The 144179-nt window shown below is 40.2% G+C and overlaps 1 protein-coding gene across 1 annotated transcript; it reads right to left on the bottom strand.

Annotated features, from left to right (window-relative positions):
* Positions 1-36891: 36891 nt before the first annotated feature.
* On the bottom strand, positions 36892-95749 carry SH3BGRL2 (SH3 domain binding glutamate rich protein like 2). The gene is made up of 4 exons (XM_028108093.2): positions 95511-95749; positions 58567-58752; positions 42915-42995; positions 36892-39918 (listed from the first exon to the last, which is right to left on the bottom strand). The coding sequence occupies exons 1-4, from the start codon at positions 95553-95555 to the stop codon at positions 39907-39909; spliced, it is 324 nt and encodes a 107-aa protein (XP_027963894.1). The 5' UTR covers positions 95556-95749; the 3' UTR covers positions 36892-39906.
* Between the last annotated feature and the right edge of the window lie 48430 nt (positions 95750-144179).

Raw genomic sequence — 144179 nt, forward strand, 5'->3', positions numbered from 1 at the left:
TCAGTGTCTGCCTTTGGCTCAGGTCATGACCCTGGAGTCCTAGGATAGAGCCCCACCTCTGGCTCCCTGATTAGTGGGGACTCTGCTTCTCCCTCTCTCTCGGCTCCTCTCCCTGCTTGTGCATTCTCTCTCTCTCTAATATATAAATAATTTCGTGTTATATATAAGGAAACCAGACCACCGAGAGTTGAAGTATCATGATCAGTGTCCACAGTCAATTAGTGGTAGGACTGGAAGTGTGTATTTATCTTTATCATGCTCAGTACTCTTGAGTGTGCTCTTGGATCAGTAAATTATGTCTTTAAACTCTGGAAAATGCTAGCTCAAATGTCTTCATTTAAAAAAATTTTTTTTATTAACATATAATGTATTATTTGTTTCAGGGGTACAGGTCTGTGATTCATCAGTCTTAACACAATTCACAGCACTCACCTAGTACATACCATCCCCAGTGTCCATCATCCAGCCATCCCATCCCTCCCACCCCTCTCCACTCCAGCAACCCTCAGTTTGTTTCCTGAGATTAAGAGTCTCTTATGGTTTGTCTCCCTCTCTGGTTTTGTCTTGTTTCATTTTCCCTCCCTTCCCCTGTGATCCTCTGTCTTGTTTCTCAAATTCCTCAGATCAGTGAGATCATATGATACTTGTCTTTCTCTGATTGATTTATTTTGCTTAGCGTACTATCCTCTAGTTCCATCCATGTTGTTGCAAATGGCAAGATTTCTTTTTTTTTTTTTTGGTGGCTACATAATATTCCAGTGTGTGTGTGTGTGTGTGTGTGTGTGTGTGTGTGTGTGTGTGTGTGTGTGTATCTATATCTCACATCTTCTTTATCCATTCATCTGTTGATGGACATCTGGGCTCTTTCCATAGTTTGGCTATTGTGGACATTGCTGCTATAAACATTGGGGTGCACGTATCCCTTCAGATCACTACATTTGTATCTTTGGGGTAAAAACCCAGTAGTGCAATTGCTGGGCCATAGGGTAGCTCTATTTTCAACTTTTTGAGGAACCTCCATACTGTTTCCCAGAGTGGCTGCACCAGCTTGCATTCCCACCATCAGTGTAAGAGTGTTCCCCTTTCTCTGCATCCTCGCCAATATCTGTCATTTCCTGACTTGTTAATTTTAGCCATTCTGACTGGTGTGAGGTGGTATCTCATTGAAGTTTTGATTTGTATTTCCCTGATGCCGAGTGATGTTGAGCACTTTTTCATGTGTCTGTTTGCCATTTGGATGTCTTTGCAGAAATGTCTATTCACGTCTTCTGCCCATTTCTTGATTGAATTATCTTCATATAGTGATTTTCCACTATTCTCTCTTTACTCTCTTATCAAAACTCTATGTTGGCGAAGCCCCTGGTGTATGGTTGTGCAGGTAACACACAGCACAACTCTAGGGGCACCATTCAAACCAGAGGCTATGAGCCATTTATTTTCTACTTACTTTCAGTGAATTCACTTAGAGACTTTTTTTTTGTCAATTCTCAGTCAACGAATTGATGTTTAAATAAAGACATTTCTACTACATGCTTGTAAATTAGCTATTATTATCTGGTGCTCCAGGAAAGAAGATTGTTTCTGATGACTTCTTGCCAAGGAATTCAAGTTTACCTCAGCTTTTAAATCATAACCATAATCATAATCATAATACCTCTTTTTGTGTCGTGTTCCACTGTCTTAAAAATGATTCATGTACATTATTTAAACTGATTCTCATCACAGTCCCATGAAACGGTTTGGGAGTATGGTATCATTACCCCCATTTGATAGATAAGGAAATTAGATCTCAGAAAAACCAAGGGCCTTACACAAGGTTACAAAGCTATTGAATAGCTGAAGGGTAAAGTCGAGGCACCACAAGTAGACTTTCACATCTTGGCTCCTCCTTCCACTTCTCTAGTCACTTTTCTTATTATTTGTTCCAGGCACTACAATTTTTCAACATTCCTAAATACCTCAAGCCATTTCAGAGCTGACATTTCTCTTTTCTCCGGTTTCTGCTTCCTCTATCTCTCTGTGGAGCCCATGGAGCAGAAGACCACCTATGTGTCTACCATAGAGAACCTCATCTATGACTTCTTTACCAAATTTGTCCTTTTCTGTGCCTGCTTCTTTCCCACCAAACTATGAGCTCCTGAAGGGGCCGTGCAGGGAGGCGGGGGGTTGGTTCTCCTCTCTCTGTGAATTCACAGTTCTTACCACAGGGCTTGGGTGATACACAGTGAGTGCCTAACATTTTGTGAATGAATGAATATTTGAAACACAAAAAGGACGTTCAGATACATTTCTATGAATTTTTATAGTTTGAAAATACTTTTATATGTCAATGCTTAACTTTTTACTTTTAAGCACTCCGAAAAATACTAAATGCTGCATTAGCATATGTCAAATGAATAATGAACAAATTAACTAATGAGTGAGTGGTTCACAACAATAAAATAATATATCTCCATGTGTTAAATAATAACCACTCTCACTTTAAAATTTAATGCAGTCAGTTTCATGTGCAATTAACTCTTAACCTTTACTGACATTTAAATCTATAAACATTTATGCAATGTAAGATGTTTTAAAATTTGTCAGGGAATCTGAATGAAAAGTATGAGCAAATATACACTTGCCATGTTAGATATTGATTTCATCATTTCTGACCTGGGAAAATAAAATCAATGTTTAATATGGCAGCCGATGACAAATGGTGGGGGCTAAATGAGCTTCCTGTGTGTATTCTTTCTGATGATAAGTGAAACAAAAGGGATCCACTGTGAATTATGCAGGTGGCGAAGTTGATTAAACCTATCTGTGCCATCACAGTGTGACTGAAATATCACTGGATCCATGATGAGTTGCTCCTCCAGATGCTGTTTGCCTTGCAGGAGAAACAGGCAGGCAGATCTTCCTCAGTTCAGTGATTTTACTGCATGTAGACAATTTCAGCCAAGTGCAACAGAAAATCCTTAGAATAAGGGCAGCACCAGAAAGACAACCAAGCCATAAATGACAGCATGGCTGTTTCACAGAGCCCTGATGCAAGGAACAGGGCAGCTTGATAAGCACTGAGAAAGGAGCAATGGAAGCCAGACATTCCATTACATTGTCAAAGCCAGACTAAAGAAAATCACGTCTCTGCTGGTTTTGTAAGCAGGCAAGGAAGGAAAAATACAAGCAAATATTCAAAGAGAGGAAAATGTAAAGGCACTCGTGTCACACCTGACCCAAGTTCATCACGCTAGATCAGAAGAGGAATTTAGGAGAGGTGGGGGGAGGCATTATGCAAAGATAGAAACTCCATCATGTAGCTGTTGGTGGGGGTCTACTTCCCTTCCCCATTCAACAGATGTTAATAAGGATCTTGCTGGGATATGTAAAGAAGGCAAAGGGAACAGGTCACATCTGTGCTCAGGTAACGCTGTTCGGTTAAAAATGCCCTTTACCATTATCAATTTGACTGTAGTTGGAGATGACGATGAAGAACAACGTCTGGTTCTTGCACGAAACACATTTCCCAACAGAGTCAGAGAATTCTATATTACAATGGATTCCATTATTATTATGTTATCACAAAGATATTTACTTTGGGAAGCATTTAGCATATTTTGGGGCAGAGGAATTTTGTTTAGGAAATGAGTCCTTCAAATGCCTGACCATTAGTATCTATTTCAGCAGAAGGTAAGAGTTAGGGGTGTTTTATTTATTTATACTGTATGTTCCAATTGAGCAATTTATTTTTTCCTTAAGGTAATCTGGTATTCTCCCAGGCCATTTTAGAAATCTCTTTTAGACATGTCCATTAAAACTGAATTATACTCCTCAGCAGGTAGATATTAATACTAGGTGTCAGTTATTTATAAAGTCTTTTCAGTTTGATTCTAACATAACTACAGAAAGAGACATGGGTCCGGAAGCTCATAGGCTAAAATATCTACCAAAAGGAAACAAGGGGGCAGTTTGCCTTTGGTGGGACTCTGCATCTGTAGGTTTTCAGAGCAGCTAGCTGCATGCAGGTTAACATAATCACTTCACAAGTTGGATGTGAGAACTGGAGGGATTGGTGGGGGGAACATTAGCGGATGTGAGTATGATGCATTTTGGGTAGCTCATGCTATTTTCAATAATTCTTTGAAATGTTATTCTAAGCTTAATAATGACAAGGCAGCCTCTGTCTTGACTATGTTTTCTCAATTATTTGGCATTTGGAACAAATACTTCATTTTACATTATATTACACTTGTTTAATTCAATTCAATAAACATTTTAAAGCTTCTACTTATACTTTTTTCAACTGAGAAGTATATCCCAAAGGCCATATGCTAGAAAGTCTAACTAGGTAAAGCATAAACTGTGGGGTGGTTTCTGGAGTCTAGATCTTACACAGGAGAAAATTTAAACATTTTTATATTAAAATTACCAATACTACATGATAAATTTGAATATAAAATTCACATGATTTTTTAAGAGAAAGAAGAGCTTCAAAGAAATTCCATCTTAAAGCAGTCTGAAGGCATATACTCTTCTGCTGTAAGTGGTACCTAGGGGGAAAAAATGAGAGAACGTTCTACGCAAGACAAGTTATTAGACATGTAGGAGTGGGAAGTACACAGAGTCATACCCTGATCCTTTTACTCGGACCTTATAATCAGGAAGTAGAAAATGTGTTCACAATGAACACACACAGAAGATGTAGAAAGACATGAAGGAAAGATCAATTCTAATTAATAAAAATGCCATGTGAGTGTTAATACTTGGAAAGAACCTTGAAATCCGACTAGAATTCCAGCAGGTGGAATGTGTGAGAGAATTGTCCAGGTGAAGGGATCAGCCTGTGCAAAGGCACAAAGGCATGAACTGGCATGGTAGATTTAGGAAAAAGAAACATGTCATGTGGCTAGAACATAGATACAAGGCGGAAGGAAGAAGATGTATTCGAAGTTGTGCTTATGTATATTTTTTCTGTGTTATTTTAGACTAATCAATGTCCAGCCTTTAAAGGAATCTTCCCGTGAAGAATTAACTTTATGAAGTGAAAGAAACTTCCCCATTTATCTGCAAAAAGATTGGATTTTAAATTCATTTAGATTGGGGCACAACTACTTTTATTGTCTTTTATAATAGATTGGGTGAGCATTTTCCCCCCATTTACCCATAGAGGGGTTTTGTTTATTTCCACATAAAACAAATTTATGTTTATGTAGTGTCTACCATTGGCTGGAACACTGGCAAAGACTGCCTCCCTCCTCCAAAAACAAGATAGGAAACCTTCTCTGAAAAATGGTACTAAGCCCAGTTTTATCTAAATATTCATGCTTCTCTGAGCCTCATGGGAAGGCCAAGGCTTGTCCCAGATGTCAGGATGATCTGAGAGAAAAGCTTCTGCTCTGGATGAGGCCTGCTGTATTACTTTTACCAACACATCCCAGGAGAGGCTGAATTTGAAGCGCACCAGAAAACCAGTCATCATGATGCCGCCAATTATAGACAATAATTCCCAATATTCTCACAAACTTGGAATAAAGCAAATAAATCTCATCCATTCAATACCAGTATTTCCTCCCCAACAGTTGGAGGATTACCATAGAGGTCACTCCTTATTTCCACTCCCCCCCAACTCAGAAGTGCATCCTTGGTTTCCTCTGAATGTTATCAAGGAATTCTAAATTGTGAGAAATCAGGAATCATGACCACATTTAAAGCTTTTCAGTGGAGTGAAAACAGCTGTGGAGATGGGAAATTATGTCAGTGTCAAGAAGAATATTAACGCTGTCCTACATTAAGGTCATAGAATGACATAGAAAAAATAAACTGGGGCCTTGTCAGCAGAATTTCGTGGTGCACAAGACAAGTGGAGAGGGATGAGGCAGAAAGACTGACCAGGCCAAAGGGCAATGCAAAACGTGGTGATTCCTGCTTATGGTCACCACAGCTCAGGTCTGTGCACCAGCTTTCCAGGGTCAGGAACTGGATTTTGCCAGTGCTCCAGCAGTTCTCAGGATTGAGTGATACACAAGACAAAAAGTAAAGCAAAAACTTCTTACGTATTAGCACAATGTCAATTCATTAATCCTGGGATTAATGGTCAGGTCATACATTTATGCTACCCAGAACACCCCCTCAGACACCAGGATCTCAGGAAGGCATGAAAGGCCTGCTTGGCAAGCTTGGAGTTAGAACAAAGGAAGGGGAAGAAAGAAAGGTAAATCATACAGGTCTTACTACAGTCCCACAAAAGAGAATGCCTTTTGCTGCATAAGAAGCAGCATAGTATTGGGTGTGTGGATTTGGGTTTGAGCTCAGCCTGGCCATTTACCAGCAGTAACCTCTGGTTACAGCCTCAGTTTCTTCATATGTAGATAATAGCATTAGCTAACTCTTTTCTTTCTTACTCTAAAGGGCTTATGGAGACAAGTTTCATGTCCAAGTCCAGGGCAGAAGGGATGAGGCTTATAAATAGGAACCTGGAAGAGAGCCCAAGAATTCAGGGTGGAACCCAAAAAAGAGTGAAATAAATGGAGGTAAAGAGCAGGGGGCCAGGAGAGGAGAAGACAGACTATCACACAGTGGTAACATGGGCGGGGGCGGGCTCCATTAAAATCCCATTTATTTATACAGATATAAAGGGAGTTATGGGGGACCCCTCTCCACCCTCCATGCCTCAAGGAGAGGCAAGAGAAAGCCCTCTCTCCATGGATAGGGGAGGTAAGGGTGAGTGTCTCCTTTGAGGCCATTATCTGCTCCAGGCAGTTACTGGCCTTGGAGGCATTGGGTAGTTTCTGGAAAGCTGTGTTGAGAGAACTGGAGGGAATGGTATTGGCTTGAGCAAGCTTCCAGGGTGTGTCTGGCCTGGCACTCCCACTGAGGACAGTCCAGGGTCCAAATGGCTCCATGGCATCTGCGGGGGACCCAGAGCAGGAGCACCTGGGGCTCCTCCCAGCACAACTCCTACCCAGGTCTGGGAAGATAGAAAAGAGGAATTGGGGATTCGGTGAGAGGACCTGGCACCTTCTGGCATCTTGGGAAAGCTGATCCTCAAGGACACAGTCCTGGTTGTGCTGGGCTCAAGAAGGCAGCTCAGATACCAGGGCTGGGCCTCAGGGCACAGAGAGGAAACTCCCAGAGGCCATCCTGGAGTGTGATTCCTGAAGGTGGGTTCTCCCCAGGCTGGATGCTTCGGGAAGGGTAGGCCATGGGGGAGGGTCCCCGGGGGGGAAAGCACCACCAGACTCTGAAGAAGGAGGGAAGAGGCCAGGCCTCTGGGCCTCCAGACTGAGGTTGGGAGTCATCTCAGTCCCACCTGCCTGGCCCACTCTCCAGCCAGCGTGGCAGCCAGGACTGGGCCAGGTGTGTATTATAGGAAGATCTTGGCCAGGGCATCAGTGCCCATGCTGGTAATGAGGTCCTTGTTGGGGTGGCAGCTGAGAGACTGGATGGCCTCCTCTCTCTGACAGCAAAGATGCCTTTAAGAAGAGATGGCTCAGGTCATTGTTGGTTGGTGACAGTGAGATGTGTCAAGCGCCCAGATTTACCTCCCAGCCCTGATAGTATCCATGATGAAAACGTCTCCGTGTGGCCAGGGCTGGGGTGTTTCAGGAGGCAGACCAATCACTTTGGAGACAGACCAGCCCAACCACATCCCAAAGGTTGGCCAAAATTCGCTGGAGTTTGATCCCCTGGCTTTGTGGCTCATGGTGGGTCTCTCTCCAGTGCATCTTGAAGGATCTGGAGAGCCTTCCCCTTCCTTTCGTGAGCCCAGAAAATCGAACTCAATGATGGCATCCTCAGAGTCATCCTTCCTCCTCCACCTGGTCCTCCAAGGCAGGCACCAGGCTTTGGGGGCAGCTTCACGCGTTGCTTCTTGTGCTGCACACGGTCTGGCTGGTCGTCTTCATGGCTCTCCCCATCCTCACAGTTCTGCAGGAAGGGGATCTGCTCCAGTACCCAGCCGCCAAGCGCTCTTTGCCATCTTTGCCTGCCACATTCCTCTTGGTCCGTTCCTCCGTTTCACCAGCAGCAACTCGCCTCAGCTGAGCACCCCCCCTCCGCCCCGGGGGGCCGGGGTGGCCCTACGGCCCCCTTCCCTTGGCTCCGTGGCCCCGTGGAGCTCCAACGAATGGCCCAGTAGGGACTGCACGCGCGTGGACTGCAAGTCCACGATGGCGTCCGTGTAGTCCCCCTCTTCCAGGTACTGTCGGAGAAGCTGCCGCGCCTCCCTCCGCACCAGCGGGTTGTTCTCTTGCCCGTCCCTTTCTCCCTGGAGGGAGGTTGCCTGAGCGGGCAACTGGGCACAAGCGACCTCCCAGCGGGCCTTCTCGTCTTCCAAGCGCGCCCATGCGTGCTGGATAAGGTCCGGGATCCCGCGCAGGCTCGGGGACTCCGACCCCACCGTGAGCCCGGGCTGCCTCCGCCACCGCCTCCCTTCCGGGGCAGCCGGGGCCCTAGCGCAGGGGCAGAGGCTGGGGCTGCCCTGTCCGACTGTCTGGTGCCAGAGCCGAGTGAGTGGCGGGAGCTGGCGGCCGCCACCATGGGGACCACTCCCTGCTGGGTCACGGAGGCCTCAGGACCACCTGCCCGGCTCTGTCAGCAATAGCTAACTCTTAGCAGCCGCGTGGACCTGTGTGCCCTGTGCTTTGCAGGCATCTCTCAACGGACAATAACCCTCAGGGGTGAGTGCTAGTATTACCCGTATGTGGTAGATGAGGAAACGGTGGCACTGTTGCTCCCTACAGAAATGGTGAAGGGTCCTCTCCACCCTGTTATCTTGTAGCCATCCCGTTTCAGGCGAAGGGTTGGACTCCTTCTCTAGGTTTATCTTGGCTTGCAGAGACGTGAGTAGACTGTTCTCTGGATCCACTGGCCCTTGAGGGGCAGTGGCAGTGGGGTCTGGGAGGGAAAAGGGACCTCTGGTTCTGTGACACAGAAGATGACTAGTGGTGTATTCCAGTCCAGCTTGGGGCTCCTTGTCTCCTAAACTACGTAAACTGAAACACATCATACTGAGCTATAATTTATTCCTGCCCCACTCTCCAAATCTCCATCTGGCCCCTGAGAGTGATTCCTATTCCTCGTATTTACATATTTTTACCCTTCTTGTGTACCAGCTAATGCTCCCGACTTCAGTTTATCGAGTGCATTCACACCCTCCCCTCTCTCTAATGCATTCTTAAGCATTCTTTCGTTGACTAGCTGTGAAGGGGTCATGCCCAAATCCTGGCCCTCTTCTCCTTTGCTTTCTCTCACAACTATGAAAGAGGCTTGGATATAACTATATTTCACCCACTTTACCCTATCACAGAAATTCTTTATCTAGTGGCCAGAGTATCAACATTTGCATAGTGTTTTTCTCCTATGGACAGTGTGGAAAAACACTATTAAGGTCCTTAGCAATGTGTATCCCAACGCAGATAAGAAAAAAGCTGGCTAAGGTGGTATTCAGTGAGGAGAGCTTCTAACTTGGTCTTCCCACTCAGGTTACCAGAATCTTAAGAACAATTGCCAGTCACTTTAAAATACAGATTTTTCTTATTATTCAGGTATGGCAAAGCCAAAAGATCAGGAGACAACTGCCATAGAAAAAAAGAGTTACCATGCCATGGGGGGCCACATAGGGAGGCACCAGGCTTGGTCAGGAAGGGAAGGGATCGAGGGGGAAATGTGGGCACTAACCTTTATTGTGGTTTCCATGGAGAACTGGAGAGACAGGGTAAGTAGGTTCAAGGCTGAGAAGTTTTAAATAATATCAGCAGGCTCTGGGGCATAGTGGGTGTCCCTGGTTGTTTGTTAGCTGACCCTGGGGTGATTAGGGCAGACAGATAGTGGCCCAGAGTGTGAGAGCCCACTAAAAGATATGGTTGAGGGGTGTAGACACTAGATTGGCTAGTTTGCATACAAGGGTATGCTTACAGGCAAGTTGTTTGTTAACTCTAGGAATTAGCTAATCCTGAGAGGGGTACTCCCTCTGGGGACAGCAAGGTCCCAAGATGTCAAACTGTCAGAAAATAGAAGACATGGTTAATATGCCAACTGAGGGAGGTCCATCTGATTAATGCTCTTAGAGTATTAGAGAAGGTCATTAATCCAACCCTTAAGAAAGATCACAAAAGAATTGAGAATAACTTAATGAAAACCATATGGAATAAGAACTGTAAATAAATTACTCTAAATTAGCTTGGGCATAGTTCTTTACTACAAACTATGAACACTATGTGCTGTGATGTTTATTACAACTTCCAGTGTTATCTCACTAGGAATCCCTGGAACACTTAGCACTGTGGCTAAGGGAAGCTTTTGGTTTTGATCTTCCCTACTTCAGTCCTGGTGTCTCCTCCTCTGCTGGACCTCTCTTTTAGGATTTCCATCCATCTGTTGGAATGGTCATTTCCTTATATTTCTTATAACTAGTTTCAAATGTTTTCATTCTCTTGATCTGTAACCATTGAAAACTTAGATTTTTTAAGAAGGTAAGTGTTCTCCAATTGTATATCTACACCCTTGTCAACCAGTTATTAATTTTTTTAAAATTTCAAGATTCTCTCATGCAAGGCCCATTGACAATTACCTACCTGAGAATCATGCTGATCTGCAGAGGGACAAGAATTCTGCTGCTTTATGTTCTATAAGGTTTTTATCTAATACTTAGTCATGAAATAAATAACATTTTCTTCAATTAGCCTTCACGTTTTATCTTTCATCTTTAGGATTCATCCATCTGGAGTCCACCTTGTATGATCTGCTTCCGCGTGCTCCATGCAGACTCACTCCACCCATGCTGAGCTCATCTAATACGTGGAGGCTTGGGTGTGCTTTCACAGGGTGAGGGGCTTTTGTTGGGCCTTATTACGTTCTCCCAAGTCAAACTCCATATTCAAATTCCATTTCTGCCATTTATCAAATGTCTTAGTTAACTTAATCTCTATATGCCTGTTTATTCCTCTGTAAAGTGAGTTTATAATAATACTCAGCTTATAAGGTTTTTGTGAGGATGAATGAGCTAATGCACATAATGCACTTAGTACAACACCTCATACATCATAAATGGTCGATAATGGTTGTAATTACTACCACAGATATCCCAACTTGGCTCTTTCTGGAAACTTCCGGAATTTTAAGTAACTTGTAAATTATTGATCTCATTCACTATGTTGATTTGCTAGTTTAACTTTCAAATGTAACTTTATTTCTAAGCATCACTACCAAGTGCCAACTACTGGACCTGGAGTGCAAACACTCCAGGTGTTTATAGACTCTGTTAAGTTTTATCTAATCGAAAGTATTATAAATTCTTATACATCAGAATCTATAATGGATAGGACTACATTATGACCATGGACCCTTTAAATTATATTTTATAACAGAATTGGTATAAAAACAATATATTCAAGGCTGCATTTATTATTACATATTCATCATTATTATGTTCATTGTTTCTTCTGGTTTTAAAAGAAATTAAAACTACAACATTTTCATGGGCCCTAAAGGTGTTATGGACCCCAGTGTCTACTGTGTGAAAGGACAAGTCAGGCCTGATTTAATTGCGGACTCAGACCACAGTGAGAGTCAGGGAGCCCTAGTGATACTGTTTCCTCAAATGCAGTTAAAGATATTGCTACAGCTGTTTTGTTAATAGCTGTTTTGTTAAAGCTATTACCAAAATCATTCCTGTAGTGAAGTATTATTGAAAGACGAAGTGTCATAATGCCTTGAGACCACCTAGTTCAACACTCATTTTTCATAAATGAAAAATTAAGACTCAGTGTCAAAGTGTTCAGCTTGGATCCACAGAGAGTGAGAGCTAGAACACAGTTCTCCTGATTTCCCGGCAGCGTTCTTTCCACAACACTATCCATTGCTCTTTAAGGTTTTACTTGAGCTTCATTTTTAATTTGAGCTCATGTTTCCTGGAACATTCCCTGTAAGAATTTTTTGTGTTCTGGGTTTATAATACTGACAGTAGAGAGGAATACCATTTCCTACGGCTTGTGGCCTTATTTGGAATTGTTTGGTCAGAGCCATTTCTCACTTCTGTCCCATCTCACAATCCCTCCAGGGCACCTCTACTCCAGAGAGGTAGGTTATCTTGTCGCAGTATCCTTGGGAGAGGGCTCCTTTAGATATGTACCTCCCTAGACCTGAAGTCTAAAAGGTCAGGGAGCAAAGTCAGGGAAAGTGGAACTAAAATTCGGCAGGTGCTTATTATATGACAAGATACTAACTGGGTGTTTTATATCTAATCTATCTTTTAATCTGGAAAGTAGTTATCAATATCTTGTATCTTGAGCCCTACCACTTGCTAAGTGACTAAACATAACTGGTGTCCTCAATATGCTGGGCCTCTTAGATACTGTCTGGTTGTGAGCCACAGTTTTGGAGTGGATTCCAACAATAACTTAGTCTTTGGAGTGGTAGATCCAAGCTTCTTCAAGATCCATATGTATTTGAATATTATACTCTCTGGCAGAATGTTCCAAGTGGCCTGGTAACAATGATTCCAGCTTTGCTATAATGGACAGGTTAATTATAACCTTGTGACAATGCCAAAAGTATGGCTTCGTTGCCCAAGGGATTGTGTTTATCTACAGTGATTAAGTTAAGCATCCATCGACATTTCTGAGAAACATTCTAGCACTATTTTGAAGTCTTCCTAATCCAGCTAGATTAATCCTCTTGCGTACAAACCATCAATATTTCCATAGGATAGTTTCCATATGGATCATTCCCATGTTAACATTTTAAAACAGTATTTAAGATGAAATATTTATCCTAAATGGAGAAGCATTAAAAACAAAGACCAGCTGTTGTATCTATGTACTAGGTAAAAAAAAAAAAACAGCTGGAATCAATATAGCATTTGGACACATGGCTGAAGATGTGCTTTTTGTGAGGAACGTGCTCTTGGAGGAAATGAACCTTTGCATTTGTATACTACTGAAGTGGAAAATAGGGGAGAACCTTGAAAGCCAGGGACTATTTTCAGTTACATGACATGAGTGAAGGATGAAAGCTTTGAAAGTTACTTATTACAAGACAGCCATGATAAAACAGCATTTTAATTAAATCCTGCACACTGTCAGTGAAGGTCCAGTCCCAACTTTGTGCTAAATTTTAGGACCTGAGTATGAATAGAACCTCTTAGGGTATCTAAGTGGCCTGCACATATTAGATCTGTGCTATCCAAGATGGTAGCACTAGCCATTCATGGCTATTTAAATTTAAAAAATTGGGCGACTGGGTGGCTCAGATGGTTAAGCGTCTGCCTTCGGCTCAGGTCATGATCCTGGAGTCCTGGGATCGAGTCCCGCATCGGGCTCCCTGCTCCTTGGGAGCCTGCTTCTCCCTCTGCCTCTCTCTCTCTCTCTCTGTCTCTCATGAATAAATTTAAAAAAAAAATCTTAAAAAAAATAAAATAAAATAAATTAATTTAAAAAATTAATTTCAGTAAAATACATTTTAAAATTTAGTTCCTGGTCTCACTAGGCACATTTCACATACTCGATAGTCCCATGTGGCTAGGGGCTACTGTATTGAATAGTGCAGATATGGAACATTTCCATCATTACAGAAAGTTTCTTTAGACAGCACTGTAGTAAATATTCAATAAATACATCTTGAATGAATGAACGAACGAATGCCTAAAATTTGAAAGGGGAGAAAAGGTATTGCTCTTGTAAAAAGTTGAACCAGTCCTCTTAAAAGAAAACATAATATTTTTGGGGGGGCTGATGGGTAAAGGGATAAAATGACCTTTTAAGAAGTGTAACGTCCTATTCTATTGACATGTCTTAGATTTCTGTGACAAACTCCTTGAAACCTTCAGTAAAGTCTATTTTGTTCGTGATGACTTGTGTGGGTGGGGACTTTTTTGAGGAGCTCAGTAAAGGGGCTTTATTTCATAGGGGGGTCAGCATGGTGCAGAACAGAGGCCAGAAATAAGGAAGAAGGAATAAGAAGTGGAGGAAGTCATCTGTCCACCAAGAACAGACAGAAACCTTAGGGACAGATTTGAAATTCCATAGGCTGGAGAACCAGGCTCAAGCCAACTTCACCTCTAAGTAAAGTACCCTGGCTACACTTTAATATACTGTATCAGGAGTTGGTAGGCCAAATCTGGCCCTCCTATCTGTATTTGTAAAGCCTACCAGCTAAGAATGGTTTTTATACTTTTCAATGATTGTTAAAAAAAATTCAAAAGAATAATATGAACACTTGACAATTATATGTAATTAACATTTCAGTGTTCATAAAAAGTTTTTTTGAAACACAGTCACCTCATTTGTTTACAGTTGTCTATTGCTGATTTTGTGCTACAATGGCAGAGTTGAGTCTTTGCGACAGATACCAAATGGCCTGCAAAGCTTAAAATATTTATGCTCTGTCTCTTCATAGAAAAAGTTTGCCAGCTCCTTACTATCTCATCAATATAGTGAGAGAAGGGATCTACATACCAGATAAAACAAAACATTCAGGCCAGGAATGGGTTGCACTTAAGGCTGCTTCATGAGGAACCATAATAAAAGAGAAGGCTTTAGAAGATTAGGGATAATGAGAGGAGTAGAGAATTACTTAACAGGAAGGAAATCTCCACATCAAATGTAAATGGCTACATTTTTATTGCTGATGATAGCAGGAAATTGGACAGATGAAAATGAAACTGTGTAACCTAAGGCAATCAATCATCTAACCTTTCTGAGGATCAGTTCAACATCAGGCCAGTGTCCATCTGTGATACCAGATATTTCAACAAATGCCTATTTAGTGCCTCCTATGGGAGGGCCCTGTGCTAAAGTCAATGTGAAGGAAGGATGGGAAGCCTAAATTTGGGCCCCTATTCTCCAAAAAAACACATAATCTCCTTGGGAAGGTAAGGAAGCATATTGGATTATTGGTGATAAATGTGGCAAATGAGAAATTCTGGAAATAAATTATAGAACCATTCAGAAAAGGATGAGATAGAATCAGGAGAAGTAATAAAGAAAGACATCCTAAAGAAAGAAGGAAGGAGTTGGGTTGCAGCTTGAAGGCTGATTGGGGGGAGGGGAGGGCAGAAAGGCTTTCCAGATGGGGAAATGGAAAAGCAATGGCTGGGTGTTAGGTGGAGAAAGATCGGCTAGGCTGAAGCAGGTGGATATGATGGGAAGAAGCTGGAGAAAAAGAAAAATAGGGCAGGGACGGGGTTTGGGGAGGTTTTTGAAAGCCAAGATAAAGGGTTTCCAGATTGACAGTGAGAAACAATGTGTTTCTGTAAAGAGAAAGGATAAGAAATTGGTCTTCGTCAAACCAATAGCACAGGGAAAAGTTATGTGAGCACAAAGAAACCAGACAAGTCTGCTGACATTCCAGTAAAAGAGGGATGAACAGTAAGAAATCGTGCACACCTTAGACCTTAGAAGATAGGAAAGAAATTGTGCTAACAGACACATCTTCTAGAGCTTCCAAAGACAGAGTGTAACATGAGTCCAAGAATGAAGATGGGGATTGTGCAGCCAGCTCTGTGAATTTAGGCACATCATGGAATAGCCAACTGCTGGCCACACAGCCAATGGCCTTATTTACACGAGAATCTGGTGAGCTTCTTCGAAAAGATAATGAGTAGAAGCATTGGCCCAGACAACTGGCTCCTTTGAAAGTATCTTACACAACTGAAGAAACCCAGATGTCCCCTACTCTTCTGAACAAAGGATTAGAATAAAAAAGGCAGTGGTTCAAGAGGGGAGAGATTCAGAGAACATTGGCTAATGCTACTAAGCCTGAATGGGGGAGAGAGAGAGACATTCGGAGTGGAGCCCTGAGTAATATTATTGGCTCCTGACATAGCCTTTCCAGAGCTTCTCTCCAAATTGCTGGAGAGAAGGCAGTGAAGAGAGTGTAATGATCCTCAGTGAATCAAAAAAATATCTTCAGTATTGGGGACACTGCTGAAAACACATAGCACAGTCACCATCTTTTTTTTCCCACCTTCTTTATTGACCAGTTCAGTGTTGCAACAATGAGAGTGAATGAGCAGCCACCCTACTGACCTCTGCAGCTAAAAGGTGACCACATCCCCCTTGGTAACCTTGAGAAGCAGTGATCAGAGCCACGAAGCTTGGAGAATACCGTCATAAGGGATGCTCAGTGCACATAGGAAAGCCCGTGACCCCGTGTCTGTGAAGATGATAATAGGAGCCAGAGGACTTCCTTCCATTGCAGAGATTGCACTAAAATGGCTAAGAGCAGATGCTACTGTTTTTATACTACCCTTAAGAACCAAGATTTTTACCATTTATGTTGGTGACCAACCCTAAAAATCTTGACTCATACAACAAGACAAAATTATTTTTTATAAACTGAAGAATAATAATTTTGTCAGTTTTACCAGCAGATGTAACATTGTGTATGGTTTTAACTAGGAGTCACTGATTCCCAATGGGGATGCACTCAAGAAGACTTTTACTGCCACCTCAGTGAGCCCTGATTTGAGCAGATCAGATGGGCTTGGAATGAATAGCTGCAAGGCCAGGTACACCTGACTTGGAGGTTCTTGTCAACACTGACTGTAAATGTACTTATTATTTGCATGAGAATAAACTGACTGGAAAAAAATAAATAAGTAAAAATTATTCCATGATTAAGATGGCTTCTTGTAGATATGAAATTGAAAATACCTAATTACCAGATTGGCCTGGCACACTTGAGGAAAGGGACTTGTTAAAAGACAAAAAGTTAAAAAAAAAAAGTTAGCAAAGACTTCAAACCACTATTTCTTGGCAAACAGAATTAATTGTTTCTATGTATAAGTAAATTTAGTGTGGATGGTGAGAAGACATAGACTATAGAGTTTTATGTTTACCAAGATGTCCAAAACATCTAAACCTTTTGGTGATGAAGCCACAACTCTATCAGTGACTAGAATGAATGAGAATTGATGGTACTAAAATTGAAATATGTTTCTAGATGAATTTCTGTAGAATAGAGTGGTTGTACTCTAAATAGGCTAAATTCTATAAAGAATAGAGGATATAATGATCTAAGGTCCCATGATTGATTTCTGCCAACGGAGGGGGAAGATAGATGGTTAAACTTAAAAATGAAATGTAAATATGCAACTGGCTTATTGTCAGAGCTCTTCCATTTTCCATCAAAAAAATAACTTTTATGTCATTCTTAGGCAATTAGAATCACATTATAAAAACGCTAGGAAACTCTTCCAAAAGTAAATAAGAAACAAAACTTCAAAAGAAACCACAAATTGCTAGCTCAGAAAAAATTATCCGTGCATCTTTCCGATGAAAATAAAACACATTTAAATGTCTAGTTTATTTAAAAGGTTATTTTAAAATCATGACGTTCGGGGCGGTTCCTGCAGTGAATACAAATAAGTGGTGAATAGTTATTCTGGTGTTTAATCCAACTCCATAAATTCAACAATGGTGTGATGTCAAAATAAAGGAATATTTTCCTTGTGTGCTGGGAGCACCACTTCCTGAAACTTAATTAGAGCGTGATGCATAAAACATTTTTTTGCTAACTAACTTAACGTATTTGGAGTTGAGATACTGCCCAGGGAATATACTTTCAAGTGAAAAGAACTTATTTTGGGTAATAATTTTTTTTTAAGATTTTATTTATTTATTTGTCAGAGAGACACAGCGAGAGAGGGGACACAAGCAGGGGGAGTGGGAGAGGGAGAAGCAGGCTTCCCGCTGAGCAGGGAGCCCGATGCGGGGCTCGATCGGGATCATGACCTGAGCTGAAGGCAGATGCTTAACTACTCAGCCACTCAAGGTGCCCCTAATTTTGATAATTAAATGCCTCTCTTCTCTGCTTCAAATCGAATTGCTCCGAGACAAATGTTTATTTTAAAGCTGGAAACAGGAAAATGAAGGTATAGACAGCGAAGTGCACTCTTTATGTGGTAAAGATATGCGTGTAGATGGAATTTTAACTTGAAGTTTTAACGCTCACTTTGGCCAGGAAAAAGCGAAAAGGATCCTCATGTTTCTTTTCAAGTAACAAATGTTTTGAACACGTATGGCACAAGTGCCAAACACACCCTACCTCAGCACAGGCCAGTGCAGCCGGCCAGTGTGCTGACCTTCCACACAGCCTTCCCTGAGACAGCTCTGGGAGGGCTGTATCTGTGGGCCCAGAAGGCACCATCTTGGAATGTCAGCGTCACATTTATGCACCGTAACGTAAAGCTTCGTTCTTTTGGGGGGCAGGTTATTCTTATTTAGTTGAACTGATGGAGGTTTTCTTCTACTGTGCAGCGGTCGAGTCAAATATTATAGAGCCTAGAGCTCATTCTAAATTTGGTATGAAAGTAAACACTGGTTAGAGGAAGAAAAAAATATCACATAAAATACACATTTAAAAAAATGGATTAATACCAATGTTCCCAAATCCAAAAACAAGCATATTTCTAATAATTAAATGTCTAACACATATCTATAATACCTTTTCCTGCATTTTCTGTTGTATGTTCTTTGGTTACTTCTTTATAATGAAAATTATTTTTTAATTCAACTTTTTGTAGAAAAATTAGAAATAATTCACTCTTTCCTCTGGCATAGATGATTGAACTTTAAAAAACTGTAGTTTAGAAAAGTTTTTTTCTAACTACACAACTCATTGTTAATAGCCTGTATATTTTTAGAAAATTTCTAGTAAATTGAAGAAATTTAAATTTAAATGGAAGACATATATGTGTTGTAGGATTTCAGGGCATTTTTTTATGCAGTGAGTGACTAATCTTAAATATTATTTGAACTGATAACACTCTATTATGTGGGTCATTTTGTCCAGACTATTGCGGGACAGCCTGTATCAAAATTGCTAAGACCATATCCGATATGTTAGGATGCATGAAATGTGTAATTCATGTACAGATGTCCTCACTAATCTGCTACAGGTTTGTATTTTCAAACATAGGAATTCCATTATATTTGATTTTGCATAATTCCCATCAAAAAAAATGAAAAAAGTTTGTAGTGCTTTTATAATTATATGTGCAATCTATTGCCTACATGCCTGACCAGAAAGAACTCTCTTGGCTTGGTACCAGTAAGTACTGAATCCTCGGTCTGCAATGTTCCACACTGATGATAGGAAAAATTTTCCACAGACTAGCTTATGGGTCTGCACATCACGAACCTTCTTTTTTCTTCTATCATATGCTTCAATGGCAACTGGAGTAGGACATGTTTATAGCACAATTCCACCTCTGGCCCTGCATCATTGTGCTGCGATGCTGTGAATCAGCACAGTGGGAAGTGGAAGTATTCTTGCAGCTCATCCCACACCAAGCCAGCTAACAGTAACTTCCCTGCACAAACAAGTGACTGCCAACCCACAAATATTTCTCAATCTAAGCGCATCACCAGTTCAGCTTCCCCTTAGCCATGTTTTAGCCCCTCGCCAATCTGATATACTTGACACTAGAGAAAGGATGACAGAGAGTATGTCAGAAGAGAAAGAGACAGCAGTCTTGGCCAGCCTTATGGTTTCTTTTATGCAAATACATGATGATATGGGAGCACATTCTAGGCCCCTACTCGTAGCCTCGAAAGAAGGTTGTGCAATGAAAGGCCCCGGAGCTTAACACTTGGGACCAAATTAGCCTCTGCGATTATTGGACAATCCAACCAGGGGCTTCATGGTTCTCCAGAAAGATACTTATCATTAGTCAGTCTCTCTTCAAGCCTGAAGCAGTGAAGCTGAGACTAGATCTGAGGAGCTTTCCCCTAAGGTGTTCGAAGCTAAAATCCACATGTACTTCTATTCAGAGTTAGTGTGGGGGCAACTCTGAAAGAGTAAACATCGGCTTAGTAACTTGAAATTGAGAATGCCAACTGGGGGGAGGGCAGATGAGGTGATAAAATTACTGTTGGAAAAGACATGTTCTTGACCAAAGTAGAAAAAGTTGTAGCACTCTATGTGTTTTCTGACTAGTTATTTCAGTGTCTCTAGGCTTTCACACAATGGAGAAATAAACTTCAGTGTTGTTCAAGCCCCTGTAATTAGTAGTTGCAGCCCAAACTATTCCTAATGGAGACGAAGTAGCATCAGGATTACCAAGAGAGCTTTCCTGAGTTATTTCTTCCTCCATTCTGCTGTCTTCCAATGTAGGACAATTGTTTAATAATTTAATAATAAACAATTTGTTATTTCTCTTATTTCTCTGTTAATTCTGTCAGATGGATCGGCTTGGCAGGGAGGTTCTGTCCACATGGTGTCATTTGGGCTTACATGGGTGGCTGCATGAGGCAGGTACTCAACGGAGGCTGGGGAACATCCAAGAACACCCAAGATGCCTTCACTCACATGTTCCACACCTCAGCTGGGTGCTGACTAGGTCTCACCATGTCGTCTGCTATTACTCAGTAATGTAGCCTAAGTTTCTTTACACAGTAGCTAGAGCCCACCAGAGCAAAGCAGAAATTGCCAGGCCTCATAGAGCCCAGGCCTGGAGTTAGTGCAGTCTCACTCCCACCACACTGTCCTGGACGAAGCAAGTCACTAGTCACTAGGCCAGCCCAGATTTAAAGGCAGGGGAAACAGACTCTGTCTCTTGATGGGGCAAGTGGTCTGTGGGTAGAAGGATGGAAAATGTGTTGGCAGCCATTTTGGTAGATGGTCTACATGCAAAGAGATGGATATTCCTAAAAGGACCAAAACAGTAAAACAGATGGAGTGGAACCCAGGTGTTTGCTCTTCTGGCACATAGAACGTATTGTCCGATTTCAACCATTCTTTTTATTCAGTCACTATTTAATCACTTGACCCTATGGACAATTGATACTGCTGGGAAAAGGGATGCTGCACGTTTTCCTAGACTGGGCCACCTAGAATGGCACAACCTGTGGTGACCATGTTCCAAGATCTAGCTTTCGGAGTACAAGTCCCCACACTAAAGTTTTTCAGTGTATGCCGAGCTGAGCTGATTCATTGAAACAAGCACATTATACACAAATACACACACACGTGACAATCAGATTGTCAGTTTATTAATTTGAAATTGGAAAATAGCTGCTAAGTAATCCAGAATATTGTGTTTTCTAATCTGTACATCTTTTCTTAGAAGTTGGACAGTCTACTTGGAAAGCCAAATTATTTCTGGAGGTTGCATCAGGAAAATTAGAATCAGAATGGAGGAATTAAGTTATCTTAATATGGTGTCCTCTTCTATGAAGCTTAAAGGAAGTGCCTGCCAAGTGGGCAGTCAGTTAGACTACTGGTCCCCTGGCCAAATCAAATCTGTAGTCTGTTTGTGTACAACCTTCAAGCTAAGAATGAAAGTGTTATAAAGAAAAACAAAGAAATACACAACAGAGACCATATGTGACCAGCAAAGCTTAAGATATTTACTATCTAGCCTTTTACAAAAAAAGCATACTGAGCCCTGAGCTAGATAGTGAGTTATTTGACAGAAGGTATTCTCTGTTTCTCCTAGAAGAGTGTTTACAAACTGCATGTCATAACCCAATAGAGGGCTGTGAAACTAAGTTACTGGGTAGAAATCAGTATGTTATGGGCCCAGCGGTATCCTCTAAAATGCATTTGTTGAAGTCCTAATCCTCAGTACCTCAGAATGTGATTGTATTTGGAGACAGGACTTTTAAAGAGGTAATTAAGTTAATATGAGGCCATGATGGTGGGTCCCAATTCAATATGGTTGGTGTCCTCTGAGAACAGGAAACTTGGATATAGACACGTACAGAAGAGAGACCATGGGAAGACACAGGGAGAAGACAGCCATCTATAAGCCAGGGACAAAGGAGTCGGAAGAAACCAGCCTTGCTGACACCTCAATCTGATACTTCCTGCTTCAGAACTGTGAGAAAATAAATTTCTGTTGTTCAAGCCACTCAGTCTGTGATACTTTGTTACGGCAGCCTTGGCAAACTAAAACACAGGAATTTCAGAACTATGCAGTAGAGTGAATGGAAAATGTCAGGGAGCACTGTATATTGAAAGAGTAAATATTGTTTAATACAGTTTTATTATAATTATATGGTATGTATGTATTGGGGGATTAATATGTGATGTATTTCTGAACGTGGCTCATGTCAAAAAGTTTGAGAGCTACTGCCTTAGAGTAGGCGCTCAGTGTGTTTGCTAAATAATAACTTGCATTACCCTGTCAGGGTCCCATCTGGGGCTCACTGACATTTCTGCTCTTTGTCTTTCTCTGTAAGGACTTCTCTCTTTCTCTTCACATTACTTCTGTTATCATATTGTGATCACTTAGGGTATGATCTTTTATACTGTCATGTCCCTAACTCTACCTTAAATCAAATTCTGCTATTCACAAGGTCTTACTCCTTCTTGATTTGTGTGGTTTCTGATCATTTTCAGAACATCTCCAAATAGATAATTTCCTTCATTTTTGGGGGGGATGTAGCAGATATCTCTCATTTTCATCTGACCAGCATGGCTATTGACAAATGGCAATAGCCCCCCAATTCTTCTTTTGGGGAACACCTCTCCATACTCCATGTGGTTCTGGTAGGCTGTTCTGTAGGGTAGATATGTGACCCAAACTGGCCAAGGTCTTCTCTGATATTTGACATATGGTTCTTAGTTTTTTTTTTTAATTTAATTTTATTATGTTACGTTAGTCACCATACATTACATCATTAGTTTTTGATGTAGTGTTCCATGATTCATTGTTTGTGCATAACACCCAGTGCCCCACACAGAATGTGCCCTCTTTAATACCCATCACCAGGCTAACCCATCCCCCCACCCCCCTCCCCTCTAGAACCCTCAGTTTGTTTCTCAGAGTCATATGGTTCTTAGTTTTAAGGACTATGGGAAACCAGAGCTGTTTTTCCTTCAGCATGGAAGAAACTCTGTGAAATAAGGCCAGAAACAGACTCGAGCAGAGAGTTGGAGAGAAAGAACTCTGGCAACGTGGCTGGAGTCCCACGATCCATCCGTGCCTAACGTGTTAACTTCAGTCCTCAAATCAGTTTTCTGTTATCACTGCTTGCATTTAACAAGACAGGTTGGTCCCATTGGCTTCCCATCCAAGTTATGCTTGGGCTAGAGGTGGCTATAAGCGCCAGTTATGGGGGCTGATCATAAACACCAGGTTACCCACTGAGGAACACTGGGATGATGATAAAGGTAGGTTTAAGGAAAGATGATGGAATCTGGGTTCAGTACTGGGTAAATTCAATTATGTACACTATGCAAGTGGAAAGGAGATGTGTTAACTGGGAAAGATGATAGTAAACAGATAGTGTTAAATGAATGAAGACTGTGTAGAGGAGGTCCTCCTGTATGGCCAACAACTGAACTAAACCAATTAGCAGGCAATTTAAAAACCTTTTAGATTTATGATGTTTTGTTTAGAGGAGGAAATTATTGTATGTAATGATTGAGTAAAAAGAAAGACTCCTACAAAGATAATAATTACTCTGTCATTTTTAGTTTTACTTTAAAAAACATAAAAATTAGGGAAACAAAAGTATAGCTTCAAAATCAAGTTTTAGTGAGTTTTACTAGAATAGAAGGCAAAATCTATTATTTATAGCTAGTCACCCAGGTGTCTGTGAGGATCTGCCATTCCCTTATGTAGAAGCCTGCCTCTGGGCTTTGCTTCCTGAGTAGAACAGATCCCCGAAGCATACATTTTTTTGAAGACACAAATAAATTGCCATGATAAAACAATCTCTGTAGCTCCTAGACTGTGAAACATTAAGAAAGTACAATAACTTGAAGCCCACCCAGTTTCTAATGCACTGAAAACTTACAGCGAGAGTGAAATACAGCGAGGCAGCAGGGGGCCTAGAGGATGGAGAGCTTCCAACACGCTGTGTTAGCACGTACAACCAGCTGAGAGGTTAGTGCTGCAAGACAATAGGCAGGCTTAACTCCATACACTTATTGAGATAGCACAAAACTGAAGACACTCATAATGACCACAGTTTAAAATAGAGTCCCCCCCTGTATTTATCACTTATTTCCAACTTTCTGCTCTGTTTTCCTTCTGTAAAAATCTCCATAGAGCCTCTAACACCTCTGATCTCCATTTTCTCGCTTTTATTTCTTTTTTCTGGGCTCCCTGTGCTTCAGTTGGCTTTCATAAGACTTTGGCTGAAGAATTCTCCTTTTCAAGTGGCTTGCTTGCTGCCATAAGAGTCCTTAAAATCACACCTGCTACTACAAGTCCACTTGCCCCAACTTAGATTTTTTTTCCTTAGTAACTTTCTCTGTGTATTCACTGGTCCTATTCCATTTCTACTCACTATCTCTCAATTTCAGCAATTCTTTCTCACACTTTTGGAGCATATAAATTACTAAGAAGCTCACCCAAAAATTCCAGAATGTCACATCCAAAGGATGTGTTTTAGTGTTTGACCTTTCCTTGAGAACTCTTCTCTCTCTCAGCTTTCCATACCATATTTTCCACTGGTTTTTCCTACTTCTCGGGGTGGTCATTCATTTTCTGCTCTCTAGGACTTCCTGAATTATCTCAGCCCAGCCACTGTGCTGTCCAATGGTAAATTTCACCACCTGGGTAGTTTCACCTGCATGTTAAACTCAGTGTCTGAAAGCAGCCTCATTATTTCCCGTTTTAGTTAATTGCATCCATCAGCCAAACCAGAAAATACAGGTGTCACCTTCACTCCTCCCTCTCCTCAACAGCTAATGACAGATTTCCCTCGCCATGACCCTAGTTCCAGTCCTCATCAACCCTGAATTCACTTTCTAACTGGTCTCCACCTCTAGTCTTCCCCAGATCACCCTTCCCCACAGCCCATCTTCTCCTCTCATTGCCAGCTCTGTGATTTGATACAAATGCAAACATGATTCTTGGACATGCTTGCTTGAAATCTTCCAATATGTTCTACTATCCACGGCAGTGCTTCTCAACTTCAGTGTGACTCTGAATCAGTAGGAGCTTGTTGAAATGTGATTTTGACTGGGGCTGGGGGGTGGCAGTGTTCGCGTGTTGCTGCCGCTCCTTAGACCACATTTTGAGTAGCAAGAGTTCCAGACTGATGTCCAAATCTCATAGCCCCGTATAGTCTGCTCCCTGCTTAACGTGATAACCGCAATTCTTGACATTGTCAGGAAAAGGCCTGTGGTGCCTCAGTCGCTCCAAACCGTCATTCCACCTTGATCCACTGACCCTCACGGTTTTCTAGCCACATTTCTCATTTCTTTTGTAGGCCAAGGCAAGACACACCAGCTGGGGATTAGTCTATATTCAGAAGATAAAAATCAAATAAAATTTCCATAATAGCAGGGAAATACATGTTTTACAAGCTCTTTAGTGTGAAATGGTGCAATAATATCACATTTGTTTCACATTTCTTAACAATTCACCTTTGGGTCTTTACCATGGCTATCTTTTTTTCTTAATGAAAATCTCACTAAAATTTTCATGAGGCCAGTGGTGAGAGAACAGAACTATATTAAGAGTCTTATGAAAAATATATCTCTCTAGATATTGTCTTTTAATATTTTCATTGGATTATCAATTGCTTATCTTCATTCTAGCTTTATGACTCCTTTTTCTTTTATCATTAGAAGTGGCTAATAAAAAGGTAGATTAAAATACATTTGGCTGTTTGCTCAGGGTTGAACATAATGTCCTACACCACAGGCACTGGGAAGTAATGTTTATGTGAGAGAAGATCGACCTCCTCTTTCTCTGAGCCCAGAACAGATACTATCATAGGAAGAACAATCTCTCATAACGAAGCTGAGCCATTAGGTTCAGCCTCATCTCCTGCCACTTCTAGTAGCACAACCCGACATCTTATTAATCATGGAAACTGCTGCGCTATTTTACACATTTCTGTACTTTTGCATATGCTGTTTGCTTTGCTTAAAACTCCCTTCCTTACCCCCGTAGCTAACGCTCCCTGATCTTTCAGAGCTGGGTCAAATGGCACCTGGATTAGGAAGCCTGAACTCATTGCCTCAGCTGAGCTGGCTTCTGACTGAGTTCCCTGCATAACCACTGCTGGTCCTGCTGAAAGATCTGATTTTTTGCACACTCCCCACCCCCACCTCATTAGAGGCAGGGACCTTACATCTCCCGTGCCTGGCTGGCTCAGTGTTCACCTATAATGTGCTTGTGGTAGGCAGAATAATGCCCTCCCCCCTTGCAAAGATGTCCACGTCCTAATGCCCTGAACCTGTGACTGTGTCGCTCTACACTGGCAAAAGGGAATTTGCAGATGGAATTAATGATCTTGAAATGGAGAGTTTATCCTGGATTATTATGAGTGGGCCCAGTGTCATCACGTGGATCCTCTTAAGATGGAAGAAGTGCCAGAATCAAAGGAAATGAGTGAAAGCAGAAACCAAGTGATACAGCCCTGAGCTAAGGCCTGCAGGCAGCTTCTAGAAGCCGGAAAAAGCAAGGAAATGGATTTTCTCCTGCAACCAGCGGAAAGGAATGCATCCCTGCCAACACCCTGATTTTAGCCTATAGGAACCCATTTTGGACTTCTGACTTCCTGAACCGCAAGACACATTTGTGTTGTTTTAAGTCACTACGTTTGGGTAATTTGCAGCAACAACAGCAGTAGGAAGCTAACACAGGGCTCAATTAATGTTCTTTTATAGAATGCATGAATTAAAAAATGCCTCAGGGTCATCCTCTCTGTCCTTGTGTTCTATCTGCTCTTTCTCCCTGAGCTGCGAGGCCAGCTGCAGGCCACGGCTCGAGGAGATCTGCTAGCGCAGCTGGGTCAGGACTGGGCGGGGAGATCAAGGGCTTCCCACTACATCACTCCACCAAAACACAAAGCCACACTTAATTAGATATTTTCTATCACCTGCTGGTGCAAGGTCCTGTGGTTGGTGCTGTGGGAAATATTATTTGGCCCGTAGTTTACTTTTAAGTTCCCTAGAACTCTGAGAATGAGCACTTCAGTAAGGTAAATTCAAACATAACACGCCTGGCAATCAGCTCCTGCCTCCCCACCCCCAGCTCTCTCCCTGCCGGCCCCTAAGATGCAGGAATGCCCACCTCCTTTGAGAACACGTGTTTCCTGACCCACTTAGGTAACTTTGTGAAATACTGGAGTTTCCCCTCCCCCAGGCCTTCATTTCCAATTTAACATACATAAATATATACCGAAGAAGACTTTTTAAAAGGTAAATTTCCTTTTTACCATTATCCTCACAGGGCTTTTTAATCACTATGATGACAAGTGAAATGCAAACAGTCCGCTCTGTAATTCATACTCAGCTGTCAGGCCTCTAGGTGTCGCCACCAGCCAAGTCCTGTTGAAGGGTGCCTGGCCCTGTATATACATGCAGAGCATGGAGTATTTTTTTCAAGATTATCCAGGGGGGCGGGGGAATATATATATATAAATATAATATATACTTTTTCACCTGTTACATATAAATATATATTCCATTATAGCTCTAGTTTTCTGTGCAAAATTGAAACTAAGAGAATAAATGATATACTTAGCGACTTCTTAATTTTATGCTTTTGTTCTATTTTCCACATCAGCACTGGAACATGGGGGATTTTGTTGGACTCTCAGAATATTCATTAAAGATGCACTCAGTTCCATAAATTCACAAAAAATTGTTTCTCTTGTACAACACCATTTCAATGTTTTCCCTTCCTTTAGATCTGCAAACAGTTTTGGAGACTACTGAGTTGATTTTCAAAGCAAGTGAAAGGCAGCAAACACTGAAGAGAGGATGCATTTAGATCTGGAAATACTCTGACAGTTCACTGGTCACTAATATTTGGTTCTTCTCCATTCTGAAAGTTTACAATTTATAAATGTAAATATATGGGGCACCTGGGTGGGTGGCTCAGTCGGTTAAGCGTCTGCCTTCGGCTCAGGTCATGGTCCCAGGGTCCTGGGATCGAGCCCTGCGTCGGGCTCCCTGCTCAGCGGGGAGCCTGCTTCTCCCTCTTCCCCTCACCTTGCTCGTGCTCGTTCTCTCTCTCTCTCTCCCAAAAATAAACAAAATCTTTTAAAAAATAAATAAATGTAAATATATGGTATTTCAAAATCTGGGTGGGAGAATTCAGAAGGGCTCAGGAAGATTGAAACCCTGCCCTCCAGTACTGCTCCTTTCTGATTTCATCGTTTTTCTCCATCTTGCCAAATCCAGAAGAGTTGTCTGTTTTGACTTCAAAACATGTGACAGACTTTTACAAAAATCATCAGTTCCGTTGTTCCCTTTTTTCTCCTTATGCTAGAATTGCCTCTGTTCACGTGTCCTTATTTGTGCCATGGCTACGCCACCACCTTCTGCTGTTCCGCTTGGCACTCTCTCCCTGCGATTCTTGTCCCTGACTCTGTAATCACGGCAGCTTGCTTCCGATGGCTGCTATGGGTCGCATTTCATAGGCTAGGGCAAGACTTACTTTGAATGACTGGAAAGAACATCCCATTTAAAGATACTTCTTGCCTTGTTTTTCTTTAAGCTAAGATTTAGTAGAACTAAAAATTGAGACAAATCTCCACTGAGATATATATAGATGGATGTGTATACACACAAAACCACACACACACACACACACACATATAAAGAAAATGAGAGCTTTCCAAGTCTTGCATTTAATATTTATACAGTCATTTTCTGAAAGCTTTGAGTATAACCAAAGCTACTGTTAGGCAAAGAACTCTGACTATAATGAAGGTTATTGTAAGACAAGAGAACATGCTGTTTTTATCATCCACCCACTTGCTCTCCCCAAGAAAAATACTGAACAGCAGTTAGCTCATTTTAAGGGCTATATCTAGTTACTGCTAAACTGGCAGACTTCTGTCAGGCTTCTAAAAGCGATTCATATTGATTTCTGACTCTAGGGCTAAAATTAATAAGGAGCCCAGGAAGGCCAGGGGTTTTCCTTGAACAGAGAAACAACCCAAAGGTTATGTTAGTGACTGAATTTGCTGTGCTAGTTAAGGATTAAAAAAAAAAAAGTACACATATTAAAGAATATCAATCACATTGAAAAAACGGGTAGTTACATAATAAAAGTGAATATCAGATTTTGGTCCGTTTTCATTGTAAGCCAGCAGTGACCCTTCCATTTGCCTATTAGAGAAATTAGAATGTTTCATTACCTAATCATTCTGTAAAATAATACCTCCCTGGCATGTGTATTAATGGGTGGCAAACTCTGGGTTTGTTGAGTAAGAGTAATTAATTCCTGGAACTAAGACTAATGTTACTACTGATTTATAGACACTTGTAAAATCTGTGCCTTAGAGCCCAAGAATTAAAAGGGTGCAGAGTCTCTCTAATGAGGCTCCTCATCCACCACTGCAGAAATCCTTTCTATGGGTGGGTTTGGTGGTACCACCATCACATCAACACTGGAAGCTCCTAATATGACAGAGCCACGCTGCAAGCTACTTTTATATTCCCAGTCCAGTCCAGAAGGTGTTGGTACTCTGAATATCTATCTGCTACTCTTGATTTAGTAAACATGTCTCGATGTCACACAAAACTCTCAAATACTGGTGAGAAAAACCAAAACAGAAAACAGGGCGGCAAAGCAAGTGTTCCACCAGCAAGGCTAGAGAGACGCACGGGTAAGGAACAGAGTGTTCTGGAGTAGTCGTCCTTGGAAGCCAATTACTTTCTCAGCGAAATTAATTTCTCTTTCACTTCAGGTTCACTTAAAAGTTAATAAAAGGAAGAATATCTGGCAGAATCATCTATCTCTCCATCTACCCACCTGCTTAATCACTAGCCACCATGAACTGAGAGTCTGGGAATGCACATAATCGTTGGATTTAATTGGATCTGGCACGTTCTATTTCCTAATAACCTCCTGTCTTGTCTTCCATTAGAGGTAAAATCTTTTAGGGTAAGTGAATAGGTCAGACTTTACAGAGAAGTTTTTCAATTTTCCGTTTGCCACAGGAGTAAATTAAAAACAAAAAGATTAAGAGTCAATAGCTATGCCCTTTATGGAAGTATTGGGTTCTTGGTGTTTATTGTTGAGGAATTAGAGATTCTAAGATTTTTTTTTTAATGTATTTGATAGAGAGAGAGACACAGCCAGAGAGGGAACACAAGCGGGGGAGAGTGGGAAAGAGAGAAGCAGACTCCCTGCAGAGCAGGGAGCCTGATGTGGGGCTCGACCCCAGGACCCTGGGATCATGACCCGAGCCAAAGGCAGACGCCTAACGACTGAGCCACCTAGATGCCCCGAGGAATTAGAAATTCTAGTGCAAGGCTAAGACCAATGCTCTAAAAAAGGTTGGTGCATATCCTCTGATAACTGATTACATGAAGAGACATATCTAGAAGCTTTAAATATATACTTCAGCATCATGCTTTTTCCTTTAAATAATATTTCAATTTCAATATGAGACTGAGAACTACAAAGTAAGGATGACTAGAAGTCATGGTTACATCCTAAGATTTGCATCTTTCTGTAACATTTGTATTTGTGACATGACTCACCAGTTTAGTTAACAACTGAGTTGCCAACTTCCCACAACGAAGTTTTGGATACTTGACAGCAAGGCATCAGTATTGCTTGTAATGCAAATCTTCACTTAAACTGCCTAAACTTCACAAAACACTGATAATCCTTTTGCTCTTAATGAACATGGCTAATTCCCGAAGCGAAGTCACTAAGAGAATTCATTTGTGATACACGCCAGCTATCAGTTTATCACGTCTTAGCTCCAAATTCACCCTCCAACACGTGTTCTGTAATCGTGGACAGAATTCCTTTAAGCACGTCTCCCTCACAGGAGTACGACGTTGAGCTTTCTCAGCTGGAGGGGGGTGGGTCGTGTGGGTCTAATGGTCCTGCCTTCTCTCGGGGGTCGCAGAGCTCAGGGTCCCACAGAGACCTGGAGCTCTGGCCCGGCGATCACCTCCCTGCAGCCCCCTTGACGTGAACACCCGGGTCTCCCAGTTGCCCTGGCATCTTTAGTCCCTCTGCAAGCGAGGAGGCCTGCCCGTGGCTCCCGGGCCCCCTGACCGCACTAGGGTTGTTTGCTGTTGCACGTGACTGTAGACCAGCCCTGCCTGGGCAGCCAGCGAACCTCCGTGCTGTTCCAGTGAGCTGCAACCGGAAGTCCCCCAGGAGCTCTGAAGACCCGCCGCCTTCCCAAATTTGTCCTTCCTTGGGTATTCTTCCTTAGCCCCGGCGGTAAAATATACTGTTCTTACATCTGATAATCACTCCTTTATCAATGCTTGGGAATCCTTTATATTTAATTTCCTGTGCAAATAACCATGTGGTGTTTACCTCTTGCTTGGTTACATACTGATAAAAACACACTTCACTTAGCAACTGGTTAATTGTCAGCAGAAAGGACACAAGGAATAGACGTTACTAGTGAAACAATAAGAAAAAAACTAGACTTTTCAGTTCATGGTCATACTTTTAATTACCAAATAGACTGTTGAACACATACTAATAAACCATGTATTTTATTTGAGTGTAGGATCAGCTTTTACATAACAAATTTATTGTTTACAAGTTAAAAAAGGACATACAAGTAATTCGTCTCTCTTAATATAAAGCTGACCCAAACCAAATGGTATAAAATAAAAAACACCAAGAAAAGCAGCTTCTGAGGTAATAAGCAGGGAACATTTATGCTCACAGGTAAGTTACAAAGAGTACTACACTTTCACCAACATCACGCAAACATAAATACCAATACTGGGTATCAACAAACTCACATAATGGTCTTGATACAGAAGAGATAATGAATCTGTTTTTCATAACATCATATTTGGGCTTAACTGACTGGTGGTTAAACCCTCACTGAAATGGAAAGTGCTATTCTCTTTCTCAGATGTTTACCAAGTAAAAAATACAAGCTGAGGTACAAAGGGAAAAAAAAAAAAGACTTACTAGCACAGAGTTCTTGGGCTTTGGCTGGACAGCTTGTTTGGTGACTTTTAGTTCTAACATAAATCATGCAAAGGATGCTCTTCCAATCAGCAAAAAATTAGAATGTAAATTATAACGCTTTTGAAAGTACTATTCAATAAAGAGCTATTTGCAACGAAAATGCAATGAAGTTTTCAGTAATGAAAACGTTGGAGGAAACAGATCTTCACCATCATTTAAAATCTATTCTCTGCTGAAATGACCCATTTTCAGGAAGACGGCCATCTCTTGAGGTAGACACCACTGCCACCCAAATTCTCCTATCACAGCTTGTCCTTTTGCCGCATATCCGTCTGATTTCAGCAGTAGGTCTGTTCACCCTTACTGCAGATGTAACATTTACGTGTTGGGGATCTAGAGAATGGAGCCTCTCTGGAATTATCTCAGACGCAGCCTGGTCTCTAAATGAGTCAATGATAGGGAACAGGTTTCCTGCTGTCATTCAGAAGCCACCCACAAGTCTGAATGCCACAGTCATTTCACCTGCCAGATATGTAACTGCTAAAATTCTGTTTGCCTGGTCACCTCATAACTAGGATGGGAAACCTGTCAGGATTCAGTTTCTCATTTGTGATTGTGATGCAATGATAAGTACTTACTAGGCATGTAAAATAGTATATCGAGGGAAGCTGCAGCTGGAGGCATTCCTTCTGCCTGCCAATCTGGGGGGTAAAAATATCACTGTTGTCATCCCTTCCACTACCCATACTAGTTGGTTAGGATGTGGCTAGGAGCAGATTGTTTAAGAGAGTGGTTTACCACTAAATACAGGCAGGGAGAAAGAAGAGGGTAAGTCTCGTCTAGGATAACAGAGTCAATGCCGAATTACTGGTCTTTTTGCCCCACGTATTGATCTCAGAGTCATCTTTGCATCTGGCTTTGAATCCAGAGCCCAGAATGTGTATTTCAACCTAGTGATGTTATTAGTATGTGGCATGAAATGGATTGATATGAAGAAAAATACTACCCCAATTTAACAGATTGGGATAAGAATATCAATAAGCTAAATCAAATTAACATGAGAAATGTTCACCTATAATTTATCTCAGACAGATTCCATGGGGTTATTCCATCTGTCTTTGAAGGATAAATCCTATATACGTATGGTAGTTCATAAGAATGACAAATAATGAGCCCCAAAGCAACATGAAAACAGCTACGTGAAACACAGAGAGTTGGCATCTGTTGACTTACAAGGGCTATAATACAATCACTCTCATTTCAGGGAAGGGTCCCAAACAAAATAATAAAAAAAAACCACAAAAAACCCCAAAACCCAAAAACCCAGGCTGTTTGTCGGTTAAGCGTCTGCCTTTGGCTCAGGTCATGATCCCAGGGTCCTGGGATGGAGTCCCGCATCGGGCTCCCTGCTCAGCGGGGAGACTGCTTCTCCCTCTCCCTCTGCCTGCTGCTTCCCCTGCTTGTGCTCGCTCTCTCTCTGACAAGTAAATAAATAAAATCTTTAAAAAAACAAAACAAAACCCATTCTCCTACTTAACAACTACTGTCACCATCAATTATTTTGATGACAAAAGGGGTTTTCCCCCCAAAACTATTTTGCTGAGAGTAGCAACAAGAAAATGGTTTAAAACCCTGGGCAAAAAAGGGAAGATATTTTTCCTTAATACTCACATTCTGTTTTAATCTTTGGCAATGAGACCAGAAAGAAACGTTCAAAAAGTAGATTATCTGTATATTCTTATGAGCTCAAATGAGTTTTACAGATTCAATTAACATTTTAGGAAATCTAGAATAAAATCCTATTGATATTCATCAGTTTTGCAGATTACAGATGCATCTGTATGGTTCATTAAATTTCCTCTTTAAAAAAAAGAAAACACACACACACACAACCCACCATGACTCTGTTCACAGATGTGGACCAATTCAGCTGGAGACATCAATTTTGTAAGGCAATAAAGGAACAAGAGTTTGGATACACAGAGAGATGCCCCATATTACAACACACACAGATTACTATTTTTATCCCTGGAAAAAAAAAGTACCTCCCTCTTCACTACAAAAGTGCTTCAAGCTAGAAGGACAAAAAAGCAAAACGAGAAAAACAGTTCCCTTGGCAGTAGCATTAGAAAATTATATTCCAAACGATGTTCACATTTTCTTTCATTTTACAAATGAAAGAAGGAGCATTTTGCCAAAACCCCCAAAACCTTTTAAAGGTTTTGTAAATTCTCTTGTAAATTCAGGTAAAGAGGATGGTACAGAATAGTATTGTCCAAGAGAACTTTAACAAAAGCCATACATGCAATTTAACATTTTACAGTGGCCACATTAAAAAAGGTGACATTTGTTTTACTATTTAATTTAACCCAATATATCTAAAATATGATCATTTAAAAATTATTTTTTTTAAAGATTTTATTTATTTGACAGAGAGAAAGACAGCCAGAGAGGGAACCCAAGCAGGGGGAGTGGGAGAGGGAGAAGCAGGCTTCCCGCCGAGCAGGGAGCCCAATGCGGGGCTCGATCCCAGGACTCTGGGATCATGACCTGAGCCGAAGGCAGACGCTTAACGACTGGGCCACCCAGGCGCCCCAATATAAAAAATATTAATAAGATATTTTACATTCTTTCTTTCATAATAAGTCTTCTAGTACGCCAGGGTCCTTAGTCTATTAAAAATGCTGTCCCTGGGCAGCAGGAGCCTCAGAAGGTAAGACTGCATTGTAGTTTCTCATTCTTATACCCACCAGTCAGTTCACACACATGAAAACATGCTATCGGCACAGCACACTGGATTATATTCGCAGACTACAGATCTAGCTCATTCAGCTTAAGGATTATTTAATTACGAGTATAGGTTCAAAACAATCTCCTATGACTTAAGTGAACTTTTTTCATGTCCTTTTCAGTGTAACATCATTTTGTCCTTGTGTGAGTCTATGACATGTTGGTAAACTAAGGAAATGTGCATATATAAACATGTAGTCTATATAAAGATTTCCTTTCGATAAAATTTTATAGCAGAAAACCAAATGTGACAATCTCCTACCAAATAACTAGAATTGATGAGCCTTAAAATAGCTTCAAAGAAAGAACCCTGCTAGAGCATAGAGGGTTTTCCAAAGTACATCTTCTCTGGGATAATATGCTGACAAGCTGAAAATCAGCACACAGTAAGAACACACAATATATGCATTTAACTTTATTTTCTCCAAATAGAAGAAAGTTTCACATGCTTTTCATACTTCTGGAAGTTGCTTCAGAAGATTTTTCTACTCTAAATATAGTTTCTCTTTAATAGTTAAATAAGCATTAACCGATAAAAGGTTAAGTATTAAGAACTTTAAAAATTAATAATTAAAAAACAGAACAATAGAAAAAAAGGTAAGAGACACAAAGAAGAATTTCCAAATTCCTACTTAGGAATTACCATAATAAAACATGTTCAATTTATTAGTAATCAAATATGTGCAAAATGAAACCAGAATGAGATACCATTTTACATTTTTCGGCTTGGCAAAAATTTGATTCTGATGATCCCGAACGTTGGCGAGGATCTAGAGTACTGAAAATTCTAGGATACCAGTTAAACTGTAAGCTGGTACCATGACTTTGGAAAACAATTTGGCCTTATCTGTTAAGAGTTGATAATGTGCTTTATTGTACGACACAGCAGTTCTATTCAAGGTATACATCCAGTCTTGGTTATGTGCACCAGAAGTCATATAAAAGAATGTTCATAGCAACACTGCCTTTTTCTATTTCAAAGAAAGATGCAGTTCAATATCCAGCGACAGGAGAAGGGAAAAACTGTGATACAGTCATACAATGAAGTAGTACTTAGCCATGAAAATAAACCAGGACATTTGTTACAAAATGATAATGCCCAACCGCAATGAACATAAAGTGACAGAAGAATACAGTTTATATGCCACTTATTATTATTATTTAAAGTACATATGATAAAGGAGGTAAAATGATAAAGGAGAGAAAGGCTATGATCCACAGAGTTCAGGAGAGGGGCTCCCACTCTCAAACAGGGATGGGAGAGGGCCCAAGAAGAGCCCTCAGTGCCTCAAAGAAAAGGCAATGAGCTGGTGGCAGGCACACAGGGGTTTATTACTCTTTATATTTTAGTGTGTGTGTATAGATGTATGCATATATATTCCATTGCATGAAATAATTTTAAAGCCTGGAAGGGTTGTAACAAACAAAGATTACACATAACGTCTCTCCGGATGACGAACGGAGCGCCACGAACTGACCTCAACTCTATCATTCATCACTCAGCAGTAACTGCTGCCCTTGATTCTGTTTTTCTCCTTCTTCAGGATAGAGACTGCTGTCCTGCTCAGACAGTACCCATTACATTCCAGGAGCTCAACACATGCTTATTGAAAGGATGACCAAACCAACCTGACCTGCATTTCTAGAAGAACTAGGAAAACTGAAAATCTGGGGTATAAGTGGGCAGTGATTACCTGGCTTGTTTGGTTTCACAATTTAGCACATTTCCTTCAGACTTACAGCCTGTTCTCTTTTATCTCCTCCTTTACCCTCCTTCGGTCTTGGTGTTTAAGGTCTGAAATAGTTCAGTGACAAGATCAGCCTCCGACTCTGCCTTCAGAAGTGTCTTCTGTTTTCAGAGAGGGCTGCCTCAAGGGGGGCCCTGCTATCTAAGGGTGGCAGCTACACTGTACTTGGGTTTTTGCACCCAATTAAGGGAACAAATCCACCAGTCCATGGCTTCGGTGTACTCAGGAAACCACAATCATCTATTGGAACCCACGAAGGGAAACAGAGATTTAATGCTTCCTTGGCCCTGGTCACTGCCTGAGAGCATTCTGTGATCACCTCCAACACACATGCAACACAGGACCACATACATGTTTGTCCCCTCTAATGGGCAAATGATCCGTCCGCGTTTTTACAACTAATCTGCAGCATTCGGGTATGAGATTCATGAGTGGGAGTATAAGTATAACATCCCAACTAAACAGGAAGGTTTCAAGCAAACACAGAACTAAAATTAGAAAAGGTATTAAGATATGGTAGGGAACAAACACTCCATTTTCAGACTATGTGTTTTCTGGAATTTATTTCTCTTTAATGCTGAATATAAAATCTGAGATTGCACCAGTACCTTTAGAGACAAACGCATACACACTGAAATCTAAAAACAATTGTGCACATCAAAGTGGGCCCTGACACTTAAGAAATGCTGTTAAATGAAAAGTATTTCTAGAAAAAGCAAAACCCTACATAGCAAAACCAAATTAAAAAAAAAACAAACAGAAAGAGGCTTTGGTACCTTTCAATAACAGAAGACAAAAATAAATTTAGTTCATTTTTAAATTCATGTAATACAAAAACAGCTAGGTGTCTGGAGAAATCTATAAAACAGAAACAAATCTAAAATACATTAGAGCCTGAGAGAGAAAAAAATCTTCCTTTTCTCCTCTTTGATTTTAACAGAACACCAGAATTTGGAAAAATAAGTATTTCCCCAACTAAATTTTCTTTTGGTCTGCATATACCTAGCAGGATGGCACTCTGTATTTTATCTAATTTTAAACTGGCATAATTTTATTTTTAGCAGCACATTTCCTTTGTCCCAATAAGCCTACTACAGGAAATAAAAATTCTGTCATGAAATGCCTTTGATATTACATCTACATCTGTAACTCCCACCTAGTTCTTTCCTAGGTTTTTAAGACTGTGAATATTCAAATCTAAAGGCAGCTAGTTAAAGAAAGGAACAGGAAATCATTACATGTTTGGAATTTAGCTGGTAAAACAGTACAAGGAAAAGAGACAGCATTCTCTAAACACAATGTGTTCCCAGAGGGCAAAATGTCAGTACTCTGCAGAGCCTGGGTATTGCAGCAAATGCCACACAGTGTGCTTCTACCTCACTCATAACAAGCACAGTACCAGCCAGGGCTGGTCTCTCCTATTTCTATGCTGATTTTAAAATAATGATAATAATAATAATGAGCTGAGGGGAAGACGATGTGCGACTGGTAGCAATTTAGCAAAATCATCCATCTAGTCTGTTTAGAAGAACCATTCTGGTCCTACGATAACCACAGTAATGCAAAAGCTTTAAGATGAACAAATCTGAACAGCTATCTTTGTCTAGCAAGTATCATGTTGATCCCCCAACCCCAGAATTTAACTTGCAAGGCCTCAATCTTACCAAGTTGGCTCTTGGTGCTCATCAGCAAGAGCAGATTAAATGTAAGTTAGATCACTGTAGCATTAAATTTTTAAAATTGTTGTATCTGCAAATGAAATTCTAAGTCTTATCAGAAGACACATTTACTCAAACACAATATCCAGTTCAAAGTAAAAGTTTCCTGGATAGTCCCTGGGATTTCTCAAATGGAATTTGACCTGGATCTTATTTAATGCCAACTAAGCAGTAATACCCATGATTTCACAACAGCTTTCCTTGGAGAGAAAACTGTGGATCATGTATCGGTTCCAGTCAAGTTGAAATCTGTGGCATGTTCTTCCTCTGGTTGTAGTCCTGGGCTGCAAATCTCAGGCTGGGATTTCAGCGTCCGCATCCGACCAGTCCTTCAGAGCGGTCGGCATTTACTTAGTGGAGGGTGAGAGAACTTGGGGGACAGGGCTTTCTTTCTTATGTCCTTTCAATTTCTTACATCCTGCTCAGCATCTGAACGGCAGGTCCAGTATCAAGATGCTGAGAAAAGCAGAATATTTTAGGCAACCCTCTAAGAATTTATCCTATTCAGGACTGTTTATGTATGGCAACTACACACTCTAAAGACCATAAGCAGGGACAAGGATGGAGAAAAGTAGTCTCTGCCCGAAGGAAGTCGACATGTTCAGCATCTGGTCCAAAGGGAGTAGAGATTCTGCGTGCCAAGTACAATTCAGAGATATTCTCTGACAGCCCCTTTCTCATATACACTGCTCTGAAAGCTCACCGGTATCCATGTATAGAATGGGAACATGTATCTGCAGTACTCTGAAAAATCTGGGACTGTACATTGGCCAGAAATAAGAGCAAGCCGTTAGAGGTCCGGTGAAAAGCAACCGAGGAAAAAAATGAAACTGTACCCCAATATTAGTATCTTTTCATATGCCTCATCAAGGGCTCACAAAAGATATCTAACCAAGATCTTCCTTTCTCAAAAAAAAAAAAATATATATATATATAATCCATTCACAAAATAGAATAAGCACCTGTTAGGGAAGCTGCATTTAAAAATATGTTACTTGTGCATAAATAAGTTGCTAGAGCTGAAAATCCCTTCAGATAGGAGTCAGATCATTTCCCTCTAAATTTACTATTTAATTAGTTCACCTCCTAAAATATACCTTTTACGTTGTCTTTTACATTTAAATGAAACTTTTCCCTTGCAAGAGATGAAGAACGCTTTCTTTTCCAAAACACCAACTATTTTTATCCCTGTAACTTGGTCCTGATCACACATGTTGCGACAGTGATTTTTGGAAACATCTGTAGGAGTCTGGAGGATTTATGGAAATAAGAGTGTCCACTGCCAAAGGAGGCTAGAACATCTTTTTCTATAGGTGCTATTACAAAGCACTAGAATAGTGATGGTTGTGACTTTTGCAGCAAAAATCTTCAGCCCTTTGTCAACCAGCATTGCTTTTTTTCTGTCTGATCAAAAGATTCTAATAGTCCGGCAAACTAATTTCAAGGATACAACCCAGGCTGCTTAAAGAGAGGCAGGTCTGAGCAATACTGGCATCAGCTACAACCTAGGGCAGATCCAACATTTCCTTTCCAATAGTGCTACCCATTTATCTTTTAGTCATTAAGGAAGCACACCTGTAACAGGTTAGAGTACCTCCAGGTGAATGAGGCAACTGCAGGCAACCCTGAAAATAAGAAAAAAACCACCACAGTCCTGATTTGGTTTAAAGCAATCATGCAATCCCATTATACCCATGTCTTCCAAAAACACCTTTTCCATGGCAAGCAAAGTTACTGATGATGCACGTGGCTTTAGTCACAGTGACGCATTAGGTAAGCAGGTATGTGCTGAGTACCAGGGGGCACTCCAAAATGCATCTCCGTTATCTTCCACTTGTCTTCTCTAAGGTTCTGCCTATTAATTTAAAAAAAGAAAAAAAAAAAAAAGGTCAGCTGTTGCATTGGGTTGACAAGAAAATTCAGCCTGGCGATGGTACTTTAAATGTCAGGAATGGAGATGTTGGAAATCACAATAAATCACCCCCATGTGATTGATGACAGCAAATCCTAGGTTTCAGGAGCAGCACAGATTTCAATCATAGCCACCCAACCTGCCAAATGTCAAAGTGGAAAGGAAGCCACATGTTTCCAATGACTGTTGAGACCCCTCTCAGAGGCACTGTTCCCCTCGTACCCAGGCGAGTGGGGTGTGTGTAGGTACTTCACTTGGGGCCTATGGAGGGCAACCAGAGCTGAAGAACAGCACCAGTATGGCCAAAATTCTTGGTAAATAAGCTGCTGCCCCAATTCCCCCAGGGCCACCTCTGGTCCTCCTCCCAGGAAAGCTCCATGTTTCAGCCACTAAACAGATACCTGCCATGGCGGGGTTTGGAGGGGGGGACTTCCGAGACATGCTCAAGCTAGCTCTGGCTGTTACAGTATTTCGAATATCACCCCTGAAAGGCAGGGATCCCAAAGCAGAAACTTCTGCTCCAGGCCCTGATTTAAGTCTAACTAAACAACAAACTTGATGATTTTCTACCTGAAAATTATTGGTGAAAAGGCCTCCTTTTCTCTTAGGTATGTACCATGGTGGGTTGGCTTCTACTGGCTCCAACCAGCCAAAGGAGGAAGTGGGCTCCCCCAGGATTTCCATACTTTCAATTTCTTGAGAAAAGTGAGAAATCTGTATTTTAAATATTAGCAACCCATTTAAATTCTTTTCAAAGTTCTGTGTAGGAGAGATGCATCCAGAGCCAATGTGGCCTATAGGCCACCATTTGGTGACCTCTTATCTTCCTCTGCCCTGTCCATTTTTGAGAACTGCCCAGAGTCTACCTTATACCTGGGCCTGTTGGGCTTGTGAACGCTCTTCTACCATCTCTCTACTCTCTCCTCACTGTGTATGAGCAATTACAGATGCTAATGGTGTTTATATGTTCGTTGGCAGGCTTTCTAGCCCTATTGTTTATGTACGTATACTGCAGAGAGTGAGGGAAAGGAAAGGAGAAAAGGGGGCTTCCATCTTTTAGTACGTTATACATGTGAATACTCTGTCTAGGCCTTTGAGTGTGGATTGTGGATACATACTACCAAGGTAAAAAAATTAGTAAGTGGGGGGGGGAGGGGAAGCTGAATTGCTCTTAAACATATTTTCACCTTTCTCCTATGCAAAGTGTTAGTTGCTATTAACCCTTACAGCCCTGAATGATTCATGAGAGGGGGTTGCACAAACACTCTGGCACCAAGGACTTCCACTCTGGTTCCACTGACTTAGGGGCTGGAATATGGTGCGCTGAATGGGTGGGGTTGCCCAGAGCCTTTAATGCCCTTGGAATGGTCTACTGAAATCAAGTAGTTGTCAGCGGCATCAGAAGACCAACTTTAATACTGTGACCATAAGTCATGTGAAAATGCATATTTTATGGATTATAGGCTTCCTGGGAAATTTATGAGAGAATAAATATTTTTAAAGAGTAAAAAAATCAGCCTTCAGAGTCTCTAAGGAATCTACATCTTCAGGGAAAAATGAGAACAAAGATGGCAAGCACACAGTATTTTTTTTTTAAGGTTTTTGCATAGATAATGATGTCCACTAGATTTATGCATCCTTTAGATTACTCCTACCCATGTTTTTTCCAGGTCTTTGAAGATAAATCTGGATTGTTTAATATCTTTGGATGAAATATGTTATAAAAATACTACAATTTTCCTAACAAGTATTCCAATGTTCCATCTTTATAAAAATAGTTGTAAGAACCTTTAAATATTATATGTGTGGGTTTTGCCACTGTTTAAAACATATGCATGGAAACCACCCACAACCATCTGTGGACTTAGTAATGTAAAAACAAAGCAAGATTTCACATCAGCTATGAACTGCGGGTGCTGGTGTATAATTTATTTTATTGATAGTCTCTGCTTTCCTCCCATAGGTGTTCCAGAAATGGTACAGATCCTTAGTCTCAAAAGACCTATTGCTGACAGACATCAAAGTACCCAGTAATGTACTTTCATTTCAATTCAGTGTTAAAAATAGATACTTTAGAATTCAGTTTCAATTTGAAATATAGCCAAAACCTCAACTGCCTTGTATATAAAGATAACAAGAAAATACCCCCAAAAAAGTTAATATGCTTATCTCTGGGTGGTGGAATTTTATTTTCTACTGATTTTTATTTTCTACTCTATACTTTGGTATTTTCCTAAATGAACCTTTCCTAAATAAGGCTACTTTCATAATCAGAAGAAAATAATATTTTTAAAGGGGAAAATAATCAAAATATTACCTTATTTAATAAAGAAATTCTGTTTTTATTTTGAAAGTGAATCTATACGCTTCACAAACTTGTAATAATACATATAACTTCTGGTCTAAATATTAGAAAAGCTTGAGCCTTTTATGTTCCATCAAAGACATATAACATAATAAAGTAGCTTCAAAAAACATTTTGATTTAGTTTAGGAATTATAGTGTTTTTTTTCAAGGTTGACCATTTATTATTACAGACCATCTCCCTTCCAATGTAAAGGAATTAAATGTGCAAAAAACCTTAAAGATATGGCTTTGATTCTGCTATTTCAAAAAATGTTAAGTAATGTAAACTTGCACTTTAAAACAGAAAGCACGTACTACCTTAAATTCTTCTTGGAAGAAGGGGGGGTGTAGATTTTAAATAAAATAAATGATAGATAAAAACAAACTCTAATATACAACAACTGAAAATTGGAGGAAAATACCCTGGGCTTCTTTGTGCATTTTTACAGCGGGCAGTCACTGACTGTGCATTTGAGCGAGTGAAATTTAAAAATTTAGGAGACTTACACATGCATTCCTCTAACACCTTCAATCTCAACCCCTAGAGACAATTCAAGAAAGATGAATTTTAAAACAAGAAAAGATTTACCTACCTTTGATGCCAATCGTGGTTTCAGGCCTAAGAATGAATAGACCGTGTTGCTTTCCTTTGCTTCAAAAAAACTGTCATAATCCTAGAAAAAAGAGGAAGAGAAAAGAAAAAAAAAGCAAACAATTATCAGTATTTGGTGCTTTTGAAAAATTCTTTATGGAAACAAGAAAATGTACCATTGCAACATGCAGGCCAGGGAAGGGCTACATAAATCTACTGGATTTGCTCTGCTTGAGCATAAAAATTTCTCTGAGGATGACGATGCGTGTACCATGTTTTTAATGCAAGGCCTGTGATAGGATTAAAATGTAAAACACTGACAAGACCAGTGAAATCGGAACACGTTCCCTTTCCCTCTTGGGCCAAACTAACATTTATTTGTGTGAAATCACTGTGATCAAAGATTTTACTTCTAGTGCTTCAATATGAAAGGCTGACTCCCAATTCCATTCTTTGTATTTTGTTATCTAGGGATTTAAAAAAAAAAAAATCACTGGGTAAACAGAAAGCCATAAAAGTCTCCATGTGTCAGTACAAGTGCTTCTATTCTGCTTTTGAAGTTTTCCACATTATTTCAGACTATGTCTTCAGAGAGAATAAAAAGATCAAATAAACCTAGAGGAAACTATATCCTCTGTAACATTTATCTTTGCCTCAGACACAGAATCATTTTTTTCTTCCCACTTTCACAAGAGAGACCAACAAGGAATTCTGGTCAATGTGTTCATCAATTGTTTCTTTTCAAATGTTTGCCTAGATATAACTCTATGGTTTCTAAGTTGAGGTAGAGCAGTCTTAAAATTTGGTAGAAGTCCCTTTGATCACTTTATCTGAAGGATAAATCCGAAGGATAAATGTAAGCAGACACTGATCAAAATCATTTGTAGCCATTTGCTCTGTGCCAGGTGCCTTATAATCAGTACTTCATTTAATCCCCACCACAGACCACCAGGTTGGAGACTGGTTTGGAGCAAAAAAATATTTTGCCCAAGCTTAACAGGCAATCCGTGAAAGAGCTAAGATTTGGGGCCAATTCTCATTGACATTGAAATCAATGCTTTTTGGACTCTGTGATGCTTCTTGGCCAAGAGGAAACCAGGTATGGGGCACCCTGTATATCAGTCACTGAGCCCCAATGAATCCGCTGCTGAGCTGAGCCAATGGCAGCACAAATATTTTTGAAACCTGTCTAGGAATCTAAATGAGAGTCCATGACTTAGAGAATGGAGATTTGCTTCTGGCAAAGGATGCCTCAATGATGAAAAAATCTTTAAGTTATTTCACTCTGTATAGAGACTCTCTTGTTCAAATGCTTTAGCAAGTTGAGTCTCATGTGGTTTTGAAGGTAGCTTGATTTTAATTCACAATCATCTCAGCCTCGGGCCTTCAACTCCCTGCTCCTTCCATAGATCTTCAGGTGGTAGCTCCCTCTGCAATTTAGGAGCAGGCCTAATACGGTGCACCACCAGAGAGAGCCTTCTTGACCTGACGAGAAGGAGCAACCATCTGAAGAGGGAGGCTCAGCAGAAAACGTACTTCAAAAATGGCCTTTTAACCTTTTAAGCTGAAATCTGAAGGGGGAGAAGAGTTGACCAAGCAAAGGGATGGGACAGGGGCATTCAGGACAGAAAACAGCACTGATGAAGAGGGAAGCTGGCAAGTCTGACAGGGACAAGCATATGCCAGACTGTATCAAACCAAGAAAGAGATTTGAATTTTATCTTAAGTACAAAAGGAAATCATGTACAGGTTCTGAGCAAGGGAGCAGAATGAGCTAGTTTCCCTTAAGAAAATATTTAAGTTAGGGGCACCTGGGTGGCTCAGTCGGTTAAGCATCCACCTCTCTTGATTTCGGCGCAGGTCATGATCTCAGGGTCCTGGGATCGAGCCCCACATTGCACTCCATGCTCGGGGGGGGGGGTCTGCTAGAGATTCTCTCCCTTGCCCTCTGCCCCTCTCCCCTGCTCACGTGTGCACTCTCTAAATAAATGGATAAAATCTTAAAAAAAAAAAAAAAGAAAGGAAGGAAGGAAGGAAGAAAGAAAATAGCTAAGTTAACTGTGTGGAGAATGGCTGAGACAGGCCAACGAGAAGAAAAGCAGGGAGACAAGTCAAAAGAGTATTGTGGTAATCCAGGTAAGATGGTGGCAGCCTGAACACGACCAATGATAATGGACACAGAGAAAAGTAGACAGACTGGAGATAGATTGTGGAGGAAGAATGGATCATACTCAACTGTGGAACTGACCTTTGTAACTTGACAGGAAAGACAAGAGAAAAAGCAGATGTGAGAGGAAGGCTGAAGCTGTTTCAAAATATTCAGTTGGAGCAACTGTATGAGACATCTAACTGAAGAAGATACCAACTGGGCAGCTGGAAGTTTCTAGTGACTCTAGGCTATTACAGATTTCATACAATTTTATGGAAAATTTTACAGTTTTTTATAAGAAAAACTATGTCACAAATAATACAGGTCTAACAGAATTTAGGCAAAATCCTATGAACTGAAAATGTTGTTACAAATATTCTTTGCAACAAAGGTATTTCCAAATAGTTGAACGCCATTTCACTGATCTGGGTTCAAGAAATAATCCTGTTCAATGCCTACTTTCTCAGCCTTTAACATCACTATGGCTAGGGGGCTTCTTACCTGAATATTGAATTGGATCCTCCCAACAGTTTAAGAAATTGTCACTTCAGGTAATTAACTCCTTTCAAAGCAACGTATATAAGATTTGGTAATTAACTTTAAAAGTGGAATAATTTAAAGTCATTAATTTTTAAAAATGAATGTTAGACTAGTACCTGACACACACCAGGTTACCAATATTTGTCAAGTGGATGAATGAGTTGTGTTTGCCAATTAATGACTGATGTGTCATGTTTTGGTAATCTCATGCTAGTAACATAATCTGAGTAACGGGTTTTTAAAAATTAAAAGAAAAAATTTATTTTTTGATATTTAAAAGTCTGATGAATCTCAAAGTGTAAAAGGTTTTGTTATTTTTTTGTCATATTTAGGCAAAGAGTAGGTGGTCGATAATTTAAAATCTAGGATTTCTTACTAGTTAATACCTCCTTTTAGAGATAATAAATTAAATAGTATGACTGAAATAATTTAAGTGTAAAATTGTATTAGAAATTTTAAAATCACATCCTATTAAGATGTAAGTTCTTATGGCCTTAAGCATTCCCCAATAAAAGAGAAAGATCTGTTTTCTTATCAAGTTCATTTCACTTATCAGGCTTCTATTTTTAAAAATATATCAAGGTTTCTACTGCAAAGGTTAAAAGCATTGTATTTTAAAAACTCACTATAAAGCTTCAAAATAGGCTTGACGAATTCCTTATAGTCAAAGACACTCTCTCTGAAGTGTCCGTAAATACACATCTGCAAATTATACATTTCAGCACAATCAACCTTCTGTAACTATACAATATAATGATCAGTTAATATTACCTTTGGAGAAGAGAACAAATATACAAGGCATATTCAAGATAAAATTGCCCAGTTTCAGAAGCTGGTACATTTGTATTACATATAAGACAAAAGATGAAAACTCACTTTGTTTCTAGTGCTATGAAAAGAGAAATTTCTGGACTACGTAGGTATCAACATAACTGAGCACTATTACTAACGGAACATCTATCTAACTGTTGCAGTTTTAAGAAAAATAAAGCAAGCTGAACAGCCGTTAAGAAGGAAAAAACAAAAGCTTCTGTCACCTATACTTCTGTTTGCGTTCAAGTGAAGACCAGTGTCAGAAAATTTATAAGCTCATGATAAAATCTACAACAGGTAAAGTGTACAATAGCCTCATTCTTCCACAGAACTCACGTAAGCACATTACCCGTACACCATGATGAGACTATTATGGACTAGACAAGCATTTGAGACAAAGACCTTGAAGTTCTTTGCCCTTTCAGTGTTCCCTAGGAGAACCGTGAGGAAAACCCACAGCAGCCACGCTGCTACGCTGCATCGCTTCCCACACTACGTCAATGAGAATTAAGTGACAGACCCGTATTATTTCTACATGCCAAGGGCATATCCAAACAGGAGGCTGTGGAGAATAAAAACAATACATGGCTTATAAGGAAATGGTGGCAGCAATCGGTCCTAGCTGAGCCAAAGCAAATTTGGTTTACCCAAAAGAAGAAAAAAAAATCTTAAATTCTAAGATGACCAGTGTTACTGCTGCTGCAGCTAAAAAAATGAGCAGAGGCTCCTTCTTAAAATTTTTCAAGCCTGAGGGTAGCCTCTGAGCAGAGTATCTTGATGCAGTGGTTAAAGACCATGAATGCTATGTTCTATTTTATAAAATCTTGGTATAGAAGGAAAAAATAGTTGACAGTTCCAATCTTGGTAGGGTATGTAAGATGTATTTTTCTGAAACAGCTTCATTCAGCAATTTCTATGCCAAACACCAAAAATATGGGTAAGCCCAAAGCTGAGGATTTTAAATTCCTAATTCCTGTTTAACATTTCTGACCATGCTGGTACAAGATGGCAGAGCAAGCACATGTATCTACCCAAGCACCAAATGAAATTGAATGGAAAAAAAAAATTTTGTGTTAAACATAGGAAAAGGAACCAGCAATAACATTTTAGGAAATACCCAGAGTAGTTAAGAGGCTAAAATTAATTAAGAGAATCTCGTGGATATTTACATTTATGTCATTCTCCTTTAAGCCACAGGGATTTAGTAAAATAGGATAATATACCCCCCTCTATGACTGCGCACACAACTAAACAGCTCTATAGAGATTAGCATTTATAGGTTTATAACAAAATAAATGTTTATATATTATATTTTATAATAATTATTACAGTCACAGAGGAGAATGTGATGTATAAACTTTAGCAATGCTGTGTGTGTGAATCAACATGGGGGAGAAATGAGAGAAGCTATTAAGAATGCAGATTTCTCTTCATCTTTCAAAGAAAAACGTGCTGTCTAAAGCTTTAAATCCAGGAATATAGGCGCAGACTGATGATAACTAAGAAAACTACAAAGCAGAACCTCACAGGAGAGGCTATCTCTTGGGAGTCCAAGGGAGGGCACAGATAGCCGGGCAGAGGAAAGTGACTTTTCACTTTTGACACTCCTCTATTGTGTTAACATTGATACTAATAACATGGCCTTAGTGTCTTAACAGTTTTGTTTTCTTTTCATTAACTCTAACTGCTTAAGGCTCAGAAAGAGAAACATTTTAACCGAAAGAAAACCTCCAGTGTGGACCCTATTTAAGATACACCATGAAACATGCAACTGAGGCAGCCTGAGCCTGTCTGGATGAAGGTTTTCAATATTCACGGCACAAGCCATCGTTTTCATGAAAGACACGTCCCAGGGATTCATCACTGTAGAATACTGCAGCAAACATCTCAGTGAGGTGAAAATGGGAGATTAAACATTTATAGACGGAAGAATAAAAACTACAGTTATATAAAAGAGATAAAACCGCAAAGAATATCTAATTAAATTGTTATGCTTCTGGGCATACAGCTGATCAGCAAGTGATAAAGAGGAATTTACATCACCCCTTCCCCACCACTCGATTTTTTCCTTTCCTAGTATCTGTGAGGATGTCATATAAGATTATTTACAGTAAAACCATCTGAAGAAGATTTTCCTTGATTAGATAAGTTATCTTTTAGACAGGAGGCCTTGGAATACAAATCTTCAAATTCAAATTAAGTTTCTTAAGAAAATTCTACCTGTAGGATAGGTGATTTTCCCAATAGATTTCATTGTAAAATTTAGAAGAAGGTTCAGTGAGCTTCCTTCTTGAGACATTTAACTGACTTTTCGTAATAAAATGGGAATGCAAATGCTCAGAACTTTGACAAGGCGGGACCCAACAGAATAGGTTAGCTACCTGTTCAGCTGAAAACATCTGTGTAGCTAGTCACCCATTCACATAACCAATTTTTGGTAAGTATGTTCTGGGTTCCTAGCATTATGCAGAGACTAAGATAAATGTGCCACAGAGCCTGCTGAGGTGAACACAAGGAACCTCAGAAGGGAAAGACATGAAAAAAAAATTCTATGAGATAAAGGTCATAATAGGAATGAGGCACAGGTTTGCTGGGCTTAGGGGAGGGGCAGTGATAACCAGAGCCCTACTTAGAGAAAGCTCAATAACAAGGCCCATTTGAATTGAGTTCTGAGAGAGAAATAGGGTGGAATTACATAGGAGACAAAAATTACAGGATTTGGTAACCAAGTGGGTATTGAGGTGAGGAAAATGAGTTTGGGGTAACTTTCAGGGCTTTGCCTTACTATCATGTAGATGATGTAGTCATTAAGCCTACATAAATAACATCCATATTTTAGAGACAGAGACAGAGCACAATCTCCCGTGAATAATGAAAATTTTAAACTTTAGCTTTCCTTTTCTTCTTTTCCTTATTGACTCCAACAACCAGAGTTCTAGTAACACAAAATTACTGCAAGTCAGGCTTCAACATAGGACAAAATTCTATGACCATGTTCTACTCCATCCTGCCAGAGGATATACTTTATTTTCACAGAGGAGACTTGGAAATCAGCTAATCCTGTGTTTCTCAAATGTGACCACTAAAGAACTCTGGGAGGTGGAGGCAACATTGGACCATCTAGAAGGGGAGTAAACTATGGAGGGGGCCTCTGAGTAAGCATGGTTTGACATTCTTAAATGGTCAGAAAACAAAACAGAAAACCAAAAAAAAAAAAAAAAAGAAGATGTAGCAGAGAATTGGTGGTCTGAAAAGACTGAAGTATTTGCCAGGTGGTCCAACCCTTGATCTAGAACACTGGAGGATACATTTTGAGGTAGCCCCTGTAAAAGTGAAATTTCTTTGAAGCCTTGTTCAATCTAAAAATTCATGGAAATCAGGCATCCTGCCCCATAATATACCAGTGTTTCTTTGGCTATTAAAAAATGTTTTGCAATGTACTCAAAATCTTCAAGCCAAATGCTGCTTTGGGCAGATAGGCAATCTTTATTCTATGACTTTGGGCACCCCTGAGCCCTGAGAAACTCAACTTGTTTTAACTTTTACTAGTTTTCATTTCACCAAGTGATTTTTTTTCTTCACCTTGAACCCAGATTCTGGGGCCACCAACAATAACCCTTCATATCTTGATAACAGTACACCCCAAAATATTTTTGTTATTTGACAGAAGACTCTTAAGGAAAGAAAGAAAAATGACCCTAAGGGTAAGAAAAAGAGTGGAAGGGCTTAAATGACAATGTACTTTATGAAATAACATTCAATTTAATGCATTCTTCAAAACAGCTTGCCAGTTGCAAACTATTATTTCAAGTGACTGGAAACAAACTAAACAGCCCACACTGAGGGAATGATTAAGTTAATTATAATAATCCACCCAAGGGAAGAAGATGCAACTTCTAAAAAATAAGCTTAAGGACATGGAAACTATTTTTGTTAGAGAACAAAGCAGGGTACAAAATGGTATATATAGTATGATCAACAAATGTGATTTTAAAAATTTAAATCAACTTGTAAGAAAAGATAATATGCATAGACCAAATGTTTGCAGTTGTATTTGAAGGGTAGTATTTATTGTTCCCCCTTTCTCATTCTCATTTTTCAAATATTCTCTACTTCCATATTCATTTTAGTGCTGGGGAAAAAAGAAAGAGCAACAATAATAATGTTGGATAACCAATTCAGTATGAAAATCTCTTTAAATATCTCTTTTTAAGATTTTATTTATTTATTTGAGATAGAGAGTGAGAGAGTGCGCATGAGATGGGGGACAGAGGGAGGAGGAGCAGGGGACCTGACTCAGGGCTTCGTTCCAGGACCCTGGATCATGACCTAAGCCAAAGGCAGATGCTTAACTGACTGCCTCACCCAGGCACCCCATCTTTAAATATCTCTTTCCAACAACTTCTTATGAGACTTTTGGCTGAAAATCATTTCTTATATTTATATGGGGAGACATATATATATATACATATATGTATATTCAACTTCAATATATTCAAATTTAAATATATGATTTTTAAAAAATAAAAATATGTATGAATCAGGGACTTGAAAACTGATAATTAAGGGAGTTGGTTCTGCATGCTTCAAAAAGATGCCCAAACATACTTAAAATGTATTATCCCAAGACAATCTTCTCAAAAGTCTTACATAAATACTGCACTTGGAAACAATACAACTACATACATTTAGGTGTTCTGTGGTGTGCTTCTGAGCCTCCACCAATGGTTAGAAGACACTAACACATCTCCTTGTCTCCTTTGATGGGAAAGAAAGAATAGAAGAGGAGAGGCCACAAGGAACCACTGCTGTCTTTCTGCATGTCCTTGAGATCAATCTAACCCATCTCTAGTCTACTTTCAGGCTCTAATTAACCAAGGTAATATGGGGAAAGGCAGTCAGAGTTGGCCCCCAAGTCATTACTTAAACCAAACTCATCAACAGCTTTAATATAATCTTAATTGATTAGCAGTAGACCCAATGCTTGGGTATAAATTTAACATTCTACAACTATCACCTAAAGTACCAAAATAGTAATTCAATAGTTTTAAAATATAAACAATCTTGTAAGGTGCCCCATGGAAAATGATCAAAATGGTTATTTTTCTATAAAAATATTCTCATCTATCTCTCAGCAAACTGTCATCTCTTCCTTGTAAGACAGGACTTATATGAGTAACTCCAGCCACATATTCTACCTCACCCCATCTCTTCTCACCATTATCCAATGGCCAATTCTGAGTATTGGCACCAACTTGTCTTGACTATCTAAATGGTCACTATCTTCTCCCCTTTTGATGGTTAGTCCACAAACTGGTTAATGTGAACCCAGTTAAATGAAATTTGGTTGCATTCCCATTTCTAACTACATTTTTTAATAAAATAATTAATAAATTCAACAAAGTCACAGGACCAAAAAGCAACATATAAAGATCACCTGTGTCTCTATACATGAATAAATAAACAATTGGGAAAGGAAATTTAAAAAATAATTCTATTTACAATACCAAAAGAGTAAAACACTTAGGTGTAAATCTAACTAAGGAGGTTAAAGACTGTATATTAAAAACTATGAAACAATGCTGAAAGAAACGAATAGAGACACATATCAATGGAAAGACATCCCATGTTCATGGATTAGATGATTTAATATTGTTAAGATGTCAATACTACCCAAAACTATCTAAAGATTCAACATAATCCCTATCAAAATCCCAAGAGCATTTTTTGCAAAAATAGAAAAAAAAAATACTAAAATTTACATGGAATCTCAAGGGACCCCGAATAGCCAAAACAAGTTTGAAAAAGGACGAAGTTGGGAGGATTCACATTTCCTGATTTCAAAACATATTACAAAGCTACAGTAATCAAAACAGTGTGGTACTGGCATAAAGATAGACACAGGGACCACTGTAACTGAATAGAGTCCAAAAAATAAACCCTCATGTATATGATCAAATGATCTTCAACAAAGGTGCCAAGACCACTCACTGGGGACAGGACAGTTTCTTCAACACATAGTGCTAGGAAAACTGGATATCCACATGCAAATGAATGAAGTTGAACCCTTATCTTATACCACATACAGAAAGTAACTACAAATGAATTAAAGACTAAATATAAGACCCAAAACTATAAAACTTCTAGAAGAAAACATAAGAGGAAAGCTTCATGACACTGTATTTGGCAAGTAATGATTTCTTAGCTATGACTCCAAAAGCACAATCAACAGAAGCAAAAACAGACAAATGGGGACTACATCAAATTTTAAAACTTTGTTCATCAGAGAAATATAACCAACAGAGTGAAAGGCAACCTAAGAATGGGAGAAAATATTTGCAAATTAGATATCTGCTAAGGGGTTAATATCCAGAATATACCAAGAACTCTTAAAACTCAACAACAAAAAAAATCAAATAACCTGATTTAAATGGGCAAAGAATTTGAATAGACATTTCTTCAAAAATGATATACAAACGGACAGTAAGTATATGAAATACTCAAAGTCACTAACCATCAGAGAAATGCAAATCAAAATCACAGTGAGATACCACCTCATGCCTATTAGAATGGCTGCTTTCAAAACAAGATAAAACCAAAAAAGAAAAGAAAAGAAAAGAAAAGAACAAGTATTGGTGGGGATGTGGAGAAGTTGGAATCCTTGTGTACTGCTGATGGGACTGTAAAATGGCATAACCACTACAATGATTCTTCAAAAAATTAAAAATAGAACTACCATATGATGCAGCAATCCCACTTCTTTTTTTTTTTTTTAAAGATTTTATTTATTTATTTGAGAGAGAGAGAGAGAATGAGAGATAGAGAGCATGAGAGGGAAGAGGGTCAGAGGGAGAAGCAGACTCCCTGCCAAGCAGGGAGTCCGATGTGGGACTCGATCCCGGGACTCCAGGATCATGACCTGAGCCGAAGGCAGTCGCTTAACCAACTGAGCCACCCAGGCGCCCCCCACTTCTATGTATATATCCAAAACAATTGAAAGTGGAATCTCAAAGAGATATTTGCAAACCCATGTTCAAAGCAGTACCATTCACAACAGCCAAGAGGTGGAAGCAACCCAATCCATCATACTACTCCCGAATGTAGTATATACACACAATGGAAGCCTTAAAAAGAAATGAAATCTTGTCACATGCTTCAATGCTATAGGCTAAATGTTTGTATCCCGACAAAATTCATATGTCGAAATCCTGATGCCCAAACACCTTTAGGAGATGATTAGGCCATGAGGGTAGAGTCCTCAAGGACAGGATTAATGTCCTCATAAAAGAGCTCTCTTGTCCCCTTTCACTATAGAAGGACACTTCAGGAAGTTGGCAGTCTGCAATCCAGAAGAGCATCTTCATCAGAACTCAACTATGCTGTCTCCCTGATCTTAGACTTCCAGCTTCCAGAACTGTGAGAAATAAATTTCTGTTGTTTGCAAAATACCCAGTCTGTGGCATTTTGTTATAGCAGCCTTGATGGACTAAGAAATACAACAACATGGATGAACCTTGAGGACATTATACTAAGTGAAATAAGCTAGTCACAAAAGGACAGACATTATATAATTTCACTTCTATGAAGTATCTAACATAGTCAAATTCAGGGGTGGAAAGCAGAATGACTGTTATCAAGGCCGGGGAGGGGGGACAAATAGGAGTTGTTTAATGGGTATAGAGTTTCAGTTCTGCAAGATGAAAAAGTTCTGGATATCTGTTTTACAACAATGAATACTTAACACTACTCAACTATACACTTAAAAGATAGTAACTTTCACAATGTATGTTTTTATCAAACATTTTTTAATAAAAAATAAAATAAAAACATATTTTAAAAATCCAAATCTTTTTTTTTTTTTCCCCTGAATAAGGAGGGAGAAAAGAAATGAAAAGGGAGTAAATACTTTCCTTTAGTGCAGATGTGTGCATTTTCATTTCTGGTGCACTCCACACATGCCTGTTCCACAGAGAGAGAACAAAGTTTAAACCTTGAACATGAGGACCCGGAGCTTTCAGAATCCAAATCAGACACTATAAAACCCATCAGAAAAGCCTAAGGATGGTGATGTTTACCTTTAGGTTACTCATTACCTTGCTTATGGTAGGGATACTCCCAGGAAATAGCAAGAACAAACAGTCTGTGCAATTTGGGTTCTTGACTACAAATAACTCAAATGGACATTAGCAACTTAACAAGAAAGGAATTTGTGGCACTATAGTGGGAAGCTTTGAATCCACATTAAAGCTGAAGAACCAGTTTATAAGACAAATTTCTATGCCTGGGTGGCCAAGAACACACCGAGGCCACACCACAGGATCAGCCCCATTAGGATACCTGCCATGGCTATGGCTATTCCTGACCCCAAGACCCCTGGTCTAACTGATCCTGTATTGCTGCATTATCCCCTCAATGTTCAAATTCTTGGGTGAGAAGAACTGACTAGACACGCCAGGGAGCTTCCATTCAGTGGGGAATTCTTACCAACAAGCAGATTATTCAAATACTAAAGGGAAATTGTCTACGTTGATCACCAAGTAGCTTAGCAGCTATTTATGTCTCCCATGGCTAGCTCACCCAGTTTAAAATAAAGTAGTAAGTTTCCAGCCAATTCCAGGAAATAGGAGAATCTTCATGCTTACTGGATCCTGTCACCTGCAAGGTGGCAGGTTTCCACAAGTTATCCAACCAGATAAGACCACTGATAAACTATCACTAGGTAAAGCAAGGTGCACAGAAGCAGGTAGGATGAATGAGACCATGGTTAGTTGCCCTCTAATGCTTTTGCTTTTGTCAAAGTCGAATTTGCTTGACTGTGATAAGAGCAGACACTGTCTTTAGAACTCCTGCTAGCAAAAACTATAAAGACAGACTGTATACCAGTGCTGTGCTGTCACCATCCCCATGGGACTAACATTGCTCAAACAGAGAAGATGCCATTTATCCAGCACAGTGTAATCAATGTGTAAGCCTCTAGCCAGTTCCCAGTCTATCTGAAAAAATTTCCATAGACTCTGTAGGGCAAAGATACATAGAGATATAGAAAGTCATAAAGAAGTGAAAGCAAGGGTAAGGAATTAGCTTCATTTCCCATTACATTCTTTTATTCATTCAATACATTCCTGTATTCAAAGGGCTCTGAACACTTCTACTTTCACGATGATAGAGCAAAGATGTCTTTTCCTCCTTTATCTTGAAAAATCAACAAAACAAGAATTTTTTTAAAGAACCAGAAACACCATTAAAAAAAAAATAAAACTAAGAGACATCTATAGCTCTGAACTGCAACATATGCAGGAAGTGAGGAGAGAAATGGTGAGGGGCATTAGAGAGCAGAAGATGGTCAAACCTCAGTGTCTGAACAAGCTGCGGGGGCTCCCCAGGAAATGTCAGGAACTGGAGGCATCAGCTATTGTGAAGGTGGGGTGAGTGGGCAAAGGCAGAAAACAGGGAGACTGTTTGAAAATCTACATAAGCAGCAATTAGATTCCCAGGGTGCCCCCAAAGGAACTAGAAGGTACACCATTAATAAATATGGCTTCTGGGAAGCAACAAACTTATAAACAGCAGCATGGAAGACACAGTGGGGGTGAAAAGAGATATGAAGGGAAACTATGCATGGCAGAGAGCGAGACCCTCTAGCCTTCTCACCCTACAGGTCCAGAACTCCAGTAGCCAGGCTGATCTCCCCAAAGCAAGAGACTGAAGGGCAATTCTCTGGAAAAATTAAATTATCACCTGAGAAAAGACCTGCAGATTTTATGATCTGTATCTACAACAAGAATGTAACAGGCTACCCAGTCAACCTAGAGAGAAGTCCGCTGGGAAACAAGCCCACACACATGCATAAGCACACATACAGCTTCTAATTAATTAGCTTTCTAGTGCCTCACCTCTTAAACAAAAGGATCACCAGACATCTGAGGAAAGCCCACCACAGCTGAGAGAAAAGACCAAAATAAGCAAAGTGAAAAAAAAAGGGGAGGGGGAATTAGTAGAACAGGGACAATACTGGTAAGAAAACCCCAAAGAAATCATATTTAATATCTCCACTGAGCTAAGATCTTGTACTCATCTCATAAAAGCACATTATTAAAAAGAAAAAATCAGAATGTAAGAAAGGGAAAAAAAAAGATGACATAAAAATTCAACGAAAAAATTCAAAGGTAAGTTAAAGAAATCTCCCAGAAAGTAGAACAAAAAGTTAAAGAGGACAATACAAAAGAAAAAGAGAAGACTATTAGAAAATTGGTGTAATAAGTTCACATCTAAATTAATATGTATTCTTTTTTTTTTAAGATTTTATTTCTTTATTTGACAGAGAGAGACACAGCGAGAGAGGGAATACAAGCAGGGGGAGTGGGAGAGGGAGAAGCAGGCTTCCCGCTGAGCAGGGAGCCCGATGCAGGGCTCGATCCCAGGACCCTGGGATCATGACCTGAGCCGAAGGCAGACGCTTAACGACTGAGCCACCCAGGCACCCAATATGTATTCTAGATAAAGAGAACAGATCAAAAAAGCAGGGAGAAATTTTTCGAAGAAAATAATATAAAAACATATTTAATAATCATGCAATTCTTGGATAATAGGGACATAATGAGCACTCAGCACAGTGAATGAAAAATAGATTACATTATGGTAATTCACCAAAAAATTTTAGGATACACATAGGAATAAGAGACATTAAAAACCTAGAAAAAAGAAACTGGCAAAAACATACAAAAGATCAAGGAAAATGGCATTGGACTTCTCCATCGCAGCACTAGAAACCAGACGATAATGAAGCAAAACGATCAAAATTCTTTCCAACTTAGAATTCTATACCCAGCCGAATTACCACTCAACTACAAGACCAGAACAAAGGAATTCTCGTACCTGAGAAGTCTGAGGGCCAGAAAACTGCTAGATTTTTGTTTTAAGTCTTCTAGCACTATCTGACTAATAGTTTTGCTTTGAACTGTGTGGTTTATACACAGTTTCAACTATACCTCATTTTGGTTTGCAGACACAAGAGTACATTTTCTAGGGTCTGTAATTGTGAATGGGATACACCTTCAGTTACCATATACTCCCCTAATAAAATATGAGATCACAATGTAAAATATTCCACAATTAAAACAATAAGCTTTATTCTTAAAAAGTACTTTACAGTCACAAAATATCCTGGGAAGTAAGGCAGATATTATCATCCTTTGCTTAAAGATGAGAAAATCGATGTTTTAAGAGAGGTGACTTTCCAAAGGTGTTAAAGCCAACATAAAGTTGTACAAGAACTCGTATCTGAATCTAGTGCCATGTGCAGGATTCTCCTCTGACATGAATGCAAGAATTCTGTGCACAATCTTTATGGCTTTCCATTTCAGCATCTCCTCCTCTCTTATGCACATGGAAACTGTTTCCTTTCAAGGTATCAAAAGCATTGTTATCCCTTTTCTCCACTCCAGTACAATGCAGCTATTTATTTCACCTTAAGCACCTCAGCACGATAGTCCCTTCCCCTTCTCCAGGTCATTCTTAAAGAACTGTAGTACAGGTGCCAAAAGAAACATACACTTATACACTTAGAGTATGACAAAGGGCAAATCCTAGCTACTCATTAGAAGTTTCTCGATTTTTTTTTTCTTAAGCCAGTGAGAAGGAAAATAGATAATCAGACAAATGTGACTTCATCTTCTCGTATGCTACATACAGGAGGAATGCACCTAATATATTTCAGAGGTTCATAATGATCCATCTGGCTCATTATCATAAAAAAAAAAACAAAGTCTGGTGTATAATCAGCTATTAGTAGTTTTTTATACTATAGAGGGGTAAAGATCCAAGAATAACTATCCCTTCCAATCTGCTGCCAAAATGTATTAACCAAAAAAATCTGCTTTAAAATTTAGAACACAATAAACACACACACACATACCCCTTCCACTACCCACCACTTTCGCCAAACAAAGATACAGGAAGACTGACAGACATGTATGCACTCACATTCACACACCATCTGTGTCGTTGTACTCACATCCCCTCTATTAGACTGTGAACCTGAGTGGCAGAGGGTAAAGAGGTCACAGTCCTCACTGAAAAAACCCAACTGTCACTCTAGGTAACTGTTCTGAATCACCCAAAGAAATAGTGTGGTAACAATCTGGCTACTTACTCCACAGTATCGGTCACCATTAAATATCTGAGGCGGCAGAGGGTTGCCCTGAGCAGGCTTCTTTTCTGGGGGAATGTTTTTGTACATCCATTGTCTCTGTTCTTCTGACATTGTGATATCCACCTCCTCAAACTCTATCTTGTTGGCTTCCAGAAATCTAACCACATCCTGCTGCTTCTTCTTTATCTAAAGAGGGAAGACAAATAAAGAAGGAGAAATGCTCATCTGAAACAATATGTAGATATTTCCAAATTGAACTAGATTTGATTTCTCATTGTCAGAGGTCACTGATGCAAAAAAAAAAAAAAAAAAAAGAGAGAGAGAGAGAGATTTTCGCAAGCACCATGCACCATTGACTCACTGGATATCCAGCAGAAATTTAGGCAAATCCTGACACGATGATTTCTTCACCTAGACTCCCCGGAACTCTGGGGCACAACTTGGAAGGATCAGATTATGTATGAGGTGAGGGACTCAGTTCTCAGTAGGGCATAACCATTCTCCCTCCCACTTACAGAAATTGACATTTACAGTCATGAAAGCTCCCTCTGCCAAAACCATTTGAAAACCATGTATAGCCTATCTGAGATGTCAACATTTCATTGATTCCTGGGAGCAGCAGCATTTTTATTCCCTTCAGCAGTCTCTTTCAGATATTCCACAGCTGTAGCCACTGTCATGAAAGCATCCTTTCATCAATTCACAAGAGAAAAATGTTCTCTGCTTCTAAGGTGAGAATAAACAAGCATCATCTTACTTTGAACTCTATTTCTCAACCCTTTTTGTTCCTCTCACCTTCATATTTCCTTCTTCAGTCACTAGGGGTCAGGTGTGCTCTTGAAGAGCTGCAAACACATCTGTACATTTTCAAAATCTTATCAATCTTATTAAAGGGTTCATATTAAATAATTCAGACAGGCTGACAATATTCAATATCTTAAACACAGCATGTAAAACATGATTCAACAAGCTTCCTTTTTCTAAGCGATTCTGGGAAATTTTGTACATAGAGAACAAACTTAAACGGTGAAGTAATTTTATAATGGCCAAGGAAAAGAATCCTTTTGAGAGGTCAAGCCACCAGAAAGACCTCTCATCTAAAAAATAAAATGCTTGAAGAACAAGCTTTCACATACTGACTGCCCCTACCAATTTCCTCCAACTTTCCCCCAAAAGCCTCAATGACATGTGAGTCTGAGATGGAAATCCGTTGCATGTCATGAGCACAGAGATTCTGATCAATGGATTGCAGTCTATGAATGACTAACAGGGTTGCAGTTAGTATGGACAGAAATGCAAAGCTAGCCAAATAGGACATCTTTACACTCAGTGATATCAGAAAACAAGGAAACTACTGTATGGTAGTTTGATGCATTATCTTGGTTTCTTGAATTAAGCTATTTCTCATTTCTGAAAAAGTTAACTTTTTTCCCTCATTGGTACACAGTTCCAGAAATGTAGTTATATTATTCTGAAACTGTGGTTTGCAAAAAAAGTATTATTCATCCTACTTAATTTCCCTTTATAACCATATGAGGCAGATAAACAAAGTTGATGCTAAGGTCAAAAGTGGTCACCTATTTTGATCAGGTTCTTGGTATGTGTTCTTGTTAAGACAATCATGTTATTCTCCTATTTATTTAGTGGGTCCCCACTGCCCTTGGAAGACCACACACACATTTCTTAGCATAGCACAATGTCCTTCATGATCCAGTTCCTTTGACTATGAAAGCAATGTATTAGCATTTTTAAAAGTCTGGAAATTGTAAAAACAAGCAAACAAAAAGTTACCTACAATCCTCTCAAAATTTATTAGAGGAAAGGGTTTGGATTTAACGTCCATATGTAGAACTTTACATATCCAACATCAAATGTTCATGAGAGTGATCAAAAATGAAACTGACACACAGTCAAACCTGAGTTTTCCATATTATATATATATATATACACACTCACACACATAATATCCATCCCACCTCTACATCTTTCCCAAAGTCTGAGTGCCTAAAAACTCAAATGCTCTCAATATTAGGATATATCAAAGACACGTACACAACTTCTTTACTCCCCAGCCCCCTTGATCCCCCACCCCATACACACAGCATTTACTGCTGGACTATAATCCCTTACAGCTCAACTGGTCATTCCTTTCATAGGATCACACTCAACAAAAACAGCTGCATCTTGCTGCTTTCACTCAGTATACCCTGTGTACTGTCCTGTCATTAACAATTTTTCAAAAGCATGAATTTTAATATCTGCTTAGCAATCCATCATGTACATGTTTTTCGTTAACTACTCCTCAATTATTGGTATTTAGAATACTTGTAGCTTTCACCACCAGCAGTATCATGTGGTGAACATCTCTATTTAGAAATCTTTAACTGTAACCTCAACACTATTTTAGACAGAGCCCTAGGAATGAAACTCAGATCAAAGGGTAGAGACATTTTTCAGGCTCCTCACGGACCCATGCTAAACTGCTTTTCCAAAAAGTCCACGTCAATTTACATTCCCATTAGCGATGTATGAAAGTATCCATGTCTCAACACCCTTCCCTACTTAAGGCCAATATTTGAAAGATGTATCACAGAATATTAAAATTCAAATGATGTGAGTGATGGATGTGTTAACTAACTGTGGTAATCATTTCACTATATATATATCATTGTGTTGTATACCTTACACTTATGCAATATTATATGTCAATTGTATCTCAGTAAAACTGAGGGAGAGGGAAAGGAACAAATTAGTTGCTGTTTAAAGAAAAATTCAAATGCATCATTACACACTAACAATGCTCAAGAAGCAAAGGATAGTTAACTAACAAAGGTGATAACTGACAGTAGTATAAGGAGTAAAATGTAAATAATTCTATCTCTGGTTTAAATGAGGAAAGCAGGGGAGACAGGACCAGGTTTACGTTTCAAAAAGATCACTTTAATACTGCACAACTTAAGGAAAAAGGAATTCTGTATGTACTGTTAACACTGCTATGAAAAGATCTCCAAGGTACCTTAGTAAATGGGGGAAAAAAAATAAGGAACAGAACTGTGCATAGACTAGGAACATTTTTTTAAAAAAAGAGAAAATAAAGGAAAACATTTGTATTTGCTTGTATTTATGTTAAAAAATGAACTCTTAAAAGTCACATAAAAAACGATCGGAAATAGCTGTCTAGGGGCTGGGGGAGTGGGAACTGGGCGGCAGTGACAAAGCAGGAGCAAAAGGTTTCCCTCTCTGCATGTGTGAACTTTAAACGTTTTTGAACAGTGTGAATATGTCAATATTCAACAGATTAAATAGAAGAAAGTTATGTTGAAAAAGAGAGCTTCACACAGAAGGGAACAGGAGCATATGGTCATAGAGATGTGGTGTTTTATATAAATCAGGTTTTCCAACAGGACCTGAAGCCCCGAGAGTCAGAGCCTGTTGTTACTCACTGGCCTCCACGTTTACTCAAACTTGTAAGAAAAGCCAGATGATTAAAAAGAAATTTTTTCTTAAAAAAGAGCTAAGGCCACAGAAAATTAACTAATACTACAGTAAATCATGTGAATAAACAAAGGGCAGAAATTTAGCCCAGAGCAGGAAGTTCAAGGGGATATCTGCCACATTAGCATCAGGAAGGAAGACGAGTCACGAGCTGCCACCACCAGCTATTTTTAAGATCTGCTGGGGTGAACGTGGCCTGGAGCTGTGGGAGCCCAGGCTTACGTGGCAGGGGGACAGGCCAGCTCGGGCGGAGGAGATGGCTAGTTGGGTGGGGCCCCAGGTAATAGAAAGGATTCCCATGTGGCAACAGGAAGCGGCCAAGGGCACTGCATGTGCCGGTATAAACCCAGAGTTCAAATAACAATAACATATACCACCGCTTCCTTGACACAAAAAGCTTTCTCCTCCCCACATTTCAACTATGCTGAAGCAAAATGTACCCAACAGTCAATATCAAAAGACATGTGAGGAGCAAGTGGAAGAGAAGTAAACCGTGGGACAACAGTCGCTGCCTTCATCCATGTCAATTCAGCCATGATGGAAGGACCTATAACTCAGGTGTTTTTTGTTAACACACTTAGAAGCCATGGCAGTTAATGCTAGTTTTTTACCCAGTAGCCAATCACCCTCCCTTTCTTAATAACAGAAGTCTGGGTTTTGATTGAAAAAGCAACGCACTCTGCTACAAAACCTGTTTTACCCAGACTCCTCTGGAGCCAGGAGTCATCACATGACAGGGCTCTGGCCAGTAAGAGAGAAGGCAGACGTTCTCCGGAAGGCTCCACTTAATGAATAAAAACACAAAGCCCATTATATCCTTCTCTCTCCTCTCTTGAAGAAACGCAGAAGTGGTGCCTGGAGGTGCAGAAACCATTTTGCAATTATGAAAACAAACTCCATATGCTTAGGATGGTCAAGCAGAAAGACAGAAACTTGGGTCCTTGATTGTACAGCTGCCACACCAGTCTTGTGCAGCCCACTCTAAACCTTTCTGTATTAGACAAATTAACCCTTAATTGATTAAGTCACTCTCCTGAGTTTTTCTATAGCTTTACCCGAAGAAAATTCTTTTTTTAATATATTTTTTAAGATTTTATTTATCTATTCATGAGAGACAGAGGGAGAGAGAGAGAGAGAGAGAGAAGCAGAGGGAGAAGCAGGCTCCCAAGGAGCAGGGAGCCCGATGCGGGACTTGATCCCAGGACCCCGGGATCATGACCTGAGCCGAAGGCAGATGCTTAACCATCTGAGCCACCCAGGCGCCCCTACCCGAAGAAAATTCTTAACTGCTACTTAAAATGTCTTCAGAAATACTACAGTATGATGGATTGAAAATAAAGCTATTATTGCATGGCAGACCCTAGAAATAAAAGCTGTAAGACATAAATTTAAGTGAAATGAATGTCACTGAACAAACAGATGAATTTTCATTACTACCACAAAAAAAAAGAAGGAAAAAAAGGTGTTGGACCCAAAATAGAAAGATATCTACAAAAGCATGAGAGTTGGATTTTATTATTCAAACATACACCATCACATATTACCCAAAGCAATTAAAAGGAACAGATACTCCAAAATCTCTTAGGCTAGATTATGGGTAGGCAAACCATGGCCCACAGGCTAAATCTAGCTCGTAACAGTTTTTGTATAGCCCCCGGTCAAAAATGGGATATTTTTAAATGGTGTTGAAAAAAAAAAGTATATCATGCCATGTAAAAATCATATGAAATACAAATTTCAGCGTCCATAAATAAAGTTGTATTGGAAGACAGCTCTACCCCTCATTTCCATACTGTCCCTGGCAGAGCTGAGGGCTGCAACGGAGGCACAGGGCTCCCCAAGCCTGAAGAAAAAGTCTGTCCTTTCCAAAGTTTGCCAGCCCTGCGCTAGACCAAAGATCTCCATTTCTGGCTTAAAGTTCAATTTCTTAATGAGGTCTTCCCTGACAACCAGGTTTTACATTTTTCCAGTGCCCCACCCCCCAACTCCCTACTTCCCTTCGAGGCTTCATTTGTTACCATAGCACTTAGCATCTGACATACTGTACGTTTTCCGTATTTATTTCTCTCTCCCCTAATAGAATATAAATTCCACAGGGCCAGGGATTTTGTCTCCTGTTTTGTTCACTGTTGTATCCTCAGGGCCTTGAAGCGTGTGTGGCATGTGGCAAACACTCACTACCCAGTTGTTAACGAACAGACAGCATTTTCACACATGGAAGGGCCAGGGTGACAGAAAGGCTTCCTCCTGACTATCAGTGGTGTTAGTACTCTTGTCATTTAGGATTATCTACCAAGGAGAGTCCTCTCTAACCACCTTAGCTGAAGTTCTATTGTCTAAATTTATTAAAATGTTATTTATTCAACTGTGTACTTGACTTTATGCTCATCTCTCTCCACAATGTCATTTCTGTAAGTGCGGAGACTGGCAACGCAGGAGGCCCTCAGTAAATATTAACTGAATGGATGATTAAAGAATTATCATTCCAGCCCCAAACATCAAAGATTTCCAGGTGATGTTCTAGAGATCAAACTGAGTTGGTAATTTAATTTAGGAACAAACGTAACGAAGTTTAGCCAAAAAGCAATGTAGATCAAATGCCAGTATTTCTCAATTAACGCTAAAGCTGTATGATTTTAAAAAGCAGTGCGTCTAGGATGCTACATGTAACTGTAAATTGCCTAAATAATTCGGAACAGTCTGTAGACCCTGAATGTGAAAAAGGCTTTGCTTTTAACATTGACAATGAAGAAAGTTGTATGTGACTATATGTTTAAATAAATGCTCTTGTCAGTTAATTTTAAAAATTGCAAGCGCATAATGTAGTATTTTGCTTGGCCCAAATGTCTTAATTAAATTGTTGATATATTTGCAAATTGATGGCAATTGAGAATGAAGCAAATATACCAAAAATACCAGTATTTCCCTGACTCTGCTTCTAACCGCTACCTTGGGATTCTATCACCCCCAACCACTTCCCCTAATATCTCCAGAAGCTCTGAAGCAAGCTTTTTAAGGGGTCCTGCATCAATAAAGGATCTGTGTTCCCCTTAAAATTCGTATGTTGAAACCTAACCCCCAAGGTGATGGTATTACAAGGTGGGGGGGGGGCTATGGAAGGTGATTAGTTTAGGAGGACAGAACCCTCATGAATGGAATTAGTGTCCTTACGAAAGGGGACCCAATAATATCCCTACCCCTTTCCACCATGTGAGGACACAGCAAGGAAGCCACAGTCTGCAACCAGCAGAAGGCTTTTACCAGATCCCAACCATGCTGGCACCCTGATCTTGAATATCCAGCCTTCAGAACTGTGAGAAATAAATTTATACTGTTTATAAGCTACCCAGTCAATTTTGTTATCGCAGCCCAAACAAAGACAATGAACGTTTACCCTTTCAACTCCAAACCCCTGCAAGACAAGACCCAGCCCCACTGAGGACCCCAAGGCCTGCCTGCACCCAAGCCCTGGTGACCCACCCCCACAGGCGCCCAGGAGATAAACTGTTTAGGCTGGTGCTGCTGAATCTGCTGACCTGGCATGAACACTCAAATGACTCATGAAAATCGTAGTGAAGATGTCTGTAGCTCTTTCACTAGCAACCTCCTGGCTCCAGGAGTCCCTCAGGATTGGCTCAGAGGACAGGCTAAATTACATTGTACTTGAGTCAGATTTACCCCTACTCGGTGGCACTTTTAAGTAAACTTGCACTCCTCCACTCTCTCTTCTCCTCTGATTAGTTCTTTCCCAGAGGCTGATGGTTAATTTAGGTAATTAAGTAGCCCCTGCTAGAATCCTTCCATAGGCTTCTAGACATGTCTAATTATGTTTGAATTCTGGGGTATACACAGCTGATGCTGTACCTTTAGATCTTGGGAGTGAATAGCAAATAAAAAGAAATAATCAATTTGAAGAAGATAGTTTTTTTTTTTTAGGATTTTATTTATTTGACAGAGAGAGAAACAGTGACAGAGGGAACACAAGCAGGGGGAGTGGGACAGGGAGAAGCAGGTTTCCCGCTGAGCAGGGAGCCTGATGCGGGGCTCGATCCCAGGACCCTGGGACCATGCCCTGAGCCCTCGATCCCAGGACCCTGGGACCATGCCCTGAGCCCAAGGCAGACGCTTAACGACTGAGCCACCCAGGCGCCCCGATAGTTGTTTTTTTTTAATTGAGATTTAATGTGCGTAATTGTGGGAAAGCAAGTTTAAAGACAAAGTACAAATGGAAGACAACAAGGAAAACTGGGGGGAGGAAGGGGAGTGTGTACTTTTGAGTTAGACTCCCCACAGTTTAATCCTGGACCTGTCAGTTGGGTAGCCTTGGGAAAATTACAAAGCTTCTAATCTGTGAAATGGACCCAATTTTTTTTTCATAGATTCACTGAGAGGATTCAATACAAAAAGAGCTAAGCAATAGCAGGCACTTGCTCAATTGTTTCATTCATTCAAACACATGAGCTTTTCTTTCTTTGTCCTAGATGGGGCCCTCTGCAAAAAATATAAAGTGACTTCTGGGTACTTTCAAAGGCTTTAGGTATTCGATGTAACAGTTCTTTATTTCACTTACTTTCACACTTCAGATACACAGTTTTCTTTTTTCTGACTCGGAGGTAATGTAGGACTGAATAGTACCTTTTATGTATCTCCCGTGGAAAAAGTCAAAGGCAGAGGAAAGAAAACAGAAAGTAAAAATTTTCTTGTAACTTGACAAAACTTATAATGGAGGGGCTGGACTGAACTAAGGAGAAGGAGAGGGCCCTAAGACAACTCCTTTCCACCACAGAGGGAGGAAAGGACTCATGATCTTTCCCTTGTCAAAGACCCTAGGAACTTCCCAGCAAGTGAACAGAGTATCTCAAAGATACAAAATTTCTCGGCAAATTCTTTAACTAACACCTCACTGCTGGACTCACTAGGCATTATACTGACATAAAGAGGAGGCAGATGGTTGAAAGTATGTGGCAGACGCTATACTAGTTACCCCTCTGTGAAGGCTGAAAAACCAAAGTTCCAGTTTGGTCAGGCACCCTTGCAGCTGGGCAGCCCTGTGACCCAGCTCTGGCCCCTGAGGTGTGAGCCCACATCTGCTGAGTGGAGCTTTTTTGGACAAGTCTTTGCTCTCTTGATCAAGCACATGGAATCAGATGCTGGACCCTTTGTCCCTGCCCTTTGTCCTCCTTTCTGCTTGGAACCTCCATGTGAGGGCTAGAGGTGTGGAGGCAGCTCTTCTACCCCGAGCCAGTAAGCATCAGGAAAAGGCCAAGAGAATCCTCAAAACAAAGGCGCTGAACGAATCAGCCTGCAGACTTACGGAGAGGCCAAAACTCTGTTCTTTTAAGCTCACGTTAGCCAGGTTCTCCCTTGCTGCAGGTGAACACATTCCTAACTAGAATACTCACCAATATGTTTCATTGTTGGGGAGTAGGGCAGGGTGGAGAATAAACCCCAACAAGCCATCTGCTGTCAACATTCTAGCACTGTGTAACTAAACATGAGGTTACATGTAAAGTACTGTGTGTCTGATGTCTATTGCAGGTTATCTTACTGGAAAGCAAATACCAGGTTACCAAGTCAAAGATAACAACGAGAGAGGCTGTCTAGCAAGAGATTGAAACTTGAGTTTTAAGGAATCAGAGTGTCAGTCTGAGATGGATTATGAAATACTGGACAATTCTTGAAACAGCCAGTATTATATGGTATAAATTAAAGCAGTAAAATTTTCATGATGGAAAAAATTGTGCTTTTTCATCTGTGTATTATTAGCACAGTCCCTGCTACTTAACAGGCACTCAATATGGTTATGTTAACCACATAAACATTACTGAGTTTGAATAAATACTTTTAACGTTTTCTTTTGAATCAGTCCACATTTTTGGTCCTGTTTTTTAAAACAATTTGCATTGGTTTCTTTTTTCCATTTTTGTAAGTCATCTTTGCAATTTAATAATTTTTTATTTAAAAAAAAACCCATAATCTCATCATCCTTGAAGCAATTGTTTTTTATATATCTTCCAAGGATACAAGATTTAGAAACATACTTTATATAGTTGCCATAACATACACATTTGGGTTAGGATATTTCGGTTGCATTACAAGTATTTTGTTTTTATAATCTTCAAAGTTATCTTATTGCATGCATTATTCTACTAAGTACTTATTTTAATGTTTAGAACATTATCATACCATTAGAAATTTAAGTATGTTTTAAGGATTTTTTTTATTAAAGAACAAAACTGTTCCAAATGTGTTTTCATGATGACAAGTGTATCAGTAGTAAGTTACCTAACATATTAACATACACCAGACTCTCTCTCACACATACAGACACACACCCTCTTCTTTCTTGACTCATCCATTCAAGGTAAATACGATACTTTATCAAGTAACTATTTTACAGAATGGATTTTAGGAAATTTTGATATTATTATTTTATTATTGAAAACAATGCTTGTCATGTATAAAAACTGTCAGTATGAAAACCAAGAAATATAATTTTCTAACTTAAAAAATCTTTCAAATGGAAAATTTCACAGAGTTTTTAAAATTTTCAGTGTAAAAATGTAAAATCCTTCAACTGGTTTTCAGAACTCACTGACATCAGGGAAGACAGTATAATTTTAACTAACAAAATTTAACAGCTTTTGAATGACTAATGAATGGAATCAGAAAAATGATTACCACTGTTCCTTAATTATAATGATGTTAATCCTCATCTTAATCTATGTATTCTTGGGGAGTTACCTTTTGATCAATGACAACTGTTAAAGCTGACCTGCCAATTGTAGTATTGTTAGCTCACACTGTTCTCACTAAGAAAAACTGTTTTTGATGAGAGAAAATTTTTATCATTAAAAAATAAAATCAACAATATTGTTTGATCTGTATCCCATGACTTTTATTGCTATTTTGTGGACATTTTACGATGCACATCTTTTATTAGTATGGTAGCATATACACATCATTTATTTAAAACATACACATATTAGGGATATGTGCTCAAGGAATTTTTAAATTATTATTAGGGTATATGATCAAAAACTCCAGAAATGACCACACTAAAAAAGCCCAGAGGAAACACGTGTGGGCATGCACACAAGATTTTAACATGTAAGTCTTTATAATGCTTGAGTTTAAATAACTTCTAAGCCAGAAGGCAAATCTCTGCTCCAAACATGAGAAACATTAAATTCTATTATTCTAATTTTTCAGTGCCGTTTTTCTTATACTAGGTTTTTAAAAAAGTTGCTTGCAAATTCCTATCTTGCAAAACCAGCAAAAATGGAGGGAATAAAATCCCACCATATTTTCTAAAAGTATGGCTTAAATCTTGATATCCTTTGCCTAGAAGTATTCTAGCAGGCCTGGGAGTGGAAAAGTTACCACCAGACTGATAAAGAAATCCTAAGAAGCTAATCTGAGCTTCACTGTAAATATAGTAGCATGTTATCCTGCTAATATATTTTCTATGGGTTAACTTAAATGAGACATGGTACTAAATCTAGAGTCAGAAAAGGCAGGAATATTAGCACACACAGCACTTGAATCTGGCAAAATAGAGACATCTTAACGTCTGGGCAATATCTTTTAAAATGTTTTCTCTTCATAGTAGTACTTTTGCCCTTGAAGACATCACATACTTCCACAACTTAAACTATCCACCTCTATGAAAATATACCTAAAGCTTGCATTTCAAAATTGGCCTCTTTCACAGGGTCAATCCCACGGTTCCAAACCCCTTTGGGGAATTTATGCTTAAATGTCCAAACATCACCTCAAACTTGACAGCTAAAACAAAACAACAAAAACAATGCTGTCACAAACTCAACCCACCAATCCACCTCCCTCCCCTAACGTTCCTGTTTCTATCAACAAAACACAACTTTGCTGATGACTCACTATGACAAGAGCACTGCCTACAAGTCCAAAACTTAACATTGTTACAAAAATAACCTACCTAAATGAAAACCACACACTCTGTGATTAAACCTGATGAAGGGAGCCTCTCCTGCTCAGTTTGGTAGCACTAAAAACAGAGGCAGTGTAAAGAATAATAAAGAAGGTGGGGAGGTAAGTCTGACCACAGCAAGCTTGGGCCCGAGGTCTGTGCGGGGCCCACGTTCATCTGGCACTTTGTTCATGATAGAACACTGTGACAATGATGCCACGGGCAATGGCCTGATCCTCATGTGGCCCACGTAGCTCTGAGTCATGTTCTAGACCCGTGCAGGCAGAAAGGGAAGGATCACCCCGGACAAGTTCCTTATTCTGTCCAAGCCTCAGTTTCCCCATCTGTGAAATGCAGATCATAATTCAGCTCAGAGGGCAGTGATGAAAATTAAATGACATAATGCTCCTGGAGTTGTACCTGGCCCAATGAAAGAACTCAATACGCGTTTACTATTATAATTTTTATTTTATTTTTTTAAGATTGTATTTATTGATTTGACAGAGAGAGAGCACAAGGAGGGGGAGTGGCAGGCAAGGAAGAGGGAAAAGCAGGCTCCCCACTACGCGGGGAGCCCGATGCCGGGCTCGATCCCAGGACCCCAGAATCATCACCTGAGCCGAAGGCAGATGCTTAACTGACTGAGCCACCCAGGTGCCCCCTTATTATTTTTATTCTAAGGCCACAAACCCCATCCTCTATTCTGTTCTTTAGCAAGCGTATTCTGCTGTTCACTGGGATACCTGGACCCAGTACAACTCCGCAGTCACCTGGCTTCTCTTTCTCCAATCATTCCTTGATTCACTCATTTGTTCGTTCCGCCAGGATATTTTGAAGATCTCCCAGGTGTCAGGCACTGTATCAGGCACAGGGGTAAACACTTGCCTCCACCTTACTTCAGCTCATTTCCGAAGTGAGCTGTGAGTCACAGGGGGCCAATATTCAAGCACTGACAGCGCCCGAACTTTAATACTTGATTTAAACGCAGGATCCACTCTTTGGGATTGTATATTTTAGTAAGAACGGGTTTCCCTTTAAATACGAACATAACACTTTCTCCCTAGTAGCACATGTTCTCTGAGGGGTTATTTTCCACCCAGGCTCATGCTCACACACATGCTCCCGTCCTCGCCTGGGCGGGTGGCGGGCTGAAGCAGCCTGAGACAGAGGAGCAGAGCGGAGCAGAGCTCCCTGCAGAGGTTGTTGAGAGCAGAACGGAGTTCCACAAACAGGCGCTAGTCATTGCTTGTGTGTTCACAAGAATAACCTTTTGACTTTCCCATCTCTGCTGCATAAAGGAACTGAGAAAAGGAATGCGAAAGTTAAAACTAGAAAGTAGAACAGGAGAACAAAAGATATCAGTCAAGGAAAGAGGAATTAAATGTCCTCACGCTTTGCCCTTGGACTTAAAGTCAGTACTGGTGTATTTATTTTAACACTGAGAGTCAATGTCAATTTAAACACCTTTTTTATTGTGAGTCACAGTTGTCTCTCGTTTGGAATTACAGATTAAGACCAAGAAGGTTTATATGTAATTAAGCCCAATCACTTCACTTAGCTCCCTAACTGAAACTTAGGCAGGTGTCAGAGTTTATGGTCTATTGTTCTTGAGTTTAAAGAAATAATTCAGAACAGATCAGAGAGAGGTTGATCCTGCCCAGCCACTGGCTGAACAATTCCTCCCATGAACTCAGATCTAACCACCATTAATGAAAATGTTACCTGTATGTATTTCCTGACTAGGAACAAATATTTTTAGAATAGCTTAGTCAACTCCTTTCACATTCCAGATCATAGGTTAGTGAGACATTATTTGCTTCTAATTCTTGGCATAATTTTAAAAGATAACTAGGACAATACCAGAACTGAATTAAAATTAAAAAGATAAAAAAGAGTCTCTAAAATCTGCCACCTCGAGCTTAGTAACTTTAGTTTTCAAAACCACACTTACATGTTTAATCCTACATAATTCCTTGTTCATGTTAAAAACGAAGCCAGCGTCTCTCCCAGCAGCCCCCCTTCTCCATAACTGCTTCATCAGGAGCTCTAACAGCCAGATCTTCCTCCAGTTTCCTAGTAATCATGAGGTCATCTCCTCCTTTCTTTCCTTTAGCTGCCAAGTCCTGAAACTTCTACCCCTCCTATCTTGCCCATTTCTCCCCATTTCTAAAGTCCCTATTCTGCTGCTGGCCATACCTCCCAGAAATTTACTGTCCTACCCACTCCCTTCTAAGGTGGACAAGAATGTTCTTCTCAAGCACATTATCACTATCTTTTCAGAATTTTACAATTCCTCCTTGACTCTTAATAAACATTGTAGAAAGACAAGTACACAGTCTCATATTCTTAGATTTCTGGAATCCTAGAATCCTGACGTATACTGGATCACACATACCGCCATCCAGCCAGAGCACCTCATCCCACACTCTAGGCCCATTGAGAATTGAATACGGCTTGAAATCTCTTCTCTCAACAAAACACTCCATCATCTCTTTTCTCTAAAGTATGCAAATTTACTTTGTTTGGCAAGACTTCTACACACACCAGAGTCCAAACATCTTGGTTACATCCTTATTCTCTACCTTCTCAGACATTTTATACTTTTTGTAGGAGCTACACAATATTAGTACATATTAATGTCACTTAGGGTTCTAGAGGTGTGTGGCACATCTCCCAAGAGAATTCTCCAGATAGTATATACTCAAATGTCATCCAATATGTTGTCTCTGGGACTTGTAAGAAAAAACAGATTCTAAAGGGAGGAATGAGTGCTTAAGATTTACTCACGTATGGGGCACCTGGGTGGCTCAGTCGGTTAAGCATCTGCCTTCTGCTCAGGTCATGGTCCCAGGGTCCTGGGATCGAGCCCCACATCAGGTTCCCTGCTCGGCAGGGAGTCTGCTTCTCCCTCTGCCTGCCCTCCTCCCTTGTGCGTGTACATGCATGTGCATGTACACTCTCTAAATAAAATCTTTAAAAAAAAATTTACTCATGTATCAGAAAACCAGAAAATTCAGAAGATCTTAGTAATGGTACCACCACCCATTTACCTGTCCAACACAGAAACCTGGAGTTCATCTTTGACTCTCCCTGATGATGCAATTAATCAAGTCATGGCCTTTCTGCTTTCAAAATTTTTCTTGAACCCATCCACGTTTCTCCATTTTCACTCCCATTAACCCATTCCAAGCCATTGTCTCCTCTACAATTTCCTGTGTCTTCTTTATTTTTATTTTTTCTGACAGAGCAGCAAAGAGGGAACACAAGCAGAGGGAGAGGGAGAGTGAGAAGCAGGCTTCCTGCTGAGCAGGGAGCCCGATGCAGGGCTCGATCCCAGGATCCTGGGATCATGACCTGAGCCGAAGACAGACCCTTAATGACTGAGCCACCCAGGTGCCCTTCCTGTGTCTTCTAACCAGATTCCCTCAAACTACTTTTCACAGAGAAGCTAAAATATTTTTATTAAAGCATAAACCTAATGGCTTCATATGGTTGTTTAAAAACCTCTCAGTAACTTCCCATTATCCTTGAGATGAAAGAAAAAATCCATGCCCAGCCTCATGCCCCTCCCCCACTTCCCCTGCAGCAATGACTCTCCACCCACAGGTACATCTGGATCACCTGGAAGGCTAATCAAAACAGAGTGTGGAAAGGAAGTCAACCCCAAAGTTTCTCACTCAGTAAGGCTTGGGTGGGGCTCAAGAATTTGCATTATATATCCATAGAACTGAGTATTATTTGGCCATAAATATGAATTAAATACTGACACATGCCACAACATGATCGAAGCTTGAAAACATGTTCAGTGAAAGAAGCTAGTCATAAAGGACCATATACTACATGATTCACTTTATATAAAATGTCCAGAATAGGCCAGTCTATAGACAGAAAGTACATGTGGATGCCTAGTGCTGGAGTGAGGAGGATGGGGGCTGCGGGGGAATGGCTAATTTATGTGTGGGATTGGCATTTGAGGTCCCAACTTCTTCATGCCATCTCCCACCTCTCTTTTCCCTACATTTACTTTCTCCCCACAGCTACCGAACCTTGTTTCCCTCGCGGGGAATGCCCTCTTGCCTTTCTCAACATTTAAGTCCCACTCTTCCTACAAGGCCCAACTTAGAGCCCACCGCTCACAGTCTCATCCCATCCAGAATATTCTCCACTTCCTCTGAACTTGCAGAGGACACACTACTCAAATTCCATTTGTGTCTAAGAGCTAGTGGGTTTTGTCTAGTCAAGTAGACAAGACTTTTAGACAGAATTTTAAATTCTGGAGGGCAGGGAACATACGCTATACCTCTTTGACGTTAAAGGACCTTGCATACTATGTCAGCAAATGATGAAGTTGCAGAAACAATGAATTTATGAAATTGCCGATGCCTGGACCACAATCCTGACATCAGTCATTTCTCCTACAATTATTCAATGGCCTGTCAATCTAGTCTCTTGACAAAATGGTAAAACTGAGACACAGAGAGGTCAGTTAAGTAACTTGCCCCCAATAATTCACTATGGAAGCAGCACAAGTCAGGGCTGGAACCGAGATTTCCCAACAAGCAGCCCTCCACCCACTTCTCTGCTCTGTTAAATGACTGACGTTTAGGAGTTGGGAAACCAAGAACTCTTGGCCCATTATATCCTTCCGAGCGAAATTACAAAGCCTTAAGCTCCACATATTATTTCAGGCAATTAGTTTTAAGGTGTTAGAAAGGAAACAGCTAAAATTCAAGAATTAAGCATACCAAGAAGCATGACACAATCACGAGCCAGAGCTACAGAAATAGAAGGGAGAAAAAAAAAAAAACCCACAAACACTTCAGATATTGAAATTATCAGATACAGATTATAAAATAAGTATATTTAGGAAGTCCAATGAAAGAAAAGTGGCAGATGGGAGTCTCAGCAAACTAACGCTCTCCAAACCTTCTAGAGAAGACATGAGCACAGGCCTGTGGCCACTGGCCAAGCAGTCAGCTTCCATAACCTCACACAGTGCTATCCACTGTCCAAATAAGACTCCATATGACAAGTAGAGGCACAGAGGCACCAACACCAGTACAAAACCACAAAGGGCACAGACCTTTTCCACTTAGAGAAAATGCAAAGGGACCAAATTGTACTCTCCTTCATTTTTTTCAGTTACAGGTATAGGTACTACCAGATAATCACAAAAGTTACTTTGTGCCAAAGACGTTGAAGTGTTTACAAATCCCGAAAGGAAATGACAACCATGATCTGACACACAAGGTTTAATATGTATAAATTAAAGTTTCAAATGGGCAATTAACCAGTTCCAAATTATGGTTCAAGGGCAAATAATTAGAAAAGGTTTCTAACTGGAGATAAACAGATAACTGAAAGAAAAAAACTACAGAGACAGGCTAAATGACATTAACATCCCCTTCTAAAAGTTACTCCCATCTCAAAAATATCCGCTGGACCTCCTCTCCCTACTTCTCGGTCCATTCTGTTCTATTTGGAGGCTTTCCAGGCATTCATTCATTCATCGTGAAAAGATTTGAGAATGAGGTCTAAGGTGTGTCAGGCTCCCTGCAAGGTCTCACAAACCAGTCTGCCCTCCCGTTCCATCTGAACCATACCTAGCCCATCTTACTTCCCCACCATCACACTAAATTCAGTCTGGTCACCGCCTCAGTGCTTCTCCCCCAGCATCAGTGGTAAAGGATCAGTTTGCTGTTGTTCTCATTTTAATGTTCCAGTCTGTCATAGACTGATACTTGCAGAAAATACATTTCTAGAAAAATGAAATAACAAAAACATACAAAAAAGAAGCCTAGGAGCGCCTGGCTGCCTCAGTCAGTAGAGCATGCGACTCTTGATCTCAAGCCCCACGTTGGGCGGAGTTTACTTTAAAAGAAGAAAAAAGAGACAGAAAAGCCTAAAGTTCTTATTATTATAGCATAAAAAAACTAAACTCATAAAATTACTCTGTAAACTTGCTATAAAAGTTTCTAAATGTTTACCTTCAATTGCAGCGCTAATATCAGCAACAAAGTTTGGTCCACAAGTCATACTCTGAGTGGCTCTACTCCAAGACTGACATTTGTAGAAACTGACTGGGTCTTTACATAAATGGTTCCTCCCACCTAAAACCATCCCCATACTATCCACACTTCCTAAACAAGTTCTATTTATTCTTCACAGCTTAGCCCCAAATCCACACTGTGCTCAACTATGCCTACCCAGTGGTTCTCAACTGGGAACAATTTTATCCCCCATCAGGGACATTTGTTAATGTCTGTAGACATTTTTGGTTCTCACAACTCGGTGGTACTACTGGCATTTAGTGGGCAGCGGCCAGAGATGCTATTAAACATCCCACAATGCACAGGAAAGCCGTCCACAACAAAGTCAATAGTACCAAGGTTGAGAAAGCCTGACTTACACCAACCACTGCCTTCCCAGATCATCTCCCTCACCAAACTCCCATTATACTCCTAGTCACTGCCAACCCAACAGAGAATGACACACAGCCTGGCACGGTTTCATAACAGTTCCATGTATCTGCTATGTTCCCCAACTCAACCATAAATTTCTCTGAAGGATGAAGACCATGAGAGAGCATCACATCTGTATCCCCAGTGGGATTCAGCAGGGTAGCTTTGGAGGAGCTGCTCGTCACATATACCTGTCAGCTAATTCGTCTCCTTTCCCACCTGCTCGATGCAATGTAAACAGCTCTAATTTCTCCATCAACACCTGTATTAAACTACTTTTCGTTTGCATTTTAAAAAACTTGTTTGCATTTAAAAAAAACAAAAAAAAAAAAAAACAAAACAGAAGCACCTGACTGGTTCAGTCAATACAGCATGCGACTCTTGGTCTCAGGGTCATGAGTTCAAGCCCCACATTGGGCAGAGAGCTTACTTAAAAAATTAATTAATTAATTTAATTAAACAACTTGTATTACTTAGCAATCTGAGGCTATAATAAAACATTAGCAAATAGAACGAAAGATGTGTTTGGTTTGGTTTTACTGTTTTTACATTTTCTGTCAAGACTACATGCTTACTTCCTTAAAGAAAAAAATCAGTCAAGTATAGTATATGAATTTGGGATGCCACTGTTTTACAAGACCATCTATGAAAGGTATACACAATTGCTCATACACGTGCCTCCTGTTAATCAGAGAATACTTGGCAGAAGAGCTGGTCTAGCAAAACTTGCTGTAATAGTCAAAATCCTCTGCAGTAAGGAGGAAATCCTGCTGAGGACAGTATTTTCCACAGGCAAGAATTACCGGCCTTCAGCCAAAGGCCGTGCCTTTGTCAATGGCCGGAGATGCGTGTTTCTGAGTATGTTGTTCCCATTTCTGCATCAGTTAATCCTCCATTGTGTGGAAAGTGATCCTAAGAGATGATCTGGAAACTACTTCTACTTATATTTGAAAAGTAATTTGAGGGACACCAGATCATTTTCACAATTACATTTTATAAGGCATCATATAGTGAGTTCACATTTCCTTTGTAGGCACAAACTGATACCTCTAAGAGAGTCTGATGCTCTTTTTTTTGTTTTTTAAGATTTTATTTATTTATTTATTTGTCAGAGAGAGAGAGAGAGAAAGAGAGCGAGCACACAAGCCGGGGCAGTGGCAGGCAGAGAGAGAAGCAGACTCTCTGCAAGGAGCCTGATGTGGGGCTCGATCCCAGGGCCCTGGGATCATGACCTGAGCCAAAGGCAGACGCGTAACCCACTGAGCCACCCAGGCGTCCCTCAATGCTCTTACCTGCATTCTATGGACTCATCCTGTCTTGGATTGGCCATGTCATCAGCTTAATCTTCCCTCCTTGGGCTACTGAGCAAAGCTATGTGCCTGTCTGCTAAAAACGCGAATCATCTAGCTTCAGCTAGACACTTGGTTCTGTTTGAATCCCACACAATTGCCACTGGGATTTCATAGCTTTCTCAAATCTCCACAGGTACTCACCCTTCCCACAGATGACCCTAACTCCTGCATTTCAGATAAAATGAAGTCTTGAAGAGTACCTCCAAATTCTGGTGTTTCCACCTCAAATTTCTCTGTATCTTCAGCCATATAATTCTCCCTTCCATCTTCACTCAAGAAAGTAAGTGGAGAAATTAACAAAGGAGAAGCGGGGGAGGGGGAGAGAGAGAATGCACAGGGAGCCAGCACAAAGAAAAATTAAAGTGTTTTTAAAAGGTCAAGGAGTCATTGTTTACTCAGAGGTTTCTATGAGACCTTGTGGAGACCCTGCAATGTGCTAGGCTGTCTTGGGAACTACAGGAACATAGGTGACAAAACAAGGCCTCTAATTTGATGCAGTGCGTAGTCTAATGCGGGGGTGGAGGGAGATAGGGCTTGCCAACCATGAACTTCCATATGAAATTGGCAGTCACGGAGGGGTGCCTCTAGGGCCGGGCAGTGCTCTGCGGGGAAGGGTGGGAGGAGGGGAGCTATGAAGCTCACTGATGTGTAAGCAAAGAACAAAAGCACAGTATCAGAAATAGAAAAAGAAGGAATATAAATCAAACAGCTCCTAGGATGACGGGGGGGGGGGGGGGGGGGGGGGCGGGGAGGAGCCTGCAGCTAAGTATTATACCCGGAGGTAGAAAGGAAGATGGAAGGCAAAAGAGAGGCAATGAGGGGGACAGAGGTAGGAGCAAATAAGTTACCTTCTCCTGGAATTGGAGATTGTGGTTTTCTGTATAACTGAAGCTCATCCCTTTAAAACCAAATCTATTTTAACTTTATTTTAAACTAATTTTAGTTTAGAAATCTTTCTAAAATGCACCCCATATGTTCCTGCATTGTTTAGCAGAGTATGTCAAAGCAAAACATGCCAAACCTGATTTAATCTGTTCTGGATGAAGAATCATCATTATAATCCATTTTTGTACTTTGATGTGGTGCACTGACATTCTCAGAGTCCACTTGTGTGTAAAATGTAAAAGTCCGCTGTTTTACTTTATACCAACGGGAGCCGGAAACCGCACTTCTGGAATTCTCTCATTCTGCTTCCAGGAGGCAGTTGGCACTTCTCAAGAGCTTCCCTTTGTGGCTCCCTCAGTGGAGCCCAAGACTGCTGAGGCCCATGTCACTCAGCTGTCTGAGGCGAGGCTCTGAAGGGCGGCCCCCAGCCCAGCCCCCCAGGATGTGGACTAGACAACTGCCTCTCAGAGGCCCCTCTGCTTCCCTCCAGGTCTCCGGCTTCATTCCACATAGGGGTTCTAGAATTGCGATATCTGCATAAGAGAAGTTACCTCTAATTACATAGATTCTTCATGCCGCTTATTTAAGAAGCAGTAAAATAAAGGTATCCCCGCTTTTTCAAAGTTCACGGTACGCCACTTCACTTTTATATGAAAGGCCTACATTAGCACCTATTTTCACTAACTGAAAAAAATCCAAAGAGGATTTTTCACCTTCATGTAAAAGGCAAAAAGCAAAAATAGTATTGTTTGTTTGGCAGCGAGCCTTTATAGAAGCCGAGTGCACCCCAGCTGCGAGAGTGGCGCCCCCAAGCTCCTGCCCCGGAACTACACTCAGCAGCTCAGCATCAAGCTGCCCTAGCTTTGAACCATGTCTATGCGCATCTGTGCTTTATCTCTATTTGTTTTATGCATCTGTTAGCAAAATTTGTCTTAAGGTATCCAAAAAAGCCTAAGAGAGGTTATTTTCTTGGGTTTGGGAACACTCAAAATTGTTTTCATATAAATGAATGGTAATTGCTTCTTTGCTTGATGCCATTTCAGCTTATGAAAAGTTTCATAGGAATGCTCTACTTTTGGATAGCAGGGGAAACCTGTAAATCATGTCCCTCGCTGCCTTTTATGTTTTCCAGAGCAGACTTCCGTGTACGTGCTCCATGCCAGTCCCACTCTGCCATGGTCTTGAACTCTCGATAAGCTTGATATTTTTGATGCGGAAGCCACAGAAACAGTATTTCTTGTTCATTCATTCAGCAAATGCTACATGCCAAGTTCTTTAGTAGGAAACGTGGAGGTATACAAAGATGAATGCCAACAACCCTGACCTCAAAGAACTTAGAACTTGTAGTTCAAACAACCTGGGTACAAAATAATTATAACCAAGGGTGGAATGTGTTGAGGCCCCAGGGTAGCAGTTCCACAGGCTGCACCATGTTGGGCTGGAGAAGCAGAGTCCTCCCAGTTTGGAGGGAGGAGGAGATGGGGAGGGCCGTGGGGAGGGCTTCACTGGGAAATGGTACAGGCTTCAAAGAAAGGAGGGGAATCTGGTCACAATGCAGGGTGAGCACAGGCAGGGGGGACGCTAGGAGAAAGGCACAGAAGGCAGAAGGTAAAAAAGCCTGATGTATTTATATAGTAGTCAAAGGAACAGAAAGAGAAAATGCTGCAAAGGTAGGTCAGAATCAGATAACAGAGGGCCCCAAATGCCAGGCCAAAAAGTTAGGCCTTGAAGCTGTAAGCCGTCAGGAGCCAATAAGGTTCTTCTAAGCTCTCTGAACCTAACACACAGACTTAATCTTGTTAAAAGGATGAAGCCCTTTTCTCCCCTTTAATGGAAAAGGAATTCAAAAAGTGAATTATTAATCATCTCCTCCCTGTTAATTATCTCTTAAAAACAAGCTTGCTCTTAAAACAACACTGTGGAACTATATATCGGTGAAAAAGGAGTCATCTAGTCTAAAACAAAGGGTGGCACAGACATACAAATCAAATCAAATTCATTCTTTTTTTTTTTAAAGATTTTATTTATTTATTTGAGAGAGAATGAAAGAGAGAGAGAGAGAGCATATGAGAGAGGGGAGGGTCAGAGGGAGAGGCAGACTCCCTGCCGAGCAGGGAGCCCCATGCGGGACTCGATCCCGGGACTCCAGGATCATGACCTGAGCCGAAGGCAGTGGCTTAACCGACTGAGCCACCCAGGCGCCCCTCAAATTCATTCTTTTGACAAAAAAGAACAGGGTGGGTGACATCTATTCCAGTTCATAAGCTCATATAAACTATTTGGGGGGAAAAATAAACTCTTACTTTTTCCACTGGCCACTTTTATTTTAGTGAAATTTTCTAGAATCTTAAAAACAGCCACCTTCCCAAGAGGATGCTATTTTTTTTTGTCTAGCTCTGATATGACTTTCTTTGTCCTCATCCAAATAAACATACCTGCCCTTGAGACTTAGCGACAAGATAGATCATTTCAGCATTACATTCCATAGGACTCTGTGTTAACCCCCGTTTTCCACGTTCATCTTTTTTCCTCAGATTAGGAGTTACACGGGAGGGGAAAGGATCATACCATGTACCCATTCTGCATCCTGAATACGGCTAAACCCTGTGCAATAAAAGGTACTCATAAATATAGGAGAACGGATTAATCCAATCAATTTCCAAAACAGATAGCCCTAAAGACTCAATTCTGTGTTACTCATATTGGTTCATATGTAGAATAGAAGAAAAACTTCAAAACTCAAAGCTAGAAGAGCTCTTCAAAAGAAGGATCTAAACCGGTTCTTAAAAAGCATCAACATTATTCGTTGTTAGAGAGATGCAAGTCAAAACCCCATGGAGATACCACTACACACCCACGAACATGACTGTAAGCAAAAAGACAGACAATAACAAGTTTGGTGTGGATGCAGAGAAACTGGAACCCCCCTACCTTGCTAACAGGAATATGAAATGGAACAGCCACTTAGGAAGACAGCTTGGCAATTCCTCACAAAGTTAACGACAGAATTACCATATGAGCCACCAATTCTTCTCCTGGGTCTATATCCCAGGGAACTGAAAACATATAATCACACAAATGTTCACAGCAGCATTATTCATAAAAGACCCAAGGTGGGAACAATACAAATGTCCATCAACTGATGAATGAATAAACAAAATATGGTATATGGATGCGATGGAATATTATTCAGCCATAAAAAGAAATGAAGTACTGATACATACTATGACATACATGGACTTTGAAAACATTATGCTAAATAAAAGAAGCCAGACACAAGAGGTGACATATTGTGGGATTCCATTTATGTGAAAAGTCCAGAATAGGCAAATCCATAGAGACAGAAAGGAGATCAGTGGTTGCCAGGGGCTGGGGGCAGGAGGGAATGGAGGGTGACTGCTAATGCACATAAGCTTTTTGGGGTGAGGAAAGGTTCTGGAATTAGACAGTGGTAATAACACAGGGAATATACTAAAACCCACTGAAAGGTATAATTGAAAAGGATGAATTTTATGGTATGTGAATTATATCTCACTTAAAAACAACAATAACAGCCTGATGAGAAACCTGAAGCCCAGAGAAGCTAAGTTTCTTGTCTAAAAACAGAAAGCTGATTAAATGGCAGCAAAAAAGGTGGGGGGGAGGAAGGGCACCTGGCTGGCTCAGTCGGTAGAACATGTGATTCTTGATCTTGGGGGTGTGAGTTCAAACCCCATGTTGGGCACAGAGTTAACAAAAAAGAAAAAAAAATGTCATCACCAGAACCAGACTCAGTCTCCCAACTCCCAATGCGATAATCTAGATCCACAATGCACTGTCCTAGAAATACCAGGGCAAGCAGTGTAGACTTGAACTAGTAATTTAACAGCTCATGCCTCATCAGAAGAGAAAGATGAATCCAATGATCTCTTCAGTTTTTAAAGCAATCTTTGTGAGCATTTCCTCTCTGCTACTATAGATTGGAGCAGGGGTTCCCTACCAGGTGCGATTTTGCCCCCTAGGAGACATTTGGGAGTCTCTGGAGACATTTTTCATTGTCACAACTGTGGGCAGGGGGTACTACTAGCACCCAGTGAGTAGAGACCAGGCATGGTGCTCAGTGTCTGCAATGCACAGGACAACCCCACAATAAAGAATTCCCACACCAAAATGACAACGGTGATGCTGGTGATACAACCTGGCTTAGGGTATGATCAGGTTCATTTTTAAGCTTTTCCAGGAAGTTCTGACCTAGAGTATAATGACTTCAAGCAGCAGTTCAGAGATTAGAGCGACTGAGAGGCCAGCACCAAGCAGACAGGAAATAGACACTTTATACTTCCCATAATAATTAGTTTCCACAGTCACTCAAATGCCCATAGGAGTCAGGTAGTTAACATAAAGGAATGAAGCCAACAAGCACCGAATAACCATTTAGGACTATTATTTCCATCTTTCCACAAAAAAACTTTCACTGGCTTCCATTCTTCATGAAACATATAGAACCCTCTTAATATAATCTTGTGGTTTTCCACTTTTGATAAACATACATGTCAAGAAATACTTCATACTATAGGAAAAAGAACAGCACAAGCTCAGTAACAAGTGGCTCAGAGTTGGGAAGACAGCGGAATGGCAGGGGGTGTAGGGGCCCCCAAGGGCACATGCCCCGATGAAGGGGTCACCACTAATCAATTCTGATGCATCCATGCCATGATGGAGTAAGGCATTGGGGTCAAAGAGATCTTCAGATGTCTCAAGAAGAGTAGGAATTCTAGATCGTATGTTTGTGAGAAAGACATCTCCCACACAAAGATTTAAAATCTTTGCTCAAAAACATTTTAAAACACTGTGTTAACTCAAAAGGGGTTCTAGCCTCTACAACTAAACTGTGACCTCTAGCCTACACTGACCCTAATAAACAATGTCAGCTTCAGGTCTTCCCACAGACGTGTTCCATCTAACTCAGGACCTATTCTCTGACTAGAACAATATTTTTTTTTCCTTAATTAAATCTGAATAGCTTATTTAGAGTTGAAAATTCACAAAGACCAGAGAATTATTATAGACTTAAATGTAAATGAAATTCATTAGATTATTAATAGCTGCCTTGTCATTAAGTTCCAACAACTTTACAAATGGGGATACTGAGATCCAGAGAAGTTAAAAGACTTGCTATGCCACCTTGCCACTGAGGACACCAGAGCCATAACTTGAACCCAGGTCCCTCTACTCCTGAAGTTCACCTTTTTCTACTTATCGTCTTGTTTGTATCACACAAATCTCTTCTACCAACCATACTTAGGAGGTTCTCTCTGTAAATTACATGTAAAGACTCCGATCTTAGAGGGAGAGATGGCTGACAATAAGGACAGCACAAAAATTACTATTATTAAACGGGGCAGATGAGGTGTACGAATGTCCTCCTGCTCTGGCGGGCCCTCCTGCCTTCCTGCGCATGTTGACTGCATCTTTCCCTCTACAGACGGTGTAAGTCTCCACCCCCACAGGCCCTCCTTCCCTCCCCTACAACCACCAATAACAGCCCTGCCCCTGGCCTCCCACGTTCTACCCACTCTTGCACTGAACTCCCACAGTAGGCTGCAATACACTGATAAACTCTTTCCATCCAAAAGGACACACTATTTACAGCGTAGAAAACAGGGAATGAAGAGCCCATGGAGAAAATGTCTCCCAAGAACAGAGGATCCCAGATGGAAAGAATGAGAGTACATACTTCCACCACCACCATTTGTCCCAGTAGATCTCATGTTGCCCAAAAGATCCCAAGACATTAAATATCTCTGCCCTGGACCTCATCCTGGCCAACCTTTCCTTCTCCCGTATTACCTTATGACTTTCCCATTCCATCCTGCTCCTTCCAGCTCAACACATCAAAGCAGTTCTACTCTATCACACAAAGCAAGAGAATTGCATTTGAGGTAAATCATACGTTTGGGGGGCGCCTGGGTGGCTCAGTTGGTTAAGCAACTGCCTTCGGCTCAGGTCATGATTCCAGGGTCCTGGGATCGAGCCCCGCATTGGGCTCCTTGATTGGCGGGAAGCCTGCTTCTCCCTCTCCCACTCCCCCTGCTTGTGTTCCCTCTCTCGCTGTCTCTCTCTCTCTCTCTCTGTCAATTAAATAAATAAATAAATTCTTAAAAAAAAATATCATACATTTGGTTTCAGGACATCCAACAAAACATTCAACAGTGTCTTCAAAGACCGTCTATTCCAATTTCTCTTTAACCTCTGACTCCTTCTGGGACATGGTCATTAGGAAAATGGATGACACAGATCTAGTGTCTGTACCTTCTGGATTCTATGACAAGGCAAGTTATTTGAAATTTCTGAGTTTCAGTTTCCTATTCTGCTAGAGAGAGTGAAGGGGGATGAGAATGAATATGAATGGCATGCCAAGTTCCTCTGAGGAATACAAACAACAAACATAAAGCCTTGAGTAAACTTCCCGTACATGGTGCGAATGATAGGTGTTGTTCTCATTATCATTATAATTTTTATGAAATATTAGCTTTCCATTTCAATCCATATTCCTTATATCTTTTATCAGTCTCTGCAGGAGCAAAGTCATTGCTTTCACATGCCAAGGACACTGTGGCTAAAATTACCTGCTCAACAGCTGAGTGGGGACCCCAGGAACTGCTCTTTAGAAGCCCTGCCCCTTCCCCTCTCTTTAACTTGAGCTCACACACTGTTATCCTAACCTGTTTCTGGGTCTGCAAGACCCAGATTTTCACTGGCCTCTAAGCAGGGGCTTTTCTCATGAATAATGTGGGATAAAAGTACTGGACACAAAATCTTAAGACAGGGAGGAGTTCAAATCTGGATTCATTGAATTGAATGATCCTAGGCATGTTAACTTAATCACCCTGTACCTCAATATTCTCATCTGAAAAATGGATATAATAAACACAGTTTGTACAGGCATAATAAGGATTAAGTAACCTGTAGGAAAAATCCTACCACATTCTGGGCACAGGTAAACACTAACTGTTCACCTGACCCACCAGGGCTCTAAGGCTCAGCAAGGAAGACAGGCATATCCCAGAGTCCCCCTAACTCCACTGTCTTTCTCCCCTTCTGTTTCTACCAACCTCTTCCACAAAGCCCCCATCCTCCTTTACCAACATTCACCTACCCATCTGCCACCTAGGAAAGCTCCCCACAAATGTTTCACAAGCATCCAAATTCAGTGTTCAGTTTCACAGTCATGATAATCACTTTCTTCACTCACCTGCATTAAACACAGAGATCCTGGCCCTTCTCTACCACCCTCCCCCTAGATTTGGGGTGAGATGTTTCTAGAGGACATGGTCCATCCATCAATTCAACTTGGTGTCTCATATTTCTTTTCCCTTTTACTCCCAGACTCAAAATACTCTACATTCAGTTATGCAAATCTCAAAGAGTCTGAGACAGGGCTGGCAAATACATGGCATAAACCCTGGTCCTCCCTCCTCTGGTGCCAGATCAGACATCAACAGTCAGTCACACTGTTTGTTTCCCAGCTGATCCCAGACAAAGCTCCAAAACCCCTCTCCCAGCTTCACCATCCATCAGTCAAAGCTGTCATTTAGGATGAAATCTACTTGCTAAGTATAGGAAGCCTTAAATCAAACCAGGACTCTAAATTCATGTACTAGGTACAGCAAAGAATAGCGACCAATTGCATAGTAGTCAGCACTCTGTAGGTAATAAATAAATATGGTTTAGTGCCTCATGCACGGCATGCTGTGTACCTATAAAATGTTCAAAAATTACAGAACTCTAATTAAGTGATTTGTTTGGGAGAATGATCTCAAATTGTAATGTTCTTACTAATTATTCAATTCAAACTTCAAATTTCAGTAAAAAAAAAAAACAAAACTCTTTATACTTAAATTTACTAAAAACTAAAATTATACCAGCATGCATCCTTGGCTTAGTAAGTAGTATGTACTATAATTTTTTTGATGATTAAAGATCTTACATGATCCAAGGTTATAATTTTTTAATTGTTTTATTACTGCTATTACTACTATGCTGCTGTTGATGAGAATAGAACAGAGATAATAGATAATATGCACTGAGTACTTACTATGTACCTAGCACTCTGCTAACTATGTCCTATGGAAGACTTACTCATTCAGTGCTCAAAGCAGTCATATACAGAAGGTACTGTTCCTATCTCATTTTTACAAATGAAGAGTCTGAGGTTACTTGCCTAAGGCCATGTCCTTCACCAATGGCAGAGCTAGGATTACGACAGCCCCTCTCTTAACCATGAGACTACACTGCCTTCCAATGATAGATAATCCGTGATGGGGCCGAAGTAGGTGCTTGGCTTGAATATAAGCTAACTCCAGAATTAAATAAAATCAGCAAATGTTCAACCCAAACACTTACTTTAGGCTAGTAAGTAGTTTATCATAAAATGTCAATGCAACCCGAAACTCCTGTCAATAGGCGACCCAGGCTTATGGAAGTGGCCAATTCCCATTCAAAGAACTATCCTAATTACTATGATTACTAAAGCAGAGAACTAGTAAGCTTCAAATCACATGGGAATGTCACGAATGAAGAAGACCATACTCCCACTCCTTGTGTAACACTACAAGGAAAACAAACTAACTCAAAAGCTATGTTGGTTGTGTTGCTTTGGGTTTTCTGTTGCGTTTTGTTTTGTTTTCAATATAGGACTGGTATGTAGTAATAGCTGCTGACTTTAACTATACTTGCAATTACCAAATACCACTGACTGACCTGTCAAGCAAGTCACTTAATTGGGTCTCTCTTCTTCTCAGCCCTCTACTCCCAGATCCACTAGGCCCACGCTGACAAAAAGCCAATTCCAGATCCGAGCCATCACTGGTAGGTAATGGAAAACACATCCTGAAGTACCTAAAACCCTTTGCCGTCAGTCACAGCCAACATTCCATTTCCGGCTTCAGGAGCTCTGAAGCAATGTTGGCAGAGAGCCCACAGAGGTCCCACAACGAGGCAGACACGCCCTGATGTATACCACGCCCTGCCCTTCCACTTTCAGGGGCCAGTTCCAGGAAACCCCCTTTGGGGTTTTTCCAGGGACTGAGCCAGCCCAAAAGAGTTCGGCCCCTTCAGGAATGAATAAGCTGTCAATGCTAACAGAGGGAACCAGATCAGGGGACCAACCACATTGTTCTAGTCTCCAGGGGCTGCACCAGCCGAAAAGTACCTGGGTTTGTTGGTAGGGGGCCCCCTACCTGCCAGCATCTAGTTCAACTTTCAGTCCTACAGCAAAGCCGTCATGAAGGTGCTTTTCCTAGGTTGATTTCTTTTTTAGAGTTCAGAAAAAAACAATCAAACATAAAAGAAATAACAACACTTTTAGTTACCATTGTTCAGTTCCTGAGTAGTTAGTGCTGGCAGATAAACTCAGATAAGCCTATTTTTAAAAGAGGACAGACAGAAGGGAGGCTGCACAGCCTCAAACTACATTGCTGGGTTGCGGCTGCTTGTTGGCTTCTGGTCTCCAAACCCCACCTCTCCCGGCCCCGCAATCACCCCCATTCCAGGCAATACTGATCACTACTGGGCTCAACAATCACTGAAAAGAAAGGCTCAACAACATGTTTTCTTTTTTTTTTTTTTTAAGATTTTATTTATTTGAGAGAGAGTGAGAGAATTTCAAGCAGACTCCATGCTGAATGCAGGGCTGGATCTCAGGGCCCTGAGTTCATGACCTGAGCAGAAATCAAGAGTCCCACACTTAACCACTGAAACACTCAGGTGCCCCTCGATGACATGTCTTAAAAAACAACTAGAAAAAGGACCCCCCAAAAAACAATTATATATAATCAGAAGTGGATATTTTCCATCAAATATTAATAAGCATTTGCCATTTCATAGGGGAAAAAAAAGTTGTTTTCACTAAATTTCTAATTTGGAAAGCTAAGGTCTTTTTTCACATACTGAATAGACAGTATAACAAAAGCTAATCACAGAAAAATAATCTATATAGGAATGTAATTTGAATCAGAATAACTTCTACTGCTAGCTAACTCCGCAGCTACCGTAGCACCCATTAAAGCAGTCCCTACTGAAAATTTGTTGAAACCTGAAAGGGTCTCTGTTTGAGGTCAGAGTTTAGAGCTCAGTCAGTTAAGTCTCTGCCTTTGGCTCAGGTCATGATCTCGGGGTTTTGGGATGAGCCCCACATTGGGCTCCCTGCTCAGCAGGGACTCTGCTTCTCCCTCTCCCTCTGCCCCTCCCCCCACTCGTGCTCCCACACAATCTCTCTCTCTCTCTCAAATAAATAAAATCTTAAATAAATAAATCATGAAAAAAATCTAAAGAAGAAATATTACTTGGTATCATACTGCTTTTTTTTTTTTTTTAAGATTTTATTTATTCATGACAGACAGAGAGAGAGAGAGGCAGAGCGAGAAGCAGGCTCCCCAAGGAGCAGGGAGTCAGATGCGGGGCTCGATCCCAGGACCCCAGAATCATGACCTGAGCCGAAGGCAGACACTTAACCATCTGAGCCACCCAGGTGCCCGGGTATCATATTGCTTCTTACTAAACTGTGTTTTGTTTTTTTTTTTCACTATACTTGTTTTCCTTTTCTGTTTTGACCAAAAAATTGAAAAACACAGAAAAAAAAATGAGATTCAAATAGTCTTAAATTCCTGCAATATGGAAACCACATTATATTATAAATACTTTTCAAAATTTCATTTTCTCAAATAAATAGAAATATTTATTAAAAGTATCCCAATACAAATGGATAAAAAGCCCCTAATTTTGTAAGAATCCATGCTCTTGATAAAATATTATAGTAGAATAGGAAAATATCAAATTTGGGAAATAGTAAAATGAACTAGAAAAACTGAGGTCAGATCTTCAGTTGGGATATTGCTAAATCTCCCTTCCTAGCAACAGAACTTATACATTAACTAAATTCCATACAATTCCATATCCAGCTGCTAACTTTAAGATTCAAGAAATGTGCCTACAGTCTTTCCAATTAAAGGGGGAAATTCCATTAATTAGTGTTTCTATTTCAACCCTCATAGTCCATGTTGTTATGAGTTGAATTGTGCTCCCCCAAGATGTTGAAATCCTAACCCCCAGTACCTATGAATGTGACTTTATTTGGAAATAGGATCTTTGCAGATGATCAATTAAGATGAAGTCATTAGGGTAGGCTCTATTCAATAGGACTGTGTCCCTATAAAAAGGAGAAATCTGGACACTGTGACAGACACACACCCAAGGAGAACGGCATGTGAACATGAAGGCAGATATCAAAATCATCTATCCACATGCCAAGGAATGTCAAAGATTGTCAGCAAACCATCAGAAGCTAGGACAGAGTCATGGAACACAGTCCCCCTCACAGCCCTAAGAAGAAGGCAATCCTGCCAACACCTTGAGCTAGCTTCCAGAACTGTGAGACAAATTCCTGTTGTTTAAGCCCCCGATTTTGGTACTTTGTTAATGGCAGCCCTTAGGAAATTAAATGAACTTGCCTTCCCTTACAATCACATCCTTGTGCTTGCACCCCCAACTTACTCTTGCTTCTCCTGGTCATTTCTTATATGCTCCCACCTCCCTAACCTCACTCCACACCCTCATTTGCCAATGCTCTTCAGCACCATTTCTCATCAAGAGTAGCTCTGGCATTTTTGCAAGGGCAGTTCTTAGGGGGGGACTGTCTGGCACACTATAGGATGTCAAGCATCCCTGGTACTCCCATTCCCTCAGGGTGCCGCGGTGCCCACAGAGAAGAACTTGGAAACTGCCAGCTAGAGTTTGACTCAGGATCCCACCATCTACTATGTCTGATCTCATCAGGGCAGTTAACCTCAGCTTCTTCATCTGTAAAAATGGGACTAAATAACCACCTTGCCCTGTGACTCTGAAGATCCAATGAGTTAAAGAGGCTAATGAGGCATGCCTGAGTAGCTCAGTTAAGCGTTGGCTCAGGTCATGATCTCAGCATCCTGGGATGGAGCCCCCACATCAGGCTCTGTGCTCAGCAGGAAGTCTGCTTGTCCCACTCTCTCTCCCTCTGCCCCTCCCCCTGTTCATGCTTGCTGGCTCCTGCACATGCCTGTGCACTCTCTCTCAAATAAACAAAATCTTAGAAAGAAAGAAAAAGAAAGAAAGAAAGAAAGAAAGAAAGAAAGAAAGAAAGAAAGAAAGAAAGAAAGAAAGAAAGAAAGAAAGAAAGAAAGAAAGAAAGAAAGAAAGAAAGAAAGAAAGAAAGAAAGAAAGAAAGAAAGAAAGAAAGAAAGAAAGAGGCTGATGACCCAGACTTACCCTCACTAGCTTCTTCTGGTATTAGAATCACTTAGGAATTACTGCCCAGTCTTAATCTATTCTACATGGTCATATCCTGACTTGAACTGCCTTGGAACTCCTTGCTGGGGCCTCCTCACACAGTGAAGCTTCACTGAATACATTCTGTGGAGATGCAACAGCTTCACTGGTTATTACATGTTTTAAAATAGTTATGCCATGCAAACCCGTAGGGTATGCCTTCTACAGCTGCAAAGATCCAGACAATTCTGAGCATAGTCTCTATGAGTTCTGCTGGCTACTCTCATCCCCCCTAGAAAATATAGCAGCGGCCATGGGCAAAGCTCTATGTTTATCAACTTGGCTTCCAATTTGTATCTTTTCCTCCCAGTGATGGCCCCTCTCCAATATCCAAGGATATACCATCCGTTTCACCATGCTCACACTAACACTGCCCAAGTTCACATCAGCCCTTCATGCTCCCTTGCTTAAATGGTTTGTATCCCAAGTCTTTGAGCTGCAGAGAGTTAGCCCTGATTTGTGCCATAAGGCCGGCGTTTAAGTCTTTCTCCTGGCCCTCACATACACCTAGCACCTAGTAGCACCTAAAAGCACCTAACAGAGAGCCTGGTACTTAGTAGGTTTTCAATGATTGATGAATGACAGAGCCAATCAATGCATGAATGAATGCACTGCTGAATGAACACAGGAATGAATACCTTCAGGAAGAGTCAGGAGACCTGGTGTCCATTTAACCCTTCCTTAGTTCTGCAGTGTCTGACATAAATGACCTCAGAGTAAGCCACTTAATCTCTGTGCCCAAATTTCCTTCTCTGTGATTTTTAGGTGGTTGGACGTTGCAAGAAAACCACTTTAGGTTTTCCTCCAGCTCAACTGAGCCCAGAAACTTTAACAAAGAGTGAAAGATTGTATTTCTTTTTTTGAGACATTTTAGTCAAAGCAAGCACAGGGGTAAAGATCTTTCTAAAATCACATACCAGGGGTCCCTCCCTGCCACAGAGTCCCTTGTTCCCTGGGGACAAAAGGCTCCAGACAGCATGCGAGCCGTAGATACTGAAGACATCTCTGAGAGGCGGAGCACTACAGAGCTTATCATGGGCTTCTTGCGGGAACTGAACGTCTACCCTGTCTTCAAATGAGGTTCACAGGGACATCCGCTGCATGCCCTCTTCTACCCAAAACTCCTCCCTTTCCAGCCTCAACAAGGTGGGCCCTGCACCCTCTCCCGGGCTCCAAATCTAACTCAATTCCTCTCTCTGCCATCTGCCTAAGGCTCCCACATGCATATTTTATGATTTCTGGCACATTTCCTCCTTATCTGACATCCTGCAATGTATCCCTCTGCCCCTATATTATTTCTATCTCTGATAATGTGTTCTGAAAGAGGCAAGTGTCCTTGGCCTGCACTTTATTACTGATGGTTTTAGCTTTCCTATCTTATCTCCCCACCGGGTCCCCACCTAAATTTCTTGAGGGCAGAGACCACATCCTCTATTCTTCTCCAGTTCCCCACAAGAACAAGGACAGAGTTGGGCAAGCTGCAGACCCTTAGAAAATACTTGTTGAATGAATAAAATAATGAGTGAATGAAATAACTGATGGATTTCAATGTTTTTAAATTTAAAAGTCATATTAATATACTTCCTGGATAAAGTTACCAGGACACCCCCTTCCGGGTATACAACCAGAATGAATTAAATTTTAAAATGGCACCTTTGGAATATACTATTATCTAAGGACTGAAATAAACATCCTTCACTACAATATGAATGAGAGCAACATTATCAGCTGCATAAGAAATCTGCTTTTTAGGTATCCATAGCATAATAACGTGGCATGTCTTTTATTTCCTAGTAAAAGCAGATCTTACCTGGAGCTGGGGTGGATAAAACGGCAACCATCCATCCCTTGGTGTTAATTATCCCAAATATTACTGTTATGTGTTAAAGCTGGAGAATTCAGGGAAGTCAGACAAGATATGAGGATTTTCTCTAGATTGTTTAAATCTACTGCTGACTGGGGCAGAACACCTTTTTGGAAATACTGGGGACTGACTTAGCAAAGTCAATTTCTAGTTACATACTTCCTTGTGGGTTAAAAAAATCCAGCTAGAACCAAACCGATTTGGAAATCAAATTATTTGTTCTCCCATGCACTTACTAGTCACAGTCGGTCACCAGATAAAAAAACAGTGCCAATGGTCAACACAACACTGCTGGAGGGAAAACATTATGGCTATGCCATCAAAGCTTAATATAGTTTAATGCCATAAGCCCCATTAAACTCCCCAGGCCAACAGTTAACCTAAACAACTTCATTATCTCTTAGAAATCATTATTCTTGCATATAAGCATACACTTATCATCACCAAAAGTATCAACATTACATTATTAAAGAAAAACTGTGTTTTAAGAGAGAATATTATAATTAGACTTACTGAGGATTGTCTGAGACCTAAAAAAGTTAGGTCCATTAAAATAGACAATTACTGTTTATGGGCTGTACATATGTGATAACAAATTATGTCTTCCAGCTCAAATCAAACCATGTCAGAACACATATTACCAGGCAGGGCAGTGAGGGAACCTGAAACATCACAGTAAAACACGACAGGACAAGAATAAACTCTCTTTGAGGCCAATATGTATAAATTTAAAATAAAAAAACGCTGTTACAAGGATTTATCCACATTTACCCAACTGATGAAATCAGAACAGGTTAAAGCTAGAATGTAATTCTGAGTTATACATCACAATCCTTCAGGACCTACACATCCTACAACCTATACATCACAACCTACAGAAGAGAAACTCAGGCAGAGATGGAGCACCTTTATCCAAGCTTACACTACTAGCCAGAGCCTGAATTAAAACTTAGGTCTCTTAAGTCTAGCTTCATGTGCAAAACGCGTAACAGTGTATTTAAAAATTAAAAAAGGACATACGCAGACAAGAAATATTTGTTACTTGTTAATGGACTTGAGGAAATAGAGGTACACAATTCCAGAACTATCTTGGTATATTACCTGCTGACAGGATAAGCCAAGTAATTTGACTTTGACTCTTCCAACATAACCTAGGCTTAATACTACAGATCAGCCCTTCCATAATCAATAAAATGCTACTGTAACAATTACTGAAGCATACAAGTTGTGGTGAAAGGAAAAGCTTTGTAGCATTCTTATGAAGGAGTGCATTTGAAAAAAATCTATCCACAAAACAATGAGTTTCCTGACACTGTAGTTCAGTAGAGAAATTTGTAAAAGACAGGTATGACTAAGCAACCACAAATAACTAGAAATAACCAAAATTACCAGGAGTATGGGGACCACCACATGCCTGCATATAAAGATAAGGTGGAGTTTCCCATCTATTGTTCCTAATGAAAAAGGGGTCTTTTTTGTACTACAGTGTTGATTTCTTTTTAAATAAAGAGTCTCCATGGTTTATAAGGATTTATAAACAGTATTTTATTCCATCCTCCACCCCACCTGCTTCAGAAACAAATTTTGGGACAATCTGGTTGTTGCTGGGCAGGCAACTGACCAGATCAAATTTAAGCAACCCATACTGCATTTTTGATGTATTTGATTATATATCTCACCAAAGAACCTCTTAAATCTATAGCTTCTTACTAAGGAAACCAAGTCTTAATAATCATGTAAAACATGACTTACCCAGTGGGCTATCAAGTATACTACTGAATTTTTCCTTACAGTCTGACACCTAGCTATTTAATTTTTCTCCCCCCCCCAAAAAACATCAAGAATATCGACCAAACAAAACAGCTTAAGATAATTAGAGAGACCACAATTTATACATCCTCAAGATGAAATTGACCATGGCACTACAAGGGTAAAGAAACCAAACACACACACTTACATAAAGATGTAAAAATGTTCATAGCATCCAACGCAGGGGAAAAAAAAAAAAAGACAAAACAAACAAGAACATCCTGGCACGACAGGACAAACCTAGTTTACAGTTCTCTTTGCGCATGTATAAAACTAAAGAAATGTACTGGGTGGCGAGGAAGGGAGGGTGGAGAGCAATTACTACTTAAACTTGTTTCATTCAGGAGCTAGGTAGCTAAGCAGCCTAGATAAAAGCTGGTTATACAAAATATAAGCAAGCTGAATGTCCCAAATCGGGAAGAACTAACACCAAGGGAAGCGGGACCCCCGAAGCTCTCAGACTACCCCTCTCCAAATTCCCGAGCCACACTACTGGAGCTGGGGGCTTCCCGCAGACTCCATTTTCCCGCAGCGCTGTCTCCCTCTCAGACCGCGCAGAGTGGGCCTGTGGGTGAGCTGGGGTACCCCACCCACCTTTGCTCCCCGCCCTTTTCATTGTTGTGCAAGTGTGATGGATCACCTGCCCCGCGCGGGCTCCCGCGTCCGGACGCGCTGCGCACCGAGACGCGCAGGGGCGAGCGGGGCGCGCCTCCCACAGGACCCGCGCCTGGCGCCCGCGACCCCCGGAGACCCGACCCCGGCCCGCCGCCAGTCCCCGCAGTACTCACCGCCACGAAACCCGAGGAGGAGGCGATGAACACGCGGATCACCATCCTCTCGCACGCCGGGACGGACCGTCTGCCCCCGCGGGCTCGGGGCTGGCGGGGACGCGGAGGCAAAACTCGGCTAAGAGCCGCCGCCGCCGCCGCCGCCGCCGCCGCCGCCGCCGAGCGCACGGGTCGGGGAAGATCGCGGGGACCTGACTCCCTCCCGCCCGTCCGCAGATAAAAGCCCAGAGCCTCCCGGCCTCTGGCCGAGGGAGGAGGGGGGAGGGGAGGAGGAGGAGGGAACAGGCTGCGGGGCGTGATGGGAATTGTAGTTTCGTTGTCTGCATGGAGTGCTTAGTGGACTGAGCTCTTTCTAGCCCCTCCTTACTGCGTGACAATAGCTTACACGCGCAGGTGGTTGGAGGGGAGAGGCTGGGGAGACGCTGTGACAAGGGGTAGCGAGGATCCCTGCGAGACTGAGAAAAAGAAAACTAGGCAAGAGGGTTTGGTTCAGAGTCCAGGCTTGGGTTCTATGTTGTGGTTTACTGATTTGGAGCATCCCCACGCAGAAACGCCGACACACGGGATCGAGCCCCGGAGACCTGCGGTCTTGAGGCCGCTAGCGCGCGGGGCAAGCCCTAATCTGCGGCCGGCGGGTGGGGTGGGGCGGGGTGGGATGGAGCTGGCCGGCTCTCTAGAGGTGGCCGCGTTGGGGGCGGTGGGGCTTGAGCGATCTTCTGTTTTCCCAGCGGCTCTGGAGATTGCAGAAAGGTGATTCTTTTAGTTAAATGAGACGTCTTCTTCATCTGTAGACGCTGAAAATTAGAAGCCAGCTGAGAGCACAACCGATATTCTATTTTTCTTAGCAAAACTGTAATTGTAGTAGAAAAAATAAATTCCAAGCGAAATTAGAATCCTTCTATCAACATTGGGCATCAGGACCCCACCCGCCCCACCCCTACGCTACACAATGGCTTCGCCTCTGTGCACCTAATATTTACAACTGAGCCAAATCTGTGCCTTTTTCAGACCCGATGCATATTTCCAAGCGCAGTCTCCCAGGAGGGTGGTGTTGAATGCAAAGCTTTTATGTAGTTGCTAATAGTTTAGGAATCGTTATTTAGCAAGTGTTTTCTGTTTCACAAAAGCCCAAGCCTCTCACAGTTTGGTGGAAATGAACCAGTTTTCTCTGCAGTTACTGTATTTACTTTCTGCCTTTCAGCAAGGGAGTTCTGGGAACAATGTTAATTAATAGTTCTAGAAAGAAAGAAATTAGATAATGAAATCTCTAGCTCTTTGGTACATTTCTTGCACAGAATGATAGTAATAATTTTGGAGCATTTGCTTTTTAGAGCAATTTTTAATATTTCAAGTTTATAACCTTTCCTATTATCTTGTATCACTTCTGTAGTATTCCTTTTTAATTTAGTACATTAACAGAAGGTTCGATCCTAATGGGACTTTATTTCTTCTTATAAACAATAACTAAATATAACTTGCTGTAATTAATATCCCTCTACATATGCACTTTAATTTGGCTACCATACACGTGGAAATGAATATTTATAAAATTAATTCCTTAAAAGTAGATACTGTGTTTCCTATGTAACTGCCACTGTTAAAAGTCAACATTTTCTTCAGTTTGGAATTATTCAGCTGTGAATATATGGTTAAACTCAACAAATAGAAACTCAGAGCCTATTCTCTGAAAGGGACCAAAGTGGATGAAAAGTTGAATAAGTCATTTCCTCAGTCATTAGAGCACCTATTGTCTGCAAAACAAAAAGACAGGTACAGAAATAGCAACAGAACAAGACACACTGTACCAATAGGTTGTTGTGTGGATATAAAGGAAAGGGTGGCTTTTTAGAAGAGACTTTGAAGATGAGTAGAATATCTGCTAGCAGACAGGGGGAATGCGGGGTGAGAATGTGCAGAGTTTATGAGATCAACAAGGACTTGGTTGTGCTTCAGAAAGGGGTATGAGGGGACTACTAGGAACAATGTGGAAAATGTAGGTTTGAATGAATGCAGCAGGAGACTCTCCCTGGTTGTCTGCCCAGCTCCTTGCTCTTTTATGAAATCTGTTCCTCAGCTCTGATCTAAGAGGTTGTAGGGGTGGTGCCCCAAAGCCCTGTTCAAATAGCAAGACCCAGAGCTCAGTTAGCCACAGCTAATTCGTCTAGGGGTGGACACCTGACCCAAGCCTGGCCAGGCAACATCCCTACCCTAAGGATTTGGAATTAGCACTGGGAAAGAAAGAGAGAGCTTAAACTTTAACTTATGACATGGAAGCTGGGAGCTTTCAGAAGCCATGTTTCAACATGAGAACCAGAGAAGCTGAAGAAGCTAGTCAGTAGGAAGGGAACAACAAAGCAGACATGTTTTGTCTGCTGTGATGGAGATGAGTTTCAGAGAATCCTGATAATATTTTTGTCCAGGGATCCTAAAATTATGACCTGTGTGGCAAATTGTGTGTTTTATGAATAAAGTTTTATTGGAACACATTTCTTCTCATATTGTCTATGTATGGCAGAGTGACAGAAACCATATGGCCTGCAAAACCTAATACAATTACTATTTGGCCCTTTACAGAAAAATGTTTGCCAATCCTTGTTTATGGCTCAATCTGTTCCTACACCCCTACTTTTAAGGCCTGCATAATATCCCTGTATCCATATCATAAATTCTTCATCTTACTTAAGCCACCTCAAATAGGTTTCTGTTTTGTGCAATCACTGAGAAGTTTAAATTGAATTTGTGAGCATTCCAAGGAAGAAAAGGATATGATAAGAGCTATACTTTAAGATCACTCTGGTAATAGTTCTTTTTATTCCACACTGGTGAAAAAGTTTATCTCTAGAACTTGTATGCAGGACAAACTGTTAGCAGTCCAGGAACCCACAACAGCTATTGTGGAGTTGAGACCCAGAGTCAGTTAGCAACATGGAAGAGTGAATGAGAGTAGAAAGCAATCTGGGATATAAACTAGAGGTCCAAGATCAATACCACAGGGTATCATACCACTGGGAGGATTAGGTGCCCATCTGACAAGTAAAGTCAGCAGATAAAGCAGGCAGCCAAAGCTTAAAGACAGAGCTCAGAAAACTGAGTAGGTCAATAGGCTTTAGGAAAGTTGCTCCTGCATTACCTAAGACTTGAGCCCCTTTATAAGTCATGATAGGACATCTGGCTGGCGTGTGTTTTTTTCTTTGCTTTATTGAGACATTATTGATATATAATGTTGTGTAAATAACCTATTTCATCCATCCCCCCCCACCCACCTTCTTTCTGGTAACCATTAGTTTGTTCACAGTAGTTAAGGGTCTGTTTCTTGGCTTATCTCTCTTTCTCTCTTTTCTCCCCTTGCTCATTTGTTTTGTTTCCTAAATTCGACATATGAGTGGAATCATATGGTACTTGTCTTTCTCTGACTGACTTATTTCACTTAGCATTATACCCTCTAGCTCCATCTATGTTGTTACAAGTGGCAAGAGTTCATTCTTTTTTATGGCTAAATAATAATCCGTTGTATATATACACCACATCTTCTTTATCCATTCATCTATTGATGGACACTTGGTCTGCTTCCATAATTTGGCTATTGTAAATAATACTGCCATAAACATTTGAATTAGTGTTTTTGTATTTTGGGGGTAAATATCCAGTAGCTCGATTACTGGATCATATGGTAGTGCTACTTTTAACATTTTGAGGAACCTCCAGACTGTTTTCCACAGTCGCTGCACCAGTTTTCATTCTCACCAATAGCGCAAGATGCGTCCTTTTTCTCCACATGCTCGCCAACATTTGTTATTTCTTATGTTTTGGATTTTAGCCATTCTGATAGGTGTGAGTGAGCCACTGTGATTGTGAAGTATAATGGGAAAAAATGAAATTTTAAAATATTTGCAACAGTTGGAAAATACTAAAATACCTATGATTTCTGTTGGTAACAAAGTCCCCTGTCTGTTGCTATTACAGTGGCTTGTTGCCTACATTCATAATTGAAGGAGTTAGTAAGTTTTTTAAAAGATTTATCTATCTATTTGAGAAAGAGAGAGAGAGAGAGAGAAAGGGCACTCAGGCACGTGGGGGTGGAGGAGACAGAGGGAGAGGAAGAAAGAATCTCAAGCAGACTCCCCACTGAGCACAGAGCCCAACACTGGGCTGGATGTCACGACCCTGAGATCATGACCTAAGCCGAAATCCAGAGTCAGATGCCTAACTGACTGAGCCACCCAGGCGCCCAGGAATTAGTAAATTTCTGTTAGAATTTAATGAAAATATAAATACGTTGATTGTTTTCTCATTCAAATTCATGAACTTCCTAAATTCTATCCACAAGTCTCTTGGATAGGGTGGGAGGGCATGTGTGCCCAAGAACCCCAGTTTAAGAAACCATAGTGTCCGACTGTATCCAAACATGAAAGCCTATGAATTTGCCTAAGATGAAAGTATAGAAAGAAACAAGAAGGAGCCATGAAGAGTCCCTTGGAGAACCCTTCCATTTTAAATTTGAAAGAGAACAAAGAATTGAATGGAGGAGCCATCAGGAAAATACAAAACCAAAAGAGTACAGTATCACAGAACCCACGAGAAGAGTTCTAAGCTTTAGGAAGTAGAGAATAGCAAGAACGTTACTCAGCCTGGAAGTTAGGAAAGATGATAAAAATGGAGGCTTGGAGTTTGTTAGTCGGGCAGGCTGTGTTCACATTCCAGCTTTGCCACTTAATTTCTCGGACAAATTTTGTCACCTCTCTAAACCTCTGTTTTCAAGTCAATAAAGTGAGTATAAATAATGACTCTCATTCACGATTGTTATGAACAAGTGCTTAGGATATTCTCCACATTATGCCTGAGGGTATCTGTTTGAAGGATATTCCCACTCCAACTGGCTACAGAGGTTTGAACTGTGTCTGTGTACCTCCCTCAGTGGGACCTATTGTAGCTTGAAAGCAATTTATGACATTTAAGACCAGGCTTGAAAATACGTGTTGGTCCTCCCTCAGGAATTCACAGTTGGAAAATCGAAAGACTAAGGCAATTAGCAATAGGAGCATAAAGGAGGATGCTGCAAGGGGGGTGGTGTGGGGTTGAGAAGCTTTGAGCAAGTTAAGGAATGAGGGACCTGAAATGAAGGAAAAAGAGGAAGTCTGTCTGTGATGGGAGAGTGGAGCCCCTGTGGAGTGAAAAGTAGAAACCCCAATGAAGAGGTTGGCGGCTGTCTTACTTCCAGTCTCAGTTTCCATGAATCCAGGTGTGCCACACTTCCTGCCCGGGGTTGCTGTTTAATCACCTCCATCTTTTATCTTGGGCTCATTTAAGCTGGGGTCTTTTCTTGACACCTCTAAATTCCTGGCCAGAATATCCGTGTGAAGTGTGGGTAGTAAATCATGTGCCCATGGAAGTCAAGCAGGTGACAGAATTGAGGTGAGGAAGGTCCGGGGGCACAGGCTTCACCATCCGGACTGTAGCAAATGGGACTGCACATCTCAAAAACTTTGGATTTTTGTCTGAAATATTCTGCTATTTCAATGTCGACTTAATTTTTTAAAAACTGAGTCGACTAAGCCAAAACCTCTGCCAAGTCCCAGCCAACCTCTGTACGATCCTGTGGTTCTCCAAGTTTCTCCCTCCAGTGTAAACACAACTCTGAATCTAGGGTTTGGAGCCCAATAAATCCACAAGAAGCATTAGGTGGTATTATAATGATGGTTTGTTATCATTGCTGACCTTTGTGGGAGCACTGCCAGCAGAGGACAGAGGCATTAGCCTGATGGCAGTGGCTTGAGCACAGATGAGGCTCTAGAAGCAACTGTATCGTCTTTTCTAATTGGAAGTTGCAGAGCGATGAGAGGGGATAAGCAAGGACAGAAACTTGAAGGGGAATCAGGGAGCATAAACATTCTTCAGGAAGGTTTATCTACGGAGTAAGTAAAGAGCTCTTTTAAACAGTCCGGAGTCTCAACTGTCCAGATTTTATTTTTAGAATGGAATTGAATCTGATTGATAATTCTGTTCTGTCCGGGCTGCCCTGTTTTTAACAGCACTTAATCCAATACTATCCAGCTCCCCAAGGATTTCTCTTAAGTCACTTCATTCACCACACCCTGCCTGTCACAGATCCCTGCCCTGCTCCAGGCAGTTGCTCTTCTGAAAGCCGAGTTGGCACATTTGGCTGTTAGTGGGTGGCAGATTTGTGGGAGAGGAGGCTGTAAGCCAGAGGGCAGGGGTAGGTCAGAGTGCTTAAGGAACGGTCTCAGAGCTAGACCTGAATTAATGTCACAGCTGTACGAACCTTCCTTAGGCGAGTCACTTAACTTGGGACACCTCACCTTCCTTGTTGTTGTTGGGGGCTTAATGGAGAAGATGCATGTAAGGTGCTTTTTTACACAGTACCTTGGGCATAGTTAGGACTCAATAAGTATTAGCTATTGCTAATCATGTAAAGTAAATCAGAGAATAGCCTTCATTTGCATAAAGAATATAAATTTCATAAATACTTTTTTTTAAGATTTTATTTATTTTAGAGAGAGAAAGTGCAAGCGGGGGGGGGGGGGGCGCGGGCAGGGAGAAGAGCCAAGGGAGGGAGTGGGACAAGCAGGGTCTGTGCTGAGCAGGAGCCTGATCTGGGGCTTGATCTCACAACCCTGAGATCATGACCTGAACCGAAATCAAGAGTCTGACGCTCAACAGACTGAGCTACCCAGGTGCCACTAAATTTCATAAATATTTCTGTTTTATGTCTGTGAGTTTAACATTCTAAATAACAAAGATCTGGTTTGTATGAGCCTCTTTGTACAGTGCCATGTTCAGTTAAAGTACTTCACAAAATCTTTTTGATGTTAATGAAGTTTAGAGGAGGCCATACTTAAGATAAAAGGAATATCAGTGAAATGAAGCAGTAATAAAGTCAAATAATGGGAGCTTGAATTCCAGAAGAGAATTCATCCGTGCTTTTATGTTGCTTCATCAGGCTCATTCTGTCTATTTTTAATAAAATAAAATCTTAGTCAACAGGAACACACTAACCAGTCCCTCCATGCACTTAATAATGGATGGAACTTCCAGCACTCATGTTTAAGTAATTGAAGGGAAATCATAAAGTAAGGAATAAGCCTTGACATGTTCTTGAATCTGTACATATTCTACCTACCCCATAGGGTTCCCTATCCTGTCTGACAGGAGAAAACACTTTCATTTCTTCACTGCCTTGATTCCCCTAGAAACTGGGAAAAGGTATGGGAAGAAAAGCAAATGGCATAAGCCACCATCTTGGAACTGTAACAAGGAGGCTTTGAGATCTGCTGGTCACCACAGGAAGAACTAAAACCCTTGCGTGCAGTTGATTTCTTTTGGCTACATTCAATCAGTATGTGCCAGATGCTATGCTAGGTGCTGGGAATCCAGCAGGTAAATCAAACACAGTCCCTACCCTCATGGAGATTATGGCTAATCCGGAGGATGAAAGATGAACAGGAATATACTTGAAGGAAATGACAACACGATTGTGTTGCTTTTTTGTTTGTTTTCTTAATCTTGAAGGACTCTCCTAATCAACTTATTTTTGGAGAGAGATATCTGTAAAATTCTCCCCCCTCTCCAAGATTACATTCCAGGTCAGAAGATGATAACATCACAACAAAATAAAGATTAAAAGTTGCTATTACTGAGATAGTTGTAAGCAATACAAGTTAAGAGAACTTCCAGTACTCTACAATATTTTGGTTGTTAGTTTACTGCCTTTATAAATGATTACCATATTATAATAAACAAAAATTTACATTTAGGTTATTGTTGAATTCTGAAATTATTTTGAATCCTCATGAATATATTGCTAATGAGTTTTCAGTTCATTATAATTTCTTATTATGCTAGGCATAAAGGCCGTTTAGAATAATTGCAACAGAGGAAGTATAAGAAAATGTTTATATATAGCTACAATTAAAGAAAATGGAAAAGTGAGGTTAGACAAATATAAAGTGTTATTATTGTTGTAGCCATTATTTTTATTGTTTGTTTCCTGTGATTTTGAAGGGCTTGCTGAGTGGAAATTATGAACATTTGCTTTTAGTACATTTTAATACCTTGAGCCATAATGATTTCAAAAAGAACAATGAGGTCTTTATGTTTAAATTTCTTAGCTCTTTCCTTAAAAGTAAAACCAAAGGGTGAGGAAAAATATATAGAACACTTTAACATTAGGTTGCCACTTCTTTCCCTCAGTTCTTTGCATCCATCCCTTTCCAATTCCTTCAGGAGCAACTTTAATTGTGGATATCACTCTACTTTGGTCTCAACTGCAGTAAGAGCCTGTGGGTCTCCATTACAATCTTTCCAGAGGGAAGGCATTTTTGCATTAAGCGGAATTCCATTAAACACTGATGTCAGGGAGTGAGACTTTCCTATGAATTCAACTCACTGTACTCAGAAGCCATGATCTGGCCAGATATTACTAAGTTTATGACAAAATGAAGCACTTAATAATGGAATTCTACTCCTTCCTTGCTCCCTGGTTGTAAACCAGACATATTTGAAAAATTCATTAAATTTTTCTTGCTCCAAGAACAATGTAGTGGAAAGTCTTATTTTACTTTAACCACAGTTTGTATTTGCCCCAAACATACAGCTTTTTAAAAGCCCAATCCATTTAGTTCAATTTATTTGTTGAACACCTGCTCTCTATGAGTAACTTATTAAACTTCATCTCTTCAGCAATATGCATTTCTTTAAAATTTAATAATTATTGAAACATCTCTCAAAACCAGAAAAATATTAACATGTCCCCGTAATTCCTGAGAAGCTTGTAACTGATAGCTGTTCAACAGGAGGGGTATTAAGCAATTTTAATTCCATCCATACCATAACCATATATCAAGGTCCTACTAGGCACTAGGCACTAGGCACTAGGCTCTCTATTGGATGTTGAGATGCACAAACTGAAGTCCTGGGTAGAAGCACAAACAAAGGTCAGTGGTTGTGTGAGAACAATGCAGACACATGGAATATGGGTTCTTTGAAAGGAATCTTTGTAATGTGATCTAAAGTTTACTGGCAATATGGATCATTATTGTTACTGTTTTAGATAGTAGAGTAATATTTTAGGTAGTTAAAATCTCATCAGTATCTATTTTCCTGTGATTTGCTATAATTTGCCTTTGTTCCTGGGTGAAGAGTAACAACTGTATACTCCGAGTCAAGGTTGAAGGTGGAAGATGCTGGAGAAAACAGCTCTGCAGTCTTGAACAGAAGCTTGTGAGCCTAAAACAGAGATGGGCTTCCTCTGTCCAAAATCTACTTCTGTTCCCATTTCAGTTGACATATATGCAGCTGCATGCTTGGCTAAACCTGACAAATTTTCAGGAGCCTTAGTGACATTTGATTATTTCACATAACGAGAAGAACAAGGGGAGGTGAACCTAGATTTATTGTAGAAATCCAACAATGTCCTCAAAGTCCAGGACACTTTCCACTTTTCATTTCACCGTCCTTCGCATAATGACAATCTTCCTCGGGCTTGTGGCTTCGCGGTTGCCAAGTGGCTGCCACAGTCACAGGTATAGAATCTTCATACCATCACAAGTAGTAAGAAAGAAGATGGCAAGCAGAAAATATGCTTTCCTCTTATCACAGAAGAAAAGCTTTCCCACAAGTCCCCTAGTGGACTTCTCCTTCAGCCTCATTAATCAGAACTCTGTCACATAGTCAGCTACAAAGGAAGCTAGGAAAATGTGTATCAGTAAGGAGAATGTGGGAGCCAAGACGGGTTTAGGTCTGTTATCATTCATCCAGTGGGGCTAGGATGCAGGGCGGGCATATTACTAAAAACCAAGGTACTGAGTTTCTGCTAGCAAGGAAGACAATGAGGGGAGGGGGGAGTGCAACAAACAGTGACTACTACAGTCATTTGCTTGGTGGAAACTTGAATAAATTATTTAGCTTCCATGCCTCAGTTTCCACATCAGAAAAATGGAGATAACAGTAAAACCTAATTCTTAGCTGTGGGGTGAGGATTAAATGACATAATCCATGCCAAATGCTTAAAGAAGTGCCAGAACATGGTAAGCACTCATAAATATTGGTTACTAACAAAAAGAGGCACTGTATTTTCCAAGGTGCTTGATTTACAACCAAATTCCTCAAATTCCCTGGATAGCACCGTGTGCAGAAGATACAGAACTGGAGAACATGAACGTTTCAACCCTCCAAGGAGAGTTCTTCCCACAAGACCTATGTCTGTGCTACAGTTTGGACCCTTCCTCTACTTTTCCTATAATTTCCCTCATTCTTCTTCCTTTCTTCCCTTCCCTTCTCTCCCTGTCCCCGCTTTTCCTCACATCTGCTCTTCCCTCTCCTCTTCCCACACATGTTCCTTTTCTCTCATGATCTCCCAGCCCCCCTTCCTTTCAGACCAGGAAATGATCCCTGCCTCACCCTGCTCCTGACTTCAAGGCTAAAAAGAATGCTGACCCTCACACAGGACTCTTCTGAGTCCTGACACAATTATCCTCCAAGGACTAATAGGTGATATATTCAGAGCTAGGTTAATTTATTCTGCATGTGTAAAGCATAAGTAACTCACAGGCCAGGTGATAGTCGTGCATTCGATGCAAACCACACCTCACTGCATGGGTTTCTTCTTTGCTATATCGCACTCCTAAAGGCCAGAAGAAAATCATCTTAGGAAAAGGCAAAACCTTTTTAATTTAACCAAATTGGTCTACCCACCTTTTACTAAAAGACGAGGGAAAAAATAGGACAAATAAGAAGTGAACTTTGAAAAAACAGATTGGCAAAAGTATTACCCAGCAAGAAAAAAATATTTGTTTCTCATTTCAAAACCAAAACAAAAAACAAAAAACAGAACCTGATTCCTACGAGATTGATGAGTGCAAGACAGCAGAAAAAAAAGAAAACTAGATAAACGTGGGTGTTAGGAGCTTTGGAGATGAGCAAGGAGAAAAGTCAGCATGAAGCGATCTATTTAAGGCTATTCTGAGAAATCCAAAACATTCATTTTTGCAAATGGTAGTTCCAGCTTCAGCGTGCAATATGATCTTTCTTCAACTGAGTAATAGGACTTCTGAATGTTAGTAAAATCCTGTGTTTCTTTGTTTTTTTTTAACCGCCTTTACATTAGTACAAGAGGGAGATGGTTTCCATTTGTGCCTTCCCAGAGAAGGGAGAGAGAAGAGATGCTGAAGTTAAAACCAAACTGTGTTAAAGCCCCTCCCTTTCCTCACTCATCACTCCCTAGCTCTCCATCCAAACAGGAAAAAGCCCCGGGCGCCGGCAGGATCTGTGGGAAAACAGCAACGCTGCGGTTCCTATTTACTCTCTTCACCAAAGCAAGTGGACAGAGGGGGTGAATCTTTTGGGAGTCGGCTGTACCTGGCGTTCCCTGCCTCCACCCAGCTGGAAAACCTTAGCAGAGGTCAAAATCTCAGATGCCAATGAGAACCAGAAGGGTATGAGCAAAGGCAAAAAAAGGCCAAGGGTAAGGTAACATAAGCTAAACTGCTGGTTTGGGACTACATAGCAACAACAATAGGGTAGGTCTGCTGAATAAGGTATGCAGCAATATAGAAAGAATGAGGAAGATACGTACGGATTTATATGGATTCTCCAGGGTGTATGTTAATATTGTGAGGGAAGAAAAAAAAAAAAAAACAAGGCACAGAGCAGTGAATATCATTCACCTTCTTTTAAGAAGTAGAGGGAATTACAGACACAGACATAAAATATCAAACTGACAGAAATAAAATAATTGGTTACCAAAAGAGGCCAGGCTGTGGGGAGGAAGCGGGGCGGGGTGGATGAACATAGTTGATTTCTCTATGTTTTTATATAATTTTGAATTTGAGGCATATAAATGCTCAAACATGTTATCTCTTCAGAAATAAAATTTGATGACAAAAATAAAAGCAAACCAAATCTGAAGTCAAACTGAAACTAACTATATATCGTATGGGTGACATACACAGAAAATTCGTTCAGGTGACTTTGGAACACAACACTCTTGCTGTCCATCTTTAATTGAATATATTCTAAGGACAAATAAGAAATTCCCCTCCAAAAAATATCTAAAGTTCACCACGTAATGTTCTGGTATTTCTACTTTAAATCTACTTTATATATATTGTAGACTATGACAAGTAAGTAAATAGGTTATTAGGAACTGAGATTTTCTATGTAAGAGAAAAGAGGTACAAATATAAAATAAAGCAAAATAACAAAAACCATGTAATATTCAATTTGAATTGTAAATATCAATATGAACTCATGATTAAATAAATATACTTCTCAGTTTTAGCCACTGAAACAGTTTAGAAGCAATGACACTCCAATGGCAATGAGCTCACCAAGTAGAGAAATCTTGGTTTTTAAACACTATTCTCAATAAAAGTTTCCAGGGCTCCTTGGAGAAATGGCTGATTCTGGATCTGGAGCATTGAAAGTACAAGGTGAGCCCAAGACATTTTCTTGTGCCAAAAAGCAAGGAAGTGCCCAAAGAATGATGGGGACATCTGAAAGGTCACAGGAGCCAGCCAGCTTGAAAGAGCTCCCTTTGTCCAAATTTGAGGCAATTTGAGCATCTAAAATGACTGCAACTGATCATAAAAGTTGAATAAATAAAAAGTCACAAGTCCATAAAACTGTTCAAAGAAGAGGAAAAAACCAATTTGCTACCACTGAAAGCAACTTGTAGCAATTCCTTACTCTGAAAGTTAGCAATAAGAGAGAAAGAGACACTTACCCTGCCTTTTTAAAGGAAGGATGATTCACCTCAATAAGTAAAGAAAAGCTCTTGGTTACAAAGGTATGCCTGCAAATAAAGGAAGAAGAAATGATAATTTAGAAAATCACCATTTTGCAACCACCAGTTAGATAATATATAAAATTAAATAACTATCAATGATGTTGGGCGCCTGGGTGGCTCAGTCAGTTAAGTGTCTGCCTTCAGCTCAGGTCATGATCCCAGAGTCCTGGGATCAAGCCCCATGTTGGGCTCCCCACTCAGCGGTGAGTTTACGTCTCCCTCTCCCTCTGCCCCTACCCCCCCCATGCTTGCTCTCTCTCTGTCAAATAAATAAAATCTTTTATTTTATTTTATTTATTTATTTGACAGAGAGAGACACAGCGAGAGAGGGAACACAAGCAGGGGGAGTGGGAGAGGGAGAAGCAGGCTTCCCGTGGAGCGGGGAGCCCGATGCGGGGCTCGATCCCAGGACTCTGGGATCATGACCTGAGCCGTAGGCAAACGCTTAATGACTGAGCCACCCAGGCGCCCTCAAATAAATAAATAAAATCTTAAAAGAGAAAGTATCAATGATGTTTATGCTTTAAGTACGAGGATGTTGTGGAACAGATTATCCATACCTGTAAAACAGATTTTCAAGGAATTCCCACACCTTTGCAACGGTAGTGATGTATGAAAGATGTTAGGGTTCGAAGTCCATGGCCAAGAAAGAATGCTTGAGAAGTTTTTGGTGCATAAAGGTGGTTTTGTTAAAGCACAAGGACAGAAAGCTGCAGTGGGGTCATGAGGAGAGGCCCATTATATACTTTCAAGTTGGGAGGGGATTAGAGATAGCGTAAGTCTCTAAGGAATTTTGGAAGCAAGGTTTCCAGGACCTTGAGGAGGTTACTATTGTTGGGAAAAGGTCATTTATTACTGTCTAATAAAACCTTAGTCATGAGACCCTTCAGATGTATATCAGTGGGTCATATGCTTGGGGGATGATTGCCAACACGTGTCTTGGGGGTTAGAGATAAAAGAAGTTCCAAAGGAATTTTTCTATGTTTAAAGTTGACCTACAGGATCCTGGGGGCTGGGCTAAGATTGCCTCTTACCCTTAGCAAAGTATTAACATCGAGGAAGCTGGGTTCCTAGAGGAATGTTACTCTGCCTGTTTTAAGGACTTATGAATGGGCTGTAAGTAGTAAGGAAATTTAATTTTTCTTTTGCCTTTGTTTCCCACATCAGAAGGACCTGTGGATTGTCACTTTAGCCAGTGATAGTATACGGTATCACTGTTATATGGTATCACTGGCGTTCTGTGTCTCCTGATTGAAGCGATATGAAGTACAAATCACCTATGAAGTACTCGGGCCAAAAATGTTTAACCTAATTCCAATCCAGCTTTTAGACCCATCTTATAGTTTACAGGAAAAATGGGCGAGGGGAGTTACATTAATACCACAAGGAAATCAATCAGACAAATCCAGAATATGGGTTATTCTACCAAACTTTGGTCTGGATTCCTCTTAAAGTCAATGTCATGAAACAAAACAAACATACCAAAGTTCAAGGGACTCTTTTGTTTACCTTGCTTAACCAAATACAGTAAGTAAAACTTGACTGGATCTTGGTTCCAAAAAACCAGTTGCCCCCTTGAGCAGCCATATCACTTGGGCTTTCAGGAGAAAGGTTGGGTGCAGGATCATAATGCAAAAAACAAACAAAACTATAAAAGCTTTTGGAGGGAAGGAAATTTTAATCTGGACTGGCTGTTAAACTAGGATATAAATAGGGAACTATTTTCTTAGGCATGAACATGATTTGTGGTTATGCAAGAAAATGTCCTTATTCTTAGGAGATACAAGACTAAATATTTAAGGATGAAATCTCAAGATGTCCACTACTTAATTTCAAAAATTCAAATAGATGGCATAAAGATAGATAGATATAGAGAAAGACATGGAAGAATCAAATATGGTAAAATTTTAATACTTGTTGAATCAAGGTTTCTGATATTTTCATAATCAAAAGTTGGCCGAGATGTGCCCAGCTGACTCAGTTGGTAGAGCATGCAACTCTTGATCTCAGGGTTGTAAGCTCAAGCCCCATGTTGGGTGTAGAGAGTACTTAAAAATAAAGTCTTAAAAAAAAAGGTTAGCTGAAAATTCAAATATGAATTAAACAGAGTAAGAGAAAATATCTGGCACTCAGTAACTAGGTACTCCAAGCATTTGCACTGAGCAGAGCTTCTCAAAGTGACAGGAACAGCATGAGAGAGATGGACAGGACCATGGAGTCGTTTGTGCACCGCCCCCCCCCCCCCATGTAATCATAGGAAGATGAGGTATGGTCTCTGAACACAGTGGTTGGTGCAGATTCAGGACTAGCCTCCTTGAGGCTATGTGGTTTTTCCCAGTAGGAGAATGTGCTCTGGAATCAGGAAGACATGCTTGCAAAGCACCTATGCGATCTCAGGTAAGGCACTTGAATATTGCTGCAATGTATCTTCTCCCTACATCCTCCTAGCAGGATAATAAGCCACCTTTCACATAGTCACTATGAGGATGTATGAGAAAAATATGCATGAAGAGCCTAGAGCAGAACTGCCACGTAGCCCAGAGTCTCAGTAGATATTGGTTCGTATTACTCCTGCCTACAGCTTCTCCCCACCCTCTAGTTTTCTGCTGCCGCCAGCCTTTCCTACAGTTGTCCCCTTGAGCAGCCATCTCGGCCATCTCGCTTGGGCTTTTGGGAGGAAGGCTGGGTGTGGGATTATAATGCGAAGGAGCCTCTGCTTCTCCTTGTGGGTGTTCCAGCCTGGCCATCTGATGGGAGTCATGCTGTGTCATTCATTGTGCTGAGGAAAGTCCTTCACAGCCGTTCAGGGCCTTCTGCCACCCGAGCATGACAAAAGAAGGTGGCTTCAGTCTATATTCTTAACAAAATAAAACCCTGAAGAAATCAGGGGTGCTTTAAAGCAGATTTTTTTTAAAGAGGACATACAAAATATTAATAAAAATATAAATCCAGAAATCATTTGACATTTAGATTGGTACAGTTTATTGTGTGCTACAACTCTTACACAGGAGGGGCTAACAGCACCTGAAAGATAAGTAACCATAACTGTGGAGTGTTCAATATGATCAGGTGCTGCATTAAGTACTCCACAGGTGCGATCACACTCAATCCTCAGAGCAACTCTTCGAGGGAGATATTCCTCCCCTTTTACAGATGAGGATGCCAAGCCTCAGAGAGATGAAGGCATTTGTCTGTTAAGCAGCAGAACCACGTTTGCATCTGGGTCCCATTCTAAAGTCCGCACTTTTATTAACTCGCAAGGTGCACCGGGCTGTAGAGTTACCTGCGCAGATGTGGCCTCACAGAGGTCACTTGGTAATAAGCATCCATTCAGCTGGACTCTTGTCCAACCACATCGGCCAGGAAGTACAGTCAAGGTATCAACTAATGATAGAGCCTGCTCACTGGCTGAAACCCAAGCTCTGTTTGGACCCCTGGCTTTTATTCCAGCAACGTGTGATCCCTGCTGTGGGGTTGCCAAACGTAAAGCAATCACGGGGTCTAATGGGCTCCCGAGCAGAAGGATGGTCTGTACCCAACGCAAGAGCAGCTGAGTGCTGGTGCTTTAGGCCACTGTCCACTGCAGATGTTAATAAGGAGTCCTCTGAGCTGCATCTGGCAGTGTCTACATCCATCCTTCATGGAAGTAACCTATGGATTGAGACCTGAGATGGGAGCCAGGAGTGGCTTACTTGGAGCAGAATCTCCTCCCAAGCCAGCTTTGGTCATTTCTATGGTTCTTTCTGTTTCTGCTCCCAGAATCCCACCAAATCAGAAAGTGGCTTCCGTCCCTCTTCCCTCCGTACCTGGGCTCCTGTCTGTCCTGGGTTACGGTCCCAGTCCTTCCTAAAACTACCCTTTCCCAGGGCGCCTGGGCGGCTCAGTCGGTTAAGCGTCTGCCTTCCGCTCAGGTCATGGTCCCAGGGTCCTGGGATCGAGGCGCACATCAGAATCCCTGCTCCGCGGGGAGCCTGCTTCTCCCTCTGCCCCTCCCCCTGCTCGTGCTCTCTCTCTCTCAAATAAAATAAATAAACAAATAAAATCTTAAAAAGCAACTTCCTTTTTCCTCTCCTGTGGCCACTGACCTCCATGATCCATAAAATGCAGTCTGTTTCCACCAAAAGACCTGATTCAGGATTAGTCTGTTTGAATCAGAGCCCTTTCTATACAGTGTGCCAAATACGTAGTCATAAGCTCCCTTGAATACTTCTTCGAACTAGTTGAATAAGTAAATAAATGCGTGTCTACTATGTGCAAAGTTTTGTTCTAGGTTGAGAGAGGGATGCCTAAAAGCCAGCCGAGAATAAGACAAAGGCAGAGGTGATTACATTATGAGGCGCAAAGCAAATGCTGTAAGAACAACAGCAAACAAAATGATATTTGGGTTTTAAAAAGAAGAAGAGGGCAACCCTCTCGGGTCCCCTCCCTCTTTGCGAGCTGTGTACTATCACTTTACTACTCTCACCGAATAGACCTTGCTTTGCTGCCCACCAAAAAAAATTTTAAAATAAAAAAAAAGAGAAGGAGGAGGAGGAGGAGAAGAAGAAAGGGAGAGAGAGAAACAAGCCGTAAGAGACTATTAAGGATAGAGAACCAGTCGAGGGTTCATGGAAGGGGAGGGGGTGGGGGATGGGCTAGATGGGGGATGGGTATTAAGAAAGGCATCTGTTATGTAGCACTGGGTGTTACATGTAAGTGATGAATCACGGAAATCTACTCCAGAAACCAATATTGCACTCTATGCCAACTAGAATTTAAGTTTAAGAAATCAATTAAAAAATAATAAATAAAATTTTAAGAAGAAGGAGAATCTCTGTCAGGGATAAGAAAGATTTCAAGGAGGCCATGACATTTTACAACATTTTTGAGCCCTAAATATTATGTGTCAGGGGAAAAGGATGAATAAAATTCCTATCTTGCCCACCTTATCTCTTGCCACCTCGACATAAGTATTCTAGATTCCAGCCAGGCTAAATCATTGGTCCTACCCATAATGTTCTCTACCATTTTTTATCTCCAACTCGGCTCTTTCTACTGAATCACTTCCTTTGAACCCACAGTCTCCAATTGGCTAAATCTAAATCCCAAGACTCGTGGCAGGGGTCACCTTCTCCAGAATGCATTCTATTTAGGAACCCCTGATGGACTTCCATAGCAACGTGTCGCTCTCTTTGTCCTTGATGGTATGGGGTGGTTATTAGCAAGGCTTCTGGAGCCAGAATGTCTGGCTGTGAATCCTGATTCCGACATCTATCAGCTAAATTACCTCTACTTGTTAAGAGGACTAAATTCATCCCTGCAAAGTAGTTAGAATAGTGTCTGGTTATAGAAAGCACCAAAAAGATTCTATTACTATTAGTACCACCGGCAGCAGCATAGCGTTATCTCATTCTGGATTGGAATTCTTTGTCTGTTTGATACCATGACAAGATCTTCTTGAGCACAAGGACTGTGTATTGTACAACTTGGTATCTTCTACTCTTCACAGATTTCCTGGCACATAGTAGCATTTAATACATACTTGCTGGAATTAGGGGTGGGTGGGGAGAGAAGTGAAATGACTGTGGGCAGGTCCACAGGATAAGGCCAGAGAACAGCACTTGGCATGGTCTAACCTTGTGTCAAGTGACGAAGGTAGAATGGAGGTCATCAGAGGCGAGGAAACATAGACCTAGGAATCCTGATGTTAGAGGGATTATTCAGATGGGTTTTTTGATCAGCAAGGCTGGAATCAGGAAGTACGGGGATATCCTGGGAAGACAGGAAATCCAGGGACGTGATGCTTGCCTCAGATGGGACATGATGTTTGCAAGAGTTGGAAGAGGTTGCTGCAAAGGAGGAGAGGAAGTATGGCACTGAGAAAAGGAGAGATTGCCTCTCTCCTGTTCCCCATTCCCATTATATTCTTTATGTTGAAAACATAAACTTTGTTGGTTAGTTGTTTATGCAAAATCCTTCCCTGGCTTTCCTAGCTTGTAGTTTGTATGTGTGACCGTGATGTCCGCACACAGAGAGCTTCGTGTTTTGGCCCTACCGATCGCACTGCCTTCCCCTCCCCCAACTCTGACCTTCTCCACTCTACCCTATTTCAGCCCTCCCTGCCTTGGAATGCTATTCTATATGAGTATTTGCTATGAGACCTTGGACAAGTCACCTCGTTTTTCTGGGCTTCTGCATTTTCTGATATAACATGGAAAAGTAGAACTGTAATCTCTACGGCAGTGTTTTTAAAAAAACTTCAAGTCAAAACTCATTAATGGATCAAGAAACGAATTTAATGAGCCAAACATTAAAATATGAAAAAGAACAAAAAACAAGCAGTAATATGAAATAAACTAGAACATGTGAGAAAGAATGTGTACATGTGTGTATGTGTATCCTGGGTCATATGTAAATGCACTTCTTACTATGGATCATGGTCAAGAAAGATTGGAAGCCTTTCTCTTCGGATCCTTCTGGCTTTAAAAGTCAAGATGTGTAGAATAGTTCCAACTTTTCTTTGCAACTTTGAGGGTGGAAATGAGCAGGAAAAAAAATTGTTTTTAAGGAAAAAGTATTCATGCCAACAACCAGCAACTTCAGGTTGTGCTGACGAGGTAGTTATCCCATGTTTCTTCAATTCAAGAAATTATTCATGATAGTGCAGTGACAGGTACCAGATTTCTGGGGTAACACAGTATCTAGCTGAAAATTTGCCATTGAGGGGTGGGAGTGGGAGGAAGCCCTCTGGGCCTTCGAAGTCAGGCTGCAGTTTGACTTTGGCTGCAGTTCCGCATTGAACACAGTGTATCTGCCAAAGGCTGAGAGAGAGAAGGAAGAGCCAAAAGGAGGAGGAAGAGAAGAGGTGAAGAAGTTAATACTTCCTTCTTCCAAATCATAGGACCATTACATAGTGTTTCCCTCCCTGGTGCGTAAAATGCCACCATTACCCATCTTGTGCTGTGTGTTAAGCACGATTCCTTCTAAAGATTCTGAGAGGATTGCACCCTAATAAGGTAACATGCGAGAGTGAGCTCCACAGGGAAGTGTTAGAGCCTGGAATTTTGTTGAGATCCTGAATGTGAGTCACAGGAAACACAAGTTCAAGCCCCGGCTCTGAAGTTCAAGGGCTAGGTCAGCTTTCAATGAGCGTTTTTTGAGCACCTACTAACTTAACCTCATAAGTCTGTTTTTCCTTTTCTAATGCAAAGACAATTAATTAGAACTTCTCCGAGTTTCCTTTCACATACACGACTCAAGTGAGTGGATCCACTGTGATGCCTTTATAAACTTTTTACTTTTTTCTCCCAGTAACCTCACAACAGAATTATTTTTATTCCTAGTTTTTGTATGTGGTGTGGAGAGGTAAGTGACAGGTCCCAGGTCATGTGACTAGAAACCAACTATGGTCTCTGCCTCGGAAGCCTTTTATATACTAGTGGTTTGTTTTTTGTTTTTTGTTTTTTAAAGATTTTATTTATTTATTTGACAGAGAGAGACACAGCGAGAGAGGGAACACAAGCAGGGGGAGTGGGAGAGGGAGAAGCAGACTTCCTGTGGAGCAGGGAGCACGATGCGGGGCTCGATCCCAGGACCCTGGGATCATGACCTGAGCCAAAGGCAGACGCTTAATGACTGAGCCACCCAGGCGCCCCTAATCTAGTGGTTTTTAAACATTGGTCCTCTTAGGCCTGCTTGGGGGCAGTGGCCCTGGCTCACCCACGCTTACTGACTCATAAGAGGGTGGATAGCTTCTCAGGTGATTCTGGTTAGTCCTAAAGCTTGAGGACCACAGCATTAAACAAAGATGCGAAAGAGCTTAGGACCGCCCCCCGCCTCCAAAAACATATGTCACACTTGAGTCAGGATGAGTTAATGGGATGACTTTCCTGAGTGACCACAGCACAGCACCTAACATTCACGGCGCCCTTCCTAGCAGCCAGGCACTGCGCGAGCTTGCTTCTGTGAACTCGTATCGAATTGCGGTCACATTATGAAGCGAGTGCCATCCCCACTTAAAGGAGAGAAGTCTGAGTTGAGGAACTTGATGTGGTCATGTAGTTAGTAAGTGGCAGTGCCGTAAACCAGGTGACGTGGCGGCACTGTCCCCACCTGGGACAACTGCACCAACCTGTCTCTCAGGGCAATAAAAGAAGCTGAAGCAGCACCAGAGAAGGAGGAAGTGTGAAGCCTGGACAAAGAACAAGAAATGAACTGAGGAGGAAGCCTGGAGAAGCTGAATACAAATATTCTGTATTTTAGTGTTTCCCATCCTTAGCCTTACTGAGAGAGAGGAACCAGACACATTATGTGGAATCTATTATGAAGCAAAATGAGGAAAACGACACTTACATTTTCCATTTCTTATTTAAAAAATGTGGCTTTGTCATCAAGGAAAGGGTCAGGACTTAAGAGTATGAAGATAGGGATTAAATCTGCTCCGTGTCAATCTGGGAACAGCCCAGACTTGGATGGAACTTCTGCCATTCAACAGGTAATGAGCTGGATGCCTTCACCTTGACCTCTCACATTAGCTCTCTGGGTTTCTTTCTCTGCAAAAGGGGCATAACAATACCTACTTGATAGAGTTGCTGAAAGTAGCAAATCATATTAAATATTTGGCCCTGCCTTGTGAACCATAAAACGGTTGACATATGTCTGGGACATTATTATCCACATTCAGTTTCTTCATCATCATTTGCTTGCCAAGTACCCACTGTTCACCCAGCATTGCCTAGACATGGGTAAAAACCCTAATTCATAGGGAGCACAACCATGGAGACCAAAAGTGGACCAGCCAGAGACTACCAATACCTTGTCTGGTGTATAGCTCTTGTCAATTCAGTAAGTGCCTTCTCAATACTGCAGATGAAAACTGCAGGTTAGGGAGGTCAAATAAACTCCCCGACCTCATACATCTTTCAAAAGGCAGAACAAAAAGCAGGAAAGCAGTCCTTTTGGTGCCATGAGCACTGGCTCCTGACGAATGTGGCTTTTTTTTTTTTTTTTGATAAAATACAAAAGATAGAGAGTCCCATCTATTATAGCTTCTGATCAGTGAATTATCTGCCAGGTAGGAGTTCCAAAGTTCATCCACTGTTTGTCACATTTACATAGAGCCTTATCTTTAAGTACGAATGCTCCCTGGCATTGAGGAAGAATACAAGTCCTTCTCTACGTTATTTTCCCCAAATGTCCCTAGAAACTATAGATTATAATACAGTATACTATAAACTGAAATAAAATGTTCAAATATTAGTCTATTTCACTCCAGTGAATGTTCCTCTTTCCTTCTCTAGGTTACAGATTGTTTTCATTTCTGATTCTGAAAAGGACAGGCTGGTTGATTTTTTATTAGCCATGGTCTAAACAGAGTGCTGTTTGCCTTTGGGGTTAACAGGGCCCCCCAGAGGTATCTCCACACCTGCTGCCCCTCAGGTAATAAAAGTTGCAGTAAGACTCAGGTAATAACACTTCCAGTAAGACTGGCCTTCCTCAGTGGGGAGCCTGAGGTCCCCTGGACAAAGCCACTGACAGCAGGGTCAGCAATGGGATGTCCTTGTTGGCCGCCCCCAGGTCCTTAGTTGTCCAGGAGGGACACAGATGAATGTGAGTGGGACCGGCTTGTGCCGGCTGAATTCATAGAATCAGTTCACATTTCCAACTTGATGAGTACTCAATTTTGGTTTGATTGCTAGAGGATTTCTGTAGCAAATATTTAACATTGAGCAAGTTGGGCTTCTCTGAAACCAAGTAGGTTTTTGAGCTGTCTCTTCCTGCTTTCAGTTGATGTGAGCTCAGGAAATGGGAATTGATTTTATCCTAGGTAGAACTTAGAGGGGACGTTTTGTTTCTGCAACATCCCAAGCTTCATTTCTAAAGTCAAATCAAAATGATTTTTGTATTATTCCATGGTTAGGATTACTTAGATATTCCAAGCATGTACTTTAGCAGCACTGTAACAGAGAGTAGGTTTGCAGTTTGAAATCAGTTAAATTTTTTTCACTCACTTAATATCAGATCCTTGATAATAATCCGGAAGTTCCTAGACAAGGTGGGGTTAGGGGAAAAAAACAATCATGGGGAATGCTGGCAGAAATCACTATAGGCTGCGACTGGGAGAATGGAATTTGTAACAGACTACACATACCTGTTCTCTTCCATGGATGGTAAAGTTATAAAAAACCCAGAGCCCAACCTTGCTTAACATCATGGACTTGCTTATAGCTGATATTTTGGGAACTATTCCCATGCCAGATCCTTTTTTTTTTTTAAGATTTTATTTATTTATTTGAGAGAGAGAGAGAGTGAGAGAGCCCCTGAGTGGGGGGAGGGGCAGAGGGAGAGGGATAAGCAGACTCCCCACTGAGCAGAGAGACCCTCTCAGGGCTCCATCCCAGGACCCTGGGATCATGACCTGAGCCAAAGGCAGACGTTTAACCTACTGAGCCCTCCAGGTGCCGCCCCCCCATGCCAGATTCTTTACAAACAATTAATCCTTCCAGAAAATCAATAAAAGAAGCATAATGATTCATATTTTACAGATACGAGTGACTTGTCTGAGGTTACACAGCTATTAACTGGCTCATCTATTATTAGAATCTGGATTTGCCCAACACTGGACTCCATGACTGAATATTTCCAAACTAGAGATTTGAGTTATATACTGTAGTTAATTTAAGGCCAATTGATTTAACTAAGCTCTATTAGCTAAAAGAGAAAAGGGTGTTATTTGATAATAAAAACAGCAACAACTATCATTCATTGGACACCTTCTTATTTATTTACTTATTTATTTTATTAGTTTCAGAGGTAGAATTTAGTGTTTCATCAGTTGCATATAACACCCAGTGCTCATTATAGCAAGGGCCCTCCTTAATGTCCATCACCCAATTATCCCTTTTCCCCACTCACCTCCCCTTCAGCAACCCTCAGTTTGTTCTTTATAGTTAAGAGTATCTAATTGTTTGCCTCCCTCTCTGTTTTCATCTTATTTTATTTTTCCTTCCCTTCCCCTATGTTCATTTGTTTTGTTTTTTAAATTCCATATATGAGTGAAATCATGATATTTTCCTCTGATTTATTTCCCTTAGCATAATACCTTCTAGTTCCATCCATGTATTGCAAATGGCAAGATTTCATTCTTTTTGATGGCTAATATTCCATAATATATCTATCTATCTATCTATCTATCTATCTATCTATCTATCTATCTATCTATCTATGTATCTCACAACTTCTTTATCCATTCATCACGGAGAACTCAGAAATGGACCCTCAACTCTATGGCCAACTAATCTTCGACAAAGTAGGAAAGAATATCCAATGGAAAAAAGAGAGTCTCTTCAACAAATAGTGTTGGGAAAATCGGACAACCACATGCAGAAGAATGAAACTGGACCACTTTCTTACGCCACACACAAAAATAAACACAAAATGGATGTTGGGCACATTCTATTTGTCAAGAATGTTTCCAGATATCTCATATCCTTTATTTTATTTAAGCAACAAAATAGCCCTAGGATTGTTGCCCATCTTTGTAGACAAGGACAATGATACTCAGAAAGGTTACCTGGTTACCTAGAATCCTTTTGAGGATCAGTTCAGGGTCTCTCAGGCTCCATACAGAAGGATTAGGCTATGGATCCAAGCTGTGGGTAAAGCCAGTATATAAAATTACAAAATCATAGAAACTTGGAGCTGAAAGAGATAGTCAAGGTGACCTAGTCTAATTCCTTTATTTTACATGTGGGAAAACCTAGGTTTAGAATCTTACCAAAAAAACCCCACACATTATGTAGTTAGTTGTAAATCCAAGACTTGAATACAGACTGAATTCAATTAATTAATTTTAATTTGAGTGCTTCCTCTGTGCCTCTCGTGCCCAGGTCTCCTATTTCTGGGATTAAGGACTTTTTCTGTCAGACTTTGTGTAGAAGGCAGGATAGGGCCTGAGATCATGCAACTCACCCCTAGTTCTGCAGGGGATGAGCCTGGGGCCGGAAGAGTAAAGAGAAAAGGTGCGACAGGGCTTGAAGAGGGAGTTGTATCCGTTCATTTGCTTACTGCCTATTCATATGCTACACCTCTATTGAGGGTCTACTTGTGTGCCAGGCACTACTGTGAAATATGACAGATATGCATGAAATTCCTGGACACTGTCGGACCTTGTGGAGAAGGTTATGTGTCCAGGACATGAGATCTTAGTCATGGGACTGACAACAATTCGGAAGAAAATTTTTCAACCTGCCCTGAAGCCAGAGGGGAGGGATGAGAGCTGGAGTATCAGTCACAACTTGATCCTAAACGTGAATGTCAAAAAAAAAAAAAAAAATACTACTCTGAGTTACTTTCAGAATAACTTGTCTTGGGTAAAATAAAGTCCAAGCCTTTTTATTAGGTCCTCACTGCATGATTTCTTTTAACAGAGTTAATAAGAATTACGAAAAACATCTGCTTCGGTACCAAAAGGCCTTATTCATCAAGTTCACAACTTGTGAACTGTGGGGGCATTTATGAAGATAAGAGTGGCTCTCCTGTGCACAAGGCAATTTGGGGTGCAGCTTCCCCGTTGACTTCAAGGGCATAAGACCTTCTCTAAGCCGAAAGCATGAACTCCTGAAGCACTGTATTTATGAGACTCTTTTGACTCTAAATATTTACATATAATTCAAGAAATGTATGTTGATTGAAAAAAAAATTCGTGATTGAGAAAAGTGAGCTCAATGAGTTAAGTGACAATCCAAGGTTATATAACTAATTAACAGCAATCTTGGACTTGAAGCCTCCATCTAAATTGTATTTCACTCTTCCAATTTGCTTCTTTGGAATCTTTCAACACTATTAAAAAAAGAAGAAGAAGAAGAGCGGTAATATTGTGCCTTCCTTTGCTCTGGAATAAGAATGTCAGCAAAATGTCTTGCAATCTTTGAACAAGCAAGTGTAAAGTCAATGTATGGAAAGGCAGACGGTATCTCAGGCAGCATATCTCTAAAACCTGTAACAGGTTGCATAATGACATTTCTAAAATTCTCTAATTTGACACTGGAAATGTGCCTTCCGTGTGCATAAAATGTAATAATAACTCCATTTGCTGGGTTACACGAGAAATAAGACTTGAATAGCTTGCCTTCTTTGGTCAGATAAATGGATGAGAAGATTCTAGCCAGCCTCTTTTAACTTTGTGTCCACAGGCATATTTGCTGCATTAGTGGATAATAAGACTGCCTTTATAATAAAGGCAGCCAGGCTGAAACATGGCTGATTCAGTGTTTTGGAATCCTGAAAACTAATGGAAATATAGTTATGTGACTGCTTGGATCAATATGGCCATTAGATCAGCTGTGTAAAAATGAACTCTTAATAATTGCCATAGAAAAAAGGATTGTGCCAGCTCATTTGGCTCTGTTGACTTAACCATACGGTAGGCCTGGGAATGGATGAGGCTGGACGGAAACGTGAGGAATGAAAGAAAGAAACTCCTCTGCTTGGGAAAGCTGTTTGTCAGTAGGGGGAGGGCAGGGGTGGTACAGGTGGAACCTTGAACCTGGAAAAAGGCAGGGCACATTCTTGAAACAAAGCCAGTATCGGATATGGCCATTCCTTCTCAGCTAGTCAAACTCGTCTGGATGTGTCTAAACAATGTCCTTGGTAGTCAAACAGAATTTTCAAATAGTCCGTGTTTTCTGCCCTTTATATAGGTTTTCCTCTTATAAAACAATGCTACCTCCTTAGTATGAGCACCCCGGCCTCAAATACATATCCCAATGTCCAATGTCATGAATGGAAAAGGAGCTTATCACACAAGGGGAAATCCTATTGCTTGCCAATAAGAAGGCACCTCTCCCACCAACCATGAATGTATGTTTTAGTGTAAATGATCAACTTGACTCTCTACTCCTCACTGTTCTAACCCTGATAAGAAGCAGATTGTTAGGTCCCTGGAGTGCTACACCCTCAGTCTCCCCAGCAATTTTGCAGGGTGTGGAGGATTAGTCTCTTAGCACAGGACTCTGCATTTCAGCCTTCCCTGAGGGCAGTGTACCCAAACCATGCTAGGCATCAGACAATCACCTAGGCAACTTAAAATAAATGGACATTTTCCAATTGTATCCCATATCTAATGAATCAAAATTGAAGGTAAGGTGAGTGGGGGTGCGGGTAGAACATCTGGAGTTTCAACAAGTACTCCAGGGAGCTCTGATCTACAGATCTCTGATCTGAGATAGGAAGCCAGATTCCTAGGTTGAATTTGGGGCTGGGGGAGAAATTTTGTAGGTCATGGACAGAATTTTCCCACTGAATATGCTCAGTTATGCTGAGACACTCGGAATCTTTATGAAACCATTGTCATAGTGCCCCGAGTTACTATGTTAGTGTCCTCGGTTTGAACTGTAATCTTTTTGGAGGAGGTTCTGGATCCTCTTAAGTCAGAGCTTCTTGAGCAGTTACCATGTGCCAAGACCTTTGGGTAACAAAATGGGTTAAACATGTTTCTTATCTACCTATAGGAAGCTAACACTGAATCTAGCTAGACTGGGGAGAATAAACCTGTCATCCATGAAAATTCAGATGATAATCTGGAGACTAAAAGAGTAAGAGGTACTGAAGGGATGAGTCTGGTACACCTTGATCCAGGTGATGTTGGTAACTGTCCTCCGAGGAGGCCATGGGGAGCCCTTTTCCAGTCTCATGTTACTTCTCTTGTGATTGATGAAACACCCAAGGTCGCAATGCGTCTGTGCTGGGTACGGCTGTCCCGGCAGGGTAGGACCAGGCAGTAAGTAGAGAAGTACCTCCCAGTCTCTGAGAGAAGAACTGAAGAAAGGCTGGAATATCCAGTAACGCTGTAGATCTGTGGGGTAAGTACTCAACAGGACTATGGATTTAAAGAAGGGAGGGAAATGATGATAATGAAGATGAGAAAAGAAGAGATAAGAAGAGCCAGGAATTCTGCCTTCTGCCAGGTACATTGGGACCCCCGCATGAGCTTTTTGTCCAGCTGTGCATTCTGACCCTAATATTCTAGTGCTCTGCTCACCATCTCTGGATCTGTCCACCAGGCTGCAGGCTTTCTCATTTATGCATTTTCTCTTGCAAGGCTAGAGTTTCCCTGTTGTGGGTTCAGAAGATACAGGGAATCAGCTGGGGGTAGGAAACTCCTCACTGCCGAAAATTTTAAGACCAGCTGAACCAAACAGCGCCAACAGAGATCACATTGAATCTGGGAGCAATCAAGGCCCGTGCATGTAAGGGTGTGTTACGAAACAAGGTTATTTATGTTCTTATAGAAAGAGTGCTGGGGGGAAAGATGGTTGGGGTTCTGGTAGTAAAGTCAGCCATGAAGTCCCTTTTAAACATCTGAAGAATTCCAAAAATGTACCGTAGAGGGGTGTCTCCTCTATTCTGATAAAGAAACCAAGTGTGTTTTCCTTTTAAACAACTAGGAAAAAAAATACTCATGTCTATCTCAAGACTGGAGCCCAAAGTGGAGTTCTGAAAATAATGAACATCCAAAGCCAAAATAGTTTTCTTAAAAAAAATAAAATGAAAGTGCAGTAGTAGGTAACAGTGGCATTACTCATAGGATGTGTACCACTGGCAGAACTTTTCATCCACATTTAGTTGTGTAAATAAATGAAAAAAAAAACCGTTAATTTATATAAATTCATCTGAAGAAGGAAATTGTCCTGGGTTTAAATGACAAAAAAGTATGGTGTTTAGTAAAAAGAAGGAGGAAGGTGGGTTTCTGATTTCTAAAAAGCCAAATATCCAATTTCCTTGACACAGTGACCCGTGACATTTTAACCAAAAGGCAAACGGTTTCTAAAGGGTCTGCCAGCCAGCCAGCCAGGTACTAAGGCTCAGACTGTTTTACTGTGACGCACTAGTGTCGGTTCCAGTTATAACTCTGCAGCAGTGCTCAGCATGGTCGGAAAGAGGCAATGTAAACAGAATTGCGAGAGCAGAAACTTCCGAACTCGCCCAGCAAGGGTAGCTCATGCCCAACATGAAAAAAAGTTTTCGGAGGCCAATGAATACAAATATAGTTATAGATGTGTATATGACTAGAAAGAGTTGGGAAAAACAAAATAGATGCCCCACCACCAAACACCTAAACGTTCTGTGTAAGGATCCTCCTGAGACGTTAAGCTGACCCAGTGACATAACAGGGCAGACTTGTCCTTTCCTTCAGGAGAAAGGACGCTTGCAATCCCCATCTGGGATCAATAGAATGCCAGCCGGGTTTGTGAGATTCTGGCAGACCATCTCTCACCGCCGGAAAGGCCCTTTCTAGCCCTCAGCCTCAGTTTCCCAGTTTGCACGGTTAGGTTTAGAAGACCAATCTAAGGGCGCCCTAAAGTTTCATTACATTGTTGCTTCTTTTAAATGAGTAGCCTCTGGCTTCTTCCACTGCGGATTAATAATGATTAAGTCGGCAATCTAATGTCCAGGAGAACTAACCAAAGTAAAAATTTTCCGTCCTAGTGACCAGTTCTACCAGAATGCTTTCAGACACTGTTTTCATTTCCTAATTCGCTCAGCAGGAATGATTTCTCTTTTGGATGTGTTTAAACAAACTGACCGTAATAACCACACATGTTCCGAGTTTTCTACACAAAACTTGCATTTTGGCTCTCACGTGCTGAATACTGGACTGGCAGTCAATAGATAACAACAATGCTTGTTCAGCTGCTTGAATTCCTGTGCCACACATTTCATATTGGCACTTAACATTTGAATGGGGGTACTCATTGAACTAATTTCCCGCATCTTAAAGTTGACTGAATATTACAGCCTTACCACAACATCGAAAATTCAAGGTGGTTTGTGAAGAAAGTAATGATCTTAATACTTGTCTGAAGAATTCCTCATGCTACCTCAAGGGCGGAGAGTAGGAAATTAAACTGTAATAGATTGGAACAAGATCATGAAGGTATTCATTTGTATGATTAGTAGTTCAACAATTTATTTTTTCCTCACAATTCTGTGGGTCGCCTGCCTGACTGTCCTGCTGATCTCTCCTGGCATCATTCCTGGGGTGGTACCCATGTGGCAGATTGGCTGGTGGTGGGCTCAGCGGGGGGCTGTCGGCCACAGCACATTGATCTTACCTCATGTAGACTCTCCATAGAACCACCTTGAGCTTTCTTACAGTGTGGTGGTCCCAAGGCAGAGTTCTCAGAGGGAACATCCCCAGAGTGTGAGGAGAGAGCTAGAAAACATTCTAAACAGAAGCTATAAGACTTGTGTCCCTTCTGCCACATTTCATTGGTCAAAACAAATCACAAAGCCAGCCCCAATTCAAGAGAACAGAAAACAGACTCCACCTCCTGAGGAGAGAAGTGGCAAAGCCATGTTGCAAAAAGCTTGAGGGATGGGACATATTGAGGCAAGCCATTTTTGCAAACCCTTTACTACACCCCACCCAACTAAATCAATGCACTAGGGCACCTGGGTGGCTCAGTTGGTTAAGTGACTGCCTTCGGCTCAGGTCATGATCCTGGAGTCCCGGGATCGAGTCCCACATCGGGCTCCCTGCTCAGCGGGGAGTCTGCTTCTCCCTCTGACCCTCTTCCCTCTCGTGCTCTCTATCTCTTATTCTCTCTCTCTCTCTCTCAAATAAATAAATAAAATCTTTAAAAAAATAAAATAAAAAAATAAATCAATGCACTAATCACCACCACTCCCGTGGCTCATCCCATTATGACTCCTGCTTCAAGTTTGGGATTTAGTCATCTCCATCAAGTTCAAATGCGGAAGGGTGAGTTCCCTGTGCCCTCGTGTACAGCTGCTCAGACAGGCTTCTCTCCAACTGGAAATTTGTGAACAAAAAGGCAAGTTTCTGCTCCCCACACACCCAACACACAATGATGATACAAGGACAGGAAAACTGCAACAGACAAATGATTATATGTGGTGCACCGTGGGGTAAGCATGGACAAAATGGGATGTTACTGACTGCCCTCAGAAAGATGGATTAGGAGCCCATGCAGTCATCTGGTGAGGGATAATCATGGAACCACCATCATTTCCTGAGCATTTACTATGCCAGGCACTGTTCTGAGCATTCTCCACACACTTTCTCATTTAACCTTCATCACTAACTTGCGAAGAAAGGAATCCATTTGGCAATTGAGATAAACCCAGGCTCAGACACAGTAAGTGAACTAACTCACCTAAGCCCCGTGGCTAATGTGGTTGGAGGTGGGAAGATTGAAGATAGCTTTGAACTTTCTAGCTTGGATATTAACTGGGATAGGGAAAGCAGCACAAGTGATAGGAAGTGGAAAAGTTGAATTAATCTTTGGACACGTGGACTTTGAGGTAGGTGCCTGCAAGATACCTATGGGGAAGAGCTAAGGGCTAGAAATAAACACTCAGGAGTGATTGACCTTCTTTAGAGATTTTTCCACCTCTAAATTATTCAAACCTTCAATACAAGTCTGAATTACAATGTTTCCATCATAAAACTGCATTTCTTACTTGTGTCTCCTTTACTTAAATAAGAGGTAATGGAAGGGAAAGGGATTTGGGGATGCCGTTTGGGGATGAAATTGGCAAAATCCAACACCTGCTCAATTCGAACTTGTGATGGTTAAAAGTGGCTTCTCTGCAGCTGGCATTTCTCATAAATCATGCTGTGGGGCATGGGTAGGTGGGATGGCTCAGGGCTGGTTTTTCTGCTAGTTGTGATACAATTCTCACCACAGTTCCCTTGAACTTGCACAAGAAAGCTGTATTTCTAGTGAGAGATGGATTTAGAATATTCATATTTCTCTGCTGGGGAGAATATATTCTTTGCATACCTCACATTTGAGGAAAATTCGAGTTTTGGTCAATGGAGAGCCTCATTTCCTTGTAGACGATAGTTCTTGTGTTTTAGTCTACTTCTGGTTTATTTGTAAATCAATTGCAATTGAAAACATATGAATATATCAATTGCTGGGACATTGCCTAATTATAAATTTAATAAGGGGCACCTGGGTGGCTCTGTCGGTTAAGTGCCCGACTCTTGATCTCAGCTCAGATCTTGATCTCAGGGTTGTGAGTTCAAGCCCCACACTGGGCTCCACATGGAGCCTACTTCAAAAAAAAAAAAAAAATAGGAATAATGGTCTCTGAAGGACTGAAAATCAGGGCCATTGCAATACTTCAGATATTTCTTGATGCCCTCAAGGGGAATTGTACTAGCATTCTAGAGCGCTTCATGTGGAAGTAGACATAAAGAGCAGTTGTGTAATGTTGCAATTTGATTTAGAATCACCCTTTTTAAAAATGACAAAAATAACTCATGTCACTGTTAGGTCCATTGTAATATTTAGCTGGCTACTAGGTTATATAACCCTTTGGTGTATGGTAGGCAAGAACACAGATGGTCCAGTAACCATAGCAACAACACTGGGGCTTGTTTTCTGCCTGTCAGCCTTTCTCAACATCACATTCCTTTTAAAGCAGAGGCTCTCTCTCACATTCATGCTCACTTCCTCAGACTCTCCTCTCTCCCTCTCTCCATTTCTTCCTCCTTTTCTCCTCTCTCCTTGTACTCTCCTCTGACCACTCACTCTTGGCAAACTGAAAAAGAACAAAAAAGTCTGATATAACTTCCTCCTCTTTATTCAATCTCTAAATTATTCAACCTTAAATATGAGTCTGAATTATAATGTTTCTATCATAAACTGCATTTCGTACTTGTCTCTCTTTTACCTAAATAGGAGGTATGGAAGGGAACGCCATGATATGGCCACAAGTTTGCAAAATAAGGCCGTTTTTTAATCCGTGGAGTTTAGGCAAGTTCATGTAAGCCCGAGTAGGTAAGCATGCACTCTTAAGGACTCCTGGGAGCAGATTCTGCTACCTCTTTACGTAAGTCTAACTTCCACCCACCCTCACATTAAAAGTTTTGCTTGATTCTATCCTAAATGAGAGCAGAGACCATTTTTGAAATGTTTAACATTGTATTCCCAGTATGTTATACAGGATTTGGTTCCTTGGAAGTATTAAATAAGTCATTTTCAAATGAATGAATGAATGAATGAATGTTTCCTTTTGGATACTCCTTTTAGATTTGGTTGCAGAACAAAACCAAACCTGTTTTCAAATTTGAAGAGTTGGTATGGTTTCTGTTTCCCCTTTTACTTTGGCTGCTAGGAAGCTCAGGTTAATGTTCAATCATGATAGCTTTATTTGCTAATGAGTTAAGCATATTTGCTTTCTTTCTTTTGCATGGCTTTTATTTTCTACTATTATAGTTTTATTATTTTTAGGTTTTTTATTATGAGCCACCCAAATACTTCTTTTTTTTTAAAGATTTTATTTATTTGAGAGAGAGAGTGAGCGAGAGAGAGAGAGAACACAAGCTCAGGGGAGAGGCAGAGGGAGAAGCAGACTCCCTGCTGAGCAGGGAGCCCCACACGGGGCTTGATCCAGGACCCCGGGACCATGACCCGAGCCAAAGGCAGACTCTCAGCCAACTGAGCCACCCAGACACCTCCTCAAATACTTCTTGAAAGCAAGAAGTGTATAATAATAGTAGACAAAGTAAATATAAGATACTTCATAGTAAAATGATTTTTCAAGAATCTCCTAGAGAGAATGATGTGTACTGTGAATCAAATAATGACATGAACGATAACCAAAGAAACTATTTTTTTTTTTAAGATTTGTTTATTTTAGAGGGGGGAAGAGACAGAGGGAGAGGTAGAGAGAGAATCTGAAGCAGACTCTCTGCTGAGCCCGGAGCCCAACGTAGGGCTCAATCTCATGACCCTGAGCCGAAATCAAGAGTCGGAGGTTTAACCGTCTGAGCCACCAAGGCACCCCTAACCAAAGAAACTTTAAATAGTAGAAGACTGAAAAGGCCTTTTTACTCTTTAGTTATGTTACAAAGTATTAGGTGAAAATAAGCAAGCATTATATGTAAATCTTGTCATATTTATCAGCAAAGTAGCTGAACTTTTAAAAGGCAAAATCCACTTGAATTGCTGAAACATTACTACATTATTTATATATACTATATTTATATATGTTTTATGTGTCTACATAAAAAATGTATAGATACGTATTTGTCCTTGCAGACCCACTTAAAACCCTTTCCCTCTGTGGCCTATAAGATTCCCTGCTGCCTTTTTCTGGAGAAACAAAACCTGTCTAAAAATCATAATTCACAGGTTTTACCACCTTAGGTAAATGGTGTTGACAGATGACCCTGGTTTGCAGATTCAGGGCATGAAATCCTTCAACTGACACTGAGATTTGCTTACCGCTGGTGGAAGGGGAAGAGTCGGAGCCTGAGGAGGGATTCCTGAGATGCTTTTAAGAATCTGTGGCCAGAAGAGGAAGTTGTGGTGAGGGAGCAAATTGATGGCGTCAGTGTCACCTGGGAAGATGGTAAGACAGGTGAGGATTCAGTAATAGAAAGGACAATGTGGGAAAATGTCACGCTTAGAAAATAAATAATTAGTGAGGATTTATTAACAGAAAGAACAAGTATGGGAAAATGTCACACTCTGAAAATAAATGATTAGTGGCAAGAGGAGCTGGGAACCCACTTCAGATGGAAGAAAGAAGGAGCCCTTTTCCCAGCGATAAGGCAGGATCTACTTCTGTGGCTGAAGGGGCAAGAAGGAAAGCAAGGAGCATCCGTTTGGTTTTCTCCCCGGCCCCTGGCGAGTGGGTGGGGAGTGGAGGAGTGGTGAATGTGGGTAACACAGGTTTTGAACCAGCTCAGCAATGGAGCCTCCACTGGCTTCCTCTGTCCCTGTCCCTGATTCTCTAGGGCAGGGGATACAGTCAGGGGACAAAAGGGGGGTGAGTTGCCTTCTGCCTACTGTCACTTTTCCTCTATTCATAGCTAGAGACCGTGTCTGTCACCCCAGCGTCCCATCTTGCACCTTGGAAAATACTTGGTTGCCAAGCCGCCATTTTCCTGACCCTCATATCATTTCTTTCTATGATTCCACACTTTTCAGGAGTTTGAGGGAATTAGTCAATCACACCCATATTCCCTGTGGGTCCTGAGCCAATGGTAAAAGGAAAACAAACAAACAAACAAACAAGCCCTGGTGTGTAGAGAGTATTTGTTTTGTGATGGTGCTGGTTATTTTTGGTTATTCCCCCTTCCTCATAGCACCCAACTTCCACTTCCAGAATGTCCTCTCCTCCACTGTGGGTGGTTTCCGTGGGACAACTGATAAAGTGCCTGAGGGTCCTGGCCGACTGAATCCATCCCAGAGTTGCACGTCTGGGTTGCACCAGTCTTTTGCTCTCACAACAGAAGCTGCTGTAAACATTATTGCTCACGTCTCCTGATGTTTTTGTGAAAAGAACTGATTTGCTAGGTCATAGGATGTGTACAAATCATTGCCAAAGCATTTTCCAAAGTGGTGCTTCTAATTTGCACTCCCATAAGCGGCAGATGGCAGTTCTCACTGTTCTCCAGCCATGCTAACACTTGACACTTTCCAAACTTTAAATTTTCCCCACTTGTGTTTTTTTTCTTTTTTAAGATTTTATTTATTTGTTTGACAGAGAGAGACACAGCGAGAGAGGGAACACACGCAGGGGGAGGGGGAGGGGGAGAAGCAGACTCCCCACTGAGAAGGGCTCAATCCCAGGACCCTTAACGATTAGCGACTGAGCCACCCAGGCGCCCCTCCCCGCTTGTTTTGAATAGAACAATGTATAACTGTGGTTTTAATTTCTATCTATCTGATATTGAATGAGGTCAAGCAATTTTTAATTTTTTATAACAACTTCATTGACATGTAATTCACATACCTTACAATTCAATCATTTAAAGTGCACAATTCAAAACTTTTTAGTTTATTTACAGAGTTGTACAAGCATCATCACAAGCAATTTTAGAACATTTTCATCATCTCCCAAAGAAATCTTGTGTCCATTAACAGTCATTTCCCATTTCCCCCCACCCAAATCCACCAGCCCTGGTAACGTTTTGTCTCTATTGATTTACCCACTCTGGACATTTCCCATTAAGTGAAATCGTATAACATCTGGTTCTTTGTGAGCAGCTTCCTCCACTTAGCATAATGCTTTTAAGGTTCGTCCACATTGTAGTGTGTACCATTATCAGTACTTCATTCCTTTTTATTGCCAAATAATAGTCCATTCTATCGATATACAACATTTTATTTATCCGTCCATCCATTGAATGTTGTATAGGAATACAACATACGAATTGTTTCCACTTTTGAACATTGTGTACACATTTTTATGTGGATATATATTTTCATTTCTCTTGCATATACACCTAGGCGTGGAATTGCTGGGTCATATGGTTAACTTTATGTTTAACCTTTTGAGGAAATGCTAGTGGTTGCAGTTCCATAGTAGCTGCACCGTTTTGCATCCCCACCAGTAGTATATGAGGGTTCCAATTTCCCCATAGCTTCACCCATATATTATCTGTCTTTTGATTTTAGTCATCCCAGTGGATGCCAAGTGGGTATCTCTGTTTGGTTTTGATTTACATTTCCCTGATAGTAGTGATGTCTAACACCTTTTCATATGCTTTCAGACCATTTGTGTATGCATCTTCTTTGGAGAAATGTCTATTCAGATCATTTGCCTATTTTAAAAATTGGTTTAACTGTCTTTTTATTATCGAGTAGCGAGAGTTTGTTACATGGTCTATGAAAAAATGTCCCTTATCAGATATAGAATTAGCAAAAATCTACCATTTGTTAGGTTGTCTTTTCACTTTCTTCATGGTGTCTTTTGAAACACAAAACCTTTCAATTTTAATGATGTCCATTTTATCATTTTTTTTCTATTGTTGTTATTGCTTTTGGCATCCTATCTACAAAACCATTGATTGACTAGTTTAAGGTCATAAATATTTCTGTCTGTACTTTCTTCTAGAGTTTTATAGTTTAGCTCTCACATTTAGATAGACCCATTTTGAGTTAAATTTTGTATATGACGTAAAGTATAGGTCCAACTTCATTGTTTTTGCATGTGGATATCCAGTTGTCCCAGCACCATTTCTTGAAAAGACTGTTCTTTCCTCATTTTATTGTCTTGACATCCTTGTTGAAAATCTGTTAACCCTAAATGTGAGGGTTAGAAATAAACTCAATTCTATTCTAATGATCTCTAGTCTTTAAAAAAAAAAAAGATTTTATTTGTCAGAGAGAGAGAGCACACACGCAGGGGGAGCTGCAGGCAGAGGGAGAAGCAGGCTCCCTCTTGAGCAGGGAACCTGATGCGGGACTCCATCCCAGGACCCTGGGATCATGACATTAGCCGAAGGCACACGCTTAACTGACTGAGCCACCCAGGCACCCCCTCTATGTCTTTTCTTATGCCAGCACCACGTTTTCTTGATTACTGCAGCACCATAGTAAATTCTGTAATTGAGAAATATGAGCCTTCCAAATCTGTTCTTTTTCAAGATTGTTTTGGCTATTCTGGGTTCCTGGGATTTCCATGTGAATTTTAGGTTCATCTTGTTGATTTCTGAAAAGAAACTAGCTATGATTTTAATAAGGATTGCATTGTTTGTGTAGATCAGTTTGGAGAGTATTGCCATCTTTACAGTACTAAGTCATCCAATCTGTGAACACTGACTGTCTTTCCATTTATTTTAGGTCTTCTTTAATTTCTTTCAACAATATGTTATGATTTTCAGAGTATAAGTATTGTACTTCTGTTAAATTTTTTCTTAAGTATTTTATGCTTTTTGATGCTATTGTAAATGAAATTGTTTTCTTAATTTCACTTACGATTTGTTCATTGCTACAGTATAGAAACACAATTGATTTGTGTATATAGGTATTGTGTCCTGCAACCTAGCTGAACTCATTTATTAGTCTGAATAGCTTTTTAATAGAATCCTTAGGAATTTCTATATACAAGAAAGATGATGTCATCTGCAAGTAGAGATAATTTTACTTCTTCTTTTCCAATTTCGATGCTTTTTATTTATTTATTTTTCTTGCCCAAATGCCCTGGCTAAAATGGCCAGTGCAACATGGAATAGAAATGGCCAGAGTGACATCTTTATCTCGTTCCTGATCTTAAGGGGAATGCATCTAGTGTTTTGTCATTAAGTGTGATGGAAGCTGTTTTTCATAGACACCCTTAATCAGATTGAGGAATTTCCCTTCCAGCTCTAGTTTATTGAGGGCTTTTATCATGAAGGATGTTGAATTTTGTTAAATGCTTTTTCTGAGTCTATTGAGATGATCATATGGTTTTTGTCCCTTATCCTTCTGTATGATACATTACATTAATTGATTTTGGATGTTAGGTGGGGCCATTTTAAAATATGTTCCCAGGCCATTTGTGTTCTTCTGTTAAACACCTTTCATATTGTTTGCCTTTTCTACTGGATTGCTCATCTTTTTCTCTCTGGTTTATAATAATTTTTATATAGCCTAAATATCTTTATCAGTTATATGCATATCAAATATTTTCTCCATATGTGGTTTGTCTCATAAAACCCTCTCATCATGAGGTCTTTGGTGAACACTAGATCCTTAACCTCAGTGTTATAAAAGTTTTAAATCTTTACAGTTTATATTTTTGGAGGCCTAAGAAATCTTTCTCTTGTGGTAAATATCTTCTCCTTAATTGTCTTGCCATTCGCAGTTGGATCTCTATTCTACATGGAATTGACTTTTTTTTAAGGTGTGAAGTAGGATCAGATATCTTATTTTCCCATATGAATATTCAATTGTTTTGGACACAATTAATGCAGTTCCTCAATTCACTCAGATTCACCTTGCCCAGAGTCCTCAGCTGATGGCTCTTGGTGAGCTCCTGATGGCTCTCTGGCGGCTGGAGCTGTTGCTTCGCCTACCAGCACTGCCATTTGTCTCCACCTCCCCCGTAGAGAGTGCCGATGGCAGAGCTGCCCCCATCGTGTTTGTTGCTGTGGGGGTACCAGTGGATCTGGCACCCAGGCCCAACCCAAATGGACTCATAGAGTCTCTGGCTCCTCCTGCCACTGCCCCCCTCTAGATAAAATCCAGTGCTATGAGGCATGAGATCTTGGCATGAGTATCGTAGAGGTGGCCCAAAGGGACCAAGTGATACAGCCTGGAATTGTGGTGGGGTTAATGCTTTCTGAGACAAACTTCGACCAGTGTGGAATAGAAGATAAATGAAAACGTGCAGATTAATTCTCCCCTCATCCTTCTTCTGAGAGACTGTTTTGAAGTGTGATGCTTCTGAACAGCCTGTCTTACAATGTTCGGCATGACCGAGCATTGAGCAACCAGCTGTGTCTCTTTGTGAAGCTCAGAAATGTATTTGTTTCGCCCTCCTTCCCAGCCTCACTGTCCTTCACTTTTTCTGTCCTGCAATTAGATCTCCCAGTAAAGAAATAGCCCTTAAGCTTTGCTCCAGACTCTAGTTTCTAAAAACACCAGACTAAGATAATTATCTTAGTTTTTCTTTTACTCACTTATCTGCAATGCCTATTGTAGCATAAATGAAGTTTCCCTAAATGTGTCTGCTTCAAAAGTGTGTATTTTGTTCCACTGATCTGTTTGTGTAGCTTTGCCACCACCACCCATTTTTAAAAATTATCATTATAGTTTATCATATATCCTCAAAACTTATTCATCTTCAGGGGATTTGGGATCATAATATAAATTTAATACTTACCTGGATTCAGATCATCATGAGCAGAAGAGTTTGTGTAAAGTTGGAATAACATTTTCTTTAGGTATTTGATAGAATTTGCCTGAAAACCTTATGGGGCTTGGGATTTTCTTCTGGAAAAAATTGTGAATTACTCTTTCAATTTCTTTAATGGTTAGAGAATATTTCTTATATGCTTATACTTGAGTCAGTTTTGTAAGTTATATTTTTCAGTTTCAGTAAGCTGTATTTTTCAAGTTTATGGGTTAAAAGTTCACACTTTCCTTTTGTTTTCTTTTCAGGATCTACAGAATTTGGTATTGTTTCCTTTTTCATTCTTAATTGTGCTTACTTTGAATCCTCTCCTTTTTCCTTGATTGAACTTGGGAGAAGTTTGTCAATTTCATTAACATTTCAAAGATCCAACTTCTGACATTCTCACTCCCATGTATTGTATATTTTTCTATTCTAATAATATAATTATTTTGTTTCTTTTTTTAGTTGATTTTTTGAGTTTATTCTGCAATTTATATTTTAAACTTCTTAAGTTTGATTCTTAGCTCATTAATTAGAGCTTTTATTCTTTCTCATTTGCAAGCATGTAATGCTATAGATTTCCCTCTAAGAAATGCCTTTGCTGCATCTCACAATTTTGATTATACTTTCCTTGTTATTTAAATCCAAATATTTCCTAATATCCATTAAAATATTCAGTTAAGCAGTACTTCTTTATAGGTATATTTATAATTTTTTATTGAAATCTAATCCAATTGCATTAAAGATTGTTGTTGTATGACACCAAGCCTTTGAAATTCATTAAGGCTAGTTTTATGGCTTAAAACACAGTCTATTTTTGTAAATATTCCTCATATTTTAAAAAGACTGTACAATTTTGCGTCAACGAACATATGGAGAAATTGCAAGGAACAATTACGAAGTTCTCCATGTTTATTAGCTCAGGCTTGCAAATTTTGTTCAAATTTCCCATATTCTCATTAAATTTTTGCTTGCTTTCTGTGTTATGAGTTTAGAATGTCATATCTTTCTGGTAAATGTTAGACTTTTATCTTCATGTAATGAATCTTACTACCTCCAACAGTGATTTTTGCTTTAAAGCATATTTTGGGTGCTATTGCTATAGCCAGATGATCTTTATTTGGTTAGTGTTTTCCTGATATATCCTTTTCCAATTTGACTTTCAGTCTATGTCCTTATGTTTTAAATGTGCATTTTATTAAAAAAATAGCTGAATTAAAAAAAATCCGGTCTGACAATCTTTTTTTTCTAACTAGAGATGTGAGAACTTTAAAAATACTTTTGCTTGACTATTCATATATTTGTTTTTTTTACTATTTTATTTCATGTTTACTATTTTTCTGTTTGTATCTTTTGTTTTGTCTTTTCTTCTTTCTTCCTTTTTCTTATTCTATTTCCTTCCCTCTTCCTCTTTGGAAATGTTATACACTCAATATTTATTTTTTAAATTATTATTCTTGCCATTAGCATGCATATTTAAAGTCTAAAATAATCTATATATTTATTATTCTTCCCAATAATATAAGGATGTTAGAATGATCTAGCTGCCCTCACCCACTTATCGTATGCTATGTGTTTAGTATTTTGGCTTTATTCTGGATACCTTTCACAAATTAGACATTATTGTTATTATTAACCTACATTTACACTAATGTCTTTGCTCACCATTCCTTCTTACCTCTAATACAATCCATTTAGGATCACTTTCTGTCTGGATTATATCTTTTAGCATTTCTTACAATGAGAAACTATTGGTGCTAACTTTCAGGTTCACAACTGCATAAATAATGCCTTTATTTCACTCTCATTCTTGAAAAAAATTATAAATCTATACTGATATACTTCAAAAGAGACATACTAATACACCATGAATGTGGATACAAAGATTTAGAACATAAAAATATCAATTTTACTCCAAATTCAACACAATTCCTAATTCTACTGAGTTTTGTGTTATTGTTTTGTTTTGTTTTATGGACCTTAACAAGCTGATCCTAAAATGAAGGATTAATTAGAATCCTTTCAATGAAATGGAAGAGTAAAAGGCAAAGAATAGCCAAGTCATTCTTGAAGAAAAACTATGAAATGGAGCCTCTTCTACATACTAAGACTTATGAAGATATAATTAAGATGGTATGGCATTAGTAAAACAACAGAGAGAAGAAAGAGAACAATGGAAAGAACAGGGTCCAGAAACAGAGCCAAGCACATATAGTAACTTGATATTTAACACTGTTGGTGCTGCAGATCGGTGGGGAAAGATAAGCCATTCAGTAAATGCTGCTGTGATAATGGGTATCTATCTGCGGAAAATGAAACTGGATTCCTACCTCACACCATACCCAAAAATCTGCATCAAGTGGAGGAAAGACCAAATGTACAAAGCAAAACTTTCAGACTTCTAGAATAAAATATAGGAGAATATTTTTGTGCTTTTAGGGTTGGGAAAGACTGTGTTATCAAGAAAAAGAAATTCAAACCTTTAGGGAAAGACTACGATTCAGTTAGACCACATTAACATTTTAAATGTCCATGTACCTTAAGACATTGTTTTAAAAAGTGAGAGAAGACAAGCCACTATCTAGAGGAGATATTTGCAATACATATTGTCAACGAAGATTTAATAGAGTATGTGTATCTATATGTATAAAAATGTCTACAAATCAATACAAAAAAATAAAAGCAACGGATATGAACAAGCACTTTACAAAATAGAAAACACATGAAAAATGTTCAATTTTGTTAGTAATAAAGGAGATGTAAATTAAAATAATTAAATTAAATGTAAATTGGTAAAAATAGAGTTTGACAATACAAAAAGCTGGAAAGAATTTGGAGAAATGAGAACTTTCATTTATTTTGAGATATTTTGTATGTCGGTGTAACATATATGTTACATATGTGTGCACAAGGATATTATATGTGTATACAAAGATATCATCAGGTATACTAATGAACACTGGAAACAACCTAAACATCTGTCAATATGAGGATGGAGAAATAAATTTTAGTATAATCATACAATAGGAAAAAAATGAATGAATACTAAATGCAATGTGGTATCCCAGATTAGGTCTGGAACAGAAAAAAGGATATTAGTGGAAAAACTGGTGATACCCAAATAAAGTCTGAGTTTAGTTATTTGTAATGTACCAATATTAATTTCTTAGTTTGGACAGAAGTACCATTGCTGTGTGGGATGTTAGCACTAGAGAAAGTTGGGAGAATGGTGTACAGGAAGCTCTCCGCACTCTGCAACTTCTCTGTAAGTCTAAAACTATTTCAAAATAAAAAGTTTATTTAAAAAATAGAGCTACTAGTATCATTATGGATAAATCTCTCAAGCACGATGTTGAGAAAAGAGCAAGTTGCAGAAGACACATGAAGTATATAGCCAACTATATGAATTTAGAAGCATTCAATATAATAGTTTTATTTAATGATACAATATGTGTAGTATCACTTTAAACATACATATGTGAATGATAAACACCAATTCTGAATATTAATTACTTCTTGGAGGTGAAGAACTGGCAAATGATCAGGAAGGTTAATGACGGAATTTAAAATTTTATTTCCAGTGTTTGATTTCTTTTTTTTTTTATTATGTTACATTAGTCACCATACATTACATCATTAGTTTTTGGTGTAGTGTTCCATGATTCATTGTTTTCGTATAACACCCACTGCTCCATGCAGTACGTGCCCTCCTTACTACTCATCACCCGGCTAACCCATCCCCCCACCCCGCTCCCCTCTGGAACCCTCAGTTTGTTTCTCAGAGTCCATAGTCTCTCATGGTCCGTCTCCTGCAGTGTTTGATTTCTTAAGTTGGGTGATGTGTACATATGCAGATTTGGTTATAAAATTTTCCCTTTAAATTATTTGAAATATTTGATTTAAAAAAAAGCCAGTTTCTCTGTTTCTCTAAAAAGAAGAAAGGAAGGGAGAGAAAGAAGGTAGAAAGAAGGGAAGGCAGGAGGGAAGAAAAAAGAAGAAAGAGGAAGGCAGTATTAAATATAAGGAGGTTTTAAAAATACTGCTTCCTAAATGATTTGAAAGTCTTACTGAGAACAAGTTTAACAACCTCTTGTAGTTGTCTTTAAGGATTGGAGGTTGAAGCACATTTAGGATAAGCCATCTGAGTCAGAATCTCAAGGAAGCTGGCATAAAAGTTTAATTCCTAGGCCCAAGATCCCAAGAGATTTGAGTTCAAGTAGGACCCAGGAACTTGAACTTTCATCAGACTCCCTAAGTGTTTTCATACCATTTAAAGTATGTCTGTATGGGTAAACTGATTTGGTTTATTTCAGCCATGTATCAATTCCAAAAATTTCTTATTTGCATATATTTATATACACCTATATATACTTTATGTGAGTATTAATATATGTATATATGAGTTATAGGTTGCGTAAATTAATAAATGGTTTCAGCCCAGAGATAATTTGACCAAGAGATTAGCTAGCTTGGTAGATAACCCATAAAAGTTTTTAACCATTTTTGTACTATGGACCCTTTGACAGTCTGGTAAAGTTTTCAGAATAGGGCATTGGAATAAAATAAATTGCATAAGATTATAACAGAAACCCCATTATATTGAAATGTAGTTATAAATTATTAAAGTAAATTGATTTGTGGCATATTAGTGCCTGCGTCTTTATTAAGGCATTGGATAACATGATATATATACCATAGATATAATAACTCATAATTCAAAACTAGTCACAGCAAAGTCACAAATAAAGCTTATGCTATTATGGTTTGCTGTCCAAGTTCATAGTTAAAGGAAATGCTAAGTTTCAATTAGATGTTTGTGAAAATAGTAATAGTCTATAGAGAAGGGTCAGGACGACGATGGGGTGACCGAAGCAATCACACTTGGTGGCAGAACTTAACGAACACCAAATCCCTCAGCTATCAAGATATTTTAAAGCAATATTTAAAAAATTCAAAATTAAGGCCAAAAAATCATGATGAACAAAATACCAAGATTATTAAATAGAGGTCAGTATAGATGCTCTGATTTCTATCTACAGACCCAAAGGATTCTACCCAAGAACTCCCTCCCCAGGTTAATAATTCCTGCACTTTAGGCAGTATTCTCACTTTTTCCACTTTTCTACGATTTTTTGATATTGTTTGGGGAGATCCATCAACATCTTCCAAGTCTCACTTTTGCATTAATAATCTTTACACATGACAATGAATACCAATCAGTTTTTCTGTTTATGTGCTACATAAATTCCTTATTATAAAATTAAGTTTCAAAATCTAAAAAGTCTGTCTTGATTCTTTGGCAATGGTAACAAAGACCAAAAAAAAAAAAAAAAACCACAGAAAACAGTAATTTTGACATCTTATGGTTTCTGTTTTTAATCTAATAAAAGCAAATCATTTAAAAATAATTTTGATTATTTCTCTTATAATGTGAGGTTTTCTACTGTAAAAATAAATAAGTCAGTGGTGGTGTCTCTCTAAGGAGCAAGGAGAAATGGTCAGGAGAGTGTGCTAACAGGTTAGGGACACTTCTCCCTCATCACTGCCTTGTAGAAACCCCAACGGAGAGAGAACTCTAGCGCTCATGTGCTTTCATTCTTTATTAGGGAACGTGCTCTTTTGAGAGTTATTCTCAAACAGAACACACGTTTCTATATTCAGCTGTTTCCTTTGCTAGAAGAACAACAACAGCAACATACACTATAAAAATACTACAATTCTGGTATTTCTGGAGGACTTGGATTTATTTTATTTTCCATTTGTTCTTCCATTTGTCGCCACCAGTACCGAGGCTCCACCTAGGGCCCTTTTCTATAATTACATTCATATTCATTAAGACTAATCTCTCTTATGAGGCAATATGGAAAACAGTTATGCAAATAGGACAGAGCGGTTGAGTCTTTGTTTTATTCTGAGCATGTGTCTAACACATGCAGATTATATTTGGTCACTCCTAGGAACGGATCGCTAAGGCAGCGAACCACCACGGGCAGCTGGCCAGGCAAGGACGCAGTTAACATCTCCTCTCCCTCCTTAGATCGGTCCCCTCCCGGAATGCAGCCGGCTGACCTTCGTGACAGGTGATCGCAGCCCAAGCAGAGAAACTGTAACCTCCCTGTGCATCATCCATCACAGGGCCGGGCAGCTAGGAAAGGTGGGAGAGGCTTAAGTCAGATGAAGGCAGAGAAAGATCAACGAATTTGGTTTTTAAAGTTACAAAATAACGCCTAAAACCGTCTCCTCCACCTTTTATATTTCCATTAGTTGGGTTTTCAGCATTTTCCTCCTAGTCCAATGGGCAATTTGTTTTTTTGATTCCCTCTCTCTCCAGCAGTGAGTAATATAGAGTGATTTGAGCTAGCACCCCAGAGTGTTTTGACTCACACCTGCCATCTGTCTGCTTAGTCACTGTGCAACCATCCTTCCCCTAAGTGATGATTTCTATTTGATATAAGAACTGGCAGGCAATGGTGGTTGTGTTAGGAGATTGCTGGATTCCCAGTTTTCTTTATTCTTTTGATGATAGCAGCATAGCGCATTAATGTTTCAGATATTCATTTAGCTTTTTCTGGGAATTACCGTATGTTCCTAAAGATACTTAGTGAGGGGAGACTTGTAAAAATGGAGGGGGTAAGGGGGTTATTTTTGAAAAAAAATTTTTTTTAAATTGTAGACGTAAAGACCATTATTACCACTCAGCACAGGGCAAAGTAGAAATCTTCCAATTTATTCATATGCAGAGCTAATGTAAATACAGCCCTCAATTTCAGCCAAATTACCCCAATTTTCTGCATGTTCCCACTGATAGCCTCACTCTGTAGAGTTTGGGTGTAAATTCTCTATGAAGGAAGATAGAGCTATAAAGAGTGAGTTCTGTCTATATACAGTCATTGGAACCATGCATACGAAGCAGAAATTATGCTTACAGTGACCATTGTAGGTACACATCCAGACTATTTAGACAAACAAATCCACGTTAGAATCATAACACAACCAGAAGCACAGTTATTTAGCTGAATACTTGTTACATGGTAGCCAAAAATTCATTTTGAATTATTTCCATATATGCAAAGAATATATGATATACGTATGTGTAGTATGAATAAGAGAAATAAATTAAACATACCCACCACTCAGCATTAAGAATGAAAACTGTAACTCTGCCTAGCATCACCATCCTTCTCAACTTATTCCACTCCTTGCTTCCTAGGTAACCATTATCTTGAATTACGGGTTATCATTTCTTTATTTTCTTTGTAGTTTAAAAAATATGTATCCCTAAATAGCATGTTTGTTCAGTTTTGCATGTGTTTGAATTTTATATTAATGGAACTGCAATCTATGTATTCTTGTCACTTTCTTTTTCATCATCATTATGTTCTTTTCATGTAGGTGCATGAAACTATAGCTCATTTGTCTTCACTGCTATATACTAAGTATTCCATTATATGTATCTACCATGACTTACTTATCCAGTCTCTTGTCATTGGTTCTTTGGGTTGGTTCCAGTTTTTTACTGGTAAAAACAGTGCTGCAATGAATATTTTAGTACCTGCACCCTCTTGCACAAACATAAGAGTTTCTTTAGACTAGAGTAGATATCCAGGGTTGAATTGCTGGGTATGAGGTAGATGCAGCTTCAACTTTACTAGACAATGTCCAATTGTTCTCAAAGGGAGCTTGACAAATTCACTCTCTCATTAGCAGTATATAAGAGTTCCTGTTGTCCCTCATCTTCACAAACACGTTGATTGCTCAGGCTTTAACGTTTTTGCTAATATTTTGGGTATAAAAAGGTATTTCAGTCTTTTCTTGATTATGAGTGAAATTGGACATCTTTATATGTTTACTAATCATTGGTTTTTCCTCTTCTGTAAAATGGGTGTCTACTTTTTTTGCCCATTTTTCCATTAGTTTGAATGTGGGGTTTTTTTGGAGTGTTTTTATATATATAGAAAGAGAATACTGATACTTTGTTCTAAACTAATCTGTGTTGGAAATACATTCCCCTGATGTATGTATTGTCTTTTCACATTTTAAAAATAGTATCTTTCAATAAATGGTAGTTCTCATTTTAATAGACTGATATTTAGCTTTTACTTTACAGATTCTGCCCCTTTTTTGGTCTTAAATCCTTTTTGTAACACAAGTATACAAAGATGATCTCCTATATTTTCTTCAGAAGTTAAACATTATATATATATTTAATCCATCAGGAATTTATCCTTTGGTAGTGATGTGGGTCCATATAGGAAAAGATTGTCCAGGCATTATTAAGTGTCCATTCTTCCCACACTACTCTAAAATTGCAGCTCTGACTTCTTTCATACATGTGAAGCTCTGCCTCTGAGGTTCCAATTTTTGTTTTATTGCTATATTTGTCTATTTCTGCACCAGGAACACGTTAGTGAAACTTTAAATAATCCTGGAAATCTGGGGGCAAATTCTCTCCATCCCCATACGCACATTATTTTCCTCCAATAGTGTATCGACTATTCTTCCTCCTACTTGGCTCTTCTTGCTCTTTTGCCCTTTTATATAAATTTTGCCATTAGTTTATCAGATTTCACAAAAACAATTCAATAAACTTGTTGCAGGTTTACTTTCTTTCCTTATAATTTTTCTATAACGTAGGCTAAGTCTGCACAAATTAGTGTTAAACCATTTCAAAGGAAGGCTGAGGATTAAGGAATGCGTTAACTCAGTAGCATAAATCCTAAAACATTTAATTAGCGAGATTTCATTCTGTTTAAAAAACATGGAGCATCAGAGCCTATAGAAAGCCAGCCAAGATCAATGAATAGAGATATATACTCTATTTCAGCTAGTTCATTTTTGTATCAGGACGATCTTGGGAGAATCGAAGCTTTCAATAAAATCAGTGAACAGGTATTTATTCATAAGCAATTATAATGTACCAAGCCCTGTTGTAGATACCATAGAAAACATATAAATGGAGTAAAATGTGATTTAAGTCTTCTAAGGATTTATAGTTTATTGTGGAAACAATAGATAAAGAAATAAAATTCCAAACTTTAGTTCTATGAGCTATAATGGAGTAAGTTCAGAGAAAGGAGACAACAGTGCAAATTAAAGTAATCAGGATAAATTTCATACTAAGTAAGTAGGGTTTTTTAAAAACAAGGAAAGGAAGAGCAAGTTTGGGCACATAGTAGACATCCAATAAATATTTGTAAAATGAGTGACATCAAGGATTATTTGGCCAAATTGGTACAGAAGCT

The sequence above is a fragment of the Eumetopias jubatus genome, unplaced genomic scaffold (genome assembly GCF_037043125.1).
Source record: "Eumetopias jubatus isolate StellerSeaLion01/CBP00866 unplaced genomic scaffold, mEumJub1_p1.0 scaffold_6, whole genome shotgun sequence".
Taxonomy (NCBI): domain Eukaryota; kingdom Metazoa; phylum Chordata; class Mammalia; order Carnivora; family Otariidae; genus Eumetopias; species Eumetopias jubatus.

Bases quoted from the DNA above. Each gene is read 5' to 3' on its own strand.
- SH3BGRL2 (XM_028108093.2), bottom strand. From the start codon at position 95,555: ATGGTGATCCGCGTGTTCATCGCCTCCTCCTCGGGTTTCGTGGCG. The intron at 58,753-95,510 runs GTGAGTACTGCG...TTCCCTCTTTAG, and splicing joins CCTCCTCGGGTTTCGTGGCG to ATAAAGAAGAAGCAGCAGGA. The intron at 42,996-58,566 runs GTAAGTAGCCAG...TCTTTTTTCTAG, and splicing joins ATGGTGACCGATACTGTGGA to GATTATGACAGTTTTTTTGA.